Consider the following 142,028-nt stretch of genomic DNA (forward strand, 5'->3'; position numbering starts at 1 on the left):
TCTCATTAGCGAGAAAAAGTCATCTCCATGTAGTACCCCTTGTACTTAAAATCCTCTTGCGTAGCCTGTGACAGTCAGGCAGCACAGAGAGGAGCGTGATAGGGTTTGAAATAGGTATTTAACACCAAAGCCCAGAGAGCTCCGCTTCTGCACCCCGGGTTGTTCCCCAGCTTTCGGGCACCCTTGCGGGGGGAGGCGCTGAGCCTGCTTGCAGATGGCTTTGGTGGGAGGGTGCAAATGCCCTGTGGGGAGACGGGCTGGAGATGCGGGCAGCCCGACGGGCACGGAGCCCTGCGTCTCGAAGGGGGCTCACGTGGGCTCAGGGTCCCGCTCCCACGGAGGCAGGGTGGCTCCCAGGCCCAGCGTTTGGTCACGGGGGCTGGACGGCAGGACTGTCCCTGAGCCCAGGTTTTGCCCCCTCATCCCCACGGCGGGACTCGGCCTGAAACACGGCTGCTCATGGCAACGTCCTGGCATTTCTGGGGCAGTGGGGGGAGAGTGGGCTCCCCGCCTTCCCCAAGCCCCCCTCTCAGCTCTCTCTGGGGGGTGTGAAGATCACCTAGTTCACCCTCCAGCACCGGGTGTCCCCGTGGGGCCAGACCCCAACCCTCCTGTGGGGTAGAATCACCATCACTCCCTATACTAGGGTGGGGCAAGCCCCAATCCCCCCCCCCCCCCCCCCCCGTGGGGGAGAAGCACCTCTGGGTTCGGCCCCGCTCCACGCGGCAGGAGAGCCCCCTGACCCCCTTGCGAGGCAGATCCCCATCCCCCGTGGGGCAGACCCCGACTCCCCTTGCCGCACGCCCTCGGCCCGCGATGGTCACACCCCCCCCTCCCACCGCTCTCCATTGCCCCTTCGAGGCACCCCCAACCTCCCGCGCGGCAGCCCCCGACCCCCCTCCCGGACTGCTCCCCCCTCTCCCCTCGGGGGCAGCCCCGACCCTGACGGGGCGGGCACGGGCTGGGGGGTGTGTGTGTGTGTGTGTGTGTTGGGGGGGGGCGGCTCTAGGACCCGGCGGCGGCGCTGGCGCGCCCGGCCCCGCTCCGCTCCTCTCCGCGCTGCTCCGCGCCCGGCCCCGCGCTCCGCTCCGCTCCTCTCCGCGCCGTACCGCGCCGCGGGGGGGGGGGGGCCCCGAGCGGCGCGTCCACCTGCCGGTCCCCGCCGCCCGTCAGTCCCGCCATGGCGCTCGGCGGGGTCGGTCGCGGCGGCGCGGCGCGGGCCGCTTGGCCGCGGCTGCTGGTGGCGGCGGCGGCGGCGGCGCTGGCGCTGGCGGGGCCGGCGCTGCCCGAGGTGCTGTTCCGCTGCCCGCCCTGCACGGCGGAGCGCCTGGCCGCCTGCCCCCCGGCCGCCCGCCCTCCTTGCCCCGAGCTGGTGCGGGAACCGGGCTGCGGCTGCTGCCCGGTGTGCGCCCGCCTGGAGGCCGAAGCGTGCGGCGTTTACACGCCGCGCTGCGCCGCCGGTTTGCGCTGCTACCCCGACCCCGGCGCCGAGCTGCCCCTCCAAGCCCTGGTGCAAGGGCAGGGCACCTGCGCCCGCCGCCGCGACACGGCCGAGTACGGCGCCAGCGCCGAGCGCCCCGCAGGTGAGCAGCGCCCGGCACCGCGCACCCCGCCCCGGGGGACGGCGCGGAGCGCCGCGCACAGCGGACGGGGCACCCGGAGCCCCGCGCTGCGTGCGAGGGAGCGGACACCCGCGCACCCCGCCTGGGGGGTTTGGGGGGTTTGGGGGGGGGGGGAAGGGGTGTTGGGGGGGGGGGGGTAGCGGGCGCTGTGCCCCGCGCTGCGGGCACCGGCGGGGGACAGGGCATTGGGCGCTGCGCACCCGGGCGCGGGGCGCTGGGCACCCACCGTGCGCCCGGGACCGGGTGGGGCGCCGGCACGGCCCGGCCCGGGGAACGAAGGGATTCTGAAGGGGGGGGGCTCCCGGGGCAGAGGGACCCCTCGGGAGGGCACGGAAGGGGGGGATCCCTGCGGGAGAGGGGAGGGAGGGAGTCCAGGGAGGGACAAAGCGGGCAGGAATGAGAGGGGCGCGGGAGGGGGGGAAGGAGCGTGAGGGCATCCCCGGGGGGAGTGGGGAAAATTTGGGGGTGCAGCTACCACGGGGGTTAGAGAGGTTTCCCCGGCACGGGGCAGGAACCCCACAGGTGGGGTATAACGGAGGGGAATGTAGGGGCTGCCCCACGGGGCAGGGTGGAGGTTGGGGTATTCTAGAGAAGAAAACCCATGGGGGGGGCGCGGATAAAGGTGAAGTTTGGGGAGATGCAGCTGAAGGGAGGGGGTTTCCTTCGAGGAGCAGAGGGAGGTGGAGGGTCAGGTTTGGGTTTAGTGGGGGAGTAAAATCACCCTGGAGGGTGACGGGTGCCCCAGAGATACGGGGAGAGGCGGTGTGGGAGGACCATGTGCTGGATGGTGGGGAAGGGGGGTGGCTGAGGGACTGGGCGGCCCCTGCTATGCAGGGAGCCGGTTCCCTATGGCTGCCTTCTCATCAGAACCCACCTTGGAGCTGGGGTGGTCGCTGCCAGCTCCCGTGGGGGTCCTGGCCCCCCCTGGTCCAGGCACTGGGTGCCCAGGGAAGAGAAGCGTCCCCTGGGGGCACAGCCCCGAGGACAGAGAACGCCAACAGGCTCCTGACCTGTTGCTGCGATTGCTGTGGGAGGGAGCGCTCTTGGGGATGCCGATACGGCAGAGCTTGGTTTTATTAATGCCTTCTTTCCTTTGCGATCGGCCGCAAGCTCTATCCCTTTCTGTGGGATGTTGAAAATTGCCGAATCAGGTCTGGGAGTAGAAACCAGCACTTTCTCCTTTGAAATCACCCCTTTTTGACTTCTGCCTCCTTTGTGGTTTTGCTCCCCTGGCTACGACTGGGGCTCTGACCCTGTTTCCATAATTAGTTCAGCAGCACGACTTTGAATTCCCTCCCTTTCCTCTTGTTGAGGCTTTATTTAAAAGCACTCTGGACCAGGCTGTACCTCTGGGCTTTGCTCCCCGGGAGGATGGGGGCGCAGCTGGGTACCTGTGCACGCTGCTCCGGGTACCTGGGCTTGAGGGGCAGAGATGGAGAGAGGGGAGTGAAGAAAAACCAGCAGCAGGGAGAACCTTGCATGTTGCAAGCTTCTGCTTCCATGCAAACAGACTGTGACCTCTGCGGTCCCCACTCCTGTCCCTACTCTTGTCCCCTCTCCTTTGCCTAGCTGCAAAGGGCGGTGGAGAGACAGGAGTCTGGAGAACACGTTGATGCAGAATTGTGCTTGACTACAGAATGTGAGTGTCAAGGGAGTGAATTTTACACTCTTCAGGAGAAGCCAAGGGCATTTAGATTTAAGGAATCTGGCGTTGACTTCCAGGCTTATGATTTTACAAGAAGTTGTGGAGGGGGGATGGGGGGTGGGCGCGCAGAGAGCATTGCCGTGATGGGTTGAGAGGTGATTTTCTGAGTTAATGCTGCTTTTTTTTTTTCTTTTATGGACTTTATTTCAGAATTATGTTACTTCACTGGGTATTTTGCTTGATTTTATTATCTTTATTCCTTTACAGTGGATGTGATTTATTTGACCATATCTCTGTGTGTAAAACACACACACGTAAATAGCTCAGTTTAAAAACACTTTAATGTATATGGTGCTCTGTAAAGTCCATAGGGGGTGAATAATAAAAATACTGGCACATGCTTAACCAGCGTGATGCGAAACATGCAGCTGGAATATTCACAGTTGAGCATGTCTTGGCAGAGGAGCTTGGACATCTAGAAAAGGGTTTGCTCTCTTCAGATTACAAAACTTTTAACAGGTTGTTGTAGCCGTTAGAAAAAAAAGGTAACAGAAAAACCCAAGAAACAACCAAACCCACAACAGAAAGAAAACCCTCATCTGCCAGCTTCACTTGATACCCTTCTGTTCAGACTCACAGCGTTGCTTCCATCTGCATCGTGCCTGCAAAACATATATGATGGAGAGTTTGCTTTTCATTTAAAACAGTGACAGGGAAGGCAGTCTGGCATCTGAAAGAGCAGGGATTGGAATTCGCTTTCAAATGCTGATGTCAAGCTAGTTTCAAGAGTGCCCTGAGAGCAGGTTTTTGCCTGCAAAAGGCAGGTGTTGAGGCTTTTTTTTTTTTTTTCCTTTTTTTTTTTTTTTTTTTTTTTTTAATGTGCTTAAAGGTATTTGCCCTTTTTCCCCTTTCCAGCTTTAAAAGGCTCCTTTGGCTGATTCAGGACTGGAATGCAGAGCTCGTGCTATTCCTAAATTAAGAGGTTGGCAAGTTTTTTTGTCGCTGATGAGAGGCAGAAGGATTGCCCAAATGAAACAAGGAATAAAACTCTGCAAATTCTCCTGCTGTGGCTCCAGCATTGTTTAGTCTTCCACTTAGGTCTGTAACGCCAATCCTGAAATGGTTGTAGGCGGAAAGTAACATAAACCACCATGTAGCTAGGAAGCAGGGGATGTTGCTCATTGCACAAGAGGCTTTGGGTATTTTGAAGATGTTGGGAATGTTGGAACAAAATAGCAGCCGTCTGTGGAAATCAGGCTGAGAACTTCTACCCCCCGGGGAGGCGAGTGCACAAACTCCCACCAGTCAGTGGTGGGAGCGAGAGGGAGGCTCAGCACCTCCAGGGATCGGGGCCTCTGAAATAGTTTCGATGCCACTGGACCACACTCTTTTACAGTTTATTTCAGGTCATCGCATAACAAGCTTTACGTACTGCTGACTGGAAGCGCCTGAGCTGGGGACAGAGGGTTGTTATTGTGTGCGCGGAGCTCGGGAGTTCGTGCCAGTCTCGAGTGTGTTTATTCTTTCATCACCTCGGTGAGATCGGCACGCTGTTTTGCAGGTGGGCTAATTGATGTGCCCGAGGTCTGCCAGGACATGGGGGAGCAGAGCGAGGGCTGTCTGTATGTCGCGTTAGCAGCCTGTGTCCTGACAGATAATGACCCAGTCCTCGATAGCGATCTTCATTCCAAGCAGGTCTAGGGTGGCCCAGCACCAAATGGGTCCCAGAGACACGATGACGTGCTTTGAGAGGTGTTTCAGGTACCGCAGGGGTCTCTCAACCTCTGCAGTCTCAGCTGGGGGTTGGGGATGCTGTCCTCTGCTTTGGCCGTGATGAACTGGAATCGGGGGCTTGCGTGGTCTTGTCCAGGTCTCAGCTGCAATATCCTTCTCCCTTTTTTCTGCTGGGTGTAGCTCTCACCTTGTGTCAGAGTAGGCTGGTTCAGGAGCTAATCCTGCAGAAAGCCAGCCCCAGGAAACAAGTCAGTGGTTTTTCTGTCAGATCAGTGACCTGAACTGGCTCAAGGTGCAGGAGGGTGCTGGTGCTGCTCCAAGGTGGGAACTTGTGCCAGGAGGTGGGGCAGGGCAGATCTTAGCTATGTCAGCAAATGTCCTAAATTGTCGTGCCCAAGTTATGAGAATAGCTGAAGAACATCCGTTTCTCCTCATGGAGACAAGGTCCTAGGAATAAATCTTGTTCCACTCTGAAAAAAACATTCTTGAGCCACTGTTCAAAGCTGACCAGTTAAGGGATTTTTTTTTCCCTTTGCCAGTGCAGTTCAGTTGGCTTTGTAGTATTGTTTTATTTTGTTGTTGGGATATTTGTACTAATTCAGTGGGATCTTCCTCAGAACCCACTGCTGGCTATTGAGTCGTGCTTTGGAATCTCACTTCTTTATTAAAACAAATGTGTTTTTTTTTTAGTCTATGCCAGTGCAAAGTAACCTTTCCAAATGGAAAGAGAGCTGTGCAAAGAATGTGGCTCCAGGCAAACTTGAACTTGCGGGGCTGGGGTTGCCTCATTCACCTGGTCAGGGACTCCACTTTGAACTCCCATGATACAAAAACAGCATCAAAATAGTTAACTGTTAAAAACACAGCTTGTTTTAGCATCCAACTAAAATCCTTATTTGGGTAGCCCCAAATGCCACACATCCTTCCTTATGGGTCAAATGTCAAAACCTCCATTTCCCCTTGGCAGGCAGCTGCTAAAAGACAGTTTAATGTATTGCTCCAAAACACAGAAGACTCTGAGGTTGGAGGTAGCATAATATAAGTGGAATTTTAACAGCAACTTGAAAACCATGCCAGTAATGCTGAGTGCATTTTTCACGTCCACTGAATTGCCAGGAAGACTTCTGCTTTTCTCCTGCTTTTATAAGGAAATGAAGCATCCATCATGATCTGCATGTGCATGTGTGTATCTGTCCTTCTGCCCCCACAACTTCTGACCCTGTCAGTCAAGCTGGCCAGATCTAATGCAGCAGTGGACATCCTGAAGGCACTGTGTTGCTAAAAAGTGGGTGAGGGGTAGAGGAGAGCCAGGCTATGAGTGTCCCCCTCTCCTGTGCTAGACTCCTTTTGAGGCAGAAGCAGATAAGCAAGAGTGGGGTTAGTTACAAGTGCTGCAACCAGGCATTCAGCCTGGCTTAGGCAAGCCTGGACATTACTAGACACCAGAGAAGCCAACTGCAAAAACCAAATCCACAGGAGTGCATTAGTATGTCCACAGCCACTACAGCGGCTCTGCCCAGGACGAACTGAACGTCTGCAGAGCTCCTTGCCTTGGAAGAAATTATTAAAAGTGAAATGCCATTAAGAGCAGCTCTAAGGATGAATGTGAAGGAAAAAAATCCACACAGCTCATCGGTCCTCACTGCCTCTGGGGCTTTGCCAGTAGATGGACCAGGTCTCCAAGCTCCTTCCCAGCAGCTGTTTCTGGTCAAGAGCTACCCCGGTCAGGCCCTGGCCTGGCTATCATCTTTAAGTATTAAGACAATAAATAACACCTTGTAGAGCAGCTTTGTGAACATAATGCTAACTTCTGCTGCAGTCCCACTAGAATTTGCTGTGGTGGGGGTGATAGCAATGTGAAAATGGTGGTTTGGAGGGAGGGGGAAGCCTGGGAAGATTTCAAGGCTCTGGTTCTAAGGAGAAATGTGTTTTCATGCTGTCCCTTTGCAGATGATCTGTTTCCTTCTTGCCCTTTGCAGTTGTTTCCTTTCCTCTGGGTTCCAGGCTCATACTCGCTGAGCATGGTATTTGTCAAGGGAACAGCAAGAAGCCTCGTCTGTGAGAAAATCCATGTCGTTTGTTTTATCCACATCCAGGAATTGAGCCGAGATAAACAATTCAGGAGGCAAAACAGTGAAAACTGGAATGTGAGAGGTGTGTTTTGTGTATGGCTCTGTACTAGACCTGGCTGCACCATTAGCTGGGGCTAATTTATCTGCTCGATGTGCTGCCGTCAATGTTACCCACAAATCATGACTGGATTTGTGAAGGCAGGGTTTCATCCCAGTGGCCAGCAGCACTCCTGTACCTGCTTTTCCTTTGTATGTTCAGCACTAAGGAGCTGGGATGAACAGCAGTTTCCCTACTGGATTTTTTGCATTTCTGCTTGGATTGGGCAATTCCAGCTTTCTGAGCACGGTTACGTCTGCCTTCCCTGCTGGAGCTCTGATTCCTTCAGGGAGGATCTTTTTCTTTAGGCAGACAGAGTAAGAGGAAGGCCAAGGTAAAATGTAAAGATGCTTTTAAAGCATTTCTGTTGCGGGAAGAGTGTACTGAGTTTCCAGGTGTAAGAATTCTTGGTTTATTTCCTTGAATCAGGGTGAAATATGTAACTTGGATCCAGTGGCTGCTTAGCAGACTCCTTCCGTATCAGAGGGATGCCATTGCATGTGCTTCCACTATCGTTTCCACCCATCTTCACCCCTAGCTCTTCCCTGGGGAAGTGCTGCCTGAATCAGTGCCTGTGTGACCGCTTTTGAGGGTGTCCTTAGCAGCACATACTGAACACATTGGGCTTTCCAACTTGTCCTTGCTGGCTGTCAGCATCTGCCAGAAGAGGCAAGTTTGTCCTCAGTGGAAGAGTGAGGCTTTACCTGGTGGCATTAGCCTTGTGGGGAAAGCTGCGTTAGTGCTCCATGGAGTTATTACGTGTTCCTTTTCTTTGTGCCAGGCAACAGCATGATGCCTCACGCGTGCTGAGTGTGCTGTGGGATTCGGAGGCTAACCATGGTGCATGCTGCTGGCAGGGTCTTGGGAGGAAAGGAAAAATCCTTGCTGTGGGTCCTAACATGTTGGGCAGATTGTTCTTGCCTGCCTTTCATGCCTGCTGAGCTGACCTCATGGCAGTCGCGCCCCATGCCCTCCCTGCCCCGGTGCACATCCTCGTGATCCATCATACGGGTCTTGGTCTTTGTCTGGACCACAGGTGAGCCACGACAGGGAGTTAACCCAACCAAATCCTCACTTTTCCGGAAGGATGAGTTTTCTGCCAGTTTAGCAGATTGCAAATCCAGTTTTACTATTATTTCCACAAAGATAAACTATCTTCAGCAGATGGAGTCTGACTGAAACATCTTTGCCTACTTTCAGCGGTCACTGCCAGCAAGCTGGGAGGTGTGTCTCATTCACGAACTGGCCAAGCATGACCTCATTAAACGTGCAAGTTGACATCTAATTACAATCAAACGTGATGTGATGGCTATCCTAGGCAAAGGCTCAAGAGAAAGGTGTTAGTGCAGAGTTATCGGAGCTTTGCTGCAGCCCAGCATTTGACAGCTTGTTGTAACTGCATTATGGTCTTCTGTTCAGTGTTCTGCCCCACACGTAATTTAGCTAGATACCAGTGGGAAGGTAGTCTCTTGCTGCATCAGTTTATGGTAGAAATAAATTGTTTTAGAAAGGAAAGGGTCAGTAATCATGTGCCTTCTTACATACTGGAGTACCGGGAAACATCAGGTCACTTTTATAAGCCTTAAACTATCCTTTGACATTGCAGCTTTTATTCTGAAGAAAGCTGCACTGTGCCTCTTGGCTGGTAAGGGAACAAGTTCACTGCCTAGTGCTCTCTGTAGTCAAAGATCCCATTAATTCTGCCGGCTGTGAGGAACGATTTCTTGGTATTTCATTCTGGACTTTAATTGAGAGTGACACAAAGCACTGGTGGGAATTGGACTGTGTTGAAATCCCTGCTTTTCCTTACAGTTTTCTGCAGATAAACCAGTTCAGGTGGGATGAGGGGATTTCTCATGCTCTGCCCTTGAAATTAATAATGTTTCCAACACCTTACTGGAAGGAGGGAATATTAGAGTTTTTGTGACTCCTCGCAGCTTGTCCTCGTGGACAGGTGATGCAGGATGCCTACAGCAGTGACATGCTGTTGCAGTCACTTGCATGGCATCATCTATGGGCGAGGCCTGTAGCCCTACTATGTTGGGAAAATTCATGAAGCTTTGCCCAGTATTTTTGCTCAAGACCACGGTGAGATTTCCCTGTAAGATCTTGCTTTTCAGATTTCAGCCAGGGCAGTCTGTTCTCAGGTATTGTGGCTAGCTGTAGAAGACCCAGTCCCTGCTAATGGACTTCTCTTGGCTTGGTGAGGAGGTTGTCTGATAACCTTCCCACATTTTCCTCTTGCTGTTTTAAAACTAAAAAAGGGTGGGCACCTGAGGTCCATGTCTCGGGAGCACTTACTGGTTCGGTCTGAGGGGACTGGTGGGTGCAGTGAGTTGTTGAAGGTGCTTTTGTGGTTTTGGGTATCCTCCAAGACCTTCTTGGTACCTCCAAAGATCAGGCGTGTGTCTCCCAGTATGACCTGTCTCCTATAGGGTAGGGAGTGCCCTGTATTGTAGAAGTCCCAAGTTCTGCTCTCAAGGGGAGCAGGACAGATCCTGAGTGGCCCCAGTGAAGGCAGAAGAGCAGAAGCAGTGAAACTGTCCAGAATCTGACCTTTTTTTTTTTTTTTTTTCCCGCATCTAGAAAGTTGCCTGGGGGGTCATTTTCTGTTTGAATCCAGGAGGTTTTGTCTGCGGTGCTCGGCGCGCTGTTCGGCTGCAAGCTGAGCCACGGGGCGATGCAGGGTTTGCGACCGGCATGGTGGCAGCCCTCCCACACAGCCCATGTGGAAACGCTCGTCTCCCGTTGCTTTCAGCGGGCGAGCGGCTCGCCTCCATCTGGTGCTGTTTCATCTGGCACTTCAAAAAGCAAGCAGAAACGGGGAGAGGAACTCAGGTTTAGCGAACAGAAACGGCATGAGGAGGAGGAGCGGGAGGGGTGGCCGGTGTGGGGCTCCGTTGTCCCACGCCATTGGAGCCCAGACCCGGTGCTGGGGCTCTGCCCCGTAGTCCCGGCAGGGATGTGTAGCTACCGAGGGTGTGGATAATCCAAGGCGGCTGGCTCAGGGGCTCCCCAGGGTGCCTGGTTTGTGTCCTCCGTATCCTGGCTGCCAGGAGAGTTTGACGTGGAGGTTGTAGCGTCGGAGTGGTTGGCCACCGTGGTGTTTCTGTTTCAGTGAGGCTGACACAACAGCCCCGGAACTTTCTGTGGCTGTTTTTTGTTTCTCCCGGTCCTCCTCGCTCACCCTGCAGTGCCTGTGCTAAAGACAAATTCCAGTTACATTGGTGAATTATGTCTTGCTTCTTGGGATCGCTTCTCAGGGGTGCTGCAATCCCCCTCCACATGGTACTTGCTTTGCTCCTCTAGGTTGAAGCTGAACCAGTGTGAGGAAAGTGCTGAGTGATAACACTAACCACTGCTTTCTGAAGGTTGGAAGAATTGCTCCAGGCTCCATCCCAGGCTCTGAAAAAGCATCTCTTAGTCCAGCTGGTCAAGAACAATGTTCCTGTGGCGGAACCTTCTCTCTCTCTGCACTACTGGGCTCCAACAGCCATTCTTTTTCTAGCATAGTACCCACCACTAACCAAAGGCCATGAGCTTGATACGATCCCTGATGTGTAAAGGACACTTTCCTTTCTTCTGAACATCATGTGAACTGGATTGATACAAGTGCAGGGAAATCACTGCTGTACCATCTTGATCTGACTGTGGTGTGAGTGGACAGGTAAATCATCTGCCATGATGGAAACTGGGATGAGGAGGCCTAGAACAATGGCTGGCCATAATAGAGGACCTCTTCCTTTGGCCATGGGGAACACTGCTGCCTCCACGGCTTGTGCAGAGGTGGTTTTGGCAGGATTTCGTTTAGACTGTTAAAAATCCACATTGTTACAGGTAGTCCATTACACCGGACATTTGGGGCAGAAAGTCTGGATTTCTAGTGCTGTTCAGAAAATATTGCCATTCCTGGGACTGGATGATGGGACAGCACTAATCTAATCTATCTAACCTATCTAATCTATCCCTGAATTTAAAGAGCAGTCCAGAATTGGGAGAGAAAAACGGGACTATGGCAAAATGGTGCTTTCTTACACAACAGGTCAGCTCGCTGTGGGATTTCTGAGTCATTTTGTTGTTGTTGATTTTAGTGACTAAAATAAGTTTATTCCATGTTTTTTTTTTCCCTGCCAGGCCCCACAGACCCTGTCACCCCCAACTCGCAGGGAGTGAGACAGATTCCATTAATTCTTGTGCATTATTGGGGGATTTTGGTTGATGAGATTCTTGCCTGGAATTTCTCTGTGGAGGAGCTCAGCTTCCCACTGCCTGCGGATGGGACCAAAAAACCTCTGCCTCCTACCACGCCCAGCTGGGTGGTGGGAATACAACTTATGATGTCTCCAGGACAAATCTGGTACCCTGTTCCCTTCAGGGCACCTGTCACTGAGAGCATGGCCAAGGCTGGACAGGTGTAAATGGTTGGTCTGTAGAGCTTTGAATAGTGCTGAAATGCCTGATTCGGGCTGGTTTTGGAGGTCTAGGAAGGTCTTAGACCTATGTGCATATGGCTGAGGCATGCTTGGTCTGGGGGCACTGGGAGGAATTTGGCACAGAGCCCTCTGAGGCAACTGTCTTGTTTAGTAAAACTCGGGCTGTGGGAGTTCGGTGTGAGGAAATAACAACATCCACTTTGGTTTCTGCAGTCTCTGTCCCGAGGGCCATTCGGGTGTTGCAGAAGGCCACAGGAATCCTACCCATGACCACAGCCAGATTAATGGCCATTTTGGCAGCTTTTCAGGAGTGAGGAATTTGGCCACTTTCACAATAATGGCTAGAAATTCCACATGAATTAATTAGTTTTATTACAGGACATGTCCTTCCTGCTCCTCCAGGGCTGCCTGAAACACTGAACTCATTACATGAAGAAATGAAAATAGTACTAAAAATAAGAACTGGTATCCCTAGCCTTTGTGAGGAAACACACAGAGTATACCGACATCCTCCACCAGACGTGCTTCCCAAGCTGTGGCTTTTGGCCAGATGAGATCTAAACCCAAGTTTTAGATCAGTTGCAGCCACTAAAACGCCCCAGCCTGCTCCATGAGGGTGTCTTCTCTCAACCCCTTGGCTTAAGCCATTCATTTAGGCTTTTTAATTACTCCCACAGTTGCAGATCGATACAGTGTTCAGATCTGACCCTTGGATGTTGCACAGTGGAGGCTGCACGCCTTCAGCCTCCTCTCCCCATAGCATGGGTTTCCATAGCACTGTTCTTACCTTGCAAGGACACTGCTTCTGTGGTAGTAAAGTGCTTGGAAATACCCTTGAGAAAAGGTGCTCTGCATTTGAGTTGTGGTCAAGGGTATGCCATAAAAATGACAGCACGGGACTTTGGAAAGGTCTGCTTGAGGGTAGTCAGAATAACATTAGACTGAGTAAATATTGTGGGAGCCCAGAGCTGATAACTTTCCCTTACTTATGTTTGTGGCTAGTCAGCCTGTAGAAACTTACCATCTCTCATGTGACTTTTAAACAAAGGTCCACGAACTCAGTGTGCTTTTATTTTAATCCCTTTTTAGAAGCACTGATGTTGTCTTGAGATTTGCCTGCTGGTAAGAGGCAGGTGTGCAAAATGCACACGTCTTGCTGGTTGTTCTAGTGTTTGCTCTATGAATATTGCTTCAGATACTTGTGTTTGGACAGGGGGGTTCTCCTTTTGAATCTAACCTTTCCCTTCTGCTCAACCCCCACCTTTGTGAATGAGGGCTTGATTTCTTTGCTTTTTTTTTTTTTTTTCCCCTTGTTTTGGATGAAGTGAATTCAACATGGCAAAGCTGACCAGGGAGGTGGTAAAGTTCCTGCCAGGTCCCACCACACAAAGCATTGTTTGGTTTGTGCTCAGCCCTCTTGAGAATTGTGACCCTCATCCTGCAGGGACTAAGGTCAGCTGACTTGACAAAGGGCTGAAACACAAAATTTTCAGCATTAATAAAATGTGCCTGGTAAAGAATAAATAATGATAATGCAGACATAGATTCTTCTAATCTCAGACAGTTAGAATGCATCCGTCTTTGTAGCAATGTTTGTTACTGATTTCAGTCATTGCTTCCCTCTATTTCTCTGTTTATGCATTTTATCGGGCTGGTTTCAAGGATTTGCTACATTCACCCTGGCCATTAGGCTGGTCCCACACATGCTGAAACCAACCTTTGTAAATTCAGACCGTGGTGAAAGTGCTTGGGCAGTGCAGAAATGACCAGGCAGCAGACCAACCTGGCCAAATGCCCATCAAGCCCATAATCCTGCCTTAGGTGGTAGCCAGCAGAGCACAAATTGGGAATTTATGAAAAGAGTATGGAGTGAGCCTTGCAAGGTGGCAACAGTGCTATGGAAACCCATCACGCTGCTGACACCGCTCAGACTGTGGTTTCAGAGGTTTCCAAAGCACTGCCAGCTGCTCACAGAGGTACCTTCTTGGTGGTGTGAGCTGCCCTCCTGACTACTAGCAGCGAGGATTCGAGCGCTGGGGGTGGCAAGCAAACCCTGGTCTGTGTACATCACTGCGGTGTCTTGAGGCTTCGGGATAGGAAGATCTCTATGTACAAGACCAATTTGAGGTTGCTCTTACAAATGTAGTTTGCTACCCGTTCCCATCTCCTGCCACCTCGCGCGTTCAGGAGCAGCAGCCGTGCTGAGAAGGGAAGGTTCCACCACTTGGGCTGTGCCCAGTGGAACCACAACCCTGCCCAAGTCTGTTTTTTCTTTGAGTTACGTGCTAGGAGAGTTCAGCCTCCTCCAGGTTGTGGCTGTCAGCAGTGTCCTGTCCTGTGGAACTCCTCTGCCCTGGCAGAGCTGAAATGTCCCAGCTGACCTAAAAAACTGCTTGCGATTGAAATGCAGCAGCCTCCTATAAATATTTAACTGAGTCTGTTTTTTTTTGTTTTGTTTTGTTTTGTTTTTCCCCAGTTCTTCTATTTTCCCTGTTTATTCAAGGATAGTCAACCGAATGCATATCCCCTCTATGGCATCCTGTGATGAAGCTGTATTTTTTGGCAGTTAAATTATGCATCTTGCTTGTCTCCCATCATCATTACCCATGTTCAAGACTGACATCGAGCTCAGTGGTGTGTGTGTGAACACTCCTGTGAGAGTGTTTACAACCCACTGCGGACTGCCCTCTGCCATACAAATTACATACTCTACAGAGTCTGCAGTAAGCTTTTGTAACTCTTACCTTGAAGCAGTGGTCTTTTGTCTGATTTACAAAAATTTTTAATGGGAGAAGTTCCCAAAATTTTGTCCAAAAAAGAACTGTGAATGGCTGGGACTTTAGGCAGTGTGGCTGAAAGTGTCTGCAATGCAAGACTGCAATTATTGCAGTAACACAACGAAGAAGGTACCTCTGTGAGCAGCCAGCAGACCCGGCTGTTCTTTGGAAACCCCTGAAATCACGGGCTGAGTGGTGTCGGCAGCGTGACCCGAGCTGAGCTGACTGCCTGACGCCGGCACCTGGGGCTTGTTGTGCAAGGTGTGCAGTCTGCCCTGTACTGGAGTAACCCCAAGAGAGGTTGCCTTCTTCTCTCTGCAACCGTGGAAGTATGCATGGTGCCTGGAGGGCGTGCAGCCACAGCCTGGCAGGGACTGGGGCACGGCGGATCAGGTAGTGTCCCCGTGATGGAGCTGGGGAGTTCAGCCAGGGGTACTAGCTTTGTTGCAGGAGCAATGCCCTCAGGTAGGGTCACTCACCACTGCGGCTCGACATGGAGCAAATGCAATTTCCCCATCATGACAGCAGTGAACGGCTGCATCTCAGAGCCGGAGGCAGGGTTGGTTGGTTGATTCCCCTCCGCTCCGAACCCAGCCTCACTCAGCGCAGGGGCTGGTGCAGTGCAGTGCTGCTGTTGTGTCCTGGCTTGCAGGTCGTCGTGCCCTGGCTTGCTTGTCACAGGGAGAGCAGGGCTTTGCTGTTTTCAGCTGGTGAGTCAGACCCTGAGCGGCCTTAGGGTTGCAGGTTTGCTCTTTTTCCAGCTAGACACACGCATTTGTTTTAAGGCAGCCAAGGCACAGAGCGAGCGAGACTGAACCTCTCTGAAAACCCTGCAGCTCCCCAAAGAGCCAGTGTAGGGACCTCGGAGTGGGTTTAGACACCAGTTCGGGTGAACACACGCTGCAGTGCTGCCTTAGAGACTTCTATCCAGGGGCTTTACTGTAGAGAGACATACCCGGGAAGCAGAAATAGCAAGTGACTAAACGTCACGGTTACATTCCTGCCATCTGAAAAGAACTCCCTATTTTCTTTTGGCTGCGAAAGTTAACTTCCCTTTTCTCCTCCCCGAGCAGGCGAGCTGGCTCCCAGCAGCCGTGCCCTCGTGGCGGATACACAGGACAGTCCAGGTCAGGCTGAAAGGAAAACTCTCCTACTGGGGGCTTTTCACTGTTGTGCTCATTTCTAAAGAAAATGTGCAGGATTTTCCTGGCCCTTCTGAAGGCCAAGATGCAGGTCCGTAGCTGGAACAGTGTAAGACTAGCCTCATTTGGGAGCTTGTCGGGGTTTTGAGCTGCTCACTTCCCTCCTGCATCCCCTGTGCTGCCATTTGAGCTGCGTGGGGTGGGAGCTGGCATCCGGCTGTTTATTATTCATGTAATTAATCTCATCCCTCCCCAACTGTGCTTCTGCTGCCTCCAGGCACTGACTGGCCGTGGGCATTTGCATTTGGCCTCTGCTGCACTGTGAAAGCCCCAGCTGAAAGACAAGGAAGCTGAGGCAGGTACTGCTGGGTATGTGGTTCTTGGGGATACTTATTCTTTGGTCCAGAAAGACCCAGTGATGGGACTGTATCTCAGGAGAGCATGTTTCTTGGACTGAACAGCCTACTAGTTGCTCCAGTGATGAGCATTACAGAAACCACGATGGTGCCACGTATCACCTAGTTTGAAGATGTCGGAGTGAGGAAAACACTGAAAGGGCTCCAATGCAAAATCCCCTGGGGTTTTTTGGAGTTTATTTTAATGTTCTTTCCAAAAGCAGAAGCCTGGACTTTTGTAGGATGAAAGCCCGATGGGTAGGAAACGATCCATCAGCTGCTTCACCCAGGAGAAGTCAAGAGCTTGGTCCTAATTTACAAAAGGCTTTTGGGGGCCTTCTGGGATCTCCTTGGTGCTGAGAAGAAAATATGCACCAATTATACCCATACTGACCATGTGCATTCAAGCCAGGGTGTTCATCCCAGATCCTCTTGCCTTCTCCCTTAGCTGTTTTTTTTTTTTTTTTTTTCCCTAGAGCCCTGTACATTTTTCTCATTGCATTTTTTTGGTCAGCAGGTTTATCTTTTTCCTGCTGTAAAGTGCTGCACTCTCTGTCTTCCTCTTGTCTTCTCTTGCTGCATTTCTGCCAGCTTCACCTTCTTTCCCAAAGCCTGCTCTCAGATTAACTTTGCATATTTTCAGTGGGGTGCTAGCAGGCTCATTTTGACCTGTCTGGCTTGGTGAAGACCTGCTGAAACCTGCCATTGCTTCAGAGAGAGGAGCTGTCAGCAGCTGTCACGCTGGGGTGGGAGCATCAGATGCAGAGCTCTGCATGAGCATGGCTGGGAGCTGTAGAGGTGGCACGCTCTGGGTCTGACTATGATGGAGTCCACATGTTGGTTCCTGCTTGGGGTTGGTCATTTCAGTTTGCTTGCCAAACCATTAAAAAAAAAAAAAAAAAGAAAAAAGAGCAAAATCTAAGGTTTTATTCAGGTAACTTTGAAATACTGGCATTTTTCCTTGAGAGCACAAAGGAACCTCAAAACAAGCTTTCAAAGATGTTGAGGGAGACAAGCAGCAAAAAAAGTTTACCATTTAAGCATTGTTAAAGAAAGTGAAGGGAATGAACAGTGAGACTCTCAAAAGTGGCCCCAACTAGCATGCCACCAGTTTACCCACTGACCCAGGATGTGTGAAGAGGAGCCCAAGCTCTTCCTTTGCCCAAGGCATGAACACAATCTACCTGGGCTCCTGCACTGTAACACTTGGGTCTTGTGAAATGATGCCATTTCAGTTGGCGTGAGCAGCTGGTGGTGTCTGGTGGGAGATCCTGGAGGAACACAGTGATCCTGCTTGGCCTGGTGAGCCCCCTGAGCAGCAGCTGCGGGAGCCCCCAGATCTCTGGCTCAGTGGGTGTGGGGGTCCCAAATGGCCAGGCTCTTGGTGGCTTGTGTTTTCATTGCTCTATCAGTTCTTGATGAAACTGTGCCATAAACATACCTCCTTGGTGGAGCTGCTGGTGTGCAGCCTCCCCTCAACCCAACTGGCCCCAATACCAGTCACAGTCTTCTATTTCTTTTCCTTCCGAAAGGACGAAGAAGAAGTCTTGGGTTTGACCATAAGCTGACCTTTTTGACTTGCTTGCTGTTACTGCTGTGATTAAACCCAAGCAAAACCAAAACCTGGAACATTTGCTATATGTCCAGTTTTATTTCCTTTTTTTCCAGGTCATCAGCCAAACCAAAAGGCCCCAAACAGACCCCAGGTGTTTGCACTGTCCTGGTTTTCATGCAAACACAATTGCTTTATAAAAACCCGTGAAAGAATTTGAACTACTTTGGGGTTTTCCTACTTGCTCTCTTTCTCAAGGGCATTTGGAGAGAGCTTGTCTTCTCTGTTGCAGCTGTACTGAGATGTTCTAGTCCTGGCGCTCTCCCTCCAAGATGGGGCAAGGAGAAGCCATCAAGAAGCTATGGAGAGAGCAGTGTTGCTGTGAACCCAAGTAGACTTTGGAGCAAAGCCCAAGCATGAACTTTTCCTGGGGGTGTCGTTGACTCTCCAGATGGGTTAACTGTCTGCATCTGTAGCCACCCCTTTTCCCCACTCCTGAACACTGAACAGGGTTTTCCTGGAAGCCCATCCCAAAGCTGGGGCTGGTGGCTTGCTGTCACGTAGAGCGGTGCAAATGCAGTGCCTGAACTGCACTTGGATCAGTGCCTGTCCAGTTTCCAGAGTGTGGGGGTGCAACTCCACAAGGGAAGTTTTCCCATGTTTCAACATAGTCGAGTGACCATCAGGGGATGTGGGCTGAGACGTATGCAGACCTTCATCTCTTAGCTCTTTTTTTCCGGTTACCTGAGGCGCTGTCTGTCTCCTCAGCATGCAAATTCCTCTCTGCTTTGCATCGCCTGTAATTCAAACCGGTGCAAATTGCTTTCCTCCGCTGCTGATATCCGTTTTCTGACTTAGCGTTTCTGCTGTCGTTGAATTTTGGCCTTCACCCTTTGGGGGCTGGCACCCACTGAACCCAGCTGAGAATGTGGCCCTTTGTGCCGGAGCTCTTTGCAGGAGCCGGGGAGCTTTGCCTTCCCTGCTGTGAGCCTTTTTGGCTGACGAACGCGTGCCCTTTTCTAGTGGGGAGGGATTTAGGGGTGAGGGGGAGGTGAGAGCACTCCTTGTGCTGGAAGAAAATGATGAATGACTCTCTTGTGCTTCTGAACAAAACCAGGAAATCGGGGAGGGGGGGGGGGGCAGGGGGGAAGCAAAAAAGGAGGAAATGAGAAACAGTAAAGAGGCCTCCCCCGCCTTCATATAAGCAATCACTCCACAGCATCTGGAGCCCAGTAAAAGGCCTGTTCCCAGGAGACCTCGCACTCGCCAGCCACACAAATCTCCTTTATTGCAAACTCCCGGGGCTTGCACCCCCACCTCCCCCTGCGCCAGCTCGGAAGGCAGCCCTGCACCCAGAAACGGCTTGATGAGGGCTAACCCAAGCTCAGCTTCCGTGGCCGTCGGCACCGGAGACGCGAGGATATGGTTGCGTTGCTGTCGAACCAGCCGGAGCACCCGACACGGTGTTTGTGCTGGCACGCTGCCTGGCAGCGGCAGGGCTGACAGCACCTTGCCGGCATCACGTTGCAGCGGCGCAGACGATGCGATACGCTATCTGGCGTGAAATCTTCTGGAGCAGAGTTGCCCCTCCTGCCCTCTCCCCCAAAAGTATTTTGGACGTGTTAGACACCAGCAGGGACGAGCGCAGAGTGGGTCAGTGGCCATCGTGGTTTGTGTCTGATTTTAAGCACCCTCCGGATGGAGTTAGTAACCCTGACATAAGATCTTTAGTTAAAATGAGGCGGGGGTACACAACTCTGGTGGGGCGGGAGGCGATGGCACTCCAGCACAAGCCATGGGTGATGAGGTCTTTGTTCAGAGAGTGGTCCAGCAAAGCTCTGCTGTGGCTTGTTCTGACATAGCCACATCCACCTCCACCCCTGCGAGGCGTTCAAAGCACACTGAGGTTTGGTGGCTCAGTTTGAAGCAGCTCCTTCCCTGTTTGCTAACAACCGTATCTGGTAGGGACCTTAATTGTCCAAACTCTTCCTCAGTGTAACCTCACTAGCATTACTAGTTTAGTCATTGTGGAAGGGGCTTGTCAACAGTGGGAAAGCAGTTCCTGAGCACAGCTTTAAAATCACAACTCAGGTTTCAGAAATACAGACCCTGCGAGGGGAGTGACTCTCACCCATTTCCAGCTGGAGATGATTACAGTTGAAGCAGCTGAGCATCTTCATCATGCTGGCCAAAACACTGGCAACTAATTTGGTTATAGCTCTTATCCCTCTGTTATCTCCATCAAGGCCCCCCTGAATTTAAATGTCACATGGGAATGAGACTGGCTATTTGTTTCTCCTTCCCAGCCTGAGAGGAGCTTTTCCTCCCCTGGATGTAAGTCTGTTAGCATTGCTTATCCAACTGCTGTCCTTTAGTCTGAGGGTGGTAAGTGTTTCTGATGTGTTATGTGGGTCTTCCTTGGGAACTTTAGGTGCTCAGGGCTCTGTAGGAGAATTGTTAGTAACAGTAGCAATGCAGATCCTGTGAACCCTCTGTGCTGATGGATGCTTTTATTTCTTATATCCAGAGACTGCATTTGCAACCAGGCTTTAGCCTAGTGCTTGTTTACCTGCTTGTGTGGCCCCATTTTCATTCTTAGAAATCTGGAGGATTGAGAGTGTGTCTGAAAAATACATGTGCTCTCCAGTGTGGGTATGGGAAGGTAAAGTTTCTTTTTGTGAGGTGGTCAGTCTAAAGCACCACCTTGGATATTTGCAACTGTTTTTGATGTCCCTTTATCACCTTGTGAGCAGAAGGGGCTCCTCATCCTATTTCACAAATGTTATGTCCTTAATATGTAACTCTGCTTGGCATGTTCCCAAAGGAGCTTCCTCTTGAGGGGCTGCAGAAAGGGATGGCTGGACTCATGGAAGGGGTTATGAATGCTCGCTCACATGGAGGAAAGGCAGAAACACCCTTATTGCAGAAGAGTTACAGACACCCCGCTGTTGTGGTGAGAAACAGTGGATAGAATTAGGTTGCATCCTTTCACAGTGTTATCTTCAGGTTTTCACTAACTAATTAATGGTGGGGTTGGTGGTGATGCTAGGGATTTGGGCTGTTCAGCTGGGGCAGCCTCCGTGTAAGTCACCTGGGCTCAAGAGGAAAAGCAATGTTACTCTTGAGTTAAGAGCAGCTTCCAGGGTTGCTCAGTCTCCAGAGGGATTTGCTAAGAGAGGCAGTATTGTAAAACCCCTCAGCACTTCTGTGTGCAACCCACAGGGCAGCACCTTCCTGAATTTATTCTACCTCTCCCCTTGCTCTGGGTGCTTGAGGAGGGTTGTGGGAAGCCAGGTAGCATCTCCACTCTCTCAACTGCCTGTGTGAACCCCAGGGTCAGCTTTGGAGTGACCCCTGAATTGCACAAATTTGGGGGCAGGGATCAGAAAAGGCACTCTAAGCCTTGTCTGCAAGGTCTGAGCTCTGCTGCTGTGGGTTTCTTAGCTGGAGAGCAATGGTGTGCGTGGCAGGTGGCAAGGCTAAGTTTTGTGTTTCATTTGGTCAGGGACTGGACTGGGAGCTAGGGTATTTTTTTTACAGCAGTTGTGTTAAAAAATATGGAGAAAAATGTAGGTCTTTCTCCTTGTGTCAGTAGGGCCCATAAGGCTCTGGTGGTCCCTAAAGGAAGGCAGCTTATGATTCACCCCATGACTCCTTTTGCTTTTATACCAGTAATGCTTTTAAAGGAGGGTCTTGGGGTGGCTGGGGAGGGGTTTGTGCTGAGTCAGCACCTGTTGCTGCTGCTGTATCAGACCCTGGGCAGGGGAGTGAAGTTTTGGGGAAGCCTCGGAGCATCGCAGTCTCCTCTGCTCGCTGCCCCTGTGCAAGGGGGACCTTGTGCTTTCATTAGCACAAACCAGCAGCATTTGAGCCTGGTGAGTTTACTTTCTCTCTCTGGAAGTCACTTGATGGGAAACCCTGTGCTGGTTGGCTGGGTGACTGCTGTATTTTGGTCCCAAGCCCTTCAAATTAGCTGGGTCCACTCAAAGGGAGAGAAATCTTTGGGCTCATCTTCTTTGGGAAAAGCTCCTGAGGGAACTCTGACTCCTCTGAGGTTTCCATAACACCACGCTGAGGTGTCTGCGCATCCTGCTGTCTTACTAATTTGCCAGTGATGATTTTTTTGGGAGTTATTTTTAACAGGCGCATTGTGCAACTAATGGGCTTTTTATTGGTGGTAAACAAGCCGATCTAGGCAGGAATGCTGCTGAGGCTGGACTGGCAGGCTTGCCTCCTAGTGCTGTAGAAATAACTTGTTCACTTTTTTCTTTTTTTTTTTTTTTTTAAACAAAAAAGGAGGAAACCTGTGGTTCTCCTGCAGCCTGATGTTACTGCTCCTACCAGCCTCCCCCATTGAAGCAGCAGTAGAGCAGCTGAGGTGCATGTTCTGCATCTCGTGGCCTGATTTTTGGGTCTAAAACTGCTCTCTTATTCGGTTTAAGGGGCTGTAACCTCTGAAAGGGAGGTAATGGCTTTGCCCACCACAGCTGGATTGTGCAGGACTCAGTCCTACCCCAGCACAAATTGCTGTTCCCTTCCAGGCTGTGGCTGGGAGCTCGGGGCTGAATGCATGGAGCTGGTGGGCACTGGTGGGGGCTGCGGAAACCCCCATGTCTCTTACCATGCTTCTTGCTTGATAAGCTCAAAACTGGCTGTGGACACACAGTATTTCACAACCCTCCTGGAACGGGAGTGAGGTTGCACTGGAAATCTGTACAACTGGGGGAGACGCGGGCACTGCTGCGGCTGTTGCTGTGAGTGTGCCTGGTGATGCTGGGTGTGTGAGCCCCGACCTGTCACCACGGGGCTGTGCTGGGGGTACCGGGGCTCGCACCCAGCTAGGAGCTGCCCATGGGCTCAGCCTCTGTCCCTGCAGTGTGTGTGCCACCACTGTCTAGGCTAACCTCAAGTGAAAAGTATCAAACTTCAGTGGCCAAGAAAAGAGTGCTGACCTATTTTGGACACTTATTGATATTCAAGTTGCTCCTCTCTGTCTCTGTGAAAAAGCTGTTGTGACTCCAATACTTCAAAAAAAGTTTCCCCCCTCCCATAGCTTTTAACAGGATATATTCTAGGACTAACATCTGTATTTTCCAGTTGGAATAAATGTCATCTTATCTTTTCGTTTTCTTGCTGAAACAAAACTTTTATAGAGGAAAGCCAGCTCTGTAATACAGCTAAGGCTTTGGTTTTGTTGTGTCTCAATTTTTACAGGTTCTCTTTTTATTTAAAGTCTTTGCTACATTTAAAAGTTTTTAAACCAAAATGGAAAAAAATGTTGAAAATATGTCACTTCTGCCTTTGATCACAAGCCACAGTGAAAAGTCATCTAATGTAGAAACACAAAAATTATGGAAAGCTGTTGGTTTTATCTTCTGGGGTTTTTTTAAAGTACAATTTCCTTCTGTCACTTAATGGCTATATAATTTTGCTAAAATCTTGATCTTCTCCTGAAAGGTCTTATTGGTGAAAATGGTGGGTTTTTTTTTTTTTTTTTTGTCTTGTTTTGACAACTAGCTGTTCTCTAGCTTTATGTGCTGCAGTTCACAGTTAATTTCTGATGTCTTTTAAATTGAAACTGTAGTGTCTATGACAAAATTGTTTCATTGGAATAATCACAAAATTTGAACAGTTTGATCAGTGCAGCCGTGTGTGCTAACCTGAGCTGGATACTTGTAATCCTGCATATTTTAGGGATTGCATTTCTTACTGTCAACAGTAGAAATATAAGGTAGATACTTAACCAGCAAGAAAAACAGAGGCAAATGCTACGGATATGTCATCCATGTGAATGAGTGACGGTTGTTTTAGTCCACTGTATTCTATGAGTTTTCCTGCCTTTAATGTAAGAGCTTTTTGTGTTATCTGTTTTCTTTTTTTTTGTCGTTAAGACCTGAAAGAGCAAGGGTGAAAAAACTGGGAGCACCTTGGCTTACGGAAATTGTAAACCCTTTGGTTTCATTAGTCAAGCCTACAAATTCACTGAATGTACCAGTCTTACACCTCAGTAGCTGTGCCCTATTCAAGTGCGTCTACATGTAGATCGTATCCAACTCCTGGAAGGTCAGTGGGAGCCTTTCCATCATCCTCGCCTGCAGTTGGATTTGACCCAAAGTATACCTGAGAAGGATTAGGGAAGGTTTTGTTACACAGCTGTGGTATGTGGCTTTTGTGTCTGTCATATCTGTGTTCTGTTTTCAGAGCATCTGATATGAAATTAGCAGTGTCATGTGCCCAGACAGACACGCACAGCCATCTATACCCCCATGTGCACTGAGATGTCTCTGTGCATCGATGTGGCTGGATTTGGGACAATCCCACTGCACTGTGGCAGAAGGGCTGTGCTGGCCCTGTGGGCTCCCGAGGCTGATGGCTCTCTGGTTGCCATCAAACATAGCTGCTCCTTGAGTGTGGCCAGGCTGTGACTGTCCCCTGCTTGCGAGGCTGGTCCTGGCCAAGGTTTTGGAGGGGAGGACTGGAGCCTGTCTTGGACCCACGTGCTATTGTAAGAGGTTTTTCCCCAACGTTCCTCACTGGGCAGCCAGATGCTGTGATGCAGTCTGGGGGTGTTGAGTCTGTGGGTGGTCTTCATCCAAAGTCAACAGGAGGAGCGGAGAGGTGGAGGCAGAGCATTCAGGATACAGCAAGGGAGAGTTTTTCAACTTTCAGAGAGAAGCAGCAGTTGAGATCTGTAGCCTCTGATCCAGGACCTTGTACTGATGCAAAACTGGCCTGAGGAACTCAGCACCACCTTTAGCAGGAACGGAATATGGCATGGCCAAGTGAAGGCCTCCATGCTGTGTGCTGGGATTTGAAATGCCAGATGTTCTTCAACTTTCTGTGGTTCCTGTCTGCTTAAAGTTGTTTATGATCCCTGTGTGTTAAAAGCATTTGTAAAGTTCATCTGAAAGAGGGTAGGTCTGAAGTCACCTAGTTCCTACTGCTGCTGGGATCAAAGGTATATAACAGCTCTGTGTCCTGAGTGGTGTGTTGCTTGGGTTTGATTGTTCAGACTGTGCCATGGAGAGACCAGATTATGACCCCTGCAATGCAAAAGAAATTTAAAAAAAATATTTTACATGTGTATAAATGGTTTCAATGGGCACTGTTTCTTTGCTTTCAGTAGAGCAGTTCCAGGTGACCAATTACCCTAACAAAGAGCATAGCTTAGGGGAATGATGGAGTCCAGAAGAGATGCTTATTTTGTCTCCTGAATACCCTCCATAGGCTGCTGCAGATGAGCAATGCTGTTGACGTATCTTGGTCAAACCTGCTGAGGTGCTTTCATACCAGCAAGGAAACTGGGAGTTTACCAAACCCATCTGGGTTCTGTTGGATTAGGCATGATGGGAGGCTGCTGAGTCTGGATGCTTCCCCTCAGGAATTAATGATGTGTATGTAGTCTCAATTAGTTTTATCTGTAGAAGGTTTAATGCAATACACTTACTGAATTGAAATGCTCCCTGTTCAAAGTAAGCATAATTCTCCCTGCAAATAAGGAGGCAAACTCAAAGAAGCGATGCTTTATATCGAGTTGGCATGTTTAACACAGTTTAGCTATTCTATTGTGAAAATGAATTCAGATTAAGCTTCCCCTATGTAAACAAGCCAGTTGAGGGATTTTGTGATGAATTGATGCAGTAAAGTGGAAGTTGTAAAGGTCATCTGTCCTAGGCACAGGGAATATCCCTGGAGCTGGTATTAACTACCTTTGGCTGTGACATTGGCAGAGCTGGGGATGGAGAACACTTTGGGGAATGCATTAGACCCTCCACTTCAGTGCTCAACCCTCATATATCCTATATATGATATATTGGGTCTGAAGCTACAATATTCCTATACTGGAAGCTCATGGAGAGGATTTTTTCATTTTCCTTGAGTCCCTCAAAATTCAGTCCCTTGTACTTTGGCTTAGTTGTCTTCCTGGTGCTGGTGGTGTTGTGTGCCTCTTGGCTCCATGCATTCCCAGAATGTCAACAGGGTAAAAGTTACTGGGTAAAACTTTTTGTATTCTGGATTATCAGTTTCTTGGAGAGGTTTGGATCCAAGTCTGAGGCTTGGGTGTTCTTCTTGCCCTGTATTGCCGCCACCATATTTGACTCTAAGCAGAAAGGCTGATTAAATTACAGAGCACCTCTGTTAATGTGCAAGTATGGCAGCTCCCTTAAGGTTCATATTAGTTTTTATTTTTCATGTGGTGAGTAATCGTGCTAACACATCCAGAGGGGTGAGGAAAGAGCAGTGCACAGCAACTGCTGGATGTACATTTCAAAATTCCCCATGAAGACTGTCTAATTAGATTTAATGAGCTGGCTGGTGAGCATGCACGTGCGTGTGCGCTTTCACCACCTCTCTCTAGCTAACAGGATCAGAAGTGCACTTGTGTGTCCGAGGTAAATTGGATGAGTATGTGGGAGAGGTGTTTTCTGCACTTGCAGAGTGCAGGTTTGAAGCAGACTTTTACCTGTTTCTCATGTCTGCTGTAATGAGAGACTTGCACTGTGGAGGTGAAGCATTTGATAATGCAGGTGGTAAACTGGAAGTGAGGTTTGCTGTGGTTTCAGCTGCTTAGGTGAGGAGGGATGGGAGAAGAGCAGCTTTGATACCTGATATCCCATCCACCGTAATGCACTCGGAAGAGCTGTTGGTGCAGGGAGATAGCAGAGCTACAGTAGGTCATGGAACATGTGCCATCAAGCTACCAGAGAAAGTTTAACTGGAGAGAAGTGGTCAGTAAGGCTGGGATTTCAGTGGGTGAGGTGGATAATAACCATCAGGTTTGCACCTTGCTGTGTCTCAGATCTGCTTTGCTGGCTGGTTTCCCACCCCTCTGTTGCTGGAGACAGCCCTGAGTTGGCTGTGTGTAGTTTGGCTTTTTTGCAGGGGTCACAGCCATGGGTCAGTGCTCAGTTTCCAGGAAGGACCAGTCTGGGTAAAGAGCTGTGCTGAGAGGGTGGCCATTTTAATGAGGGGTTTCTCTTTGTGTTTTTTTTTTTTTTTTTTTTTTTTTATTAATTAACCTTTGTTTTCTGTCAAGAAAGCTGTCCTGAGGCATGACTTAGCGAGGCAAACATGCCTGGACAAAGGGAGCATTAAGCCTGCACAGAGGGAGGGGAGAGGGTTACACCTCTAATTACTTTGTGTGCATGTAATTTTTTTTTTTCCCCTCTGGTGACTGATGGGTCTTGAAAGGACTTGCTGGGGTTGGTGCGTGATTCACTGGGGCAGAGCATGTTCTGGGCTGAAGCTGCGGGCTGTCTGGGCCCTGGATGCCAAGGGCAGGCGATGCCCTCGGGCTGGTGTTGCTCATGCCTGAGTCAGCGATTGTGCAGCACGGCTGCTCCCAAGCTGGGCGTCAGGCCGTGGGTTTTGCTGCCCGTGCCCCAGCCGAGCCAGACATGAGGATGGAAAAGCCTTGGTTCTGTCGTGTGAGCACTGTCTTGAGTGGGGTGGTAGAGAAGCACATGGAGCAGCATCTCCTGGTAGCCATGTGGGTGCTTGGAGCCATCCTGAGCAGAAGTGAAGCACTAAGCTGCACAATTGCTTCTATAAACCAAGGGGATAGAGGAGGAGGAAGTTCTGAATGTCTTTCATGCATCCATAGCCCCAAATAGGGACACAAGCAGGGAAAAAAGAGTTCAGTGCTCTCCCACCTTCCCAATAAGCAGCACCCTCCAAATCTGCCACCTTGCCATCCTGTCCCTTTCTCTGGTCTTCATGCCTGGTTCTGGAGCTCATGATAAACACCCCAGCTCACCTGAACAAAATAGGACTTGGGTTTCTCCAGGAGGGAAGTTAGGGCTCATGATCATGTGGGAAGCAAGAGGAGGGAGGAAGGGAAACTGGGCTGGAGGTGGAAAATGGTGAATAAGCAGTTGTGGGGCTGGTCTTCAGGGAAGAGGAGGAAAAGCTGGGTCTGCCTGAGAGAAGGGAGGAGGAACTTGTAGAGTGGGCTGCAGTCCTGGCCTTGAAGTCGATGGATTAGGAGGGCTTGGCAGGGAGTTGAGGATCTGGTTTTAGGCAAACAGTGTAAAATATGATGTGGAATTCAAGGAGGGAGCTCCGAAGCTGGTAGGCTTGATTCCACTGGAGGGAGTGCATTTTAGTCTAATTTCTATATAGGTTTTCACTTTCCTACTGGTTTTTGGATCTATGGACCAACTCCCTGCATGTGGGGTGGTGCAGAGGTCTTACTGATTATTTCCTTCCTGAAAGTTTGAAAACCACTGGCCAGGTAGAGGAGGAAAGGCCCTGCTAGTGCCTGCTTGGAGAGGAAGGCTGTAGTGTGGGTTCAACTACCGTATTAGACATCAGGGCATCTGTGTGGGTGCTAATGCCCAGGCTGTACTCATGGGTAGCACTGCTCCTGAGATGGCTGGCTCTCCCTTTGGGAAACAATGTACTTTCTGCGCGAAAATCATAGAATCATTTAGGTTGAAAAAGACCCTTAAGATTATTGAGTTCAGCTGTAAATCTAATGCTGCCAAGTCCACCACTAAACCATGTCCCTAAGCGCCACATCTACACATATTTTAAATACCTCCAGGGCTGGTGACTCAACCACTTTCCTTGCCAGCCCGTTCCAGTGCTTGATAACCTTTTTGGTGAAGAAATTTTTCCTAATATCCAATCTAAACCTCCTCTGGCACAACTTGAGGCTGTTTCCTCTAGTCCTATCACTTCTTACTTGGGAGAAGAGACCAGCAGCCATCTCACTACAACCTCCTTGCAGGTAGTTGTAGAGTGGTAAGGCCTCCCTTTCTTTTCGGGGATGGCCTGTACACCCTTCTTCTACCTCCTAATTTCTTATTCTCACCAGGTGAAATGCTTTTGACACACCCTCCTCCCCTCTTGGGGACTGCTGCCTTTGAGGAAGGGTCATTTGTCTGTTGCTGAGAGGATACTGTCAGCCCCAGGGGTGTGGGGTGGCTGTTGGTCCTGCAGGGTACAGACACCCTCCTGTGCATCTCAGTTGGTCCTGGTAGGAGACAGGATGCAGGTCAAAAGTGGGCTTTTGGTCTGGGTCAGTTCGGTTGCTTTTAGGGTTCTATGGGAATACAGTTAGACTAGTATCTCTTGTGGGAGATGTGGCCAGAAGAGTCTTGCAGGGTTAGATTTTGCATATGGAAGAAGCCTAACCCTGCTGCGTCAGTGGGAAATGCAGGGGAGGGGGCCCTTCCTCACACTACACAGTTCCAGGTTTGCATCCTATAGCTGGAGAGATGGGGCTTCCCCACTTCCAGGCATGCCACTCTAACTTGAGTAGATCTTACTGTCGGGATTTTTTATCTCCCTGCTTTTCCAGCCTCCCCCTCTTCATTTCACCAATTCCTCTTTCCTGCTGGGAGGTTATCCCATGCTTAAATAAATCTCAGTGTTTTAGAGAAAATGTTTTTCAGCAGTTCTTTTCCCCCCCTCTCCTATGACTATCTCTTACATTGTTTTCATTAATGAAAAATTGTTCCTAGCAAAAGGGAATGAGCATCTTTGCCATTTCATGCAGATTTCTCAGCCAGTCAGGGTGGGGAAATGTGTCTCCAGTGTCATCTGTTTGGTTGGTTCCCCCAGCTCTTCTCAGCTGATGGAAGAGAAGCTGCATCTTGCAGCCTGCAACAGGGCTATAAGGCTTTAAAAAAAAAAATAAAATAACAACAACAAAAAAACAAACAACACAAGCCACCCAACTGTCTGGGGGTTCCTTCATTAAGTGGAGCTGAAGGACTGCAGCAAAGTACCTCTTTTGCAGGAATCCCTTTGGTCTTGAAAGGAATTATTCATGCAGTTACACAATCCATGTTGAATTTTCAATTTGTCACAGTTTCCCCCTGCCCCCTCCCTTTTGTCCACCAGCCTAGCTAGGCTCCTGCTGAGTCCCTTCGTAGACTAACATGCTTTTGGGAGTCCTGATGTGTAGGTGCAGTCCTGATCCGGCAGCCCTCCATGTTCTGTGGTCCCTGCTCGGTCAAGTTCTTGCAGTGCAGAATGTGGGTCTAGAGTGTCTCTCCGTTTAAGGTTACTCCTGTTGGGAGGGAGAGCCATCATTTTTCATCAGAAATTCTTTTCTGAGAGGCTGTGGTTGCCTGGTGTCTTGGATTCCCTCCCTGCATCTATGTGGGAAAGCCACTAGTGTTTCCAAGCGGTTCACGTTCCTTGAAGGAAGAAATCTCAGAAGCAGAGGTCTGTGTCATCCTCTGCAGCCATAACCTGAATGTGGTCCCAGCACAAAGATATTGGGAAAAGCTCTGGAGCCTTCACTTCAGTACTATTGGCTCAGATGTGTGGTGTCTGAGTTCAGTGTTTTATTTTACTCAATTTCAGATGTGAGATGGAGGTGTTGTTCACTGTTTATCCTGATGTAGAAGACCTCTGCCATTTGCAATAGGAACCTGAGCTGCAGCTGGCACCTGTTAAATGGCAAATAAGAGTCCGCCAGTGCTATGCATCAGTTTAAAATCAGTTTGGCACAGGTTATTGCTTCAATAGTTCTATGTAAAAATAATCCTTCACTTGCAGGGAATCTGCGTGGGGTTTGTGTTTGTGTAGGCATGAGCATCGGCATCTTGCTGGGCAGAGGTTTCTCCTGTTGGTGGAAGCAGGGCCTCTGAGCACAAGCCTGCTCTTCTTCCACTCCAGTTACGAAACAAAATGGCTTAGCCTAAATCACTCCAGGTGCTTTTGTTTCTTATGAGCCAACTAAAGTGGAAGCAAGGGGCTGGATGTGTTAAGACTCCTGGGAGCACTGCGTGCGGGTGGCTGCCGTGGCTCTGCTGCTGTCCCAGGAGGCTGCTCTGAGTCGGGGTACAAGTGCCCTGTGCTGCCCCAAATGCACTTGCACCAGCGCTGCTCCTGGGTCAGGGGATCCCGTGCATGGGCACCCTGATGAGATGGCAGGGAAGGCTCTTCCTGTGCCTTTGCTCTTGCTGCAGGGCCCGATGGTTGTAGAGTATCTGCAACAGGAATATGGGGATGGAGTTGTCCTCAGAAAATGGTGAGCGTGGCTCCTGATCACCTTTACTCCCCTGTGTTTCCCCCCCTCCGGGAGAGGGGGTCTCTGAGCTGTGGGGTGGCCTTGTGCTGAAGGAGCCATGCAGTGGGTGATGCCAGGGCAGCACCAACACACACGTTGGCTTTGATGCATGGCAGTGGTGCAAATGTTTGTGGGATGTGAGCTGGAGCTGAACTGCTATGAGACAGGGTAATGTGGCTTATTTTTTCATTTTACTCCTCCCATTCAATACTTCACAAGGATCAGTGGAAGGGACTGCAGCTAACAAAGCTAGCTGTTGCCATTCAAAAAAACATTCTTTCAACTCCCTAAAAACTCCAGCAGAGAAAATAATAAAAATTCACTTGCTGTTCTCGTTTCCAGGGCGTTCATGCTTTGGAGATGCACCAAGATGGTGGAATAGGAAGATCTAAGAGAGGGTGTACATCTCCTGGGGCTGTGGTCAGGAGTCTGAAGAGCTGTTTAAAAAAAATATAAAACAAAGCAGAACAAAACGAGTCAACCCTTCCCTAAAGACCACTTTTGCCGCTCTCCCTTGGTGAAGCACAAGCCTTGAACCTGACACCCTCATCTTTCCCTGTGCTGATTTCTGTTACTAATTTCTCTTGCTGCAACAAGTGCTAAACCCCCAGCTGCTAAGCAGCAGGCCTGGGCTGTGTTTCAACCCCCCCATCCCCCCTTTCCCAGGGGCTGTTGACGTGCCTGTGCTTGCATCCTTTGTGTTGTGTCCTCCATCCTGACACAGCTTTTTCCTTTCTCTCTCCTCTCCCTCTGCCTCTCAATTTTGAAGGGTTCAGGCTGAGGGTGTGCTGTGTGGTGGGGGTTTTTTTAGGGGTATGTCAGCCTTAATGTTCCTTGAAAACTGACCCAACCTGAGGAGAGCAGAAAACATATGAGAATATTTGAATTGCTGACTAGTTTGATGTCCTCTTGCGTGATGTGGTATGGGACAAATACTGCTCCTTGTAGACACTGGAGTTGGGAGGTCTCTCACCTGCAGAAGGTGCCCCTGAATTCTTCAGTTGCAGTGTGGCCAGCCTAGCTGGCTGGCTGCGTCCCCTGACCTGTTGTATTTTGTTTGGGTCTTGATGTTGCTTTAAGTGAATTCAAACTTTAATTCCTCCTGCTTGATCCAGTCCTGTCTCTGGGTTTCTTCCACATGGGATATGCTGGAGTCAGAGATGTGGGAACACCTCCAGGCTTGGATGGTGTTTGGAGTAAAACATCCCATTTCTCCATGTGGGGCTGCCCACCTCTGCCCCTTCCCTGGGGTGCTGCTCCGCTGGCATCGTGCACGCAGGAACCACGTCTCCTTGCTGCAGCAGCTGGGGGCAGGCGGTGAGCAAGCCTTGCCCGCAGGCTTTGCGAGGTGAGCAACTGGCTTTCTGCTTCCCTGCGGGCTGCTCCATAACACATCTGTCCCCGCTTGTTCGTGCTGCTGCCTGAGCCCCAGGGATGGGGAGGGTGGGTGGGATCCCCTGCGCTGCCCCAGGACCTGATGCCAAAGCTCTTGGCATCTTCGCTTAGTGCAGGCGAGTGCGTGCATGTGTGTTATGAGGCTGGGTTCACCATGCCTGTTCTTTGTCTCTCCCCCACCCCTTAAAATTCCCAAATCTTACATTTTTGATCCCCGTCACGTGCATGCATGCTTCGTGCATCCAGAGCATCTGATTAAAGTCAAAGTGCAGATCTTTTCCCCTTAACACCTCTGTGATGTGCCATGCAATATTAACTCTGTCAGGAGGGCATCTGGGCAATAAAGAGCAAACATGGTCCTTGTTTAGCTCTTGCACTCGGTAAAGACTTCTCTTTCTTGTTTTAAAGCAATGTACTGGCTGTCCCATTTTGAGCCTGGCTTTCTTCCAAATGAGCCTTGTGTGTGGGCACGTGTGGATTATCTTTGTCTCTATGGCTACCCTGAAAACTTTTGAACCAGAAAATTCACTAGAGGGATCAAGCTCTAAGATACTGGTTTCCTACAGCCTTTATGAAAATAGTTGCTAGGTGGTGGGACTGTACTTTGTTCATGTCTCCTGCTAGGTTGTAGCAGAAACTCAGACGATATTAGACATCAGAGAATCAACAACCAACTCTAAAGCACAGTCTCATGAAAGAGCTACATAAAAAAAAAAAAAAAAAAAAAAAAACCACCTTAAAAATCAAGCTTTGTTAGTTCTGTCACTCCAGTGTATTAATATTAATTAGGTCATTTTACTAATTACCTGTTCATCTGTATGTAAGGGGCAATTGATAACTTGGTGATGGGTCCCAGCTGGAAACTATAGAGCATGAGAAACAGACCTTGAGAGTCAAGTGTGGGCAAGAGGAGGTTGATTATCACCTCCAAGAGCTCTTGTTTGCTAGGGTTTTAAATCATTTTGGTAATCCCTAAGGTTGCGTGTAGGATGGAGAAGTGCTTTCTCTGATGAGGGTTGTTAAGCATGTGCTTTTTAAGAGAGAATTAGTGCATGTAAGCTATTCACTGGTGTGTGCTTGCTAAGAGCTGCTGTCAACATTTTGAGAAGATAACAAGTAACAGCAGTTACAAATATCATCATCATCATTATTATGTTTTGGCTTTTTTTCATGCACCTCCCCAGCTGGGGATTTAAAGATGTTTCTAATTAGTCAGTGTTTCTGGCTCTGGGAGATGACTTGCTGAGACTCCCATCACAGGGATGTCTGTCTTCTGAGCCTCTATGGAGCTTATCCTGGGGTGAGCATCATCTCTGCTCCCCTTGTGAAGGTCACACACTCTGCAGTGAGTGTGAGGAGCTACAGCAGGGGACTGGAAGGGAACCTTCTGGACCACCTTATTAACCACATTTCCTGAGGGTGTTGGGTCTCTAAAAGGGAAAACATTCTTAGAGACTCCTTGCCTTGTCTTCCACCATCAGTTGCATTTGCTGAGTCTTTTTTCTTTCTCTGCCTTGTCCAGCTGCAGTGGCACACAGCTACTTTCTGGCACCAGGAGTTTTTCCAACCCCTCCTTGACTCTGGGTGCTTCCATGCAAGGCTGAATTTTGAGGATGGTTAATGCTCAGGAAGGAAAGATTTGGTGGTAAGCAAATGCACAGTCTTTTGTCAGTCTTTCTAGACCGACTATGGGAGTTAGGTCCTATGGGTGATTATTTTTTCTTTCCCAGCATGTTTTTAAACATAAGCAGTGATATTTCTCCTGTTTCAGTAATTCTGTTGCACACCTGGTGTAATAAACTTTGAAGCCATTTAAACTATTTGGTATTCATTTTGTGAAAATTGGCAAAGATGAGACCCTTCTAATACTATGAATTTGCTGTCAGAGAACCACATGGAAAGTGAACCCATGTTGGTCCCCTGGACAGCTGGCCTCCTTGATTCTGCTCCCTGCAGGACTCATCAGTTCATTGTCATTTTGGGCAGAAGAGAAGCTGAAACTGGCCCCATCTTTCACCAACCCAAGGGTATTTTGGTAGAAATCTGATTGTTTTAAGGCAATTGTTTCTTTCTGGTTTGTCAAACCTTTTCATTCATATTCTCTGCGTTCTCCTGAGACCTCCTGCTGCTTCCACCACTGCTCATGGCAGGTTGATGTCTACCAGACCATCCGGGTTCCTTCCTCAGATCCCTGAGCGTAATTCCCTTTCTCCAAGTGTTTCTTGATTATGCACAACCCTCAAGTTCAGAGGAAGCTGCTACAGAAACTGGTGTAGTCCCCAGAGGTTCATCCAGGTGGGAGTCCTCATTATGGAATGGGCTTGAACTAGTGCTTATTTGACATCAGAGCAGAAGGAAAGACAGGGTTTCAAACTAATGTTGCTCTCAGGAGAGAAACAGAAAAGTCTTGGTCCAAGATGTGGAAACGTGGAGGGGAAACAGAGGAAAGAGTGTCCTTCCCCAAAACAAGAGCTGTTGTTTCTCAAAGCAAGGAGTGAAGTAACATTAGATATAATTAATGTTGTAGCATAAATGGTGGAGACAAGGCAAAAGAAACACGGAGGTAGCTGCCTCTGGACATCTGTACATGAACAAACAGCTGTCTCAGGAAGAAATTCATTTGCCCTGGGAAGAAATTACTCTGGATGGGAACTGGTTAGAGCAGGTTTACTTCAGCACAAGGTTGCATCATGCAGCCTTTTTTCCCTCCCCTTAGGCCATCTGGGGATTTCCTGGCTGATCCTGTTCATGCTGCTTTCTCTGGGTGCTTGAGATATTTCTGATAGATGCTTGTGAACAGCGGTGGTGCAAGAGCATAGATCTGGCCTAGCTCATTAAGGGAAAATGAGTTCAGAGCAACTAAGGTGATTTGGGGGCATTAATCAGTGGAAGATAAAGGTTGGGTTTTTTGTTTTAATTGCAGCAGCCTACTTGACTGCACAACAGGATCTGGTGAGGTAGGTAAATGGCTGCTGTATACATGGAAGCAATGAAATAAGATTCTCCACTGCCCTTGGCAAAGGTCCTTTGCCCTGCTGTGTTGCTTCAGCAAGGCACTCTCATCTTCCAGTCATTAGTCATCCTCTTGTTATTCCGTTTCATGGAAGAGATTATAACCAGCTGAGGAGATAGGGCAACATGAGAGACCAGACTGCTGTCTTATACCGTTGTATTGTTCCTTTGTCTTTGCTTTGTCCTCCTTCCAAACCCATGGCTATCCAGACCATACAATGGAGAGCAGGGAAGAGCATTCTTTATGGTAGGAGGAACAGCCAGTCTGGACTTACGCAAGTCAAGTTGCCTAACCCTGGAGTTATGCTATCCATTGTGGAAAGAACAAGGGCTGGAGTCTGGAGCCTGGGACTCTATTCCTAGCTCTGCCATTGATGCCTGCGTGATCTTGAGCAGATGACCCTCAGTTGCTTCAGCCTGCTGTATGTAAGCATTGTGATGGTGCAGTGTTGATTTTGGAGAACTTAGAAACCTTGATGCATACAAGGAGAGTGAAGGCTCTGGGCTGGAGGACTTCTCCATAATGTGGCTGGTTACTGCAGCCTTTGAGTCAGCCAGGCCCCAGGAGTTTCAGCAGGAGCAGGTGGATTTGAGGGAGTTCAACTTCTTGACCTGAACCTGAAGATCCATATTAACTAATTCAGTCATGAAACAATGAGATTAGGGCTGCTCAGCTCTTCCCTTAAAGCCTGACTGTTTTTCTTTGATGAAGAAGTCTTTAGAAGACAAGATTATTTCTAAATGTGTTTGTTCAGCAAATGGTATGCTGGGACTCTTGTCCTGAAGGGACCTCAGGCCAACATGTTCATCCTGAGTGATAACAATAGCATTTGATGAAGTGGTTCAGGTGTAGAATTAGATTAATCACTTCTAGGAGGCAGAGTCTGACTTTTGCTCGGGGGGGGGGGGGGGGGGGGGGGGGGTGTGTGGGGGTGTGGGGTGTGTGTGTGTGTGTGTGGGGGGGTGTCTTATGGTTCTTTCAGGGCCAAACCTTGGTCCCTCTGAAGCTGTTCACTGACTGGGAGCAACGTTTTCCCCATGAGTAAATAGCTCATTACTGTCTGACTTTTCTCAAGGGCAAGTTGGAGACTACTGTTGCCTCTTACGTGCCTAGGCTCACATGTGTTTTGGCACGTACACCTCTTTGATATGAAAAATGACTGGGTTGAGAAAATGCAAATCACTTCTGCAAAATTGCTGATTCTTGTTGTATGGGAAGAAAAAAAAGACGCACCCAAATCTTTCCTGAAAGTCCTGAGTTTGAGGAGTGTCCAACTTCTACCATGTCTGGTAATCACAGTGCCTAGTGCCAGTCAAGAATAGGAATTTTTCAACAGGTAAAGAGATGATATGGTTAGGTGGATTGTGTTTGGTGCTGTGTTTTCCCCCACTCTGCTGGGTGATTCAGAATTGAATCTATGTCAGGGTAAGCATCCAGAGGCAGCTGTGGATTTCTGCATGGGGTCAGCTTTGCTTAATCTGCATAGCCTGAGATAAAAAGCAAGTCAGATGCACAGCTCATGGTTTATGCCTGGGGTTGTCTCAGTTTGGGCAGCTATGGCACATTTTGTGAAGGGGCAATCTTTGGAATGATGCAGGTGAGGTAATTGCCACAATCCTTTTCTCGGATTTCACTAAACAGCTCTAGTCTTTTCAGGGCTGAAAAGATAAAGAAACTTGACTTTTTTTTCTCCCCCTTTCACTTTAACCCGTTTGTGCAGAGATAATAGCATGCCAAAATAAAGTGGAATTATTTATGTGGCATTAAAAGCACAGTATCAGAGCAAGGAACTTGCACCTAAATATCTATTCAGTGTGGTTATATGGCTGTCCTTGCCCTAGTTACAAGGACTTCCTTCTATCTGCTGGCTTGATGCTAACAGTCATTCTGTCAAGGATGGAATTTTAATCATCCCTTTTTTATAGATGTGTACTGCTGGATAGAGTGATAAAATTACTTCCTCAAGGTCTCTTAAGGAGGGGGGAAGCATGGTAGGAGGGATTGAATCCAATTCTCTTGAATCCCAGTTCATGAACTTGGCCCTGAGACTGTTTATGGGACGTTCCTGGTGTCAGGATTGACTTCCCTGAAGTCAGCTATATTGCATCAATGTAAACTGCCTTAAGCAGATTATGGCCAGGGCCACATTAGATGCTTTCAAGGACTCTACTGTGAAACACAGTGCACAAAAAAATGTAGTGGAAGCAGGAACAAAGACAGTACTGAAAGCAAAGTTCTTTGGCCTCATAGTCAGTAACAGAATGGGCACTGGGACTTTTTTAGTCTAGCAGAATCCATTTTTGTCTTAGTCTAATTCATCCTCTTTTATTTGCATTTTCCCTGTCTTTTTGGATAACATTGATTTTGATGAAGAAACATGCCAGAGCCTGTGACTTCTATGATGAGTCCATTCACAGTGTCCCTCACATTGAGACAACACTCCAGACTCCATCTCAAACAGACCAGAGATGAGGATACCAGTAGCAAAGACTTAAATGATCTTCAGTGGAGGATTTTTGTGGTGGTGTGTTTTGGTTTCTTTAATAGTATCCTCATAAAGGAGGAGGGTCTGGGTGGCTGTGATCAGAAGTCAAGGGCCCCAGGGTTGGTTACACCACAAGCACTAGCATGTGGACTGGTAGTGTTGTTGTCCTAGCTGTGGTAGTCTAAAGATACAGGCAGGACAAGCTCTGTGGAGAAGGCTAGCCTCTCTATTAGGCTGGTGGCCAGACTTTCAGGTACAGAAGTTGAAGTCTGGAACAGAGACAGATGTCTTCAAAGATACATTCAGTTTGAGTGCAAATACTTGAAGCTTAATGAAGTAGGTTGATCAGGTAGGTTGTTGGAAAGAAAGGTAATTCATACCTGCATATAAGATAGGTATTAGCAAAAAAAGTGAAATTAAGGAAATTACCTTCTGTGGGGTAGAAGGAGAGAATTTACCATCTGTTGAACACAGGATTAACTGGGAGGAGGCAGGACAGAACTACAGCAGGCAATAAAGCCAATCTCCCTGTTGAAACCAGGATTTCTAGTGTCAGGCAGAGTTATAAATGCTTGTTTCCAAACCTGCCTTTTGAAGGTGTTTTATGGGATTCTCTTGAGGACCATGGTTGAGAGGTCAAAGGCTGCCCAAATAAAGGGATGTGCCCATTCATAGTATCAGTAGCTGAGTTGTGGGACTACTTTTCAGAACTTGCTGTGAACACTCGAAATTTGAGTGCTTGAGGGGAGACTGGGGAAGTTAACGGGAGCTAAAATCTCCTCAAACAGTCCTTGATCTCCCCTCATTTTTGTCTGCTGTAGGAGATGAAGCTATATGGACTTGTGGTCTGAGCTAATACAGTTGTTCCTGTGATGGGCTGGTTGTTTTGAGAGGCATCCTGGTGATAGGACCACTTGAAGGTATTCACAAAATAGACTGCAGTTCATCTAAGTACCTTGGGAAATAGCCGTGAGAGGATAGATAGATAGAGCTTCAGACTGTGAAATAAGGGGTGGTAGGGCTTGTGTGGATAGATCTCTCTGTAATGTTATTAGAAAGATAAATGTTACCAAAATAATATTTCTGTGGGAACTTAGGAATGTATCTTAATATCTAGGAATACACATTGGCAAACACATTGTATTAATAAGGTAAAACATAGATATTCCTGGATGTGATAGCCCAGATTTTTTCATTAAATAGTAACAGCACCAGCAAATGGAGGTGCTATTTTAGGTTTTGTTTTGGTAACTAGTGTTGATGTTACAGGAGGGTCTGGTTGTACAGAGGAATCTTGGACTTAGTGCTCATAAAATGGATTCCTTTTAAATTAAATGGAAGCCTAAACAAAAGTACGTCTGGAACTAGGATACTTGTCTTTGAAAGGGCAAACTTTGAAAAATGAAAAAAAAACCTGGTGGGTGAAGTCATCTGGGAAAAGAAGCATGAGAACTTAAATGCAGAGGATGCAGAGCCTCTCCCTAATTCAGAGGTGCAGAAACTATCTGGATCAGGAATCCCAAGCAAAGGAGGAAACACAGCAGGAAAGGGCTCCTTGCTGAAGCTGATCTATAGCCACCTTAAAAGGATAGTTGGGATTAAACAGGGTCTGTAAGGAATGGAAAAAAAGACTAATCGGCAAAAAAGCAATGTCTTAGAGGTCAGGAGGGGTAGGGATAAAATGAGAATTGCCAAAAGTCAAGCTGCGTTAGGCCTGGCAAAGGAAATTAAAACAAATAGCAACAGGTTTCTCAGCTATATAAATAAAAAGACACTTGAAGCCGCTGTGCAGTGAGGACCAACCAGAGATTAAAGAAGATCTAGGTATGCCTCCAGTATTAACTGAACTTTGCTTCAGTGTTCAATACAGTTGGATGGGACATGAAAACCTTGAAAACTGAAGGGGGAAAAAAAACAAAGTTAAAGAATTAAATTGATTGAAATCAGCCAGAGCAGAGGCCAGGAACACCAGCCCCAGTTTCTGAAGGGACCAGGACAGAAGGAAAAAAAAAAAAAATAAAATTCACTGTCTTGTATAAAGATTTGTAGGTCATGGTGGTACATAGGAGACAGAGACCAAATATTTCAGATTGCCGAAGGTGGGGGAGTGATTCAGACAAATACAGACCTATTAATCCAACCTCAGCTGTGGATGACAGTGGCAGATCTAGATGACGGAGTAATAAAGGACTTGAAGGTAAACACCAAACAGATGAAGCAAAGGTGGATCATGCCGGGCTGAGCTGATACTTTTGTCTGATAACTGGTTTTTCTGAAAAGTGCAGTGTATTTGTTCTGTGTAATCTCCCATGGAGCAGTAGATACAAATGAATGTGAGAAAATGTTCCTTAAAATAGGGACAAGGGGAGCCAGTCTGGGAAGTGATGAAGGAGTGACAGAGGCTTGTGCAGGGATGGTGAAATTTGACTGCAGAGGATCCCAGGGTTAAGAAGCGAGGTGTACCTGGCTGTGGGTTTGCAATGAATGTCCTGGTGGAAACCATAGTTGTGAAAGTGTTAAATACTTGTGATTACACTGAGTTAGGTTCATTGTCATGGAGAGAGATAGCTCAGGAAAACTCTTTGGGGTAAGTGATGTGGAGGGGTGATAAGGTTGGGAATGGGAGAAGACTGAATAGCATAGAGTGCTGGGATGGTCAGTGAAAGACCAGGCTGGAGACTTTGAATGGAGCTTTTGCTGTCAAAATCTGTCAGTGGACAACTAAGACCTGTATGTTTTAATTGATTCTAGGGTGAAGGTGGACTGCCGCTGAGCTCCTGCTTTGCAAAACCACCCAGGCTCACCCAGTATCCAGGGAGAAGCATCCCACAGGGGGAGGGAAGTGTTAACCCTTCTGAAAGCAGTTGGCAAGGCCTCAGCTGCAGTCATGAGCTTGAAAAAAATGGATGTGGGCAGGCGCAGCTGCAGGGACGAGCTCCAGAGGAGCAGGAGTGTGTGCGATGGGCAGGATAGGACTTGGCTGCTCCCTCGAGATACAGGAGGGAGACAAAGACGGGAAGGGGAAGGAGCGCCGTGATCTGGAGTGCTTGCATGAGGGCAGTGTGCCATAACTTGGCCCTAATAATATCCTGTCTAGGAAACAGTGTTTTCTGCTGGCTGGAGCACTGTCCTTCTGGGACATCATCTCCAGGTGGAACCTTGAGGCCAGGGCAGATGCTTTTCTCCTCCCAAGGAGGATGGTACAACTTGGCTGATTGCAAGTCACGTGTCCAGTGTTTCAGGAGGCCATCACACAAATCTCAGGGAGGATTTAATTTTTTCCTTAAGCAAGAATTTAAAAAAATATTTTAGTTCTGTTCATAGGTCCAGCAGTTTTTGTCAGTGCACAGGGGAAAGTAGTGCCGACCTTGGCATGCTAATGTTCCTTCAGCTTGGCAAAAGGGAAGCTGTGTCATGGGAGAGTGGTTGTCGAAGATCAATATTTGTATACCAAATTAAAAATAAAATTGTGCAGTCAGAATTTGGGGTCTGGTTCAAAGTGGAGTTGGGTCTAGGCTATAGGAGTGTTCCTGTTTCAGAATAAGTTACTGTACTGAAATTTCAAAGGACATGGAGATGTAGAGATTTTTTGCTGTCTTTGTTAATACTGTTTTCTAGGTGCAGGATCCCAGTCTGATTGTTTGTTTCCTTTTTTTTTAAATAGATTTTATTTTTAATTGTAGCAAACCAAGCAGCATGACATACTCTGACCTAAAGCGAGTTTCCATGTATTTATTTATTTACTGAGATTTTATTGCTCAGCATTTCAGGGTAACAGAACTGTCCTGTGTGTTTGTTTTCTTTTAGGCTTTAGAGTTTGCCCTGCAGCCAAGCCAAATTACTCCAGCTTTGGGGGGAGCTGAAATGGGAAATCTGTACTTTATGACCTTAAACTTTGAATGAAAGGGGATTTGGGAAATGGAGAAATGGCAAGTGCTCAGTAAGTGAATATCTGCAAGAGGGAAATGGGGAGAAGACCTTAAAAGAAAGCCCTTGTACAATGCCAGTAACTAGATAATGTGGTAAAGTTAGGAAGCCCTTGACAGAGAATCAGTTGCTCAAGATGAGGTATCAGGCACACTGTCTGAGGCCAGCAGCCCCGACAGAAACAGGGAAAAGGATAGCTGGCATCTCTGATACTTTAATTGCAAATGAAACAAAAGCTGGCAGGACTGAAACTGAGAAGTGTCACATGCCTTTAAGGTCTCCAGAAGGCTCTTCCCCAGCTTACAGTGGTCCTTTGTTGATTGGTGTAGAGTGATTTATTCCTGTGAGTCAGTGAGGGTTGGATTTTAGGCATTTGCTTTTCCCCACCTCTCAGCTCTCCCAGCACGGCTGTGCTGCCTTTGGGGCAAAGGAGCAAGATGCACTTCAGACTATTTATGGCTCATTCTACAGTTTCATTCTGGGAACATCCCAGGGAGGCTGATGGCTGTTTCGGCGCCAAATATTCATCAGCCTTCTGCCATTTTCCAGTTAATTTTTCTGGATGACTTCTCACATTTTCCACCACCTGATGATCTATTAAGAGTTTGTTCTTTTGTTGTATCGACACTGTCTCGTTTCTTGTCTGATTTAAGGATTTATGCTAACCTCATCAGTTATGGCAGCTGATCAAGGATGCTTTTGTAAGGCATCATCATCTGGAGATGGTCTCATGCTCACCAGCTCCACAGTAGCAGGTCTGATCTGAGCACTGCCCTTTTCTTTGGCAGAGGTGCTTGGTTTAAGGGTCAGCCCATGCGATGTCAGGTTTTCTCTTAGGTGCATCCATCTCTGGTGCTTCCAGGTTCATTTTTCACAGCTTTAATGCCAGAAGGACTGTGTCCCGTCCTCAATCTTGACTCCTGGTCCAGTTTGGAGCACAGATTTTTTTGTTGTGCGAGTTGCTGTTTTTACTAGAACTCTACAAAAAATGTTCAGTTTTGACTTCAAAATCACTCACACCAGCAGATGCTATCACCACCCTTTTGTAAACTGTGCCAGTGGCTAATTATTTGGATTGCCCATGTTTGCTTCATTCAGTAAATAATTTTCATTTCAGTACAGTTCAGTATTGCAAGAGTTGTTAATTCCTTTTCGGACTTCATATATTTAACTGTAGGTAAAGTCAAATTTTCCCTGATTGCTCTTTTTCCCTCCTAGTAACTTATCTGACCAATTTATCCTGCTTTCTTCTGTGGTGCTCCATTACAGTTGTATTTCAGGAATGAGTAAGCAGCTTGTGGGGAATTTTCTCTGCAGGTTTTATTCCCCTTTGCTTTTCATTATTGATTAGCAGTTTCCATTCTCCTCTTCTCTTACACTCCCTTAATAATAAATATTTATGCTGCCCCATCAGTTTACATAGTATTCTGAAGACCTCAAAAGAAGCAGAGTCCTGCCCTATGGATCTCTAGTCTTTCCATGTATCTCCCATGCTTATGTTGGGGGCATTGGGAGCAGAGATGATAGAGCTTTGCTTGGGTGGACCCAAATACTGGAGGTGCTGGGTGCGTTTTGCTCCTTTGGAGCTCTATGGGAGTAAAAGATCTTCGTACTTCTCCTTCAAAGAGAGGGGAGGACACACCTGCTGGTGTTATTTCATGCAGAGAGAGTGAAGTATTCTGATACTGTGGTGCGTTATGCAGTCTGGTCTGTGTGTGGAAACAGCAATTACCATTAAAAACCCACCAATCTTTCATTCTCTATGTTGGGCTGTTGCATGATGAAACCCACTGACAAACTTTTCAGGGCTCACTCAACCCACTGCATGAGGTGGTCTTCTGCTGAGGCAGAGGATCCAGCCTTCTTCCAGTTAAGCCAATTCTGTTGTCTTGGCTGCTCTAGCAAATCCTGTCTCTGAATGCTCTCTTCCTGCAGAATTTGCATTACTGCTCCTTTGAGGTGTTAAATGCCACCAGTAACTCTTCACTGCAGACTACAAACCCTTCCCTCCAGGACTGCTGGTTTGCTGTTCCTCCAGGCACACTTTCTAAGTGATGTAGGAGGGAGTTGTAGTGAAATGAGTTTAACTCAGCTGTTGCAGCTTTAGGGATATCTTTGGTCTGGAAAAACTTGAACAGATCTGTGGCTGTAGGGACCAACCCAGTGAAGCCAGTAGAAATGAGATCAGCCCAAGGATTTTCTTACCCTGGTATTCAATAGAAAGAGTTGAAGGCAAACATGATGATTGCAAGTGCATGTAGCTGTGGCTGTCCATCTTGAGTCCTGTTCAGTGAAAACTAGGTTTATCTGTTTGCCAAGAGCAACACACTTTTTTCCCTTTAACCCTCAGCAAGCCTTCCAGCTTTAGTCCAGCTGACACCATCACGGTTTATTTAGCAAGGCAAAGCGTGGCAAGGCTGAGGGAGCGGTGCGAGAGAAACCACAGCTGGGCTTTGTGAAAGGCAGGGATGGGGCAAGGGAGAAAGTTAGGAAGAAGCAAGTATTTTGGTGCAGAGTTTTAGAGTGGGAGTTGTAAGGTTCAGTGGTAAATAGCCAGTTAACAAATGCCAGATCGTCTGTTGGACGTCCTCTTAATTACTTCAGCCTGTGCCAGACACTGATATCCTTGAAACCTGAAAAATCCCATTAGAAGGTGCTTTCATTGGGACTCAGCCAACATGCTTTGCAGGCTTTTGAGGAAGAGCAGCATGTGACAAGAACGTGTGCTGGAGGTCTGGGGCTGTCAGTGCAGCTACAGGGGTGTCGCTGGAGGGGTCTCTCCTTATGTCAGGGCACCCTGCGCAGCTTGTCAGGAGCTTGCAAAGAATCCCTTGCTCTGGAGAGGTGTCCCAGCTCTCCAATTAGACAGGCAGCAGTAAGAACTGCTGCTGCTGCTGTTTTCCATGTGCTTTGGCATTGTTCCTGTGCCCTCAGCTTGTGCCAAGGCCTTCTGTATTTGTGAAAAGGCCGGGCATTTTTCTTTGACTTTAAAGAAGAGGTGTCCTGGCTCCTAGCCCCTCACAAGGGCTGTGGTTGATTTTGGAGACGTGATGGAGATGTATGTGGCACACAGCAGGTGCATGTTGCTTTCTGAAGGTCACACCTTGATTAAGGGGTCTTTAAACCCTGTCTCAACAGAGTATGAAGACCAGCACTTTGGCGTTTAGGTTTTTCTGCTGACTTGTTCCTGTGGGCTGAGATGGAGAGCTATGAAATTGTGAATAGGGGGGAGGAGTGAGAAGATATCTATTTTTCAGTTTAATTCGGCATCCCATTAAAAGATCAAGCAATGCATCTGGAGGAGCAGGGCACAGAATTAAACCATGAAAGTCATTGCTGTAGGAAGTTGGAAATATCCTTGATATAAATGACTTCTAAAAGGAAGTATAGAAATTCATAGAGGGGTGGCTGGCTATGAAATATGAAGATCCATGTGCAGACCCTGGTTTGGGAACTCTGTACACCACTGGTTTCCAGAAGCAGAGGAAAAGAGCTGTCCTTGCGTTCTTCCCAACATCTGCTGCTGACCACAGCTGTAGCTGCTGGTGGATCATGGAGATTGTAGCCCGGTGCTGGAAGAACACACTGGTGCCTTGGCAGGGAGACATGGAGTCATGTGCTGGGGTCCCAAACAAGCTGTGTGCAGCTGGACAGGTCTGCTCTGCTCCTCCCTCAGTCTCTGCATGATTGAGCCTCTGCATCATGGTCAGCTCGTGTGTTGGACTTGTGACTGCTTTGGTCTCTGCACAAGGAACCGCCACAGCCCACTCCCTCGCTCACTGGTGAACACTGCTGCAGATTCCCTCTGCTGTCCCCTCTTCATGGCTCTCATTTGAAGTGGGGCTAACATGATTTGCACGTAAGCAGTATTCAGCTCATGGGGCACACGGGCCTTGCGCAGAGGACACAGTCAGAGACTTTGGTTGCAGGTTTTGCTTTTTATGTACTGCAGTATGTAAATTCTCTGTCTTTCCAAACTTTAGAAGATGGGATTTCCTTGTGAGGATGACTTGGGTTGATCTTCTGGGTGGAGCCCAGCTGGGTTCAGTTGGAAAGCCTAAAGAGCGATTTTTTTTGTTTTATGGGAAAGATACCTCTGCTTTGTGCATGAGTGAAACAAGAGTGCTTGAACAACTCAAACCCACAGCAATACACACTAACAGTTTGGGATAGGAAATGCAGAGCTTAATTACATTTTGACCTTCTTTCTCTTCACTATTCAGATGTTTCTTCTCCTGGGCTTGAAGTAATGTTGGACTGGGGCAGGAAGGACCAGGGGAGCTCATTCGGCTGCTGCTAGCATGCCTTCCTTTTTGCTCGCTTCAAGGGTGGCTTTTGTGTTTAGACATCTGAGAAGAGATACCAGGCAGTGGGGATAAAAGATGGTTGGACTTAGCACTGCAGCATGAAATCAAACTGGAACACAGCACTGGGAAAGCTGGCAGTGCTTTGAATATCTTACTCTTGTAGGAAGGGGAACAGACAGAACATTGCCTGCTTCCATCAGAGGAGTTGAAAGCCAGAGCTTACAAGGTGTGACGCTGGCTGAACAGAACTCCCTCGTGGGTGGGGGGCAGGAGAACAAGTAGCTGACGGTCAGGGCAGCACATCTGGGGAGATGACTGATGAGGGCGAGGAACGTACCTGACGGGCATGAAAACCAAGTGGTGTAACTGAGGAGCTTGCTTCGGAGTGTCCAGAACAGACGGTGGGGATTCCTGCGTCACAGCCATGATGTGTGATGAGGCATCACTTTTCTTCTGTCTGCTTACCCTGAAGCTGCAATAGTCGTGGTTTCAGCAGGTATGTCCTGCTTTTTTAGCAAGTATAAAGCTCATGGGCTTCATGTGTGGGTTGCATCCTGTATTAGCATCAGCTAGCATAATTCATCTGCTGTGCATTTGGTGCTTGGTGAAAGCCAGGCTGCCTGCTGAGCTGTCCTAGCCTCAGTCTGCAGCAAGAGAAATACTATCTGGGGCAGCGTTTTAAAGCCAGGTTTTGGATACGTTGCTGGTACCAGTGCATGCCAGATCATGGCCTGAAAGCTGTGAGAAGGTTCTGGGCATGGGTCCCTGGGAGGATGCTGCTGCCTAGCAATAGTACCCCAGCTCCTTCCCACAGGAGGGACCAGTCCTGTTGTTCTCCCAGTGGCTGGAAAGCACTTTGGGGTGGTTTAGTGGGAAAACAGCCAACTTTGCAACTAGTACTCCTCTCTGTTACTAGCTAACTGCGTGCCTGGCGTTTCCTTTCACAGGGAAACACAAGCATCTTCCAGTGTAGGATCTGGCCAAGGGGCTTGCAGGTAACCTCTCCTCTGTCTGGGGGCACAAAGGACCTTTGCGCTTCCTGGAAGGGATTTCAAGCACCCTGTGCATCGTATGCAGGCTTCCTGAGCTGGGCTCTTCTGTTGTTCAGGCCACCTGGAAGGACATGTCAGAGGAGGCTCGCAGTGTGGCTGTTTGTGAGCAGTAGCTGGCACTAGCACAGCGTGCCCTGGGTGGATGGAGGGGGACGTGGGGGCTGTGTTTTGATTCTGCTTTTCTTGTTTGTTGTAACTTGGCAGAGGCAAAGTTTCAGAGACTGCAGGGGCAACAAGATCCTTTTTCTTTTCTTTTTCTCCCTGGCATGTACTGTGACACCTTCCGCCAGTAACTATGATTTTTTTTCCAGGGGGGACAGAGGGAGAGTGGGAGGGGAGGATTGGTGTGTCTGAAGCTTTAGAGCACATAAACCAGAATATTTAGGATGGGGCTCACTGTCTAGAGGGGAGACTTTCCTAAAAGCAGCCCCCAGCACGTGAGCAACTGTCACAGGGGCTTTTGTTCCTGCTTCAGGTGGGATTTCAGTGGAAAAAAAAAAAAAATGGAAGAAGGCAAAAAAACCAAACCCAAAACACACAAAACCCTCTCCCCAAGGCCTGTTCAGAAAATGGAGATAAAGCAGCAATAAAATCAAGCGCTCAATTAAGCCAGATGTACATGCTTTAAAGCACTAACAGATGTGGCAACAGTGGCTCTAATGAAGTGGAGTTTTATGGACCGAGTGCAATGGAGGAGGGTGTGTGTGCCCGTTGCTTCCTGATGGGGAATGGTGCAGCAGTGCTTTTGTTCTTGAGGCTGATGAAAGCCCTCAGAGTATGTGGGTGCTCAGGGCTGATGTTTCCCACTGTCTCCTCAGCTGCCCCTTTGCCCCTAGGATGGCTGCGGTTATGGTGCTTTTCAGTTGCAGCAGTGAGGGTGGGTTAATTATAGCACTCTAGTGAAAATTATCTAATGACAGCCTCCCACCTTAGTGCTCCTGGGAGGTTGCAGCAGTGGCCCCCTTGATATACTCCTTCCCCAGACCCTATGCCTGGGGAGTTACATGCCCTTACATGACTGCCGCATTTTGTTTTGCAAATTTTGGGGTTCAGAAATGAAGCAGAAAGCTGTGAGATGCTTTCAGCTGTAAGAAGACAGATAAAGACCCAGGTAAAGCCTGATATTCACATGCTGTATGATACCTGCAACATAAGGCATGAGTGATACTTGCTGCAGAGCTGCCAGCTGGGTTTTGGCTGGAGGAGGCTCACCTGGGCCAGTCTTAGACCATGGACAGGGTTGATTTGGAGGGGACTTCAGCATCAGTATGCCACAAGCCAGCTGAAGCTGTCCAGCGTTTTGGGATGAATTCCATGCAAATGCCAATCCTTGAATCCAGGGCATTCCCTGGTATTTTCTTGAAGCAGCAAAATGTTTTAACTATTTGGCTTGTTAACACAGACATGGGTGGTTTGCTCTAACCTGGGGACCACTCCATCACCACATACCAGCAGCTCCCCCCTTTAAAGGGCTCTTTGCTGCAAGCCTGGTTATCTTCCAAGCCTTTAGGTGGTAGCCAGATCCTCCCACCAGGAAAGGGGTGCTGTGTAGATCAGGCGCACAGCAAACACATCAGGGCACTTGGTGCTGGGTGTTCTGGCTGGATGTACGTGAAATGCCTTCTGGAGCTGATTGAGTGGAAAGCCGACTGTTGCACATCTGAGCTTCCCTTTCAGTGGTTCAACTGGCTTATCACATCTGTCTCCATCACTGTGTTTTGTGGTGGTCTGTTTTTTAAGCTTTGCAGTACCTCCCTCCTCCTTGGGAATGCAGCTGACTGATGTTCCCCTTTCTTTTCCTCCTTCCTCTACCACATTTTTATGACTCTCTCTTCCTGCCTTTTGCTCAGTGGGAGTCTGCATACTCCTGAGGTTGGAGCTTGGGCAACTTCATGGGTGGCCTAAAATACAGAGTCGTTTGCAAACAAAATGAGATCCAGCCCCTTTTTCTGTAAAGGCAAGAGACCAAAGCAATGACAGCAGAGCGAAGCAGCAGGCTGCCTTGCACTGCTTCCCTCCTACCTATGTGGGAGGAAGCTTCCCCTTCAGAAGGCCAAGTGACATTGATCTGGCCGTGCTGTAGGCTCTGGAAGCTGGAAGTCACTGAAGGACCATAAAGGTAACTTGCCTTATTTGCATGTTCAAGGTTGTCGTATGTCACAAAGTTATTACAGATCAGTTGATCTGCAGTAAATTGTTCACTTCTGGTAACTTTTCCGTGAGTCCTTTCCCTTCGTGGTGTTACTGCATGTGTATGCATGTCATTCAGCAGCGGCACAAATCCCCAAGTCTGACTTTTGGCAAAATTCCTGTTTATTTCAATAGCAGTTTGTATCAATAAAGACTTCATGCCTAGAGAGTGGTAGTTGCCTTATTTCAGTAAACGCACATAGTAAGATAAACAGTAAATGTGCGTAATAAATTCACATGCAAGACCAGGTTCAATCCCTTCTCATGATGCACGCTACTATAAGGGTTCAAATTCAGCACTGCCCCAATGTGGGAGAAGGATAAAACAAGGGTTAAATCCAGCAAAGTGACTGCAAAACTGAGTGAAATATTGCCTCAAGAACAGATGAACAAGGTGTTTTGACATAACCTGAAACAATTGCAGTCTTGTTCAGCTTGAATATCAAATAAGAGAAAAATCACAGTCTGTGAACCGCTCAACTCGGGGCTTAAATGTGGGATATGGCAACTTGGTAACAGCCCCCACGAGGGGGGAAGGATAATGTCTGTGAGTGCTGGAGGCTGCTGGGAGATGCTGGTGGGCAGAAGAGACTCTCAACTAAATTACAGCAGATACCGCCTCTTTCCACCTACAATTCAGTGCTCTGAATTGTATTTGGAGGCACTTGTGCTTTGTCCCTGGGGAATGCAGGTTCCGAGGTGGGGAAAAAGCAGATGTAGGCTTTGAGGGCTGGTGCTTGGCTAGGGGGCTGCACAGGGACAGTAGGTCCAGCAGACCTCGAGGTGATGCTGGTGGTAATTGCCATTGGGTTCTGGCAGGGTTTCCAGGGAGAACATAGGAAGGAATTACCATAATAATAGCGTGTTTTGAAAAAGGCAGACTTTGAGGAAATGTGCAGTGAGATTTGGGTGGGTGGTGAGGGGAGCCCTGGACTGAGCTGCCGTCTGGAAAATTGACTGTGGAAAAGTAAGATGTTATTTAAAAACTAGTAATACAAATCACCGAAGTTCATTCCATTTGCATGCAATAGTCTTAATAACTGGAGAAGCCAATGTGGCTGAGAAGGGAGTGGAGCGATACCAGAGATAGGCAGGAGACTGCTCTTGCAGGCAGGGTGGGGCACTGCTCTGACCTTTTGGGGGTTTTAAGTCTTTTTTGCTTTACTTTTTTTTTTTTTTTTTTTTTTTTTTTTTCTCCTCCTGGTTTTGAAGCTTTTCCACCTTTAGTCAGGGCAGAAGGTCAGACTTCTGGCTGCTCTGAACGCAGCCTTCCTGGAAGATGTGCAAAAATACTCTGCCATAGGTAGGCTTCTCTGGTCGTGCCCTGTCCAGAGCTGCTTCCCCACCAGCTGCTGATCTTGATGGGGATTGTGAGCAGGCACCAAAGGGCACAGTTGGGCTTCCAGAGCCAGAGAACATCTTTCTGGTGAGCTAAGCCATCCTTGAGGAGCCAGAATGGGCAGAAGGCATTGCAAGAAACCAACCCCTGGACTATCTCCCCTAGCCTCTCATATGATAATGACCATAAAACTTCCCTCAGCCACCTCTCCTTGGAGCAAGATATCTTGTATTTGTTTAAAGCACCCTAGCCAAGAGACACATTATGTCGGTTTGAAGACGCTGATGGACAGATGTGAGCACTTCCCTCAGCAGCACATCCTTCCTTGGTGCAGGTTTCAGTTGATTTTTGACAGTCTGTTTCCAGCTAACTTGGTGTTTGCTTGTCACTGCCTGCACCTAGAAAGGTAGTAATTTTAAAATAGGAGAAGTGTCTGAACAGGTTTTATACTTTTTCCAAAAATGTGTGAGGGAGGCAGAAATGTATTGTGTGAATTGGGAGGAGAGTTTCTTATTTGTGATTGTGTGTCCATCAGATCATCAGTCCTCCATCAACCCTTTCTGGTGGGCTGCAGAGTGTTGTACCTGAGAATCAGCCTTGTTAAGATTCACAGCCTCTGTAACTCTGCTAGCCTCTGGCTCTCCTGCAGGAAAGAGGTGCAGCATCCCAATGCCCAACAGAGATCATCTAGATAATTATTAACATGGAGGCCACGGTATGGAAAGCTCTTCTGTGCTTGCGTGGTCTGGACTGTGGGATGCAAAAGCCCCGATGGGATTGGACTGGGGGTCAGAGATGAGCCTGTGTTTCCTAAAACAAACGGGAGAAATAAAGGTAATTCAAACATGGCAGTCTAGTTTCATTCTGGGGATTCATAGGAACTGAGGATTTAGGAGCTGAGCTTATAGTAAAAGTCAGTGCAGGCTTTTTGGGGTGGCTGGGGCACCAAAGACCACACGGATGCATGTGAGTGACTGAGGAAGTATAGCAGAGATGTGGCCTGGTAAGTTTAACTGCTCATTTCATTCAGGCAGAAGCCCCTAATGACTCAGTAGCAGCTACTCTGGGGATTTTACAGATGGGGTCAAGGTCAAATTGGGAAGCTGCAGTGCAATTAATTTAAGCTTGGAAGTGTTTTCAAGTTAATTCATTTGGTTCTGCTGGGAAGGTTGCAGCTTTGCGGAGGGCTAATAGGAGAAGTGTGTTGAAAGGGCTGTGAGATATGGTTCACTAACAAGGGGGAATGCTTTTATGGTGGCAAGGAGCTTGGAGAGCCTCACTGAGCAAAACCTTGCAAACATGGTAAGGTTTTTCCCCTCAGCGAGCTGCCTTCACATGTGTTGAAGTTAAGCACATGTGCAAAACCACTGTTATCAGCCACAAGACGAGGCTCTCTGACTCTTCAGCCTCAGCTTTCAGGTGAGTCCAGAGAGCTTCTGCTGTAGGTGCATGTTGGGATGCTCAGCAGCCCCACACTTGGGGGAAGAGGTGGGCAAAAGAAAAAAAGCAGGATTGCAAGTGGAAGTTGGGTAAATGAGGGGACTTGAAGTGTTCCCCTGTGTTTTTGAAGGACCTGAACGGCATTTTCCCTTATCCTTCTTGGCGCGGAGTGAAGGGCTGGTGCAGGAGGGAACAGGATGTTGCAAACAACACTTGCAGGCTTGCTGTTGGCAGGAGGAGGGCTGGAGCAGACCTTCCCCAGTGGTGGTTTGTGCTCTGCTGGGTCCACACAGAGTGGGCTGGTGATGTGCTACACGGCGCGTCAGTCAAATCGTTTGGAAAGAAAGCTAACAAAATAAACCCTGCTATTTATCTCTCTTCAGCCTCGCTGCACATTTCCATGAAATGGTGGAAACTTACTATTTTTGAGAATTGTGTTCCTGTTTGAGATGTAGCTGGCATTTGCTGACGTGTTTGTAGATATATTGGGAGATGGAGGGGGAGGAGGACTAATAAGGGAGACAGGCAGTCATGCAAACACATGCACATGCAGAAACACATAGAGGCAGGCTATGTTATTGCCCAAGTCCTGTATCCTTGGGAAACCAGTCTACAAACATGATTAAAAAAAAAAAAAAAAAAAAAAAGATTACTTTTGAAGTAAAACCCAGGGAAAGGGACATCTCAGTCCCTCTTCTGTCATCTGATATCAGCTCCATTTCGGTATCACTTCTGTGCTTTCTCCCCAGTGCCAGAGGAATTTCTGTGCAATGGGGCACAGGTGCACTACAGGGCACTGTACAGTGGGCAAGAGGTTTTTTCTCTGGCTCTGGGCCCAGGTGGATGGAGGAGGGAAAGTTGCTATCTCCAGCCATCGGGAATGGGCACAGAAAAGTGCGTAAAGGAGGCTGCTGAAATCTGTGCTGTGCAGTCAGTCTCCAGCATTTTGGAGGGCCATAAAGCATTTCCTGCAGGATGTCCAAGCCAAAGGAAGGCACTGGGTGCCCCTTGGATCACCCCTCCGTGCCAGCCGCTCAGGGCAGGGAGAGGAGCTTGCTAAGCAACCCCTGGCCAGAACATGCAGTTCCCTCCCTAGTCCTGCCCTCCCTGCTGTTAGAGATGGGCTGAAAAGATCTCACGGCAAAAATAAAGGGTGTTTGCAGAGCCCCAGGGCTCTCAGCCCCAGGGGATCTTAGAGTGCTTTGTGGACAGCTTATCACAGAGGTAAAACAAGCTCTTGGAGACCAATGTAGGAATTTTCTGGCTCTGGTGTACAGTTGCCTCACTGAAGCAAGTTGGTGTGGTGAAATAATGCTGGGGAGTGCAGGCAGGCAGAAGATCCCAGGAACCTGCCCTGAGGAGCTCCTTGGCAGATGGAGAGATGCTTCGAGCTGATCTCCATCTCTGTGTCTCATGGGAGCCCACAGTTCTGGGAGGTTTGGGAGACCCTCCTTCCTGCCAGTCTTTGCAAAAGCTGGGTGGCACAGACACCCCTGGGCTGCCCAGGAATGCTGGCTGTGTGTCCTCTGCAATCAAATCAAGTGTTCAAGCATCTGTGCAGAACTGGATGAGGCTAAGTAGAACAGGCTGCTGGCTGGGGAGAGGGGACCAGGAGGAGGTATGCAGGGGGATCCCTGTAGTTGAATCCAGAAAGGGACCATGCATGACTTCTCTCCAGTTAAGCCTGTCAGTGGCTATTAAATTCAATTTAGATGCAACCTTTGGCTCCTGAACTGCTGATTGCCCGGAGGAGAGCTGAGGAGGGATTGCTCTGTAATTGTGTCCTTTCTTCTGCTCCTCCTCTGAGCATCCATGTTTAGCCTTTGTGAGAGATACTGTCCTGGAGCAGGGGGACTTCTCTGTTCTACATCCCTTCTGCATCCCTTCTTCCATTGCCCCCTCTCCTACATGGCCCAGTGCTCATGCTCCCTGTCTGACATTTCCCAGTCACACTTGTTTTTTTGTGCAAGGTGAAGAGTGAAGCTTGAGCAGCTGCTTTGGTTTCATCTGCCTCTGGAGAGCTGCATCCAGCCTGGCTTGATTACACCTGAGGCCAGACCATGTACCAGTGCCCCTGTGTTTCTGTCTGCTGCCAGCTGAGCGCTGACTGATGCTGTGCTGTGGCGCAGCGCTTTGTAGTTTGGCTGGGGTAACCAGCAAACCCTGGGTCCTTTTTGGGGTAGGATGGGCCAGAGGGCCCGGGGGGACTTTGTTCTTGGCAGCTCCTGCTGCGAGGAAATTGCAATGTCGGTGTAATCCCTGCTGGCAAACGATTTCTGAGGTATCCGAGCTCCAGGTCAACAACACCCACACTAGAGCTATTGCACAGGAACCTTTGCCCAGGGCTCTCCCAGAAATACTTTGCAGACTGATGAGGCAGAGGTCACTGGGGCTGCGGTAGGGGTTTGTCTGCTCCTTCTTTACCTTCCTGCAAGTAATTCTCCGACCATGGCTGTTGTGCATGTTAAAGGTCAGATTTAAAGGCCTTGTCTGCTCTGAGGCTGTGGAGGACAAGTGATGGGTTCCTGGCAGCCTGGGACAGACAGCTCTGCTCCTTAAAATAACAAGTGGCAAGCAAAACCCAGAACAGGCACTTAAATTATTCTGAAATGGTAGAATTTGTGGCCACAAGAAGCTAAAAGTGTTGGAGGAACTAAAAAAAAACAAACCAGTCTAGATGAGACAGACAACACTGTTCAGTATGTGAAAAAGCACTCTCTGGATGCTTCATTCCTGCAGCCCCAAGTGTGCTCGCTCCTGTGCACGGTGCGGTGCCAGGGCAGGAGTGCAGGCAGCTGGGTTTGCCCATCGATTCCCTGTGTGGCTCTGGGCAACGCGCTCAAATTTTTCCATGCCTTTGTTTTTTACTGATGAACACCTTTCACTCCAGGGTAACTAATGGATGGTAAAGTGCTTTCATGTCTTCAGAAAGACTGCTGCGGGAGGGAGATGTGTGCCCCATCCAGCCTGGGACACAGCCAGGACCTGAGACTAGCAGGGCTCCAGGCATGGTGTTGAAGGCCACTTGGGTGAAACTTTCTGTGGGTCTGGGCCCTTAATCAGCACTTAAACACTATGCAAACACTGTGGGCAGATAAGCAAATGCATGTGAAACCCTCTGGGCAAGCTGTCGTGGAAGGAAAGCAAGTGCAGGGAGAGAGCAGCACCGGAGAGGGCGGCTGCCATCCTTGGCATGGTGTGTGCTCCCCGTGATACAGGCTGGCCCTCTCATGCTAAGTGAGTGCTACTGGCTCAATCCTGTCCTGCAGCCCAGATATGCTTCAGGGCTCTTCAAAGGGATAAAGATGTATTTTTAACTTCAGGCAGCTGCCTTTTTTTGCGTGGTGCTTTTTAATTCTTGTAGCTCTGGAAGTGGCAGGTTGTTTTTAAGCCCCTCTGTTTCTCAGCTGTCTCAGCGGAGGTGCCTAGAGGTCTCAAACCAGATTCCCAAAAATTGGTAGCCGCTTTTGAAAATGTTGGCGAGACTGCAGCTCCTTACAGACGTTAGCTGATGGCCATTTGAACATGCTTTCACTTCAGCCAAGTCCTCGCCCCACTGAAGCCAATGGGAATTTTCTTTGAAAAAGGCCATAAAAAAATCATTTTCTTGGCATGGAGAGAGGTGTTTCATGGGCTCCACATCAGTGTTCAGGAGAACTTCAGCTATCTGCTTTGATTCCTGCCACACTTGTCCCACCCTGCATAAAGCTCTCTACCTTTTGATCCAAAATAGCACAGGAGATGTTTTCCACATGCCATAGGAAAATGGAAGAACTATAAAACATGATTGTTTTGGAGTTCGGCACCATTCCCTTTACAGATATATTTAGTGTGAATTGAAATTGGTCAGCGAAAGCGTGTCTGCCAGGATGACAAACAGATTAGGGTTGTGTATCTGAGGCAATTGCATACTTGCCCATCCCATGCCGGTAGGGTTGGTGGGTGGCTTAATTGGTTCATGGATAGTCATAAGCAAGCATGCACAACTCACTTCTTTTGGGCAGCATTAAAAAGCATTATCTGGCTGTAAAAGGCATTGTTTGGCTCACAGCATGATCTGTGTTCTCCTGACCTTGAGTCTTGATGTCTCCAGTCTTGTCGTCGCTACCCAGCCCATTTGCTCTTCGAAATGTGGTCCATCACACATCATGCTTAGCCTCCTCCTATGCAAGCAGCTCGTCTGTGAAGGAAGCACCGGTGCTTTGCACATGGGGCCAACCTTTTCTGTCCTGTCTCCCTTCCCCAGTGATTGAGCCATCCTTCTGAACCCCAGGTCAGGAGAGCTCCTCCTAAGAGCAGCAGCAGATTTAGGAGAGGGAAAAGCTGTGATGGGGCTCTGGCATCAGCCCCAGGTGGATCAGTCCAGCTTGGCAGCAAGGTGAAGGTATGGTTCACCATGTCTGGCTTGGCCTTGGAGAGGAGATCTTGCAGCTGATAACAGCTAGACCCTCCTGGCCTCTGCTCCAGGCCTGCTCCTGTGGTGGTGCCCAGGGAGCCAAGACTAATCTCTCTTGTCCCTGGGTGTGTTCATGCACATGGTCTTGCACACTCTGCTCCCATCAGTGGTTTTCTTTGGGCTGACATTTGTTAGCATTGGAAAGTGAGAAAAATGAGCAAAAATATTATCAGAAGCAGGTTTTGTGAATGAATCAGCTGACAAGAGGCTTACCAGCTCGCCTTCATTTACTAGTGCAGTGCTTATTTGGGCAGATGTCTATATATTTTAGTTGGAGGCAGGAAGGATCAAGAATCGATGGGGGAAGGCACTGCTTACAGTTTGCTGCTTTTCCGTCAGTTTGTGCCATCAGTTTTCTGAATGAAGCAGGGGACTGCAACATGTCTGAGATGCTGTGCTTGTTATGCTGTTGACAGTTTGGTGGGACACCAAGGAGAGGAGCACAAAAGATGTTGGAAGTCTAAAACCCTCCTAAACAGCTCATTGAGGATCAGAGCCTGGGCAGCCTTGCCCGTCTCTTGCACAGTGCTTTTTCATCTGATTCAGTCTGAGGGGCGGCCTCATGGCCTTCTTTCTTCTCACTATGTGTTTCTAATTAACGGGGAGACTGGTGTATAAACAGAAGGTTCCTGCTCAAAATATTCCTTGTCCGGTTCCTAGGAGGATGGCCAGATGGCAATTGCCAGGCAGCAGCCCAGACTTTGAGCTCGCCCATCTGGCTATCAAACCTGGTCCTAATTCTCATCTGGAACAAGTATTGAGGAAAGTCATGGACTTTGCCAGATTGGTTTGCCCCGTGTTTGCTTTTCAGTTGCTACCTAAGCAGCTAAAACCCTGCAGACCAAACGCATTTTGTATTTCTGGGAAGTGGGACGATCTCAGTATTGGGAGATCTGAGGCCAAAATGGTGAGGAAGTTCAAAAGGATGTTGGACAAATCCAATGTGGGATGAGTCTCTTGGTGGCTTTTAAATCCTGTGGGTCAGCTCCAGTCTGCAGCCATGAAAGTGCTTTTACTGCTGGTCTGCAGCACAGATTGGGAATGGTCCTGACATGTGTCCCCAAGCAGCTGCTGATGGTCTCTTGTGGACGGCTTGCTGAGCTGGGGTGGCTCTTTGATCCAGCCCACTCACGCCATTCTTTTGCCATCAGTCTGCAGGCAGCCGCACATTTGCCGAGTAAGTTCAGACAAAACTCTTCTTGAAGTTTCTCCTGTGTGAGCCTAGGGTTGCAACACCTGAAAGAGAGCTTGGAAAGCTGTGGCAGAAATAAAATACTTGCTATTATGATTTTTCACTCTCTGTCATGACAGTAGATCTATGCCCTGACAAAACATCACAATCCAGCTTCTGAAAAAGGGGAAATGTTAAAATCTGTAAGTGCTCGTCTTCCAAGAAGCAGGAGTGATCCATAAATTAAGCATTGCTATATGAGTTAAAGTACTGCTTGCCCTCCATTGTGCACAGTTTGATGTGATTTCTTTACTTCTATGTAAGTGCCTGAGTTCCAGAGTGCTGGAACTGAGAAAGCTGAACTTGGAGGTGACGGGGAGAATGTTACTGATGGGAGGCTGGGTGCTACTGTTCTTTCTTGGCATATGCTAAAAGACACTTCATGTTTGTCACCACTGTAGGACCAAAATGGCCTGGTCTGTCACTGGTGTGGGACCTGTGGAGCTGCTGAAGAGCTCCTGTATACAGAGATGTACTTAGCTTGGGTTATTGTGGTAAGAGGTGATGTGTGTGCATGGGTTGAATCATAATTTGGGCTGGAAATGACCTCTGGAGGTCTTGGTCCAACCCCATGCTTAAAGCAGGGCCAGCTTCAACATTAAATCCAGCTGCAGTGTTAGACATGCTTGTTCAGCCAGATCAGACTAGGCACCAAGGAGGGGTCAGCTATCACTTTCTGGACTTCTGGAGAAAGCAGGAGAAATTGAGATCTGTCTTCATTGCCACTGCAAAGTCCAGAGGGACTGGTGTCTGCAGCATTGTGACCTGTGTCCTACTTTGACAAGGATTGCCCTCGGAAATGGCACCCAGTGAACTGGGAAAATGTGTAAAACAGGGAGTGGAGGAGACAGAAAAAGGCCAGTGTTTATCCTCAGATTTCTGCTAACTGATTTTGAAATGGCTGAATTAGCTGGGGGTCTTGTGGCTTGCAGCAGTGGCTGAGTTGGGCCCAGGACACGTGGGGCTGTTCCATGGTCAGCAAAAGTGGCCAAATGCAGAAGTAGGTAGAAGCTAAATGAGTAATGCACTGTATGACAAACGATGTGAAAGACGATACGGCAAGGATGATCACTGAAATGGCAGGATCTCCAAGGGAAATTAGGGTGGCCATAAAACAGAGGCAAGGTATTTTTGAAAGCAGGCCTGAGAATTTATTTTAGCACATTAATACTGAGTAAGTATTCCTGGAGATACTCTGGGGGATGATAGATGGACTCAAGGTATTGTTACTAATCACTGTGGTTTTAAGTTTTGGAGCCGAAGTACACTTGGCATCCCTAACTCAACTGGACTTCTGATGGGAAAATTACATTCTTCAGGAAGTAATTTAGAAGGTCAAAGAAAAACCAGAAAGAACTTCTCCAGCAGCTATTTCCCCTGCTCTCTAAACTGTCTTTTAGTGTGGTAATAACTCCAGAATGAAAGGATCTATTCTCACCTTCCAGATGAAAGGGCTAATGCAATTTAAAATTTTTGCATGCAAAGATTTTATGGTTTGGTAACTGGCCATGCTTGAAAGTGATCCAGGATGGGATGAACACGTGAGAGAGTGACTGGCTGAGCTTGACCCTTTCCTTGTCTGCCCTGCCTCCTGCAGATAATGGTGATGACCGGTCTGAGAGCATCCTTGCAGAGAACCATGTGGATGGCACCACAGGGATCCTGAGCGGAGCCAGTGGGAGGAAGCCCATGAAGACGGGCATGAAGGAGCTGGCAGTTATGAGGGAGAAGGTGAACGAGCAGCAGCGGCAGATGGGCAAAGTCGGCAAGCCCCATCACAACCATGAGGACTCAAAGAAGTCGCGGCTGTCAACGGGCAGGGTGAGAGGGCAGGAAGGTGTGGGGAGCTAACGGAGGCAGCTGTGGGCTTTCCAGGGAAATGCTGAACGCAAAAGCCCTAGTGACATTTGCAATAAACTGTTTTAAGACAAAAAAAAGAAAAAAGAAAAAAAGGGGGGAGAGGGTGAGAGAAAAAAAAAAAAAAAAAAAAAAAAAAAGGAAAAGCAAACGTTTGTTTTGGCCTGAAGCTGAGCCCCAACACACCATCTGATGAACTTTGATGTGCTGGTGAGGAGGTGTTATTTTCATTGCAGCTTCACCTCCTGACAGCAGAGCTGGGGAAGGGGGGGGTCCCGCTGGCTCAACACCTACCTCTGCAGGGGTGCGAGCGTGCACTTTGCCTGCGGACTGGCTTTCTCACACCCTTTTTCCCTAAGCAAGTGCCAGAGATGGCCCAAGGGGATTTGGGGGTGCTGCCTGCCTGCTGCAGGGCAGCCCCAGTCCTGGTTGAGTGGGGGAGGACCCAGAGCCCCCGAGGATGGGTTGTGGGGCTGTCACATAGCAGGGAGAGGGCCCAGAGTCCTTCCCGTCCCCTTCTTCCCTGTCCCTGTGTGACTGCCCTCCAGTCCTTGGCCGTGGTTTCCCTCTAGTGGGCACCTTGGTCAAAGCAACTAGATGGGATGGGGATGGAAAGCCACCCCAAAAGGTCCATAATACACATCTCTATAAACATGTAGGGTATTTATATCTGGGAAGTGCAGGGATGGAAGGGGGGCTTTAAAAGAGAGCCCTCATCCCCTCCAAGGAGCAGGCAAGGTAGAGGTCCAAAACAAGGTGCAGGCATTGTCAACTTAGAGAGCTTCCACACTGCTGTTGCTCCTTTGGGTTAAAAAAAAAACAAAACAAAACAAAACAGCAACTGCAAAACCAGAGGGATGCAGACTCACTCCAGCTCACACCAGGCATAATTCAACCATACTGCCTTGTCTGGGAGACCTGGCTTGGGGCTGCTGTGGAGCAAGAGGGATGCCTCCAGGGGCTGGTTTTAGGGGTGCTCTCATTCCTGGGGCTTGCCTCGATTCCCACGGGGTCTCACATGCTTTGAGTTGCACTTCTGGGCCAAAACTGCATCACAGGTGTGGGATCTGGGCTGTGCTCATGAAAACCCTCCTGGTCTGTCTGGATTAGTCCTGCTTCACATCACTTGTCACTACCAGTGGGACCCATGGGAGCATCTCTGAGCTTTCTTCTCCTCTGTGTCTCCAGGGCCTGTGACCTGGTGTCATGTTGGCTCTTGGCCATGTGAGGCACATGGCACACAGGAGAGATATGCGCGTGTCCCTGTGTGGATCTCCACACATCGGCATGTGCAGCACCGTGGTTTTGGGTGCCTGCAGGTGAAGTCAGCAGCAGGACCCCGTGGCAAACCTGTCTCATGAGGAGGTGCACACAGGTGTCCCTCCCTACTGGTGCTTCTGTCGCCCAGAGTGTCAACATTGAATGGTCCCATTGCCCTGATTTTTTTTTTTTTTGTTTTTGTTTTCTGCTTTCTGGGCTCTTTTCAGACACCTTGTCAGCAGGAGCTGGATCAGGTCTTGGAACGTATCTCCACTATGCGGCTGCCGGATGAGCGAGGTCCCCTGGAGCACCTCTACTCCCTCCACATCCCCAACTGTGACAAGCATGGCTTGTACAATCTCAAACAGGTAAGTGTGGGGGGGGAAGGACAGAGCCCCAGGGCTGGCTGCACCCCTGGCAGCAGCCCTTGGCTTGGCCCACGTCCCCACCATGTGCCGCCACGGAGGACACATGCAGCTCGTGGCTGGGCTGATGTCGCGCACACAGCGTGAGGTGTGGAGTTAAACAGCAAATACCACACGTGGCACAGACAGATTTAGGGACACCCAGGTGCATCTGCAGCCATGGGCTAGCAAGTGGAGATGTGAGACCCACATCCACACGTGGCTGCAGGCAGCCCAGAGATGGAGAATTTGCTTAGTTCAGAGCCCCTTCTTCCCCATGAGAGCTGCTTATTTGTCCAGGTCTATTTTCATGTGCTTTGAGTCAGGTCTTATCCTGGCTGGGCCCCATTACAGTGGAAAAGCAGAGCAGGGCTGAATGCTGGCCAGTCTTGCAGACAAAGCAGAAAGCACTTCTCCTGGGGTCAGGAAGGTTTCTAGCACGCTTTACTGGTTTTCCTCCACAAATCGAGGCTAGTCCCACAGCTCCAGGAGGGATTCCTTCCAGGTGCGATGGGGGTTGGGGTGCAACATGCTTCTGAAAGTATTTATGGGACCCAAAAGGACTCAGATGACTTAATGTGTGTCTGAATCCTGGTTTCTTGGCTTCATTCATGCAAAACCAGCAGGTGTCAGCAGCTGAGGCATGGGGATAAAAATGCCAGGAAGAACCTCTTGGGCAGCAAAACACCAGCTTGTCCAGGGTTCACTAGGAGCCACGTGTGAATAATACCTGCGTATGAGCACGCCTTATAACTGTGTAACTGAGCCTTTGGAAGGGACCCCATAAAACCTGCTGTTTTTGTGGCTAACCCTTTTCCTCAGGGCTACTTCTACCCCCAGATCAGGAGCATTTAAAAAGAAAAAAAAAAAAAGGCATTAAAATAAGTAGGATGCTCTGAGATAATCCACTTCCATCCCTTCTCTCTTCCCTGTCCTGCCTGGACCCTCACCCTCTGCCTCCCCCTGAAGAGCCCCATGGGCTGGCTGGATCCCCCGGCATGAGCACACTTGGAAGGAGTGGATGGAGCAGAGCTGGCAAATTCCCCATAAGGAGATGAGCCATGTCTGGGGAACAAGCCTGGGCAATGCAGTGATGCATTGTGTGCTATAAAAGACAAGACAGTCTCTGTTGCTCCTTGTGCTTGGGAAACAAGTCAGCCTGCACTAAAGGGTGCACACTGGTCATGGGTACAGAAAAAGAAAGGGGACAAAAATTGCTTTCTCTTTGCCCCTCTATCCTGCCCTAGTTAAGGGCAAATAAGGCAAATGAGAAGTGATACCCATTTCTCTCCATTTGTGTTTCCAGAGCTGAGCATCAGCTCCTTTTCATTTGCTGGAATGTGGATGCCAAGAAAAGCATTCCCAGTTGCTCCCACCTGTGGCCGGTGCTTGGGTGGAGGGCGCCTGGGTGCACTCTCCTGCTGAGGAGGCTTTTTCTTCCTCTCTTTCCTTGATTTTTATTCCCATGAACAAGGCTGTATTTTGACCTCAGTCCAGCTGCAGAAAATGGCTTGAATTCAGATTTACAGAGTGCACGTAGAGGCTGGCCTGCTGGAGTAACCACCACCCTGTACAGAGATGTATCTGCTGGGAGTGGAGGGATGAGCATCAGGTTCAAAGTGCCTGCAGCTCTTCCAGGGCAAGAGGTGGATGATAACCATTAGGGCAAGAAACTTCTCTGTAACCAGAGCAGGCTGGGTGGGGCAGAGTCTGGGCACCATTATCCCTATCTCTATTCTGGGAGAGAGGGAAACACTGGAAAAATGTTTGTATCTGGCCGTGGGGGCCTGGCTCTCATGCTTCAGTTTATGTAGCTCAATTTGCAGGTGAGAAGCAACTTACACGGCTCCTCTGTCAGTCTGTTTCATCCCCCTTTGACCAGGGATTTTTGACTCGGTGGATGCTTTCATCCACAGGTGACAGAGCATGATGCATCTCGGGAACAGTTGTCCTTGTGGTTCATTAAAATTGGCCTCTTGGTTGCTGGCACAGCCCCTGGGGGAAGATGTCCAGCCCTCCTCAGCTTGGACTGCTGGAGCAGTCGTGCTGGTGCAGCACAGACCCTGGGCTGTCTGAGTGCAGCATCCCTGAATCTTGCCTAAATCCAAACTAGTGCCAAATTGCTGGAGAAACCTCAGCTCTTCCTGTGTTCGGGCTTTGGTCTGGTGGGGCTGGGAAAAGGATTTTGTTCCCCTATTTCTTCAGCTGATGCCTGCCCTGTCCTTCTCCATGCAGTGCAAGATGTCGGTGAATGGGCAGCGTGGCGAGTGCTGGTGCGTGGACCCCATCCACGGGAAGGTGATCCAGGGTGCACCCACCATCCGTGGGGACCCTGAGTGCCACCTCTTCTACACAGCCCATGAGCAGGAGGACCGGGGAGCACATGCCCTGCGGAGCCAGTAGACGGATGTGATCCTGCTCGCTGGAGGCGGCTCGCCGTGGCCCCAGTGCTGGATTTTACATGGGTTTCAGCGTGTCTCTCTAGGCTCTGGAAGAGACTGGGGTTGGGTCCTGCGTGCTGCCCTCCTTCCCCTGCTGCCCCCCTGGGGAGGGATAACAGGAGGGGAAGGGCAGTGGGGGGGTTGCAAGGAGAAGGGACTGCTTTCCTATAGTCTCACCCAACGTAAGCCAGAGAACCGGTCTTTTTTGATCCTTACCCCATGGCCCTGCCCTCCCTGCTGCTTCGCGACATCTTCACACACCCTCTAGCACAGACTGCTGTGTGCTCCCAACACCTCCCAGGGGACAAAAGCCCCTCGCCATGGGTGGGAGTGGGACAAAAAAACAAAGGAAAAACCCCAGCCTTTCCCCCTCTTTCCCTCCCTTCCCCGAGACCAAAGACTGTAAATACTGTGTCGCCTGCCTCTTGCATCCTGCCGGTCCCCTGCGCCCCAGCCCAGCCGTCGGTCCTGGCATGGGATGCGGTGTGGGAGGGAGGGAAGGAGGGAAGACTCCGGCTTCCCAGCTGGAAGATGCCAGCGTGGTTGGGATGCATCCCCCAGTGAGGCATCAGTGAGGGAAAGGGCTAAGGATGAGACAGGTCTACCACCCCCCCACCCCCCCTCCCCAAACACCCCTGGGTGCTCCCCTTCCTGGCGCTGGGGCACAGCCAGCCCCACAGGGACCCAGCTCCAGCTGCTGGTCCGGGAGGACAGGGCCTTTGGGTGACGGCGAAGCTAAATGCTGGGTTTTCCAGGGGGGTTGAGGGGCTATTGCCCAGTATTTCTTAGGATCAGCTTATGCAGAGGGAGCTAAAATGAACTTGCTGGGGCTGGGTGGAAGGATGCCTGTGTAGATTTAGGATAACAAGGCAGGGAGTGTCTTTCTCTCTCCCCCATTCATTCTTTCTTTGTTTCTAGATAGGAAAAAACCCATCTAAAACCTGCACTCCCAAGCAGCTGCCCTTGTCCCTCCATTTTCGCTTGGGACTGGAGTGAGCATCTGCTATTCAGCACACACTTTTTCTGTCTTTTTTTTTTGTAAGTAAATGACAGTATATATCTTGCTTTGTAAAGGCCCTGACACACACGTACCCCTCTGCCCACATACACATTTGTATAGATTAAATCCAAGCAATTCCAGGCACTCTGAGAGGATTTGCACTGGACATGCCGCTCAAAGGAGAGATATGTCTCTGCTATTATTTCACCTGTTGATTTCTTTCTGTACAGAACACACCAATGCTGAGAATAAATAACTTCCCCGTCGCCTAAGCAAGGAGATTTTATTATTTTCTTCCCTTTTTTTTTTTTTTTTCCTTTTTAATGTGGATACTATTTGCAGAGCAGTTGCAAAAATCCTCTCCTTACAGTAAAAGTCTCAAGCTTTCCTTAAATGAAATCAAGGCAGGGGGCTGGGAAATAAAGCATCTCCCAATTTCTGGCAAATGCTTCTGAGTAGCAGACAGCCTCCAGATCCCAGGTCCCCTGTGGGGTTAGGCTGAATAGGGTGGAGGAAGGGAGTTTCTGGCTGGTGCCAGTACTGCCTGGGAGCACCCTGTGCCTGCATGGTGGGGGCCAAGCAGCAAAGCTACCTCACCATGACCCTGACCCGCAGGGATGAGACCAGATGCTGGTGCCTGCCAGCACACCAGAGAAACACCAAACGGTGCTGGAGGAACACCATATTGGGGTCCCCACTGCTGATACCTCCTCATTTGGGGACTTTGATCTGGAGAAGGAAAAGCAAAAAGCCCAATAGGCTCTAGAGGAAGGGGAGTGCTGGGGTTTGTTGCTTTTTCCCCCCCTTCTTGGCCCTATATTTCAGATCCCGAGTGTGAAGGGCACAGGTGGACTCTGCAAATTAAGCACCTCGTGACTTTGCAGGGGTTTGGATGTGGTAGTGGAGGAGATGAGGAAAGGATCCCATTTGGAAAGTCAGGGGTGGGGGGTGTGTGCACATGGATGTGTATGGGAGGGAGTGAGAGCACACAAGAGAGAAAGAAAACACACCTGCATGCAAAGCCAAGTAACTGTAAAAATGATACTACCTGTTTTCTGTTAACATCCAAGGGTGTTCTGCTTTTTCATGTAAACCTTGCACATGCTGGCTCTCATCTGCAGTTTGTATTTTTGTTTAGGAATGAGGAAGTTTTCTTTTGTGTTTTTCTCTTTTGGAAAAGCTGAGCTACATAAAGTTGGAATAAATTAAATGGGATGCCAGAGAACTCTCATCTTCCCCCCTCCCCACTCCCCTTTGTTCATAGGATGTTTCCTTGTCTGATGCATCACACCCAAACTTGGGCTTGTTCAGCTTTTGTTTACAGGGTGTTGTAAACACCAGGCCCAACAAGTGTCAGTGGGAGTTGGGCCTGTCATCATTACTGGACCCAGCTGTATGAGAGGGGAGGAACTGGTGTTGCTCATCCGCTGGCCTGCTATGTCCCTGCTTCACTTGTGGTACCTCATGAGTCTGCTAAACACAACCCTGGCCTTCAGTCCTCTCAAGTTGGTGTCTGGCCAGCACGTGTGCGGTGACCATCTCCCTGCCTGACAGCAGCTAGATCTGGTGGAAAAGGGTGGTTGTGTCCTACTTTCCTGGGCAGAGAGGATGGCAGTGTGGCTGCCCTGTCCGGCGTGATGCTCATGAGGCTCCCTGAGCTGCTGAGAGGCTGCGTGGGAGCATGGGGGTTTCCTGCTCCTTGCACGGGGCAGCAGCTTTGCAAGGGAAGGTCCCTCTTGCCCAGCGCAGGGACTTTGGGGACCTTGGCAGATGCTCGGGCAAAGGCTATAATGAGAAGGGAGCTCTGCTCTTTCCAGCTTCCCAACCTTGATATTTTAGGGGCTTCTTGAGTTCGCAGATGCATCTAACGGTGCTGTTTATTAGCCAGCAGATGGACCTGTTCTCCATGAATCATCCAGGCTTCTTTAAGCAGCAAACTGTGGTTTTGGTCTCCTCTTCATCCAGTGCAAAAGAGTTATTTGTCTGAGCGGGGCACTGCAGGGAGAAGCCCTCCATGGGGGACACACCAAGGGCTCTCCCCTTTGCTTGCTTAAGGAGGGCAAAATTTGAGCTAGCCAAAAAGGCACTCTTAGTGTTTCTGTGTGAAGTCTTTGCCCAGAAAGGGCTGCTGGGAAGGTGCAGGCAAGCCTGGGCTGTACTGTGGGATCGAGGCTTGGCTGAGCTGCCCCACTCATGGGACCATGGAGACTGGTCTCTTGAAGGTCCTGCACCTTATCTCAGGGTGAGAGGTGCTGCCTAAGGGAGCATGATGGCACAGCTCAGTGGTTGGGGCACCACAGGGAGGCAAAGAATAACAATAATAATAACCTCCCCCCTGATGCATTCAATTAAAATTGCAGCATTGAAGGAGAGGCCCAGTGTGGTCCTGACAGCCTGCATGCAGGTGGCTGGGGTTTCCCTTTGGCCTCCCCCAGGGAAGGCAAAACCACTGGGCTGCTTCCTTCCCCAGCTGTTTTTTACTACTCCATGCTAGCATGTTGAGTGGGACCGATGCATACGGAGGGGGCTGGGCAGTGGCAGGGAGCACCGGGAAAATGTAAAATGTCTGGGGGCAGGAGGCAGCGAGCGTATGGGGCTGCAAGGGACAGGGTGAGGGGAAGTGAGGGGGACAGGCAGGATGCTGGGGTGGGATGTGGGCTGGAGCACATGGGAAAAGGAGCAAGGTTAACAGTACCATCCTGTTCTGTGCCCCTGAGGGGAGCTGAAAATGGCTCAGGAGATGGCGGGGCTGGGGGGGGGGGGTTGGATGCCAAGAGCATGAGGGTGCTCCAAGCCAGGTGCTGCCCAGGGAGGGATGGGGGTGGCAGAGGTACCCGAGCCCAGAGCCCAGCCATGCCTGGGGCCAGTCTTCAGTTCAAGGGCTGGAGGGGAACAGGAGGCCTCAGGGGAGCAAAGGGAGCTTGCAGCTGGGGCGGAGGGACAGCAGTAAGGCAAGGGGGAGCAAAAAGCTTCTTGTTAGGTTTCCCCAGGGTTGCAACATGGTCTTGAAGGCTGTGTATGTGTGTGTGCATGTGTTTTATGGGTGTCACAGCTTGGATCCTGGCTGTGAGGTTTCAGCTGGGCCAGCTTTGTGCCTTCCAAGCTCTGGGTAATTGGGTGTGCAGTCAGGCATTGGGACCTGGCCTGCTGCACGTAGGATACTAGCCGAAACCCTGGCAGCTCTGGTGTACACACACAAAACTATCTATGCTGGCAAACTACAGTTTTAGTATAGCATCAAAATTACGCACTAGTATAATACAAACAATATTTAATATAAAGGCTATAATTAGTGTAAGACTGTGCGACTATCTACGTACAGCTATAGCTATCTATATACATGCATATAGCTCGTGTGTAGGACTGTGATTTACTAACCCACTAGCTGAGGAGGGGGTGAGGTGTGGGGTGGTAGTGGGTGGGGAAAAAAGCCCCTAACTTTTGGGGCGGAAAGCCCATTTTCAGTGCCTGTGCGGCTGAGCGCAGCAGCAATGCCGCCCTGCCCCGCTGCGCAGGCAGCGCAGCTAGCGCAAGTAGCGCAGCTAGAGCCGCTAGCGTAGGCAGCGCAGATGGCGCAGGCAGCGCAAACAGCGCCGCCTGGTGGCGGCTGTGGCACCGTGCGGCCCCTGCACTATGGGGTGCCCGGGGGGCGGCCGTGGGGTGTATGGGCGGGCAGCGGGGTGCAGACACCCCACCCCACACCCCCCCACCCCACACCCCCCCGGAGTGGCAGGTTAGGCCCCATCTGTGCTATGGGGTGAGAAAGCCACCGGGGAGCAGGTGGCTGAGCCAGCTCCGGGTGGTGTGAAGAAAATGCTGGGGGGGGGGGGGGGGGGGGGGTGTGTGCGGGGGTGTTAGGTTTTATCACGGTCCCCAGTGGGGGCCAAAGATGTTTGTGTGTCCCACCCTGCTCTGGGCGCATGGGGTGACGCTGGTACGCGGGGCAGATGGAGGGCACAGGAGATGGGAGATGAGGGGCTGTGTGGGAGCATGAAGGGTGCTGGGTGGGTGGGGGGAGGCAGAGGCTGGGTGCAGCATCTGGGGGGGGGGAACGTGGAGCAGCAAGAAGGGCCCCCATGAGCTGTCTGAAAACCGCAGTTTGGCTGGGCTGCCCAAGGCTGGCACAAGGCTACTTCTGCACACTGGGGCAAATCTCCCTGCGGCCCAGATCTGGCTGAAGCTCAAACGTATCTGATCCAAAACTGTGGGGCTGTTTGGGATAGCAGCTGGGGGCTCAGTGTCACCAGCAGCCAGGCCCCCTCTCCCCATAACCTGGCTGAACATGATTACCATTCCCCACTGCCACATCCACGCAAAGAAATTTCTGAAAAAAAAAATAGGCAGCTCTGCTTTAATGGTGCTCTAAACTCAAACTTGCAATTTTACCACTGCCTTACCATATTGCTCTGGCATTAAAACCTCTCCTAAACCATTGCCACTATGTCACCCCGTGCCCTGTACCTCCCCCAGCACCCCTATGGGTCTGGCTGAGCCCCGCGGGGGCACAGTGTGGCTGGCCGGGGGGTGCTCAGGGTGGGAGCAGCTCACTGGCACAGACACTCCACGAGGGTCAGGCACAAGCTAACTGAATGCATAACTTTATTAAATAAATGCTTTGTCATGAGAAAAGACAAAGATCAAAGAGTAACATAAATTATAAGTTGAATAAATAGTATACAGCAATCTTCACTTTTTAATAAAATGTGAGATTTTTTTTTTAAGTACAAAATGCTAAACAGAGCATTAAGCTCTTCTTCCATTGTCAGTTTTTCACAAACTGCTTTTTTTTTTTTCCCCACCAGTAAGATTATGAGTATTTCTTGTTTACTGGAAAAAAAAAAAAAAACCACAACAAAAACAAAACAAAACAGAGCTACCGTATGTATGTAAAGCTATAAAAAGCTACCGTAAAATGTGTAGTGAGTATTGCTTAAAGATAAAAACCAGGCAGGAAACTCGGAATCTGGTGTGTTTTAACAACTGTGTTACAACGGTGGGTAACGTGCGCAGTGACGTCTGTCCCAGTGGCAGTGGCAGGGGGCTGGCGGGGCTGGGGAGGGGGGCACAGTAGGCAGGGCTCCTAGCCAGCGCCAGGACAGCGGTCTGGAAGCGAGGTGAACTGTCGGTTGTTAAATATACAATGCTCCGTTCGGGAAAAAAAAAAAAAATCAACAACAACAGAAAAAAAAACAAAACACCCCAACAACAAAAAAAAAGAGTTTTCATGGGGAAGGGGGAGAAAAAAGAGAAGGGGGGGAGAGAGAGCAGAGAAATAGTGCAAAATGCTCTTGTACTAGTGGTTTTCGAAGTCCACTACAGTACAGACAAGGGGTAGCCCAGCCGCCAAGCGCCGCTCCCCGGGGGGATGTGGTGGAAGGGCTGTCCTGACCCCTGCGCCATCCTTGTCCTCTCCTTCCGAGCCAGCATCCCGGGTACCAGCGCGGGCTCCGTGCAGACACCATGGCTGGAGACCCCCCAGCCTCACGCCTCCCCCTGATGCACAAATTGCCAGCACTTCCCCATATGCCTCAACCCCCTCCCGTCGCTCACCCAGCCCTCCCAGATCCCAAATCTGTCCTTTGAATTTTCTCACCCCAAATGCAAAGGGGTGCCACTGGGCGCTGAGAACAGGAACACCTCGTCACTGCCACCCCTGGGGGAGGGGGTCCGACTGAATCTGCTTTTTCCCCCAGCCTGACCCAGGCTCCAACCCCGGTCCTAAATATTAGTGCAGCCTGCAAACAGCCTCGTCCTGCCAGGGATGCTCAAGGGAGCGGGTGGCCGGGGGTTCTCTCGGTGCCCTGTCCTGCGACCAAGGCAGCTTGGGGGGAAGGGGGTGTGAGGGTGGTTCAGCCCCGTCCTTGCATCCTCCTCTTCCCCCCCGCCAGGTTGGTGATGACAGGACAGGCAGTGCCATCCCGGTGCTGGATGTGCAGCGGGGAGGGAGGCTGTGTGGGACAGATTTTGGTGCTCTGAGCTCCCAGGGCCGTGGCTGTGTGACTTGCTTTGCAGGGAGAGGTTGGGGACCCACCCTGTGTCCCCCTCCCAGTGTCACCATGATGGCCACATCATGAGACCGCCACTGGGCCCCGTGAGCTGACCCTAGTGATGCAAAAAGCGTTAGCCCCTAAAGGCAAAGTCCATGGGGAGCTGCTGTCCCTCTGCCTGCTCCCATCCCGCCCCAGCGGCACGTCTCCTTTCTCTGCAGCCAAAGGCTTTCAAGTTTTGGGAAATCAAACAACAAAACAAACAAACAAACAAAAAAGCAAGAAAGAGGGAGAGAGGAGGAGGGAAGGGTCCTGGGGAAGGTGGTACTGGCCTATAACAGTCAGGAGGTTTTGCACAGGGATTGGCGAGCGGAGGAGATGGGGGACAGTGGTGACAATGGTGACCTGGGGCCCTTGGGGTTGGCACAGGCTCCTCCTCCTCCTCCACCTGCCCTCTCTACCCCATTCTTCACCCCACCTTCACTACACCATTAACTCACCACCCTGGTCAAACCAACTCTGCTCCATCAGCCCTGCAGAGCCTGGAGGGGTCCCTCCCCCAGCCACAGCACCCGCCGTGCTCCCCTCCAGCAGCATGGGGGTCAACTGCTGCAGCAGGTTCTTTCTGCGGGGGCAGATCTGCATTTGGTGGCACTCTCCCTTCTTTTCAGCAAGGGAAGATGCCTCGCCCCCAGCTCCAAACATACCCCACTGGGTCTCTGTGGAAGTCCATTGGCAAAACTTGCTCCTGCCATAACTCCAAGAGAAATAACTCCAGAGCGTCCAGTCCTGCCCTCAGTTGGGGCAAGCATCCTGGTGGGGGGTCCTCGGGGTGCTTGGGGAAGTGGTGCCATGTCATGGAAGGCTATGAGGGTGTCCAACCAGTGATGGAAAGGAGCCTCCACCAGGCCCCCTTGGCGTCGAATCCCCCTTGTCGCAGCCCCGCTGGTGGGGACCCAGTGGCACTGCAGACCCCCTTTCCTCCCTGCCCAGCTCTGGGATGCTCAGTGGGACTTCAGGGGTGTACAAACCTTCCCCCCCCGAGATCGGCTGTGTCCTTTGACCAGTGCCAGCTGCCGTGTCCAGCCGTGGAAGCAGGATGGGGTGCCCGGTGGGTGCGTGTTTGCCCACTGGGACTGCAGCGCCCAGACCCCACAGCTCGCTTTCCTTCCTTTCCTTCACTGCAGGATCTCCTCCCAGCACCAATGTCCCGGAGACCCTTGTCATGGGAAAACAAGAGGCAACAGTCCCAAAATCAAATGTGAAAAATCAAAAACAACAAAAAAGCCCAGAAGGCAGGCAAGGACAGTCCCAGCACACCTGAAGCAGTGGGTTTCTGCGGTGCGGCGGCTGCTGTCACTGAACAAGCAGCTGGGTCCCAGGTTAAAGGGCGAGGGCCCGTCTCAGGTCTTACTGTTGGGTGGCAGGAATTGGCCATGGCAACATGAGCAGCATCCTCAATGCAAAAGGATGGAGATTGGTGTTTTCCTACTCATGGATAAACCAGCCTTAACAAAAATCCAAGACAAAACAAAGTATGGGTTCGTTTTTTTTTTTCCCCTGGAGCAAACCACTTTTTTGGCTGTGGAAAAAAAAAAAAAAAAAAAAAAAATCTCCATAGTTGGTCTTCCTTATGGTGGCAAAGGGTGGTGAAGAGTTTTGGCCCCGATCCCCCTGTTCCCACATAGGGATGCTTCAGTCTGGAGAGCGATGGAGTATCTGCGGGGTCGGCTCGGATGCAGCCCTCGGCATCGGTGGGGCCCTGATCCCGCAGGCACTGGTGCTGCTCCATAACTCTGCTCCAGTGCTTAGTCTGGCAGGTTGTTATTATTGGGGCTTTTATTTTGGTGGGTGGGGGGGCAACATCTCTCCCCCTGCTTACAGTTAAGCCCTCCAGATTGCAGGTTTCAAGGCGAAGTTTTGCAAGGAGGAAAAGCCACGTCTGTGCACACACACGCTCACACATACGCACATGCACGCAGGCGACAAACACTTCCACACCTAGATGGACAATGGTTAGAGTCCCACTTGTCCAAAAAGATTTCTGACCTCCTGTTCAAGAGGAACTGGACAGAGAAGGATATCTTTCCTTTTCAGATGATTTCTTTTTGAAGTCCATGAATATTTTGTGGGGGATATTCATGCTGTTGCAGGAGCTGTGTTTCCTTCCCTGGCTCATCTCCAGACACAAAGCCAGCAGTCCCACTCCTCCTCTCAAGGAGTCAAAATCTGCCTGGATCCGGGGTGGTCGTTTGAGACTGAAGTCAAATCAAATCGACTTGAGTGAGTCCCAGCAATGTGGGGAGAAGACTTCAGAGGTCTGCAGCGAGGAGGGGGAATGCTGGTGGCCACAAGGCTTTTTCTTGAGACGCTTTAGAAAACAACTAGCTAACCGCTCCCCCCCCCCCCCCCCCAAAAAAAAAAAATTAACCTGCCCAAAACCCGTACTGGAAAATCACCAACTCGGAGAGCTTCCTACATCGGGGTGGCCTCTGCTCAGGCGGCATTGAGAAGAGGTGTGGGGAGGTGTGGGATGGCAGAGCGGCCATGGCTGGTTTGTCTCTGGCTCTGTTCTTTCCTTGCTGAGTCCTTGTTGTCAAGAGGATGCTGTAGATTCCGAGTCCTCAGTTTCTTCAGGGTTTGTTTTTCTCTTTTTTCTTTTCTTCTTTTCTTCTTTTCTCTTTTCTTTTCTTCTTTTCTCTTTTTCTTTTCTTTTCTTTTCTTTTCTTTTCTTTCTTTTCTTTTCTTTTCTTTTCTTTTCTTTTCTTTTCTTTTCTTTTCTTTTCTTTTCTTTTCTTTTCTTTTCTTTTCTTTTCTTTTCTTTTCTTTTCTTTTCTTTTCTTTTCTTTTCTTTTCTTTTCCTTTTCTTTTTTCTTTTCCTTATTTTTTGCTTTTCCTTTCTTTACATCTTTCTTTCTCTTTTTTTTCCTTTTCTTTCCTTTCTCTTTTTTCTTTTCCTTTCTTTTTTTCTTCTTACATGAGATGAAAGGAATCGGAGTCCCGGGGCACAGGGAGGTGCAGAGGGGAGGGTGGAAGGGAGCCTGGGTAGGTAGTGATGGGGCGGAGGGAGGGGATGCAACTTCACTCCACGTTGCTGCTGTCAAACGCGTGGCACTGCAGGTCTCCGCTCAGGTAGTCAGTCCCTGGCAGCTTCATGCCGTATTTGTCCACACACCAACACAGCCCACGCTTCCGGCCTCGGGAGGGCTTGCACTGGGGAAACACCCAAGGGCAGAGATCAGGAGCTGGCCACCAGCACGGCTCCCTCGCGCTGGGGGTCAGGATCATCCCTGCGCGTTGCCCCTTTCACCCCAGCGATGCAATCCCCTGGGTAGGACCTAGCTCCTGCTCTCTGCTTTCAGCACATCTCCATCCCCACTGCTACCCCAGCCTGGGGCTCTCTGACTTTTCCTCCTCCCACACCACCTCCTTCAAGGACACTTGCCTCAGGCCGGACAATGCTCAGAACCATTAGCAAGGCCACACACCACTAACCATGCCTGGAGATGCTCATAGCAACATCCCCACCAGCCCAGTAGGTGAACAACCTCCATCCTTTCCATCCAGGGCAGCAGACCCTCCCTGGGTGGGTGGGAAGCATCCCTCCGCAGGGCTCTTTCTTACCTGCTTCCTCTTGTAGAAGCCTTTTCGGTCGCAGTTGGGGAGGTGGACGGCACGGGGGACCATCCGCTGGCTGCTCTTGAGCTCCTGCAGGGATGCCTCCATGTGCCTGCGGCAGGGGCCCTGTGAGCAGGGAGGAGATGGAGGGTGAGGAGGGGAGGACCCTGCAGTGATCCTCCAGCTGCCCATGCCCCCAGGTCCCCTGTCCCCCCACACTGGCACCTGCTCCCCCAGGCCCCCTGCTCGCGGGAGCCCCACAGAGGGAAGGCAAAGGCACCCACCAGCTCAAATTCTTGCCGGAGCTCAGGGATGACGACGCGGGGGTGCGCAGTGTTCTCTGCCATGCCCACAAACTTGGCCAGGGTCAGCTTCTTCCGGCGGTCCTTCTTCAGGGCCTCAGCCTTGAGCTCGGAAAGGCGCCCGTGCTTGGGCCGGTAGGCTTTGGGTGGGTAGGTCTCCTCTGTCATCTCTGATGTGGTCGGCTCCTCATGCTCTCGGGACTCTCGTTCTGGAAGGGAAAGGGTACCAAACTGTCATGTGCTGACTGGGGCTTGCTCTTGCACAGGGAGCCTCCTGCCCAACCCCAGAGGACACCTTTGCACCAGGCGGGATGGGAAAAAATGACCAAAGAAATCCCCTTTGTCAGCTGCTGCCTACAACCCTGGCTTTATGTCACTGTTTGGGACATGGCGTGGCTTTCGTGTGACCCCCAAGTTCAGGACAGGAAGGTGTCTGAGGGAATGGAGGAGTTGAAGGTCAGGATGGGCTCTTATATACAAGGCCACCATCGTTTACAGCGCGTCAGTGGAGAAGGACATGAGGGGAGGGTTATCCTAAAGCCAGAAAGGACCAAATGGCACACAAAATGTGGCAGAGAAGCCCCTCTTTAGCCACAGGGAGAGGATTAAGTGACAAATTCACATTCCATCCCAGGCTTGCAGATGCAAGAGCAAAAGCCAGGGATGCTCAAAGATGAGACGACTCCGAAGTCAAGGTCAGTCCCACAGCAAAGCCACCACATGGTTGGGGAGACACTGCAGCAGCGATGCCGAAGACATGGCTGACAAGTGCTGGGATCTCCAGGGTCCTCAGTCTGCAGCCCCCACGCTCACGGGACCGAACCAGCGCTCGTCTGCTGGCACCCACCAAGCAGCTGGCAAAGCCCAGGGTAATGGGGCTGAGCCGTGCTGCCTGACTGTAGCTGCCACCGATAGTACCTATGGCAAGGGAGGAGCACACTGAGCCTCCATCCACGGCAGTTGCCTTCCTATACACTCCCTGGATCACCCCAACGTGACCTGTGCGGGCAGGATGCAGTCAGGAGCCCTGTGCAGTTATATATAGGAGAGAGCTGATGACAGTCTAAACTTAGATGACTTGTGACATTTAGTGCAGCCATCGGAGTGAAAACGGGTTATTTCTGGACTAAAATTGAATAGCGTTTAAGGCTCCTGGTCTCCCAGTCCCTGATTCCCAGCAGTCTTATGCTGACACCAGGTTTGTGCTGGGGGCAGTGGGCAGGCACGGGGGGAGCCCACCGCAGCAGGAGAAAAAGCATCAGAGCAGCTGAAATCCCTCCCTGCACTGTGTCTCCTGTGACTTCGATGCCAGTAAACCCAGCCCATCCCCTCCTGCAACCCTATGGTGAAGATAGCAGGGCACCCATTTTGCCCCTCCTTGAAATATCACAGTTGAGAGAAAAGAAAAAGGCTCAGGATGAACATAAAAGCAGATAATCGCCTCCCCCCCCCCGCCCCAACAAGGCAAAGACCAGTGCTCCCTGGAGCCCAGATGCACTCAGGAGGGAGGAGGATGGCTCTGCCCCCCCCGGCTGCCCAGGGGACGCCCAGTGATGGGGGATGGATGCCCTGCTCAGCAGCTGATGGCAGCACCGGCCTGTCACATGCAGCTCCAGTTGGGTGGCCTTGGAGGTGGCCGAGGGGACAGCCTGATCGCTGAGCCCCCAAGCCTGCCACAGCTACCAGTCTCCTCTTCCTCCTTGCCAAGATGGACCTGCCCTCTACCAGGAAAACTGGAAAGTTTTCTATGCCTACTTACTTACTAGAGCAGCCTTGTTTTTTTCTCTTTCCACAAGAACAGAGCTGGGTCAGCATTCCAGACTCAGCACCCTAACTGCCCACAGCAACATAAATAACCCCATGTGCCGCCACTGGGACTCACATGTATCCCCAGGATGGGATTCTCTTGCCATTTTGCTCCCTGATGTTCATATGTTTGGGGGGTTTTCCTTGATGCAGGACTCAAAGGCCCCCCACCCCACAGGCTGGGGATCCTCTATTATACGGAGATGACAGACAAGGAATAGGGAAGACGTTGATTAAATTGGGAGTGACCTAGTCCCCCAGGAAATGACACTGTACAAGGTGCAGTAGAAGAGTATCCTTTGCCACAAACCTGCTGTGGCAACCTGAGGTCTGAAAGGAGACTGAAGACATCTGCAGTGACTAAGCCCTTCCACGGCAATGAAACACGCTGTGATCTGTCCCAGGAATCCCCTCTGGCACCAACTGCCAGGGCCAGACACAGCAGAGCCGGGGCATTTCTCTGGGCTGCCCTACGGTAATTAAGGGGAGAGGAGGATTCACAGTGGCACAGGCAACCCTACAATAACACGAGGGGCACAGCTCATTACCTCTGCAATAACAAACACGAGAGGCACAGCTACCTGGACAAACCTAAAATAACAAACAAATGGCACAAGGCAGTGAGGATTCAGTCAGAAAAACAGCACGGGGTGTCCAGTCCCTGAGACTTGTGATGCAACGGGTGTTTGCAGCGGCTCAACCTGCTCATTCGGTCAGCAGCTTCAGCCTCTGCAAACACTTCTCTGCTTCCTGCAAGCTGCCAACCAGCCAGAGAGGGCTGGGAGATGGGGACTAATGTGGAACCTTTTTGGCAATGGGAGATGGGAGCCAGAGGAGCACAGTGCTCTGCAGAGGGAGCTGAGGGTTGGCACGCACTGAAAGCTGCTCAGCTTCCAGCCCAAATCCAGTGCTTCCTGCAGGGCCAAAAAAGCACCTGAACTGACACCCTTTACCCTTCCCAGCACACATGGGTCCCAGCTCAAGTAGCAATACAAGAAGAGATGGTTGTGGTGGGACGACTCCACCTGCTGCTCAGCAGTGGTGTCTAGTTTGGATCTTTATTTCTCAGTAAGAACCCCATGGATGCCTTGGAGTGATCCCTTTTCTCCACCCTCTGATGTTTTTTATAGCCTAATTTCCTTCAGCAACAAGGCTGAAGCAGTCCCTGCTCATGCACTCGACTATCTGTTCCCTAATTTGATACTAACAAGACCATTTTGACAAACTGAAGGGCAGAGGTCTCTGACACACGAACTCCTGACAAGCTCCGGGCAGCTGGTGAGGGACCTTCCTGGTGCCAACAGGAGAGGGAAAGGCAGAGCCAAGGCAGGCAGCACCCATGCAATCCTCCCCTTCACCCCCTGACTGGCTCGTCCACATGAATCTGCAGCCACCCACTGCAGTCGGGACCAAACACCCATGTCAGCATCTGGAGAGCCACTGCACCTGCCTGCCCATCTTCACCCACCACCTCGTTCATTAACCTCCATCTGCCACCCCGGGGCTGGCCCATGACAGGCAGCGCTGGCACCACTGTGCCTCTGCTCCCGAGCAGACACCGGCAGGAGCAACGCCCAGTTTCCCCAAATGAGCCCTAATTATGCCTGTCTGAGACTCAGGAAGGAGGCTGGAGTTCCTCCTCCTTTGCTGTCAGGATCTGGCCAGCTGCACAGCCCCTTCCTGCCTACTCCCATCTGCACCTTGCCAACCCAGGACTGGGTTTCAGGCTGGCAGCTGTATTTCAGCTCTAGGCACAAGGCATAGGCAGGAAGGTCCTACTCACCGTGTCCCCAGCCAGGGGACAGTGGGAAGCAGGAGGTCAGGACGTGGGTGGCTCTCACATCTCCATCCCTTCTCCCCCACTTCTCAGGAGGAGGTGACCTCTTGGCAGAGGTCTCAGGCTCGCTGGCCACACAGAAGAAAGACATTGCTGGCTAAGCTGAGGATGCCTGGCTAGCCTGGTGAGACATGGGCTGTAGCCACCTCAATGGGATGTTGACCCTACAACGAAGGCAGGAGACTGAATTCAACTCAGAGCCACCCCGTGGCTTCATGTCTGGTCCGATGCTGCAGTGCCCATGGAGGACTCAGGGAAAGAGCAGTGAGCATCTGGAGATGCTCCTGACACAAGTCAGGCCAGAAGGACTATGTTGTTGATGCAGGCTAATTCATGCAGGCTCCCGTGAGCCCTGAGAGGCAGAAAATACCCATAGCAGAGCATGGGCTGTCCTCTGCCCCTGGGCTGAGGGCTTGGTGCCCTCTCCCCACTCCAGGCTGACCAGCAGGAGCTCCCTAGCAGCAGCCATTTCCAACTGTTTCACCTTGTCTCTACAGAAGGGACACAGGAGTAGTAAAATACCAGGCATGCTTTCTGGGAAGCTGCAAATTGCTCCTGTCCAGCTGCCTGCTGTCCTTGACAGACATCACCCAGAGCAGCCTGTGCACCTTCCTGCACCTGGGCCAAAACCCAGCCTGGATGCTTCAGTGCCCCAGGCGATTTGGACACATGTGAGGTCCCCACAGGGTGGGTGTGTGCGTACACATGTGGGTGAGGGGTGTGTGGGAACACCACCTCCCTGATTGCTGATATTACAGAGAGAAGCAGGAAGCTTGTTCCAAATGACTAGGAGGCTTGACTTTTCACAATAGATTTTCATCGGTTCCTAGCAGGAAGGTAGGAAAAGTATCTATTGACTGTTGCTGCTAATGATCCATGCTTGTTCCATCCACAGCCCACTGCTAGAGGGCTTGACGTCCTATTCAAACACCCCAAAAAAAAGCCACATGCACATAAGAAGGACAAGCACAACCATAGCACAAGCTTGCTAAAGAGCCCTCTTGATTATTATAATGATTATTATTATTTACATCATGAGTGCTAGCATAATACACCACTTAAGCAGGAAGGTGTCAGAGAAGGACTTAACAGGGATCTTGGTGAAACCTCTAGCTTGGGAATGACAGCAAGTGTTACTGGTGGAGACCTTGGGAAGTTGCCCAGTCCTTCCTTTGCACCCAAACTCAGCCATGTCTGTTCAGAGGTGCTTGTTGCAAGACAGAAGTTAAGGCTTACATTACCCAGGGCTGAAACATCTCTGCTTAGAGAACAGCAAGTGCCTACCACCAAGTGCAGTGCAACAGTGCACAATGTCTCTGCTCTCCACCGGAGGAAGATTTACCCCCAGGATGAAGAGCCACCTCCCAATATTCCCATGAAGGGAATATCCTCAGCTGCAGGACTTAACAAGTGACTCCTCACCCTTGTGATTTTGGGCCCTGGTGGCAGCTGTCTTTGGAGAACGCCAGTTTCTGTCCCATCACCGCTTACAACAATGTGTCATTTTCCAAACCTAGCTGGGTTATCTGACATCTTGACTTTCTTTTTGGCAGGAGGGACAACATTTTAGAATCAGACACCTAGGCAGCCAATGCTGGTGACAGAGAAAGGAAAAAATTTACGGGAGAGACTGGGGGAGAAAGAGAGGGATTTTTCTGAAGTTCCAATCGATCGCTACCCTGAAGTGCTAATCAGAGCCAGATCTGGACAATCTTTCCAAGCTTCACCCATAACAACAGATTCCTGGCACAAACAGCTGCAGAATCCTATCTATCTATGGTGGCTCCATTATCTGCCCAGCCCCATACCAACTTCTTATGTCTTCCTGCTGAACCGTACATGCACACACAGGCAGAGGAAATGATTGCTGAAATCAGTGTCTGTCTTCTTCCCTGTACCTGCCAGAGGGATGGGATCCTTCCATTTCTCCTTCTTCCCCCATCCTTTATGGTACTGGTTCTTACTGGGCAGCGCAAATAAGTTTCCCTGGGGTCGGTGTGTCTGGGAGAGGAAGAACATTGGTGCTGTCCCTGAAAACAGCTTTTGCACTTGCAAATCACGTTAGAGATGTACCTACTTTTCTTCAGATTGGGTCTTATACAGGAAGTCTGTGCTCAGGTCCCTGGTGGGTAAAAACCTCCACTGTGCGTCCCGCCCAGCTCCCCTGCCCACTTGTCCCCACTCCTGAGGAGGGGATGTGCCTGACCTACACTAAAACGTCCTGGGATGGGCAGGCAAGTTCCACCCCAGCTTGGACTCGCACCTGTGACCATGACAGGAAACTAAAAATCCCTCCCTCCCGATCAGCACACAGGGACAGCCTCTGTGTTTGCACTCCCAAAATGCAAGCAAGGAAGAGATAATGCAGGCAGGGAAGGGATGCAAAGGTCATCTCATCTCGCGCCCTTTGGCAGCTGGAAAGCACAAGTGAGCAAAAGCATTCCTGAGCTCCCCGGAGGCTGCCGGGATCAACCCAGACAGAAGGGAGCTTTCACCACCCTAACGAAGAACAGCTCACTTATGTCCCGGTCACAGGCACAACCCCCCCCCAGCGTGGGGGTGAACGACCCCCAGCCCCTCGTCACAGCCCCCATGGGGGTGGGCAGTGGAGCCGGCTCAGGCGCAATGCCCGAGGCCGGGGTCACTGCTCCGGACCCCCGCCCCGGTGAAGTCAGGCGGTGACCTCAGGAGGCCGCCCAGCCCGAGGCTGTCTGGCACCCACCGGGGAAGGAACAGCCAGGACCGGGGATGCAGGCTCCAGCCAGTCCCTCCGCTAGCCCAGGGCGTTGGCTGCCGGAAAGCCAGCTGCAATGCGCCTTGGACTTTCGACGAACTTTTGTGCTTTGGTGGGGACTCGAGGGCAGGCCGGCGTGGCCGGTCTGGTGGGGACTGGCAAGGGAGCGTGCTGGTGATGCTTGCAGGCGATGAGAGACTGGGAGGAGACACCACACACCGAGAAGGACAGAAAAACAGCAGCCCTGCTTGGACTGTCACTCTACCTCCCCCAAGTCTCAGCAATGCGCAACAGGCATTTACAACAAATCCGTGTCAAATAACGCCCATCCGCTAACACAGAGGTGTTGGGGCTTCGCTCCATGGCTCAACTCCATATCTAAGTCACTGCAGAGATGGTGAACCCTCCGAATTGTGACCAGCCCCATCATTTGTCTTGGGTGCCAATTTTAGGGTGGAACAACATTTCTCTGAAGGGTCCAGTCTCTCCTCCTGTGGTTCCAGTGGTCTCACTTAAGCCCTCAATGGTCTGAAGCTAAGAAAGATAAATCCCACCACCTCTTCAGTACTGGCCCCCTTGCAGCCTGTAGTGCAGTTCTCATTGACAGTAGTGCCAAACTGTTTAACAGTCACAGGAACATTGTTAAGAAAACCCAGACCCTATTACCTTCACTGGGAACCAAGTACCTCAATGGCTGCTGAAGGCAGCAAATCACCTGTGTGATTTGCAGAGTGTGGAAGGAAGTCTTTAGCAGTCAAAGCATTGTGGAACATCCACAAAAACACCCACTCTGCCCCACCATGCTCAGTCCCCTACCAAAGACATATGACCAGGATCCAAATAGTCCATGGCTCAAAAGCCACACAAGCTTTTGGAAGAGAGCTCTGGGGTAACCCAGTACCTTAAATCCCTGTGACAGCATGGTGAAAGTTTCTGGGACCTCACTCTCTTGTCCCACAGAGACACCTTTAATGAGAAGGATGTGGATCAGTAGGACCAAGCTCTGAGAAGAGATGGAAAAGCAGACAGATGGCTGGAAGGACTCGACCCTAGGTTAAGAGTTAGCTCAATTTTATTAAGCCAAGGCCCAGTAGGATGCTTGGGAACAGCTCAGAAATACCTGAAAAGCCTTGGAGAACATGGATGGATGGATGGCAGAGGGATGTGCTATACTGTGGCCTTCTGTTTTTTAAGTTATTGTTTGGGCTTTGGTGAACTAGCCTGGAAGACCAGCTCTTTCTCAGATTTTTGTCTCCTCAGCAGAAACCTGTGGATGCAGATTCTGCTGCATCAGCCAGGGCTCACCTGCAGAGCGTGAATATCAGGTGCTTGGGCTGCCCCCAGGTTCACACAGGATTCATGGGAAAGGGAGATCATTGTCCTGATGACCTCAGTGTCCTCATACAGAGCTGGATGGGGGAGAAATGCAGCTCAGCATGTGGGAAAGGAGCACTCAAGGGAACCAGCTCATGTTTTGGTCTACTCTGGAAGCACAGGGCCTATCTATAGGAACGGATCTCTGGGTCAGCACCACTTCTCTGCAGTGCCAGCAAGTGCCGCAGAGGTGGGAGAAGTATGGCTATGGGAACTTGAACCGTAAGGAAGGATCTGAGTTGCTGTATGCCAAGTGATACTTTCCTGAGCTGCCCTTCCTTAATGCAGCCACAAAATAAAACTCCCTGGGAGCAACTCTCTAGAGCAATGAGAAAAGCAGGTTTAGAGATGGGGAGATCCATGAGGTAAGCTCCTTCCTTACACATTGCTAGCTGTTAGTTCAGCAGGCTCGAGGCATCTATGCTGTGCTGGAAGGGTCAAGCTTGGGCATCAGCTGGTGGGGTGGGCTGGTTCTGACTTGGGATGTACAAGTAATGACTAGGGCTCACTATTGTCTTTGACCTGTCTCTTTCTCTCCAGAGAGCTCCTAAATCTGGCTATGATCGGTTCTCAGTAGAGGCTTTGGAGCTAAGCAATGCATATACAGGACACACGAAGTTCAGGTGAAGGTCTGGGCCTGTGCTGGACAGGCAGTGTGTCCAGAGACCTGGGGTTCCCAGCAACAACCACTTCACTGCAAGATGGAACCCAAAATTTCTAACTAGTAAAAGAGTTGGAAAACTTTCCAGAGTTTCTCCCTCTGGTAAAATGATGAACAAACATCCATCCATTACAATTAAATGATGCTGGCATGCACCATCTTGCAAAATTGCAGGCCCTCTGTTTCTAGGTAGCTGCTTGTATCAGCCTGACATTTCCTGAACAAAGTTATCTTCCAGGGAACTAAACTGGCAAGTGGAGGGGAAGGAAGTATTTCAGGATTAGATTTACATCAAGAAGCTCCTGTTGCTGATGCACTGTTGATACGACATATTTCCTTCATATCATCTGGAGATTACAGATGTTCCCTATTCTGTATGCTGAAACTTTAGAAGAAGCTGAGAGCTGAATTGAAGAATGACTCAGAGAAATCTAAATAAATTATCTTTCAATATTATAGTGACCAAGACATACTTTTCCTTCCTGGAAAGGGTGAAATCATTCAGTCTTTCCTAGTCGTACATCTTTTCCAACAAAGCCACACTAGTGGCAGACTCCATTGGCAAAACCCCCACCAGGCTGCAAAGTAACTAAGAGCAGAAAAGAGCAAAGAAGGAAAACTCAGGGAGGAAGCTTGCATGACAGTCCCTGCCTAACTGACAGTAAAAGTGAGGAAAACCTAAACTAGCTCCTGACAAGCATGGTTTAATTGTTTACCGTCAGTTTCTCCATGGGGCTTATCTGTAGCAAAAAGACAAGAAAACTCTTCCTAGAAAACAAACAGTATTGTCAGAAAACAAACATATTTTCAGGTCTTCTGAGTGAAAACAAAAGGGTGTGAACTGCTCATCTGGCCACCAGATGGGAAGGGATTGCCTGAAAAAAAGTATTGCTATGTGTTTAGGAATAAAGGAAGTGTGATGGGTTGGAAGAGAAGCCTAATAGCATCCATCAGCTATCATTGCATGAGAAAGAAGGGGACTAGGAGGACCTGTTCAGATGAAGGTAACTCAACAGCAGTGGTGGAGGAAACATCACTAGGGAGGAAAAGTATGTAGCTTTGCCCCCTTGGACTATCTGGGGCCTGTCTCCAAAACTCAGCTGAAGGAGGGTGTCAATATACACCAGGTCAAGAAACCTGGACTTGAAAGCAGCATGAGGAGAGGATGTCCTACCAGAGATGTAGCCACTACAGTTTATGCTAAGCTCTTTGTCCTACTTCTGGATGAAGGTGGCTTTTGCCTTTTATTCAGGGTTTTGAATCTGATTTAGTTTCATGCCAAGCAGAAGCTTTTAACAGCTTGCCTACTGGAACTCCATCACAAGATCCATCCTCACTCATGTTATGGAGAGTCTTAGTCAGCCTCAACAGAATCCGGTAACTGGAAGAACCAAGAAAGCCAAACCCTTTGCCTTCCCCAGAGAGAGGTAAAGGCACATCAGGTGGAGTCTGGAGATGCACCTGTGTCAGGTGCTGGATGAGAACTGGTCCAACACCACAAGTATTTCAGGCATGCAGTTGTGATTGCAACCTCCAGCCTAGCCTGGATTAATTTCTAGACCGTCAGCCTGACTTTCACAGCTCTGCCAGATGGAAAAGATCTGTGAGATCATCCATTGCTCATCTCTGTGTCAGCACCAGATGACACATTGTCACATGTACTGTCCAACCTAACTTTTACGAGCTCCGAGTGATGAGATTTTGACCTCTGCCCTCAGGACTCCCTTCTACTCTTAATCTCTCAGTCCACCTAAGCAGTACCACAAAAAAGTACCAGAAGTTTGATGTTCATACTCTGACAATATTGATAAGCAGAAACTTGCCCAAGATTGATCCTAACGGATTACTCTTGTCTCTCCTATCCATTTCCCCCCCTGAACTGTACCACTGCATACACTAACCAATTCCCTTTGGTCCAACATGATGCAAAGATGCTTTTCGATGTTAAACAAATACTGTGAGTCCCTTGATGGACCAGAGGGTGCAGACGTCCATTTTGGGGTCTGAAACTCCAAGACAGACAACTGATCCCCCTTTGCCACAGGTCGAAATCCTTTCCAGAGTGGTAAAATCCCTGTTGAACTTTGTTGTTTTTCCTGCAACCTCAAGCTGCCTCTGCTATTACAAAACCAAATAACTAAACACTAAAATGCTTGTGAAATAATGTGGTAAAATTTCACCCGTTTCTGCTATTTCTTCAGGAAAGCAGCTAAGTCACAAGTGAAAGCAAAGTGGCTGTATGTCACCTTGTGTTTAGACATTATTAAGATGTATTAAGACATATATCACTGTGGCAGCACCATAACTGACTGCTGGACAGGCATAAGACGTGCAGTCCCTCCCAAATAAAACTGTTTTTCTTTTCCAGCTTCATCTTTAAATTAAAAAGTGAAGGCCAGGTTCCATAGTTGTTCACTGGCTTATTTGATTACTAGATTTTCATCATTAGTCTAGCACATAACATCTGATTTCTTAAGCATGAATAATAAATGGGTCTGTTGATTTAATTGTCTTCTGAGGATGAATCCCATCTGAGTTTGGAAAAATAAAGTACTTCTACTGGTTTTCTACAAAAAGAATTATGACTATTGGCCAGCTTTGCCCCCAAAGTTACCTTTAAGATACATTCCCTCTCTTGTTTAGCTAGGGGATCATTTCCTTAAGTATCTGTCAGGATTACCTTCTTGCCCTTAAATAGCAACCAGACCAGTTATCTCCATCAACATAACAATTATCTCCATCAGTGAGCCAGCTGTGTTCATCCAACAAGCAAACAAACCAAACTGCAATAACAACCCTCAAGGCAGGCAGCTGCTAAGAGCTTTCCAATCCTACTGAAGCCAACAACGTCTTCAGCCTCACCATCCTTTGAGGACTGAGGTAGCTGGCTCCCATGAAGGGGATTAGGTGCCTGAAAGCATCTTGGAGGATCAAACCCTGCCAGGCCAATAGGGAATGATGTGCCAGTTTGCTGCGGAGGTGCTGCTGGTGCGGGTATTGACACCCCATTTTCACATCCCATTTTCACATTTTGCGTGAAGGAGGCAGTACCAAAAGGAACTGGGGAAAGCATGGGGAAAAATTATGGGAATATCAGAGCGGTCTGGAGAATGAGAGCAATAATGAGAGCAAGGCTTTATCCAAACACACACAAGAAGTGCCCACTGACTTCACAGGCATAAATTTAAAATGCCTCATCAAGGTTTAGCCTGTGGACCAGAGTGTCTCTGCAGCCAGGAAAGCCTGGACCTTCCTTCAGGCATATCTTAAGGCAGGTGTGGTCTCTCAGCCAGAAGCTGATGGTTGAAAGACATGGACTGGTGGTTAGTTAGTGCACTTGTCCTGGAAACATCATAAACAGACAGGAGATCCACCAAAACATGTTGAGAAATGGCTTCCTTGAGAGCAAATTTGCCCCCATCAAACCACTGAGAGTCCCAGATTTCTGCAAACACATTGCACTGGCCTCTGCCGGGATTAACTGTGAGCCATGATTGACAAAAACACTAACGGGTCCCCTCAGATCACTAGCATCAAAGAGCCACCTCAAAAACAACATCTTGCTGAGAGTTGCCCTGGCTACACAGCTGAAGGAATAGAGAGTGTCTTGTGGGGGTTGAGAGGTGAGAGGATGGGGGATTTCACTCCTTCATCACCAGATGTGACCCTTCCCGGATTGGCAGAGGCATCGAGCATGACCCATGCCCAGTGATCTCAAATGGGCACTCCTGGGGTCTGGGAGCACTGGCACAGCTGCCACCCTGCCCTGTGACCCACGGGCAGCCCTGTGACCCACGGGCAGCCCTGCACATCGCCCTGGGGACATCCAGAACGGAGGCTCTCGTCTTAGAGTACTGCAACATGTGGGCCAGGGTTCCCTCTCCTCCTCGCCAGAAAGGTGTCCTTGTGCTTTTGGCTACACCTGTCCTGGGGATAAACAGATAATATCTATCTTTTTGCCTGTAAAAAATCTTACAAATGACTAGGTGGTTATTATGCTGGCTGCCAGTGAGTTCACCCAGACCAAACTCTGGATCATCTTTGATCTCTGCATGCACCACGTCTTCAAGTTCTGCTGCTTCCTCCTCCTCAGCGCTGGAGGTTGTTTCTCCTCCCCTCAGCTTGCCAAATTTCAGCAAATGTGACATCTTTTCTCAGTTTGGTTCTTCTTTCCCACTTTCCCAAAAGCAAGTTGTTGCTGCCTGGGCAAATTGGACATTATAGTATCCCTGGAACCATCTCCTTTACTGCTGCCACCAGGCACCACTGTCCCCACATGCGTGCTCCAGCCTTGGCACGTGGCAGGAGGATCGGCTGCCCTCTGCAAGCCACAACCTATCCGCACCTTCACTGGGATAACTCTCAGGGTATTTAACTAACATAGACTTAGTCCATCCAGAAAATACAACCCACCTCCAAACACAGGAGGTCAGTTCGGATCCACACAGCTGGCTGGGAGGAATATCTTGTCTCTATCCCCTCCTTTGCCTCTCCGTATTTGACATGCTCGCCTGCTGCACCTCATTTCTCAGCCCTCAGTGGTAGGATGGGGTAGGCCAGTCTGTATGCCAATATCTGATCTCGAGGGCAAAATAGCAATGTGCCAGTCATAAGCAGAACCACTGCACCTAAGAGAGGTTTGTGTGTGCTGCTTGGAAACCATTTTGTCCCCAGAGACAAAAATGCTTCGTGTGTGTGTTTGCACACATTAAATGTTTGTGCAGGTGTGTGTGGGCGTGTGAACACAGGTACATGTGTGCGTATGCTCACATGCATATCTTCCTTGTGCATATTAATCCTGCTGCTCTGCAGCCCACATCGAGGAGCAGGTGTGCTTCAGCCAAATTCTGCTTTTATTTATGTCCGACCTTGAATTTGCACTACTAAGTGCTTGGTAAAAAAATAGGCAGGATTTGCTGTGCCATAGGCTCTTTCACCTGTGCTAAGTCACAGGGGAGATGAAACGAGCTGCAACTTTTCTTAGTGGCTTGCCCCACTGAGCAGAGGAGGGTGAGCCCCAGAGGGGCTGAGGTTCCTGCTCCCTTCCCTATGTGCTCCCAGGCTTTCCAGTTTGGGTGAAGAGTGCTGAGAACCACCACCACTGTAACAGCTACCGCAGCTGCTCCTACATCTGCGACGCCGTTTGATCCAGAGCGGGTAAAACTTCCAGTGGACGTTAGGAGGAAGCAGAGCACCACGCTCTGTGCGAGGCAGCGCCCGCTCGCTGCTTCTCCTCCTCCTCTCCTTCCTCCCCAGCTGCCCTAACACACGTGTGCCAAACTATGCGACCAAAAGAAACCAGGGGCTGTCTCAAAGCTGGCACGAAACGTACCCAAGCTCTCCTACCCCTCTCTTCCAAGCCTGACGGGTCATGCAAATGCTTCCATTCGCACACGACTGTGCTCACACCATCAACACGCCAAAGCCGCGACGGTCATCTGGGCACAGGATGCTGGTGCTTAAATATCGGCACGAGGAGGCACACAGCCTTCCGCCAGCATCCCTCAGGTTTGCAGAGGCTCCCATGTAGGGCCAGCCCCTGTTCTCCGCTGCGGCGGTAGAGGCTCTGGAGGCGCTCCCATCCTTTGCCTGGAGCGGGTCCAGGCTGAGAGCGCTGCGCGGGGGCTCGGGACCAGCTCTATCACTCATGCACGCACGCATGCACGCAGAGCCACGTCTCCTCTCTGGTGAACTCTGCTGGCACCCGGCAGGAATTTCATTTGTATCAACTACTTAATATTCTCGCTCCTTCCTTAGAAACCAGGCTGCTGAAAAATCTTTCCAGCCAAGGCCCCTCCTTTCCTGTTTGAACCACCCCATCCCTCCCTCCCCCATACACACACACCACAGAAACCCGGCTCTCTTGCTGGCACCTGACGGATTTCACACTTTTTTTTTTTTTTTTAATATATTGTTATTGTTGTTGAAACTTCAGATCAAAAGAAAAATGGAGATTTTCCTGTTTCGGATCTGAGGCTTTGCAGGCCTGTTGCTACTAGCTTTCTGCCTTGACAGCTCGGGAGTTGCTTCGCACAAAGGACCTGCTGCTCGGCACCAGCCGGGTCCCTCCCTGAGCGACACATGTTTGCAAGCCAGCGCGTCCCAAGCGCCCCGCTCCCACGACCCCTGCCCTAACCCTCACCCTCACCCTGGACCTCGGTGCCGCGCTGCCCACCTGCCCCACCGCATCCCCATCGCTCGCCCCTGAAGCCCTGCGTCCCCAAACGGGGAGCAGAGGAGCACAGGAAGGAGAAACAAGGCGGGGGGGAATATGTCGGGCAGGGATAAAGGACTGCACCGAACACAAGCCGCAGGAAACTTGGGCTCGGCAGCACTCCTCCTCCGCCTACTTCCAGCTGACGCAGCAAAGACAATTTTCTTAGGGCTAGTTCTGCAACCCCCCCCCTTTTCCCCTCCTGGTTATCGTTGGCTCACGGTTTCGCGAGGAAACTTGCCAAGTCTTGCTCGCTTTCTAGAAAGAGAGCAGGAATGAGAGAGGAGAGGGAAATATTTGACAACCTTTGTTTTTCCATGAGCCTTTTAGGGCAGCAGGCTCCAATCTGTGCCCTCCACTCCCCGGCGCTCGGCCTGACCTTGCTGTCTCAGCAGGAGGAAGTCTGGCAGGAGCACAGGGGAGAAAAATGGAAAGACGTGGTGTATTTCAAAGGAAACCTAAACAAAACAGAGAAAACCCAGAATCCTGCAGCCTGTGCCATAAATGAAGCTCATTCATGTTTTTTTACCAGGAACAGTCAATTACAGCCGTGATGTTTGGCTTTCAGTAAAGGACAGTGTCTGACTGTTGTGCCAGGATGGACTACAGGGACCGTCCCGTCAGTACCTACACATCCGCCTAGTTAAAACAAGGCTTACCAAAGCCCTTTAATCCCACACTTGCTTTAATTTCCGACCTCTCAGCAAACCTGGAGCACATTCTGCCCAGTAGCTCCAGCATTTCTCAGTACCGCTGTGCCCAGCTTACAGATGAGGAAACAGGCACGGTAACCGGGAGCATCTTGTCCCCAGGCAAGACATCTGGTCTACCAGAGAGCCAAGCCCAGCCTCCCAGGCTTGAGCTCTTGCAATACTGCTTGTTACATCTCCACCTCGACTATAAGGAGGAAAGCATCTGCGATTTTAATCTTGGCCAGCATGAGAGCAGAAATAGATAGAAATGCGGTTTGATCTAGTCCTCGCCGCTGTCACATAGTTTATTTTGCAGAGTGCTGATTTTTTCTCAGTGGTTCACAGCTCAGGGCCAATTTTGGTCATTGATAGATGGGAAGGCCAGGCCAGCTTCCCCAGCACACGATCCCTGCATTGCTGGCCAAACTGGCAGAGGCCAGAAAGTTCAAGTCAAACTTCATTTCTTTCCTTGCCCTGTTGCTTAGAAACACGCCTATGAAAATATACTTTGTTCTCACACGCTACCAGTTGAGTGCCAAGAGAGTTTTTTCCCCTCTCCCGTCCTCAGGAATTCCTGATTTATTTTTTATTTCTTTTTTGCAATCGCTCAAATCTCAAGAGGAGCCTGCTGGTCTCCTACGGCTTCTTGCAGCAGCCTTTCTGATCCAGGCTCATATCCCAGCTGCGAACAAAATCCATCGAAAAGAGACCCCTGCGGCACTCTGGGAGTCCAAACTGGAAGCGCAGGTAGTACCAGGGGGTTGGTTTTGCAACAAACCTGCAACCTCCTTCCTATCCCTCTCCTTCCTCATTCAACGGGTGCTACCCAGCCCAAGAAAACCAAAAGCAGCGGTATTACAAGGGGACAGGCCAAAGTTTTCACGCAAAACACCTGCTAAAGGACCAGTTTCCTTGGGAAGAGCGAGGCAGGTGGAACGAAAGGAGATGCACGCTGGGAACCAAGCGCCAAAGCTTTTTTGGGTACCTTTGGTCTGCACGGGGCACCCTCGCCAGGGGCACGAGGATCAGCCCCACTCCCCGCAGCCGCTGCTGGGTTTCAGCTGCAAAGCTTTGCCTTCCCGACCACACCGCCTGCCTCTGGCCATGCACACACACACGCAGAGTAAATAAACACCGGGGATGACGCGCTCCAGGATACTTCGAATAGCTCCGCTGCCAGCGGGTTATTGCCCAGCTTCCTGGGCTCCCTGGCAGCAACGCGGCTCCCGCCTTCACCCTCCGCAGGTTCCCTCCCAGCTCTCAAGCCTTCCAGCTCCCCTTCAGAAAACTGAGCTCAACTTTGCTGTTTCCGGCTGATTTTAAGGGAATTTAGACATTTGTTGTCATTTGAGGGAGGCGGGGGGGGGGGGGGGAAGTTATACACACAGAATTTGGTTTTGCTCTAAAGGATGGAGCGTAGCAATGCAACCACTGCTTGCAAGCAACAAAGGGGAAAAAATAGTAAAAGAATCAAGATTTATTAAGTGCTAGAAACAAGAAGTGGATCCCCATTGTGTGGGTACAAGCAGAAGCTTGCTAACAAGCAAAAATTACTTTTTCATAGACCAAAAGGGGGGGGGGGGCATCTTGTTTCTGTTTTTTTGGGGGGTTTGTTTTTATTTTATTATTTATTTTTCCAAATGGTTGCCCGGTCCCCTGGACATGCAGACACCCCCCCCCGCCTCCCCTTCACGCTGTGGCAGAAATAGATGCATTTGGAGAAGTACAGGGCAAGTGTCCGTGCACAAGGTACAGGATCCAGAAATGGGAGTTAAATGAGTGCCAACGTGAAGGAGCGCTTTCTTTCCTGCTTTTGTCATGTGCAAGGTGCAAATATTTCAGAAGCTTGGCTTTTCACTGGTGCTACCACGCCAGCCTTCAAGCTTGCTTTTTTAACTTAATCTTTCTGACTATTAGCAACACCATCGTTATTTTCTGCAATCGCAGATTCCCTGTCCCTAATGCACCTGCTCTCTTCACCTCCCTGGGCTAAAACCCACTGCCCAACCAAAGACGTCAAGCAGCGGGCAGCCAGGAGGAGCAGGCTGCAACAGTCCAAGGAGAAAGCGGGAGTCTGAGCAACAAACCCGGGGGTGGCCGAGGACTTTGGGGATGGGGCAGATGGTTGCAAGGAGGTGCCCTGCCCTCTGCAGAGGCCAGCTCGGGCCTCAGGGCATGGTGGAAGATATGGCGAGAGAAAGGGTTCGGGAAGAGGGTGAAGACAGGGATGCTGGAAAGATGCAAAGGATACAACTGGGGAAGGACTGGGCTGCAGCTGTGACTACGAGAGTGTATCTGGGAGGTGGGAGAAGAAAAGCTTTCCTGTTGGGGATGGGACAACCCAGAGGTGATGATGGAAGCGGGGGTGGGGGAGGCTGTGAGATGATGCAACAGGAGGTTTGACCAGGGCATGGATGGAAAGAAGGATGGGAAAAGCAGCAGGGGGCATGGAAGAAGAGCTAGAGGGATGGAAGAGTACCCACAAAGATGGAAAAGCAGCTGGGAGGGGGGGGTGGGGGGGGAGGTGGGGGGAAGGGGGATGGAAGAGAAGCCAGAAATATGGAAAAGCAACTTGGGGGGGTGGAAGAGCAGCTGGAAAGATAGAAAAGTAGCTGGAAATGTCGAGAAGCAATAGGGGGATGGCAGAGCAGCTAGAGGAAGTGCTGGTAGAGAAGCAGTCGGAAAAGATGGAAAAGCAACCAGGGGCTTGGAAAAACTGCTGGCGGAGGGGGTGGGGAGAGGAAGGAATGGGGAAATAGCTGGAAAGATGGGAAAGCAGCCGGGGTGTGTATATGTGTGTGTGAGAGAGAAAAATCAGGCAGAAAGATGGAAAAGCAGCCAGAAAGATGGAAAAGCAGCTGGTGGTGGTGGAGGGGAATGGAAGAGCAGCCGGCAAGGCAGAAAAGCACACGGCGGGGGAGGAGAGATGGAAGAGCAGCTGGGGAGAGCAGGGATGGAAAAGCGGGCAGAAAGGTGGGAAAGTATCCGGGAAGGCGGAAAAGCAAGCGGGGGCAAGGAAGAGCACCTGAGAAGATGGAAAAGCAGCCGGAAGGATGGGAAAGCAGCCGGGGGGGGCAGGGAAGAGCAGCCAGTGGGAGGGAGGAGAAAAGCAAGCGGAAAGATGGAAAGGGAGCCGGAAAGGCGGAAAAGCAAGCGGAGGGGCCCGAAAGAGCACCCGGAAAGAGGGAAAACGCAGCCGGGAGGTGGCGGCGGGGTGGGTGGGAAAAAAAAACAAAAAAAAAAAAAAAAAAAACCAAAACAAAAAAAAAGCAGCAGGCGGAAAGGAGCCGGCAAAGCAATGGGGGCAGCTGAGGCTGGGAGAAGCGGGGCTCACTCACCGGCCTTGGCTTGCTCGCGGTAGCTCTTCTCGCTGAGGCAGACGGCGGTGCCGTGGAGCAGGGCGTGCAGCGGCTTCTCCTCGCCCTGGCGCGGCAGGCAGCGCAGCCCGCGGGCGCAGCGCTCGGTGTAGACGCCGCAGGGCTGGCCGGCGGGCAGGGCGCAGGTGAGGCAGCAGCCGCAGCCCGGCTCCTTCACCAGCTCGCAGCCCAGCGGCGGCGGCGGGCAGAGCGACAGCGCCTTGCCGTCGCAGGGCTCGCACTGCACGAAGGAGCCCAGGCACCGCGATAGCCCCGGGCAGGCGCCCAGCAGCACCAGGAGCCGCAGCAGCATCGCGGCGGCGGGGGGATGCGGCGGGACGGGGCGCGGGGGGGCTGCCGCCGGCGAGGGGGGGGGGGGGGGGGGGGGAAGGTGGGGGAGGAAAGGGGAGGGGGGGGGGGCGGGCGGTGCTTCCTTTCCGCTTGCCCCTTCGGGGGCCAAAAAAAAAAAAAAAAAAAAGAAAGAAAAAAATTCAAAAATTCAAGAAGGAAAGAGGGGCGAAAAGCGCAGCCCCTGCTTGCAGGCGCCCCGCTCTGGGGTTTATTCTCGGGGTACGAGACCCTCCTGCTTTTCTTTTGGCGTTGGGAGGAGGGGTGCGTCTAGATTTGCTTTTTGTCTTTTTTTTTTTTTTTTTTTTTTTTTCTTCTTTTTTTCCCCCTCCTTCTTTCAGCTTTTTCTCGCCTCGAAAGGGGGAATTCGCACCGCGATCCGCGGGAGCGCAAAAAGAGAGGGGGAGGGAAGGAGAGGGGAAAGGGAGAAAAGCCTGCAGGGGTTGCACAGCCTACAGGTTGCAGGGGGAGGCGTGGGGAAGCAGGGAGGTTTGGGGAGGTGGGACGGCAATTTCACACACACACGCACACACACACTCTTCCCAAAGGGCTGGGAGGAGGCAGGTTGGGAAGGGAGCAAAGTTCCTTGAAAACCAGTGTCCTGCTATTAATGCATCAAAGCAGTCAAGAGAGTAGGGGGAAAAAACGCAGAAGGAAGAGGGGATGCAAAGCTCCCTTTCCCTCTCTTTTCTTCTGCAGCAGGAGAAAAAGTCTCTCCCGACGCAGCGAGCTGCTGGGAGGCTCGGTATGAAGCAAAGTAGTATTTCGATCGGCTCTGTTCAACCCTCCCGCTTTCCTCTTCCAAGATTTGCAAAGGCAAAAAAAAAAAAAAAAAAAAAAAAAAAAAAAAAGCGAAAAAAAAAAAGCGAAAAAAAGGCAAAAAATTAAAAAAAGAAAAAAGAAAAGTTTTCTGCAAAGTTGGAGTGTTTTGTTGCAAAGTCTGCAGAGGAGCGGTAAAAAACAGGGGGAAGGGGGGAAGAAAAAAAAAAAAAAAAGAAGAGGAGAAAAAAAAATCCACTTTGTAGATCTCCCAACACTTTTCCCCTGGAGAAGTTTCTAAAGAGACTGAATACTGCAGAACAGGCTGTCTTTTAAATAGACTGCCTCTGGCTGCCTGCCAGCCCCTAGCTGCAATTTGAGATCCCAATGACACCTCAGCTTGACTAGGTGCCAGCAGCGAGGGCCCTATCAGTGCACACTCGAGCCGGTGGGGGTGGGGTGCACAGCTTCTGACTTCTGGGCTTCAAACCCCGGGCAGTGATCAAGGATAATATTATGAGGAGAGACAAGGGGAGGAGGAGGGGGAAGCCGAGGATGGGGGGTGGTGGTGGGGGGGAAGTTCAGATCTTCACGGTTTAAGGAAAAAAAAAAAAAGTGGTTGCAATTGGGTTGCACGGCAGCCTGGGCTGCAGGGAATCTGGGAGGGAGAGGTCAGGGCTCTGAGTTTGGGGAGGAAGGAGTGGGGGGGTACTGAGTTAGCAGGGCCTGATCCTGCACGCTGTACCCTCTGTGCTGGTGGGGCAGGGACCCCCATCCGCTGCCGGGGTAGCTGGTGGGCTGGGGACCCTCCGGGCGGGGAGCCGGGGCGCGCACCCACCCACCAGCCCCGAAGGTGAACGGGGGAGGGAGATGGCTGGCTACGTGCCGGGGACCCGCTCTCACCCACCCTTTGTGGGTGCAGGGTGCCCAGCTCCCCTCTCCGGCCCCTCTACCCCTCGGCGAGGTCTAAAAACGCAGTGAGGCTTTGCCCAGTGCCAGGGTGCGCCCCTGACACCCCCAAACAGCAAGGGTTAACACAGCCGGACAGTGAGCAGGAGGGCGGGCTGGGCTGCTTGTAAGAACTGTGTTAGATTCCTCTTTGGAAAAGTTCGCCGTTGCTTAGGGCATGCCAGAAAACAAGGGGAATTTTGCCATGTGAAGTCCAATTTGCACGTTTTAGCTCATTCTTCTTTTGCCTTTTGCCCTGCACAAAGTGGGGAGGGAGAAGGAAGGGGAGGAAAAAAAAAAAAAAAAAAAAAAAAAAAAAAAAAGCGCTTCGCAATGCTCATCCTCTGTCCCGGACAGCTTGGGGTTTGTTGTCTTTTGTTCCACCGCTGCATTCCTAAAGGTTACAGCTCTCCCGGCCGTGGTCCTTCGCACTTGCCTTCCTCAGTGCTCATTCATTGCTGGGAGCGGGGAAGCTGGAAGCGTGAGGAAGGGAATCTCCCAAATTGCGGTGCGCGGCCCCGCGGCCCGCCCAGGCAGCTGCACCTGGGCCAGGGGCTGAGCTGCGCCCGGCCGGGGCTGGGGGCTCGCCCAGCAGCGCAGGCACGGGGTGACCTACCCGGGGAGAGCGGGGAATTAAAAGGGATCAGCCGATTCTGGGTGAAGTTTATGTGCGATTCAAGGCAACCCCCCTTCCACACACTCCTCCGAAGCCGCCTCTTCCCCAGGTTTCTTTTTAGATCAGTCATCTGTGCAGCTGCATTGCATGGATTTTGCCACTAGAATGCACCCTTATCTATGGTAAGAGGACGGATGGTTGCTTAAAAGCATTAACTCCTTCTTCTCCAAAATTTCCATGCTTAGGGCTTTATTTGCGCCTCTCAGGTGTTCCTTGTTTTACTGCCTTCCTGCCCCGCGTGGACTCCGTAGTAAAGATCAACTCCCTCCTGTTCTTCCCCCCCCCCCGCCCTTCAAAGAAGAAAGCCACGTTTCTAAGCCTTTTTCGGGGGTGTGTGTCTTTCTTTTTACCAGAAGGTTTTTCAGAAATTTTATTTAACATTGCCTGGGTCTCTGCTTAAATCACAGTTAAGAGCAAATAAGTAGTCGCCTTTAAGGTAAGAAAAGCAATCCCCCCTTAGGATTTTATCTAGAAGTGTTTTAAAGCGGTTTCCCCAGTTGACACGACTTTTACAGCATATTAATTGCATTCTGCCTCTGATTTTTAAGAAAATCTGCTGCTGGTCTGAATGGGTGCTTTGCAGAAAGTAGCACTGGGCAGAGAGTGAGCACTGTTCACCTGGAGATCTGGAAGCACTTTGTGAGAGAGCTTAGGGTAGGAGAGAATTTGCTTTCCTCATTCCTTCTTCCACCCCTTAAGAAACAGTATGCTCTGTATATTAATACCTGGTAGAGAGACAGAGAGAGAATCTAGAGGGGTGGAGGAGAGATTTCACTCCCACTCCAACCTGCGAGACACAAAATGGTGAGGCATGTAGAGAATTGCCTCCATTAAACCCAGCTGCATGCCCTGGCATAGGAGGTTTGGGCATGGCTGGATTGCCATGGGGCAGAGATCCTGTGAGGGATCCCTAAGGAAGCTGCTCTAATTTACGACTGTCCGGGAACTTTCTCCTGGGCGTTCAGAGCAAGCCAAAATCCAGGTGATGTGAATTTGTCTTGCGGCCACCTTCATTTCACTCCTATGCAGCGCCGCGAGGACATTCATCCACAAAAGCGTGCCTCAAAACTGACTCATATCCTCAACCAGAAGATGACAAGATTTTAACCAGGAGATGTGCCCTGATGGCAGGTTTTCTCTCACATTATGAAAGTAGTCTCAGCCACGTGGATCTTGGGGCTACCACCCGTATTGAACTGCTGAGGCCTGCAGCTGGGATGGAGTTGCAGATGATGACCTGGTGCGTGCTGCCCATGCTCCTCCCAAGGGCTGCCTTTTTGGCATCTTTTACTGACACCAGAGGCCTCACTACCCTGGGAAAATAAGACAGCAACAGGGCAGTGTAAAACGAATGGCTGGTAGTGAGCTGTAGAAGAGCCTGCAGCTAACAAAGATCACATTTCTCCTGGCTTGTGCTCTTCCAAGGGAGATCACAATCATGTTTTATGTTTATAAGACATGCTTTCTTATTTTGCAGGAGTGAACAGAGAGAGTTCAGTGGAAACCAAGGTTTCTATTAGCGTCTTCTAATATACTTCATTGCTATAGGCTCCATGTGTTGCATACGGCTCTGTTGCAAAAAGAGAAATAATTATTTGGAAAACAGTTACTATTCTTTACATCTCAAATACGTCACACTTCATTATGATACTCTCCGTAATGTGCAAAAGCACCGACTTTTCTGGGTGTGATAAAGACAATGGAACATGCGTTTTAATCAGTTTGGGCTAATCTGTGTGTTTTGGAGGCACTTAGAACATCACACAAATTCAGGCAATCTAGAAAGATTAAGAGCTGAATCACAGATACAAGAGTGAGATTTTTTTTTTCTTCTCCCTCCAAAACCACTGTCCAGTTTGTGTAGATCTGAAATTCATTAGCAAAATAATGCTTATACAGGAGAATGTTTGTTTGTTTGTTTGTTTGTTTTTTTCATGTGCAAGTATTAAAAATCACCATCAGGTTGTGAAGTCAGGTGCCTGAAGCATCGCTATGAGAAAAAGCCAATATTTCATCCTTGGAGGGAAAAATGACAAGTGACAAAAGTGGAACTGATGGGGCAAGCCTGAGACAGAAGTACAGAAAGGAAAGGTGAGCAACAGCAGGCGGTACAGATATTGACACCATATTTCACTTTGTATGGAGACTGGGTTGAGTGTCAGAAGGAAAATGCAATTTCTTCCCAAGATATTTGTCCTTCCCTCAGACAGTACCTTCTTACTTGCGATGATAACCCCAACAAGTGTTCACAGCTTCACGCTGGGAACCCCTTTCCAGCCCATCCTGCAGTGGTGGGTGTAGTAGAGCTAGCGAGGGCTAGGTGGCATACTGGATACGTTGGAGAGTCACCTCCAAGGGCTTCCTTCTACATCCAGCAAGGGCTAGGCTGAATGAAATTATCTCTTTGCAAGCAGCTTTCTGTGTCATTAAAAAACCAAAGCAAACGATGCTTCCAGTGAAGACAGCATCAATGTTTTGCTTTCTGACATGCCTCATGGGGGTATCAATTTTAAACCGCATGTAGAAATGGAGTCTCCCCTCACCAGATCAGCGCCTGGGTGTTCTGCGGGGCTGTGTTGGCTCTGTTTCACATTATCAAGGCTCAGCTGCCAAGATTTCCAGCGGTGACCGGTGACTGGGGTGCCTCCATCACTCTGTGAGCCACCCGCGTCAGCTTGCAAGGTTGGGGGATTTGGTAAGTGTGAGGCATCAGATCCTGAGCATCAGGAGGTCCTCAGAGTCTTTCACAAGGACTGAAGCATAAAGGCTGTACTGGATGTTTAAATGATAGAGGCAGAAATGGCTCAGGGGACAAATTCCTCTTGCCTGAGCACAGACGAAATTAGTTTCTTCTGCTAATGGGGAAAAGATAGATGTTTCATCATAAGCAGACAACAGAGGTTCCCCCTTTGCACCTTCCCGGCTGGAGTGGAGAACAGAGGTCGTTGCATTGCTGGTGGCTCTTGAAGGACCTGAGAGGGGTCCCTGAGTGCAGGGTGAGAGGCTCAGCGTCCCTCCCAGCACATGTGCGTGGCCCAGCAACCAGCGGGTGCTGCGACTCTGCCCACCACCCCCCGGCCGTGTATGGGGTTGTGCTTCCCTGGGGCATTGGGAAAGTGCAGTCTGGCTCTGGCGAGGAGGCTGGCCCTCTTCCAGAGATGCTGGGTGACCAGGGATGAGTTGCAAACGCAGCTCCAGTTTCCCCTATCTGCGCAACAGGGCTGATGAGACTTCTGTATCTTGGAGGGGACTGGGTGGGTTTAAAGGGCTGTCTTTGAAAGCAGTTGGAGATCTTGTCAAGGTGCTCTGCAAGCTGGAAATATCCCTGTGATTTGCTCGCTTTCCACCTCCACCTTCCCCAGCTCTGTGCTGCCCACATTCTTTTTTTGTTATTAATTGTTTTAGATTCAGACAATGCCTCTCCTTTGGCCGCAGGCAGACGCACTGGCTGAATCACTAAAACACTTTAACACACATCTGCTGAGGCAGCAAAACCCAGTATCTCTCTCTTTTTCTCTCTCTCTGCCTCTCCAGTATCACAGTCAAAAGGTGACTGAGACACAGAGTAGATTTGGAATTGACTGAAAAGGGAAAGTGCTCCCAGCTGAAGTGCAGAAAACACCTGCATCTAATAAAAACAAATGAGAAACATCATCAATAACCAGAAGAAAAAAATGGTGTAAATAAAAGGAAGAGTATAAATTCAGATGGTCTCTGGGAAACTTGAACAGATGCCCCAGCCTGCTGTCTTCTGGAGGTATTGTCTAATTATTTACCTTGTAGTGCAGTAAAACACAGAGGGTTGCCATGTCTTTCTGGCATAGACTAAGGAGCTTTAGAAACCTTGCTGTGCAGATGGATGCCGTGGTGATGGGTGACCCAAAAATACAGTAGATTGTTGCTGTGGCAGGAGAGTGGCATCTCCTGGAAGAAGCGGTTGTCCTCAGAAAGACACTCCTTTCTGCCTTTGTAAGGTTTTGCAGGTTCTGCTGTGAGCATTAGGATGGTGATTTAAGGTAGAAGTATATGCTCGGAGTTGACTGAGAATCCAGTGGTCTCTTTCAGGGTGTGCTGGATATGACGTGGGATGTCCTTTGCCTCTGTGATCATGTACGTGCTGCCTGGCCCTCTGAACTGGCAGTGAGCAGTGCTCTGCCTAGAGGAGATGACTCCTGACTGTGACCATCACCTCCCTCTGAGCCTGCTGTGCACGTTCATTCCTGAACCTTTGCATAGCGCCTGAGGAGTTGGCATGAAAATAACCTCATAGCCCTGCTGATTTTATTTTTCTTTTTTTCGTCTTTCAACCACTCTGGATTCCTTCCTGCTCTGTGCATGAGCCAAGATGGATTTGGGCTTTTCATCTCCTTTTACATTGCCACGTGTCTGGAAATGTTCTTGTCTGAATTGCTATCACTACCAGCAACACACCAAAACCCCTCTCCAATGGGCAGGGAGGTATAATTTTAATGGAGAGCCCCATGGGTGGGTGTCTGGCTGCACCATTGACAGGAGTGGATATGGACGGTTTGGAAGCTTTCTAGACATGAGGAGACATGACCTCTACAGACTGACTCTGAAGAGCGCTCAGAAACCAGGCTATCTCTTTGGCTGAGATGCCTCAGAAGTTCCCAGGGACATCCAGACTACTGTAGGATTTGGGAATGGGAAGAACTGGCTGTTCCCATTTATAGCCCTTTTGACTAGGGAAAACTTTCCTTTCTCCTCCCTTTGACTATCAGACCTTGATTTTGTGCAGAGGTTTCTGCTAGTGGGATGCCTGTGTACAGCCTCCCTTCATTAAATACCTACAATGAGTAGAGCAGTCATATAATCCAAAGGACAATTAAGATCCTCACCAATCTAATCCAGGCTATGCAGCTTAGACCCTCAGCTTCCTTGTGGTGAAAGGAAAACACCATGTCTCCATCCCGTCCCAGACACATGTGTGGAGCCCCATCCCTGAAGGTCTTCAGAGAGCTGTAAGGTCAAGAATGTGTGTAGCATTTTGGGGTCCTGCTGAGACACCAAGGACAACAGGTTCTGTGATGGGGATGCAGCCTTATGCAAGACTGGATGGAGACGGACCCAAACCAGAGGGGCCCTCAAACACTGCTTGGATACATCCTCTTCTTAGCTGCCAGTAACTGGCCTGGATGTGGGCTCGTGATTATATCCCTGAAGTAATTCCCTGGACTTCCCCCTACCCCCACTCTATAATTATTCATAGTTATTTTCTAATGGCTGTCCTGCCACTTGTTTTCTTTCTGGCTTTCTTCTTCTTCCGAGTAATGAAAACACATCAATGGCCTTTCTCCAAGAACAGTTATTAAAGCAATCACCCCTTTCTATCCCCATTCTCTCGTTTAAAGCCTATCAAGCTCCATTGGATTTGTGGCCAGAGTTTGCATCAAATTACTATTTTAGAGTTGCCAAAAAAAGCATAACCAGAAAGTTTGAAGGGGAGAGGGGAAGAAGGAGAGAGAGAGAAAGTTATAATCTTCCCAGATCACTATTAATTACCCTTACAATAATTACACTTTTCCGGACAGTTACACTGCTGACAAGCAGGAGGATCAGATCTTTCAGTAGAACCTGTATGCACATTTCAGCCTTTGCTTTTCCTCTAGAACCAGTCCTCTGTGACTCGCAGCTGCTGCTGGGACTCCTTTGTCCCCAGTGGGATAGAGAGGACAATGTGCATGTGCAGGGAGGGCGAATGGCTTCGGCCCCTCGATGACAGAGCTTGCATCTATGAATGGGTCCTAGCTTGGCTTGCCAATTTGTTTCTTCCTCTGAGGCCAAATTTCAGTGCCATGTTTCGTTAACTCAATCCCCTGACTGTCTGGAGCATGGCAGAGGTGGGGTGCAGGAATCAGGATGGGGGGTGACTGTCTAAAGCTGTTACTCAAGGCAAAGAAGAGTTAAGGGATGCTGTCTCCTGGCTATGGGCTGAGCTGCGCCTTCTTCAGATCTCCCGGGAACATGGCCTTGCATGGAGGGATCCAATAGATAAACACAGTGGTCCAGAACAGCCCCTGTGAGTCTGGCCGTTCCTGATTTATCCAGAGGAGTGTAGCTACTAGGGAAGAGAGCAGAAATGTCAAAAGGCACTTGGGTCTCCTTCAACCAGCCGCTTCTTCTGGTGCCTTTTTCTGAGGCCACTGTCTTCCCCAGTCTCCTGCAGTGCTGAGATCCCTGACAAGTCTCTCCCTTGTGCTGTGGCCCAAGTTGTTATCTCCTCTCATTGCCTGTGTTTGACATTCCCTGCTGTAAACCCCCTCTCCTATCCTAAGCTGGAGGTGTGGGGACCCAAATACTCATCAGAAACAGAACCTCAAAGGCATTAAAATAACACGTTTTGTCATTGACCCAGTTATCTGCATTTTCAGAGCTGTCACACTTCAGACCCATCAAAAGCTTTGGATCCCACATATTCTCACCTGTAATGTGATATATTTTATGCCTTATACCAAATGCCCTCCATAGAACAGCATATCACGCAGACCACTCAGTGAAGAGCAGAAACACCCACTTACCAGTGGGGAAACATTTTTATACAACATCCACTTCATCTCCAGGCTGTGAATCCTGATTCTCAAGGGTAAGCTAAAATAATACTGACTCTTGAACTAAAATTCATAACTCTCCTGGCTGTGACAAATCACAGCCTCAACAAGAGATATTCGTTTTATGGCATATTACAGCTTCCCTTACAATTTACCTGTCCCCTGGGATCCTAAAGGCAATAATTATCTGTCTGTCTGTCCATCCAGGACTAACAGCCTTGCTGCCCCCCCTTTTCCATCATCCTCTGCTTTCCACTTGCCGAGTCCCTTAATGTAGACAGGCATAGTCACCACAGCAGAGAGCTACAGGTGGTGTTTGTAAGCCAGGGACAGATCTCCCTGGCGCTCCTGCCTAATGGCTTGCAGCAGTGGTCCCTGTTGCCCTGCTTGTGCAGTAGTAGCAAAAGTACATAGAGCAAGAGCTGTAGGGCCCTGCTACCAGTCTGCTACCATAACTCCCTCCCCTCACTGGTGAGGGGGAGGCATTTTCACCCTGAGAATAAGACATCTTTTCCCTAGCACTTTGTTTTTCCTAGGAAGCATCCTGACTCCCATTTCTGCCCTGCTGGCCCTCCTGGCAGAGCAGAATGTCGCTCATGGGTGACCCAGCAACAGTCCTTGTCACCCTCTGATGAACAGCCCTGGGACACACTGGTCCATAGGGTTGAGACTTGCCCATATCATTGTTTCACTCAATATTAAAAGAAATAATAAAAAAATGCTATTAAAGCATATGCATATAAAAGGTAGTTGAAATAAGATCAGATGCAATCCAGGAGGTGCGGGGGGAAAATGGAGTCTGTGTCCTGTACAGAAATAGTAAGGCATTAAACGTGCAACTGTCTCTTGGGCTCCCAGACTCAGAGCACACATCAATGACCTGAACTTGTTCCAAACCGTCATTTATTTTTTTCTTCCTTCCTCCATATTTTTTTTTTTTTTTAAAAAAAAAAAAGAAGGGGGAATCTCCACAGCCTCATACGAACCAAGTTTCACAAGCTGGGGCAGGCACATGGCTTCCTCTGGACTCTTTCTGTTTTCCTTTCTCATCCATGCCATGGCAGTCTGAGAGAGAGGGAGAGGGAAAGGCAGACCCGCTTGTGCCTTACATTGGTGCTAACTCCTCAGAAAAGTCATTGGGAGGTTGAGCAGAGCACATGGATCTCTCAGCAGGAGACAGCACCCTCATGGGTCTGTGCTGGGAAATGGTTATGACTCCTGCGCTTTTGCAGCCCGGGGAAAAGTAGTGACTCAACACGCTCATGCCAGTGGGTGACATCTTTGAGTTGTGATGCATGTAACGGCATCAGGAATTAATTCAGTATTCCCCCTGCATGTCAGACTGACAGGAACTCACCCAGACCAGAGGCATGTTCCAGCACACGTGACGTCGTGTCTTTGAAGGCGCTTCTTGCAATGGTCTCGGGAAAATGCCAGCCAACTGTGTGCTGCTTGGCAAGAGGAGGCTTAATGGGAACAGGGCAAGGAAGCTGAGCCCTCCTGTGAAAAAAAATTCCGGGAGAGCTTCTCCATAGTTGTAGGTCTCACGTTTCATTGGGATCCTTGGACCTTTGGTCACCATCCCTCTGTCTGGAGCAAGTCTGGTGTAAACAATGCCTTAAGACATTGGGCTTCTTCCAGGGCAGTTGATTTTTACATTTTGGATGGGAGCCTGGGACTGAGCTGGTGTGTGAAAAATGGGCAATAGAGAGTTAAGGGCCCAAGAGAAATGTGGACCTAAACTTAGAGGACATAGTGCCATGAAGAGCAGGCGATTTATAACAGAATAAGGAAGAGGAGCAGGGATCTCCCTGTCCTGCAGCATAAGAATGCTGAAGAGCCCTTTCTTAGTGTTGAAATGTCACATTAGGAAGCAGCACAGTAAACAAGCATCCTGGCAATGATGCCAGTGCTGCCGACATTCATATACTAGTGACGGATTCTTCCTCAGGACAAGAACTTCGTCTGTGAACAAAAGCCTGTGCACAAATTTAGGCCAAAGGAAAAAAAAATCATGCCTCCCACTTGCCTTCATTTTTATGGCCCATTTGCACTCTCTTTCCGGAGTTTTCATCAGCCTCTTCAATCTTCCTGCAGAAATCCCTCAGGACAGCCTGATCCAATATAAACTTTACTGTAGCAACTTTCCCAGGTGACTGGCTCCTGTAGCTATTCTCTCCACTCTAGCTCTGCCTGAAGCCACCACTTGTTGCCAGATCCTTGATGCTTGTCTGAGGTCTCCAAGTCTGTGAACAGCATGTTTCCTGATTTCCCATCTCTTCCTTGAAGACCTTATCGCCTGCCTCTTAAAATCTTATCTTTTCAAAGAGCAGGCAGAGTTTTCAGACCTCATACTGTATGTCTCATTGTCCACTAAAACCTTCCTAAATCTGAACATATTTCAAGTGCAGTGGTGCAAGATGTTGTAGGGGTCACAGTGAGAGTCCTGTAAAACCTTAATCTCCATCCTTCCGCCAGATCATCCTCAACTTCACTCACACTCTTCCAAATCAGTGTAGTAGCCTGTACACCCTAATTAGCTATGCTCGCAGACTCCATCCCACCTCTCTTCACACATCTAAAAGTTGTTTGTCTGGTTGAAGGTAGTTGTTGAGATCTTCCATGGTTTGAGATATGTAGGGGGGATCTGAGATATCCCCAGACCTGATAGTTTTGGTGGATGTTGAGAAATCCTGTCCTTTCCAGGGTCGCTTGACTGTGCGGTGACTGCTCCAGGACTGCCTTCAGTCCTTCCTACAAAACAGCCTGGCTTTCATGCCTTGGACTCTGCTGCTTTTCCAGCAGGCTCGAGAGCCCTTTGGCTGACGGCCGCTCAGCTTCCAGGACCAGGCAGGGGCGGGCGGCTGCAGTCACCCTGGTACAGCTGCAGCCTGCACGGGATGTCTTAGTCTCAGTCATGCCTGCATCCGTTCCAGCTGGTGGACGAGCCAGAAAGGCTGCTCTTTCAGCTGAAGGGGTAGCTGGAGAGTGGCCTTAGACAGAGTTTGGACTCAGGACTTCTGTTCCTGGAGCTGCCTGGATGCAGTTTTAACTGGGCATGAGGTAGGTGGCTGCTGAGTTACCACCCCTAGTCTTTTTCCCCTCTACCATAACCAGTTTCCATAAGCATCATGAGGCCAGCTCTGGAAAAAAAAAAAAAAAAAAAGAAAAACAAAAAATCCAAACCAAAAAAAAACCCCCCTCATGTTGAGGGAAAAGATTAGTTAAGCAGCTACATTTCCTGCACATCAAATGGCTGAAGACATACAGGTTTCCCAGTTTCCAGGGCACCATAAAATGAAACACAATAGGAAGGGGGAATGAGATTAATGGGAAAAACGTCATGGTCTGCTCTCAGCCAGAGCAGTTGCACCAAAAGTGATGGGACCGCGCCAGTGGAGGTATGAGCAGGATTTGGCCTTGAATCTGTTAAATGAGGACATTACCAGAGTACCAGATTACACAGCCTAGTTCTCTGAAACAAATCCTGCTAAAGTAGAAAGGATTTGTTAGGAGGCTGCAAGGTCAGAAAAGCAAGATTATTGGTTTAGCAGCCTTCTGCTGTGCTGGAGACCCCAGGCAATGGCAAGCACAGCTCTGCCCAGCATTTCAAATCTTCTGCTTTGTCATTTAAAAACTTGTAAAAGGGAGAATGAGACATTCTCCTTTCTTTCTCTTCAATATTTGCACAGTTGGAGTAATTCTTACTCTGTGCTTTTTTTTTTCTCCCTCAGAAAACAAGTGCTTCAATGCCCTTATTTTCTAAATAAACTGAACATGCCCACACAAGAGCACCCACGAATATCAGCAGCCCAGAGCGCATGACCACAACAACGAACCATTTTGTAGTGCAGTCTTCATGAATATCCTGTTCAGACCAGCCGAGCCCCCTGTTCATAAACAGCTCTATAGTTTCTGTTAACCAGCAGCCCTCCAGTAATGATCTGTTCTGTTCAGCCCTGTACCCTTCGGTGACCTCCCAATAAAAGAACCCACTATCGCTGCACAACTTGGCCACAATTAATCAATGTAGCTCAGGGTTGCAAATTACTTTCACCCTTTCCAGCCATTACTATCGAGTGACCCTACAATAACAAATTGAGATCCACTGCTGGCAAAATAGTCAGATATTTTTAATTTTTTACAAATACTTCAAAATAGCTCTCTAAATAATTTTTTTTTTTTTTTTTTTTTTTTTTTACCTATTTCAGAAATTAAAACTTATGGCCAGAACTTTGATTAATGTGAACACAAAGAAACAGTAATCTGGGGGAAAAGGCAGACAATGCTTTTAATAGGTTAATTGTCCAATCAGGAAAAAGAAGAAAACACTCAATGTCAGTCTGGGGAATCCAAGTCCTGTGGCATAACACAGATCACATCTATGGGACTTCATTCTGTCGTGTGTGTGTGTGTGTGTCCGTGTGTGTCCCACAAGAAGAGGATGTCACCCATCTTATGCCTGGGCATGTCTCTTGCTGGTGTGATACCCATCCCAGGGCTTAGAAGATGCTATGACAGCTGTGACGAAGAGTGTACTAGCAGCCACATAGCACAGACAGTCACATCCTGGTGCTTGAGCCCCTGTCCTGTTTAACTTGCTTGTGCAAGTGCAGCCACAGCCTCTGGTTTGTGCCCCCCACTCCCCACCTTTATTGGGTGGATTTGCTGGTGGATAATGCTGTGGCTGAGTCACCTTTTCCTATAGCGGGTACTTAATTTCCAGCACTCTCCTTTATCTGGTAGCCAGCTTTCATGAAAACTGTAGAAAAGTTACATCTTGGAGGACCCTGAAGTGCTGTCAGATTGGGTTGAAATGGACCAGTGGGTTGAAAAGCTATTGCAAAGTCATGGGGACATAGAAATGTCCATATCCCTAAGCATAAATACGACTGAGCACCATTCAGTCTGTGGTGTCTGGTGTCACAGCATTGTGGTGGCATTTTTACTGAGTCCTTCATAAGCCCCCGCCAAAGTCACAGTCTGGAATTTGTCCTGTTTTACCTTGTTTTAGCACCTGGGGTTGAAATGAATTTTAAAACCAGAGGGAAGCACAAAGAGCTGGCACACAGTGGGGTCCTGGCTCTGATCTCTCCAGAGCCACTGACTCACTCTGTGATCTTAGGCAAGGCTGTTGACCTGCCTGTGCTTTGTGCTACACAGCTGGAAAATGGAGTTAAAAAAAAAGAAAAAGCAAAAAAAAAAAAAAAAAAAAAAAAAAAAGCAATGGGAACTTCACTCAAAAGAGCAGATGCAAAGATTTTCTAGATAAACAATCACCCAAGCCTTGCCACCACAGCCCCCCCAATCCTGCTCTCTTCTTTGCACCTTATAGTTCAAGCAAGCAAGAGTTTAAAGTGGAAAGTCTAGGGCTGTGTTTTCATACATGTTCTGGATCCTCCTTTAACTGTGAAAATGTTCAAAGTGAAAACTTGACCTGGCAACAGTTTCTGAATGACCTTGCTTTGGCTGTGAAATCCACTTCAGCTTTGCAGGAGCAGATTTTTATAGTCTTCTCTGGTAGAGGAACAAAAAGATTTTTTTATTATTATTATTATTATTTTTCTTCAAGAGGAAACTTTATACAGACTGTGTGTTATGTTTTCTCCCAGCGTTCAAGGTCAAATCAGCAGTTCTCTTCTCACTGTTCCCCACTCACTTTATATCACCCAAAAAAATAAATGCCTTCACCACTCTTTCATTGCAGATACTCCACAGCAGCAGAGAGGAAGGACAGGACAGAAGCACAAGCAGACAGCGTGACATTTCTGCCATTGCAGCCATGCAAAGTAAAGCCTCACATCTAGGCAATATGATCTTGTAGCTTAAAGTTGCTAATTATAATTTCTTAATGGAGGTGTGACAAATGCTACCTCCTAATTCAAAGGAGCAGTGATTCATGGGAACCCTGAGCTATCCAGGACTCCCAGATCAAAGTCCCTTATACTACAAGACATGGGACTGGAGATAAACACCTCCAGAAGACTAACTTCAAGCCATAACTCGGAAGTGGCCAAAGACACCGTTGGTGAAGATTTGATAACAATTGCTCTCCAGCTCGGTAGTGAGTGTAGGATCAGAAGCTGTGGCTGAACATGTGGGGCTCAGCTGGAGCTAACCTGATCCTCCTCAAGCACCCTGTGCCAGAAGCCCTCCACTGAGCACCACGATAGCTTGCTGCAGGCCATTTTTGCCGGGACACTACATGCAGCACCAACCAGGTTGGGAAAGAGCATTTATGTTTGCTGAAAAGGCTCCACTGTGTGTGGCAGTGGTTGTCTGCATGTGCAGCCGATACAGCTCACACCTCAGCAAGGCCCACAAGTGCACACAGCACATTAGGATTTATGTCCCTTCACACTCTTACAAAGCTGAGCCTTAGATGACAACTCATTCTGAATGATGCATTAAAGAAAGAAACAGATATACAATAAGGGCTGATCCTAACCTGAAAAAATGCTTCTCTTTGTCTCCTGGTCTGGCCCTTGGAAAACAAAGCCTCCTCTGACACTGACTTTCCCTATGGCCATAGGCAAGTCTTAGCCTCAACTTCTCAGCCTTATACACTGGGCACAATAAACATTTCCTTTTAGCTGGCCAGCTCATACCTGTGTTTCCTAGGTTTGGCCTGGAGAATAGCATGTCCCAGGGCCATTCCCAGTAAGGATTGTGGAGGAGGATACCACAGCATGGAGGAGGGAAGGGAAGGGAATACTTATAGGCCAAGCTGAGCTGACTTGTGCCAGGCAGACTCCAGAGTACGGTCCCTGATCTCTTAGCTACAAAGATATATATGGTCTGCATTTCCAGAATTGTAAATGAGACATCACATCATCAGGGTTGAGAGAGTAACACATTGAGGAAAGGGAGGCAGGCCAAGGACATATTACATTATTATCTTATTATTCCTTTACACTCTCTTTCAATCAAACTGTGTTCCCCATCCAGCATTTTACACATGATTATGGGCTCTCTGGGGGCAGACACCATCTTTTAGCTGCATTTGTGCAGCCGCTGAAACAATGAGGTCATGTCCTTGATGAGGATTTCTGCATGCTAGGGATGCTAATGATGCCTGGACGCTCATGGGAAGGGCAAAGGAACGCACTCCTCTGCTGACATGCTGCTTGACAGTAGAGTCAAAGGTCTATTTGACTGTCTTACATGTTCCAAGTTGGTGGGGGTTTGGTCATGGCCATCTGAGGAATACTTGCATGATATTTTGCAACCAGACAATTCATTCCTCTGCCAGAAGTGTTCCCACATTGGGAAATGCTCACCAATAGCCTCACCTGCATAAGAATTGCCCCTGCCACCAGAAGGTTTTGTGTCTATGTGTAACTGAAATGTGAGGTCTAGGGAATATTGTCAGAAGGCTCTTTAAGGCAATTTTTATTATGTGTTGGATGTCGTAGCTGAGGGTTATTTTCCCTCTTAAAGGCTAATGTAGGAAAGAATCACACCATCATCTCAGCCCTCCCATGAACCTCCAGCAGACTGTGTCCACAGGGGGAATGGAGGTAGTGGGATGAGCTGCACTAGATTACAGAGTGTGGCCAGATGTGCTGAAGAGTTTGTGAAGCTTGTTCCTTGCTACGTGTTTGACGCATGTGAGGAGACTACCTTTGGGGCACTCTCTTTGCTCTCACCACACTTTCAAGCAAGCTTTTCTTCTACAACATCTCCCATGTTCACACTTGTCTTTCTGTCCATCTGGATGATGTACTATAGCTTTTCCTTCTGCCCATCATTTGCCCCATCACATCCAGGCTGCCTTGACCAGAGAGGCTGAGGCGGGTTAGGGAGTGAGGGAAGCAGAGCAGGGAGACGGGAGTTGTAGTGGCCTGAAAAGGCAGTTTAAAGGCACCCAGGAGTCACTTCTCTGTGTGCACCATCCTGGCCTGTGCTTTACAGCCATGGACAGGCAGTGATGGAGAAGTGCCTATAGGGAGGCATAAGCTGCTATGAGCCAAAGCTTTCCCATGCATCACCCCCAGCATAGTGGAACAGAGCCAGACAGTGTATGAATGTTACTTAGCTCTGAGAAGTGGGTGATAAAAATGTCTCATTATGCACTGTGCCTGTGGCACATGCTGAGCTTATTCACCCCTGGTACTCAGGGACTTGACAGAGGGAGTGAGCTGGTAAGAGAAATATAGTCATCTCTACTATAAATCTACTTGTCCAGGAGATTGGAAACCTGTTGGGTCACATTTCTGTACATCCTGCGTAACCTTGCTGCCCAGTGCAGATAGGGTAAGATCCTTGAAAAGCCACTGGTGTCTTTGTCTGCACAGCTATAGACCACCTGGCAGGCCACGCAGATCAAGGCATTCATGAAAGCCTCATCCATCAGCCCTTCAGTTCTGCCTGGTAACTCCTTACAAAACCATCTGAAATCAAAAAGAAAGAAATCAGGCAGTCGTTGCCCAGGACAAGCCCCAGTGACTAGATAAAAAGGAACAATTCCCAATTAGCAGACGGTGCAGAGCCATCTGTGCTTACATATAATCCTCTGAATGTGGACCACGTGAGGAGAGGAGAGCCTGATGTCAGCTTCTTGTGAATCCTACTGCCATAGCAGGACAGCAGGAAAAACTTTTGGGATGCTTATGTCAGGAAGAGGGTGGCCAGTCCCACATGGGCAACATCAGGTCAGGCAAAGCAGGAATGACAGTGGGGAAGGAGGCAGTGGGGAAATTTAGGAGATGTATCAGTGTGGTCATGATTGTGGTTGGGATATTTGCTCAGCTGAGAACAGGAGAGGCTATAGACGACAGTGACTCTCAGGGTTATATCCAGGAGGGAGCAGGTGGGGGTAATCTCCATCATGAGCAATCCTGCAGTTCAGTGCTTCTCCTCTTCTTCCCCTGGGGAAAGGAAAACCTGGTTGAAGGGGGATTTGGCTTCTGTTTTGGACAGGGTTAGATATTTTACCTGCTTTATCTAAGTCCACATTTTGCAGGGTCTCCTCCTGCAGCAGCATTTCCACATCACTAATCGCAGTTTTGTTTTGGTTTTTGTTGTTGTTGCACAGATCTGAACTGGTTTTGCTTTTCCCAGAGGGAGAAATAAATGCATACTATTATATTGACGAAGAGGTGAGGTTTACACTGCATCCAGATGTGCCTGCCAGACAGTTGTACAGTGTGTTATGTTTCTGTCTTGCATTATCTCTCAGGTTTTGACATCAGTGGTGCAAAGCAGAGCTGCTCAGCAAACTGCACTTAGAGAGACAGAGAGAGAGCAGCAGCCATGGAAAATTATGCTTTCCTCCACCAAGTGCTGGGTGATTGCATAAGACAACCCCAGATTTTGATACTTTTTGTTCTCAGCAGCGCCTGGAGTTTTGGCCCATTGCAGCCATCTGCACTCACCCTGATTTTGGTGCTGGCTCCCAAGTCTTCCTTCTAGCAATCAGATCTCCTCCTGCCTGAGGTCATGCTCAGGCCTGAGTGATAATACCACACTCACATGTTTTTCAAGGTCTGGATCAAACTGTAGAGGTGGTTGAACCTGGGAACAAATGTCCTGTTATGCACAGAAACACTGTTGTGCTGATTTTTGATACACCCTCTTTGTGCAGCCAGGGTGCTGACAGACAGTCTGTATTTAGTTGCCTGTGGTGCAACTGGGTGCTTTACTGGACTACAGCAGAGTATGCAAAGCTTTGGGAGGTTGGGTTCTCTTACAGAGAGCACTGTTTGCAATTAAAGACCATAAAGTGGCCAAAGGTTGTCACCTCTCTTTAGTATGATACACAACCAGCCAGAAAAAAGGTAGTAACTGCCGATTTTGCCATTTTACTAGGCTGTTTGCAGTCTTCCAGCTGGCTGTTAGCTCTCACAGTCATGTTGTTCTCCAAGCTGAGCTGTATTAATTGTCTCAAGAGACCCAGCATCAGCTGCTTTATTGTAACCCAAACTTGTGACGAGTAATTCATTTTCTCTTGCTGTAATTGCTAGTAATAAAACAGTATTTTCACCCGTCAGAAGGTCTCAGTGCAAGAGGCAGATGCTCTTGGGCGCAGTTGTGGCAGATCATCAGAGGAGAACCTAGTGCTTGAGATGTGAAGTGGACCTGGATTTGGTGGTGTCAAAACCAGCACATAAGAACATAGAAAGATGGGAGTTGACATCTCTCTAGCAAAGACTTGTAAGGAAATGGGCCATGGCTCCTACCTGAGGCAATTTCAAACAGATTTCTAGCTGTACCGGGATCATCTCCCCGCAGATTGTCAGTCCTCTTTTCATTCCTCATATGATGTCCATTTTTCTGTTGGGTTTCTGTGCTGTGCTTAGGCTTGGTGGGTTCCCCCAGCCATGTGGAGCTGAGTGATTTAGCAGCATGTGCATGTGGTTTGTAGGTTTTAAGTTGCAAGACTTGTAAGCTATTATAAACAGAAAGGCCCAGCCAAATCTTGCTGCCTGAGCTATCAGCATCTCTAGATGTGTAGGAGAGGCCATCCTTCCCACGTGTATATTTGTAACACAAGGGAAAAGGAGGAAGCTTAGTAAAGCTTAGTACCACACAATTTACCAAAGAGTGACAGCTAATTTGCATTTTAGCTAAGACATCCAACAGCAAAATGTAATCACTTTCACACACGCTCCAGGATTCCTACTACATGATCTTGGACACATGGATTTGATGGACAATGAGTTTTGCTGAAGCCCATTACAAATAAGGAAGAAATGCAATGAGGCTCCAAGGAAGTTTTGAGTGTTTGTGTGAGAAGGTTTGTATTACAAAAGACTCCTGTGAAAGGTATCCCCATGTGAACTCAGTATTTCTCCACTGAAAGGTTTGTTTGTGTCCCTCCCGTGACGTGGTCAGCTGAACAGGTCCATAGTGGGTGCTGAGAGATGGACAGGAGGGAGCTGGCTGAGGAGATGACTCCTGAAGAAAGGACTGACTCTGTGATGAAGGATCAGGCAACCTGGACAAGGACTGTGCTCATTTTACTCTGGTGTCCCCAGTTAGAAATCCTCCACTTGCTGATCATTTTAACTCTTGATAGTCAAAAGTTAGGATTTTTAGATTTGTCTTTCCATAATATCTAGAGAAGCTGGCACAGTACTGTCTGCTTTTTTTTTTTTTTTTTTTCCCCCTGAGGACAGAAAAACTATCATAACATGGAGACCTATTTCTGGCATGTTATCTGCCAAGCATGACAGTGGAAATCTCTGTGTTTCATGATCTACTTTACTCTGCCTGCTACCAGGAGCAGTCTGTTCCGAGTGTGTTAACTGCCAGATTAGGTGGATCAGTGCCTCTGGTCGCTGCAGCCAGTGTGATACTCGACCATTACTCATAGCAGCTCCTTGGGCTGAGGTTCAGGTTCAAGATCCTTCTGCTAGAAGAGAGCCCTGCATCTCACTTCAGTGGGCATCACTTGTTTTTCCTCACCATCAGCTAGCTCAAAAAAATCCTTGTACTTCCTCCTTCTGGGCTCTTAGGAGTACTGGGGTGTGCCGCTCTGTGCCACCTCTCTGAAACAGCTGCAGCAGGGACATAACCTGCTTCATTTCCTAGGTCCAAAATCCAAGCCCCACTGGAGAAGGAAAGCAATGTGGATAGATAACAGGACCAGCAGCTCAGTACTGCTGTCCACACAAGCACTGCAGATGAGCTGAAAAATGTTGCTACAGACCTACTCTCAGGCTGGAAATTCAGATCCAATCTGCTCTTTCATGTGTCCCTCCCCTTCCTTTTCTTGCCAGATAATATAGAGCAAAATCAGGACTCACACACCTCGTGTGTGTGTGTGTGTGTGTGTATGTCTCCTTTCAGCTGCCATTCCAGGGTGGGTTTGTGTTCAGGGTGTCTTTCCTGGCTGGAGGTGAAGGCACACCCTGATGAAGACACGATAGAACCAAGGGGCTGCACCTGGGACCATAACTAGTCACAGTTGGATGGGTTTCTGCTTTCAGACCAGCCTGCTGCAGCCAGCTACATGCATCCTCCAGGCAATTTTAATGTTCCTGGAAAGTCCTCCCAAAAACAATCACATCATCCAGATCAGCTGAACATGTGGCCCACTGAACAGCTGCCAAAATCAAATCCATGCGCCTTTGAGAGGTGCTAGGGGAATTGCAGAGACCAAAAGGCGTCATGTTAAACTCAGAGAGCGAGACACGCTGTCTTTGGACAAGCTTCTTGATGAGTCTGCCCTTGGCAAAAGCCACTGAGCCCATTTGGAGAGGAACACCACTCCGTGGTGAGGGTGAGTGCCTTGGGCAGCTCCTCTGCCTGCTTACTTTTCCTTTTGCCTTTGCTTGTAGTACTCAGCCACTCAGAGAAATGTTGGCCCCTCAAGCCCAGGCTCCCCAGAAGAGCTCAAGGTCTGCTGAGACCACCCAGTGGAAGAGCTGGGTGTGAGGGAGCCCCTCTCCTGCTGGGTTTGGTTACCAGAGCTCATCTCATCCTTATTCTGTTAATACAGTGCTGAGAACAATGGGACCTCAATCCCTGCTTTGGGTCTTAAAATAATGAAAACCAGCATCATCAGCTGAGGCAATTGGGCCATATTTGGGAAGGATGCACTCTTTCTTTCCAGGAAATGAACCTATGGAGCAGCCCAGCCCCTGTCAGCAGCCTGAATGTGAAACCTGTGTGACAGTAATGTGTTGAAGACCTTCATCCCCCCTCTGCCTTCCCTCTGCACTACACCCGCTGCATTGCCCTTGACACTCATGAGAAGTTTTTTAATAACCAAGAATATCAGCAACCCTCAAGGATATTTTGGAGGATGTGTCATTCCTACTTTCTTACAAAAAACAAAGCTAAACCCAGAGTTTCCCCTAGTTGCTTTATTGAACAGGCTTTTCCTTCCTGGCTCTTGGGAAATGTGCTCGTGTATTGCCATTGAAGTCTTAAAAATGGACAAAAAACACGTGACCCTGTGTCCTTGCAAAGAACTTATCTGATAACAATCTTCTCCCATTGCTGGTTTGTCAGACTTACAAGCCAAAGGAATGTTAGCAAAGGGGAGAAGGGACGAGATGTCAAATCTCCCGTCTCCCCGTGCCAACCTCCCTTTCCACCTAACATCTGCCAACACAGGGCTGGATGCAAAAAAAAATAAAGGCTACGCCTGCCAGATGGCTGATAGATAATGGCACCATTGTAAAAATTGGCCAGAGCAGCTATGACAGCAGCCCTGCCACCCATCACAGCGTGGGGCAAGGGCTCAGATGGCTATCATTCATCTCCAGCCATAAAGGGGGATCTTCCCTCCAAGACCCAAAAGACCTCATCTTGTCAGGTGCAAAGCTCTCTGCAATCTCCTGATTTAAGTAGGAGTGGAGGGTTGCTTGGCATCTCTCAGAACAAACATTAATCATTTTGGGGTTGTTGTTGTGGGGTGTCAGGAAAGGAATGGCTCTGATTTTGCCAGGACAGGGTGTTGAACAGAGAAGGTGCTGAGATACCTCCTGCAGGACCTTCTCTGGGGCTACCAGCCCTGATACATCCCTAGATTATTTTTTTTTTCTTCCATCTCTTCTGCTCATTTGTGCTTATTTGGATTGCTGTCAAAGAGGAAGGTTTTTATATTGGTTGAATCTATACCTCAGTGACTCAGCACTGGGCTTAACCAGAAACTCAGTTGCCCTGAGGAGATACGGATGGAAGAAATGATTGTGTGTGTGTGTGTGTGTGTTGGCAAGAGGCAACTTCTTTCCCAACCTCAGCTATTCACACACTTTGATTTAGGAAAGCCTGAAGAAAGCTTTCTTGCTTCGTCCTTCCTCATGCCGAGTAGAAGCAGGACCAGGCATGGTGCTCTGACATGCTGAGCCATCTCCTTCCTTCATGCTCATCGGATTTTCTCCTGGTGCATGTGAGGAGGTCTCGGAGAACAGCACTCCCAGCTGGTTTGTAACTCTGAAATGCGTCAGCTGATTGCTATCTTGTCTCGCATACCTGTCTAGTACAGACCATGTGTGGAGTAATAACTCTGCAAAAGAGGAGCTGGAGCACTGGAACAGGATGGCTGAGATGCTGAGCTTTAGTTCTTTCACCACAAAGTTCCTGGCTCAGTGGTCACAGCTGCCATACATGAGCTGTACCAGTGCAGGGGGATGCAGAGCCGCCCATGGGGATGCACAGAGACCGAGGTGGGCACTCATGGAGTGAGCACCACGTGAAGCTGGGGGTGGGGCTGGGTCAGAACTGGCCAAAGGAGGCAGTTCCTCCTGTGGTGTGGAGTTGATCTGTCAGATACATGGCCAGAGGATGTAATGGATGGAGAAAAACTTCCAGGGGAGAATGCATGAGTTAATGAAGAAGAATTTCACCGGGGATTAATAAATATGCAGACTAAATGTGTTTAGGTAGACCTGGGGGAAACAGCATATATACTTGTCCTGTTCTTACTTTTCCCAGGCTGCAGGGCTAAATGTACATATGGTTGGACCCAGCTCAGCTACCCTCATGTCCTTATACAATCTTCTAGCTCCTTGGCAGCTGCCTTAAGCTGAATATTGTTTGGGATGGGCCACAGACCCTAAGTATGCCCTTCCTGGCACTGCCATGAGTATTCATAGAGAATACCAAATACTTCCCTTTGGTCGTCATTAACAGAATGAGAGGAGAAATGTTACTTGATGATAAACCAAGATGTTTACACCCAGCTACTGGTCCACAAAGCAATGCTGCTTAAACACACTGGAGGAAGTTTCCACACTAACCATGAGAGCTAAATGCTCTCTCTTGGTTCCTCACTTGCAAAGTGTGTGCAGTAAAGCCTGCTTTCTTGCTGTAGGCTGTATGGTGCTAGATGACCATGCAGCCTCACTACCTTCTTGGCATTTTGCTCCCACCAAATTAGATTTGTTCAGTGTCCAACCACCTGCATCTAATCCAGACCCTCCTGCTCCACGGTAGGTGTGGAGCAAGTCACAAATTAATAAGCTTACCCTGGCTCATTTACTGGACCTGGCACTGCCATGCAGAGGCACCACAGGGATTGTCAGAGGTAAAGGGAGACCAGCCAGGGGACACAGCAGGGGATCTAGGTGTTGGATGGTGTGAAGTGTGACCTGCCCCAAGCAAGGGTCAGGAGTCACTCACCTGTGAGATTATTGAAGTAGCAGCTAGAAGATACTGCTGGCAGTATCCCTAGGCTGTTAGCTGGGGAGTTAGTACTCCTTTTAGTACTTTCAGAACCTTAGGGCATTTCTGAGCATCTTTCTCCTGTTCTGTAATCCCACTTATGGTTAAGATCTTGCAAGTTGAATAACATGGAAATGAAGAGGCCAAAGCCCCCTTCTAATGCACCCTGAGAGAGCAGGCTGGTGTTTCTGCTCCCACAGAAGATCTTTGTTGTCTCCTTTCTCTGGAGGAAACCCACAAGGCTGAACCTTACACAAGACATTTGGCAAACAAGACTGTGGTGGGATTGTGGTTCTGTGACCAGATGAAGTGCCACAGGGTGAGAAAGTCCCCAGAACTCACACCAAGAGCAAAAGGGACATATGTAGAAAGGAGGGAAGACTGCTGTTGTGGTGGCATGAAACAAGAAGATCTACCAACCCAGTGATAGGCTGTGAGGGGGAAAATATCACATCAGGGAACAGTAAAGTCACTGTGTTGTCTCACAGGGGTCTTGCACAGCTTTACCAGAGAGGGATTGACCAAGCAGGTTAAAGAAACAGGGTAAAATGAAGGAATTCATCCAGTGAGTGGTATGGTTAATGTTACATAGGAGGCCAGTCTCAAGATGGGGTGGAACTGATCTGATCTTAAACCGTCTAGTATTTAGGTATTTGCCACAGCAAGCTATATAGATTCCAGTTTAGGCAATGGAGAAAGATGTGTATCTCTAAGGAATATTTATCCCAGCCTGTCCCAGAGGTGGAAGGTATTCCTGATTGGAAATGCCTACTTTTCTTCATTAACTGAATAATCTAGACAGCTACTTAATTTAGGTAACTAATTTATAAATGGCTAAAGTTGGTGGGATGAACATCAGTGTAGATAAGAATGAGTCCTTCCAGCTTTCTTCATCTGATTCATTACATAATTATTCTCCTGCACCACATTTCAGAAGATACAAAAGTGGTTTTCACCATGTGAGTAACAATAAGAAGTACTTGACAAGACTGCAGAGGACCCCAAGGCCTTTGTTATGTATTGTAGACAAAAGAATTACTAATGTGGACTATTTTCTTCTTTCCTTTGCAACTAACAGAAGAAGAAGCAGATTTCCAAGAATTCTGGTTTTAATATAACTGTGTTGGGGTTTGTTTGTTGGTTTTTTGTTTGTTTGTTTGTTTGTTTGTTTTGCTTTGTTTTTTTGGTGGGTTGTTTTTGTTTTATTTTTGAGATGACAGAACCTTTTAGAGATTTTAAAGGCAACTTGCATACACAAAGATCTCACCACAGACCACTTTTGTATAATTTCTACAGCATATACCAGGCTCTTCTGAATACAAATCCCCATTTTCTCTGCAGAAATGTTTCTCATATTAGTGATGGAGATCACTGTGGGGTCTGGAGCAACTGAAGGCTATTTGCTTAATGTAGCACAGCTAGATAGAACTTTATTAACTGGTCTAAAATGCTCTTCAGGGAAGTGCAGAGAGAGTCACCCCCAGGGTACACAGGCTGAAGCTAATGTCATAGAGATTGAATTCATCTGAAAGAATAACAGACTCTGGTATGAACAAACTAAGGCTCCAAGAATGAAGGTAGGATGAGTCAGTTGCTGGTCTGGGACTGGAAATCACAACTGCTCCTTCACTGTCCATGGAGCCTCACTGCAGTGAATGGGGCAGTCCTGTTCACTGGCTACTCTTCAAACTGGGGCATTGACTCAGCAACATCCCGAAGCAGGTGCCAAAATTTAAACCTTATGAGTAATCCAAAAGGTTCCTATGAAGATGTTACAAGAACATTGTATTTCAAACTAGACATGTGCTTCAGAAAGAGGTGAAAGTGCCTTGTTCCAGGAGTATGATGAGGGAATTAGGGACTGCTGTGTATCAGTCACAGTTTTATATTCCTTTCTTGTTAATGATCTACATCAGAGGGCTCCTTTCTAAGTCTTTTCTATGTAGAAATCTCCATGTTTCTGCTCTAGATCTTCCTTGTTTATGTTATACATTTTCTGAGGGCTGGTGATTCAAACTATGTTTGAGGTCAGGAAGTGACACTGTGTACACAATGGCATTTTAGCACTTTCAGTCATGTTTTCTAGTCTCTTCCTAAGAGTGATGTAGTCTCTGTTGGCCACCAAGACATTGAGGCTGCAAAGGAATTTGGCACAAGACTCAGGGAACAACTCTCCGAATTTCCCTTTAGAGGTGTTCTTTTCTCAGCACACCTCATTTCTGTCTCACTGAGAAGCCAGTTCGCTTTCACCAAGGTCTGCAGAACTTTTTACAGTTGCCTTAGGGAATTACAAATATAATATAAAAAAAATATGACTATAGCTAGGACAGAAGGTGGCATGGAACAACACTGCTCAAATATTTCTGGTGTGGAAAGAAGGATGCTGTCAATTTCAAACCGCAAAAGGGATTCCGGAAGAAGAATGCATTTTCTCTGCAGTAACTCATCCAGAAAACCAAGGATAATGAGCTTTTTCCTACTGAATACAGGTTGTAACCCTCCACCATTACAGACTGATTTGGTCTTTGCTTAAGTCCTCTGTCCTCAGGGTGCCATCAGACAGAGGCAGGATGTTCATTTCCTATCACTTGACGAAAAAATAGAAAAGATAAAGGAATATTTTATGATTGTCACTGCTCCTTACAGCACCTGATTGTTGTTTGACCATCTCAATTTCAGGTTAGCCAAAGAAATTCAGGAAGACTGATTCTTCCAGTAGGATACTTGAAGACTTTTAGGTCTCACACATGGAAGAATGTCCTGGGACTTTATTTTCCAGCATATGTGGGTGTCCTAAACTTACACTTGAAAGGACATTCCTAATTATCTGCTACTCCAGGACAGTCTGGCTTCAAACAGGTCTATTGCTCTGTGCAGGGTGGAGTAGAGCTCTGGAGGTGTGGAACAGCCTCTTTTTCTCACTTAATTTTTGCAGTTATATATACAATTCTCTCAGAAACACTGTGCTCTGACTCAGGCAGATTAAGTGGTGATGTCTCTGAGGAGCTGTGATGAGGTATCATCAGGGACAGAAGATACTGATGCAGAATGTTTTAAATGTAATCAATCTGTATGACTTAAGACAAAAAGCATCATTCAAACTCACACACATCCAATTGGCAAAGCCTGCAGATACCCCCAGAACAGCCCATATAGTTGGATCCTTTCTCAACCACTAAAAACATATCAAGAAGAAAAGAATTTAATTTCTTCTGTTAGCCTGAAAACACATGAGTTTTTAGAGGAACTATTAGTATCCCAAACATATGGTAACTCCATGCATTGCCTGAGGAAGCTCTTGGCTTTCCAGTAGAAAAGCTGTTAAACCAGTAATGAGGGACTGGGTGTATAAGGTGTTTATGAGCCTCCCATCTGTAGGCCAGACAGAAACATCTCAGTATGTATGTTTTGCAGAATCATCAACCCATCTGCAGAACTGTCTGGTTGACCCTAGGTATGTGATGGACTTGGGAAGAAGAAAGGAACAAGGATGGTAGGGGAGAGGTAAAGAAAGGAAGATGGGTGTAAAAGCCAAAAATATAAGGCGAGGAATGTAAATAAGCCTGTTCAAATATCACAGAACTCACAAAATTACATTTCTTCACCCAAGTCCTTCACTCTCAAACTGATAAACTAATTAGGGAGATGCATTTTATTACTCCCTCAGCCTACTGCATTAAATTCCATGGTTTTCAGCTGGTCTGGCCAAATTCTGAGGAGGACTCCAACCACATGTTTACAAGGGAAAGTGTTAGTTCATGGTATGGTCAACTACATGACTGGAGGGACCCATTTTTTACTGGTGAAGGAAACAAACAGCAAAGTTATTTTTGGTTTTATTCTTGAAATTTCCCTTCCTTTTGGCTTTGGGCAGTGCTGAACTTCCCACCCTCTGCAATGCAGTCCGCCTGAACCATACAGACATCTGGTGTGCAAACAGATTGCAGCCCAGGCAAATTCTATCTTGTAGTTAAGTTTGTCAGTCTCTGTCTTGCTTGCTTGCTTTCTCCTGATCTTTCTTCCTCTCTTGCTTTCTCTCTTTCTCACTCTTGCTTTCTTGATTTCTGCTGTCTCCAGCACCTGTCTTTGTAATAAATTAGTGGTCCAGCTGCCTTTGATTCAGCTCAGAGGGAAAGAATTAGAAGGTTACAGTGTGATGACACACCCATGGCTAACAGCTACTCTCATAAAGCATGTTCTTATTAAAGTATTTCAGTTTTTATGATGGAAACCAATCTATCAAAGTCAGCCATGGGGTCTTAAATACATTTTCATTTCTACTACAAAGGTACTGACCATGACAGTATATGGCCAATATATTCTCAACAGTCTTCATGATCTTTAAGTGGCAGGGATGTTTACGACAGCTCATGAAATCACTGGCAGCTGTAAATACCACACAACTGTTCTCACTCTTTTCTGATTACTGGAACAATTATTCTGGGTGGGAGAGATATGTAGATCCAATGTTTTTTAATTAATCTGGACAGAAATGTCCTGAAGTTATACAATAGGAGGGTAGTTCAGAGTCCTCCTTCAGAGTTAATTTTGTTTCACACTTTATCTGTGTGACACAGCTCTACTAAAAAGAGAGGTGATGTGGGCAAAGTCCTCCTTTTATTGAACTGTAGCTCTAGTGCCGACACAAGTGCCTTCTAAAAGCTATTTCCATGAAAGAATGAATCATTTGTGTTTCCCAGCCTGCTCTTCCCCATCTTATTCTTTAAAGAATATTTTCCAACCTCAGATTTTCCACAGAAAAGATTTTCTGTCTTTGAAAGCGAGGAAGAGGATAAATGCATCACATTTAAAATACATGTTATGAATAGGTTTTATTTAGACTTCTGGTGTTCATGAAGTTCATTCATAAGCCAACACCAGATTATTCGACAAACTATATAAGCAAAAAGATAGCCCTCTGTAAGAGAGGGGACAGAAAAATGGATACAGTCATACTGAACAATGAGAATAATGAAACATAGTGATCAGGTGTCTCAGTATATCAGAGATCTAACCAGTGAAGAGACTGTTTTCCACATTATAAAAAAGGGAAGTTTTAAAAATTGATTTCAAAGAAGATAACATCATATCTTGGTAGATATTCATAGCAGGCTCCTTGAAAGGGTGTGGGAAGAAAATATGAAAGGAATTGTCTGAAAATGTAAAAAAGTTTTATAGAGAAGTTGGTCCTCTTTCATAATTTATTTTTAACTTTTTTTTTTTTTTTTTTTTAATTCAAAGCCATGATTGCCGTTGGGCTCACTGCTGGACCTCCCACATGCCCAACGCATCATAATAGTCTTGGCTTGGCTGTGCATTCCATCTGAGCTGAGGAATGGCAATAGCTGGGTGGTGTGTGCAGGGCAACCAAGAGAAACATGGATTCTTATCAGCCTTCCAGATCTTCAAACTACTTCATGAACTGAGGTTGATGCTGCTGATTGGTTTGGGAGCAAGTCTGAATCATTGCTATCAGGGTTCCTTGCTGGAATCGAGGAAAGTTGGTGAAATGTGAGTGTTTGGAACCAATCGATAATGGAAGAGGAAGAACAGATGGTATCAAATCCAAAGAGGGTAAGCAAGACTTGCCTGAACCTGTATTTTCTTCAAAACTGTTGTTTTTATTGATTGCAACAGCAGAAGAGCTAACTTTTGGTCATGGAGAGTGAACTTTATTTGCTCTTCTTTTTGCTGAGGTTCCAAGCTGAGGTCTTATTGCCAGTGGGTGGAGTGGTGAAACCTAAATTGCATGTACTGTGGCTAAGCAGAGGACCTCTATTTCCACGGCTGTCAACTGAACCTTCTTCACACCATACAGAGCACTTTATAAATGGAAAAAAAAAAAAAAAAAAAAAAGAAATGTGATCTTGCTGGAATGGGGTTGTATCCAAAAGAACTGTGCTTTGCGTTGTACAGCCTTCACAAGGAGTCAGAACGAATATTCAGACTTTAGTGTGAGACCAATCAGAGTTGCTAAGTCCCCATGGAGATGAGATGTAGAACTGGAGAATGTAAACAGATGTGGAGACATTTTGATGCATTTCTGAAATGACAAATTACTTTTGTGCTGCTATATTTTAGATTTTACTCCATCTCCTTATCAAAAATACGATGTAAAAAGCAAGAGTCACTTCATTTTCATTTCTCAATCTGTCTGGAGAGCAAAAGGCACAGTCATCTAGTAGATGAGGTAACAACAGTGCCTAACAAGTATTGGGAAAGACTTGGAGAGATTAAGACACTGAATTAAAGGAAAGAATTATCAGGAAAGTAAGAGTCTGAAGGAAATCACTATGATAGACTGAGATCTTGAAATAGCATATATTTGTTTATTATTGCAGGCAGGTTGATTAGTATGTGAGAGATTCCAACACAGCCTCATCCAGCTGGAATAGAAAATGCAAATGAAGAGTATCCAACTAACCCCATATGGATAAAAAGATTCCATAGGAAAAAAGAAACTATAGGATACAAAATAGGTGGATCATTAGCTTCCTAGTCTCATCCCCCTTTTTCTGTAGGGGAGAATCACTCTGTGGAAAAGGTAAGGCTGGAGCAGTAAAAGGCTGGAATATTCTTGGCATCTGTGGAGCTGACTTCTGCGGGTGGACAGAGGACATGCCAACAGCCAAGAGCGTCTCTATAGTTAACGGTATTGAAATGGCAAGGCCCGTTGTTCAAGGATATCTCAACCTATTTCAACTAACCAATGCGGCCTGCTCAAGCCAATATTATGGACAGCAACAAACAAGAGGACACTGTGTCTCATCAGTCTCATGGATATAACTTTCTGCTTACAGCTGTATTTGGCAAAGGCCTGTAGGTGGTTATGGACTTTGAGTCAGTGGCTGGGCTTGGATGGGAGCCTTCTGGCTTACAGTCCTGTGCTCTAACCATCTAATCTCTCAGCCCAAAGGAAACTGCGGTGTCCCTGTGGGCCCTTGGTAAGACACCACAGCTTTGTTTGTTGAGTGCTTAGCTTTTGATGGGGCTATCTGAAGGTTTCACAGATGGCAGGCAGTGACTCTTTCCTTCTTCTACCTGGAGACTGCCAAATGATGGCAGCAAAGAGGCAGACGTTAAAGGGGGACCAGGATGTGAATAGAGTGGGTATGTAAAATAGAAGTGCTGGAACTGCTTTTTCTGTGAAAGAAAAGCAAACCATCCTGGAAAACAAACTATCTGGAATACAATATCTTCTGCAGTTTGGTGCTGCTAAAAAGTGCTGCACTGGCATCTCTGCAACATGATACTCCAAAGCAAGGATACAGTTTGTTATTATATCTGCGGCCAGTAGGACTTCATGGTGGTGGAGGAGACATCCTCAGCTATGGCTGAGTGTTTAGTTTCCATGTCCCTTCTGTCCTAGGATGGCAGTCAGCAATAATTACTTCAGTGGTTCCTACCCTGCAATTCGTAACCTCTAGGGACTATACACAGCTCCACAAATTCGTTCCATGCGAGCCCCTTCTATCAGGATGATGACTTCTAGTCTCTGCTGAGCTTGATGTAGGTTCACGTGGGAAAGCTAGAGGAGAAATGCCAGTTCACTGGAGTGGCCAATGCCAGGCCAACTTTCTATAAGGAGCTTTCTACATTTGGTAAAAAATCTGAATTGACAAAGAAATAAACATAATGATTGACTTGCAGCATATGATTTAATCAGCTACCAGCCATCAGATCTAGAGAGGAGAGGAAACCCAATTACTGATAACAACAGTTATGCACAGAAGTGTTAAGAGTATCTCCTGAAGATGTAAGAAGGTGGGCCTGTGTCTTTTAAATCTGCGACAAATTCCCGTTATCTAAGCATGCTTTTCGGCAGAACAAGAAAAGAGGCACTTTCTTTTTGTTTTCTTGTTTAACAGAGCTCCTGTGCCTGACATGATCTTTACACTTGCCTCCCCAGTTAAGTCTCTTTTTTTCTTTTCCTTCCCTGGTGTTTGCGTGAACTTGGTGAACCCTCATCACGTGTGGCAGTGTTTATATTTGCACAGGCTGTTCTGCGTGTCTCTGTTTGTGTTGCCACCACATCTATATGGCTTGGCAGCAGCTCCACGGTTGTGTTTCAGCTGCATATAAATCAGCTTCCCTCCATCCCCCTGTGTGTTTCCATCTATCTGTCTTCAATGTTTGCCCTGAAATGTTACAGGGCATGGGGGTGAGCCAATGGCTGAACCGTTCAAACAGAGATGGTACAAAATAAAACCTGAGCTTCTCCTCCACAAACCCGATTCATCAAGGTATGGAGGTGTGGGGTGTTTATGTTTTTGAAGTCAGAGGAGAGGCCTCAAAACAGGGACTAACCCCTGCTAATGTAGTTTTCAAGTCTGTTGTTTCCCCAGAAAAGTTGGTGTAGAAACTCTGAGGTCACCTCTGGACTGTGGGGTTAAATATCTCCCAGACCTTCATAACATGAAAATGTCCCCTGTGTCACACAAATTTACATTCTGTTCTTTCATTAGTTATCATCTCCAGTTTTGTTAGTTATAATAACATTAGTTCATGCATTTCATTGCAGAAGGAGATGTAAAATGGGTCCAAAGATTGGTGGCAGAGGTAAACTGGAGTTACTGGGTCATCCAGGGAAAAGGGTGTCAGGCAGAAACCGTAGACATTGGTACTCTGCATGTACAAAGACATTTCTCCAGAGTTCTCCTCCCAGACAGAGTTCACTGTGGGGTTAATCACATATGCAGCTGATTGAATTGTTGTGAACCCTGGAAATAAACTTCTAGCCCACACAGAGTATCCATGCTTATCTCTTGGCCACGACTCTTCTCTCTGGTAATGGATATCCCAGGGGAACAGAAAATGGAGCATGTTGTCCTTTGACCATTGTCACTAACTGGCCAACCCAGTAGAGATGTCAAGGACTAAATGGGGAGTCTATGCCTCTCTCAAATATTAGAATTGCCTATTCCAAGAAAATTAAGAAACACTGACAAGACAAAAGAGATGGGAGAGGAACAAGACCCCACTGTTGTCTTGGTGTACTTCAGTCAGGTGTCAGATCTAAAGACCAATGTTTTCTCACCGTATTTGTATTGGCTTGGTATTCTGGCTTCCTTCTGAGCATGAAACTGAAAGCAGGATCTTCCCTTTTACATGTAAGTGCTAGAAGGGCTTTGCATGGACTCTCTAGCTTTGGAAGGAAGAAAGCACCAACAACCTAATCTCAGAAACATTGTAGACTAAGTGAGAAAAACAGTAGATACACTTGAATATCCCAGCTGCATGTCTGAGTAGATGTCATTAAAAATCAGACTTGCAAGAAACCTTGGACAGTATTTATCTACGGAAATCTCATAGAACCAGAGTGGTTTTAATGTTCACCAGAGTATTTCCATGAAAGTTCCTAGGATGACAGGGAAATCATTGACTAACCACAGAAAACAGATATGAGACAAGTGCATGACAGCATTTATATATATATATATATTTAGGGAAAAAGTATTAAGGATCCAACTAAGAACTATACTGACATATCTGTTTACATATTTTTTAAAACAAACCCTGGATGGTAAATTTTAAGTCTGTGTTGTCCAGTCTGTAAAACAGCACAAGAACAGGATATGACTGACAGTACAGAGCTTGGTCCATTTGGATTCAGCATTTAGTGAGTGAAAGAGAAGTAATCAGGTGTCAAAAGACAACAGTAGGTTAGATCACAATGAGGAGACATCCTTCCCACCCACTGGTGATTTTGTTGCTCCTTAGAATAAGATGCAGCTGTTCAGGCCTTAGGACAGAAAAAGAAAATGCAAGAAAAGATTGATCTGGACACAAATCCCTGCCAGGGACTGGTGAGGATAGAAGTCTGGAGAGTAACAGAGCTGCATTATAGCCACGTTGGGGTCTGGGGGAAACACCCCCTACAGAAAGGATCCAGAGATAGCTACTGAGGTGCTGAGAATGAGGATTTTGCCAAAGGTGGAAATAAAAGTGGTCCATGCCCCTCAGACTAACTTCAGGAGCCTCACTCATGCCTGAGAGAGTTAGACTGTGTGCTGAACTTCTTGGCTTGAGATGCATTTACTGCTTTGACTTTTTCATGTTTGTGCACTTTATAAAGCCACGATCATATTTTATTGGGCTTTTATAAAAAGGTCTCTTAGGGCTAGCAAAATTCCAGCTTAACAGAAGAGACGGAGATAGAGAGACATGCAAAAGGGAGACAGAGGAGAAGGAGCTTGAGACAAATAAATACAGAAGAGCTGGCTGAGGCTAAAGCAGAAATAAGCCCCCACAGAGAACTTGGGCAAAGCTGAAGATGAGGCAGAACTGTGTCAAAGCAAGTATCCGATTTAGACACTTTAAATGTATCCATCAGGCTAAAAGAAAATGTACAGCTTGATTAACCCCTCCGTATCCTACTCAGCTAGCCTCTTCTTGGACCTGGAGCAGGATGTAGTACCAAACCACTATGCCAGTGATCCCACCAGAGGCATCTTGCTAGCATTGCTGTGGCCGAGAAACAAGGGGGAGGTGCAATGTGATCAAAGGTGACGGAAGGAAATGCATTTCTCTTTCTATCCAAGCTAGGGAACTCAGTACTGCAGATAATTACTGAAACTCTTAAGTAGGAACACTGTGAAACACTGTAACAGGAGAGGCTATTCCTCTGCATTCAAATATCACCACTGCTATAGGTAGTGTCCCTGGTGGGGTACCCTGTTGTAGGGAAGGGAGTATACATTATTATCCACTGTGCTTAGAGAGGAGCTTCCCCTCTCCTGCAGCTTTTGGCAGCAGATGTTAGATTCCTTCTCCCTCATTTTGAGGTTCTATAGTCCAAGTTTAGAGGAGCTGAGCAGTTCTCTAAAACACTCCTAGTCTGCACTGACTCTGAAAGTACCTTTCAGCTCACTTTGAAACTGCTGGTGGGGCATGGGTACATCCCACATCATCAGAAGTTGACCTCGTATCAGGGATAGGAGCACCAGAGCAGCTGGATCACTGAAGCCAAACACTGAAAAACTAAATTTGCCCTCACAATGGTCCATACAGCATTCACATCATTGCATATACCTGCCCTGAACTCTTCCCAAGCCCCTTGTGACTCTTTTGTGAAAGAACAAGCAAAGAAACAAACCTAAAAGCTACAGTTTGCAATGTGTCAAAAACCAGAAGAGATCTGACATGTAATTTTTATCCTATGTCCTCCCTACGACAGGAAATGTTAGATGAAATGTTCTGGTCCTCCAAAGAAGTGGGCCATGCTCCATGCAGCATAAAAAGGCAGCCCTTCCAGCCCCTTCATGATCCCCAAGCCTTCAGTGCTGGGATCAGCACAAGGAAGGATGCCAGAGAAAAAGTATGGGATTACCTCTCAGCAAAACCCTTTGGCCTGAATCACTGACATCTTTGATTTAAACAGTAATTTAAAACATGCATGATGAGAAGTCAGGGAATGGATCCAGGAAGGCCTGGGGTCCAGCCAACCCGGTGTGTCTGCCAATTTGCTATTCAGAAGGTAGGTTTGCTAGGAAGGGGCAAGATCATGGCTGAAATCTGTCATTGCCTCAGCTAAGCCACAAGACCCTTATCCAGAAGTGACCAGTGACTGCCTGTCTGTGCCAGCACTGCTTTGCTGGATGCCTACAGCTCTGGCCTTTCTGTCAACTGCTCTAAAGCAGTATAGAGAAGGATCTGGGGAAAATCCTACCATATTCTCTTCAGCTGATCAGAAAGCCCAATTGATGTGTGCCACATGGTTTCCTCTCTGGGCTGCTAAGCCAATGGTAGGTTCAGTGATGTAGCTTGAGGGTGAGGAAGGCATGCAGTGGCAGAAGGAAACTGAATAAATCTGGATGAAGAAAAGGACAAAAGTAACACATATATGAAGGACATGTATCTCAGGCAGCTTCTTTCCACTCTTTTGTCTCTCCCAGACTGGTGGTTTACCTGAGTGACACTGCTGGCACCTGCTTCTTACCATGAAGAGACAAAAGAGAGCAGAGTAAATCCATTTTAACTGACATGTCCTAATAGCTTGATCTCAAAGTAGGAAGTATATGACTTTAGATAAAGGTTTCCCAGGTTGAATGCTACTGCAACATTGTCCCAGACCCACTCCCAGTGGGAGCCCAGATTTAGAAATATCAGTGATTTCACTTTGGTGAAGGGAGAGGTGAGTTCTGATCCAGCTCTGAGCCCAGACTCTGTGGCTCTGGTCCACTGTGGGTCTCTGGTGACTAATTGCCTGTTAGGATATTAGGTGCCAATAGGTTCTTACACAAATTATTTTCTTCATTTCTAGGCAATTTCAGATTCTGTTCTGATACTGATTGTGTCACTTTTCCTCTCTCTCCTGGGTCAGGTTCAGGTAGGAAACTCATTTCTTGGAGAGGGCAGATAGAAGAGGTCCCTCTGATTTTGAATCAGATTCTGTATGATCATGACTCAATGATCATAAATCCTCCAGGGCCTGAAACCTAACAAGGGAATAAGGGAGGAAGCTCTGTCTCTTTTAGATCAAAGGGAAAAAAAAAAAAAGTTGAGATGTAAAAGACACAAAATGTGCTGCAGGGTATGTGAAAATCAGAGCTCCCATACAGCTTGATGAAGACTGCCAAAATAGGGTTCTCCACAGCCATCCCATACCTACGCAATATAGTGATGAGAGTGTTTTTAGATAAGATCAGGCCCAGAGAGAGCATGCCCGGTTCTGCTTCTTCCATCAGAGCAATATGGAAACCCAGTGCTGGGAAACCATTTTTCCATGCCAGGAAGGAGGCAGGGAATTGTTGTGTGCAACCATTCAGGAACCTCCACTCCCACGCATCCTCCCGCTCACTGAAACCCTGCCAGGATGGCAAAGGAGGAATTGATTTACGTGCAGTAAGTCAAATAGATAGATTAGATAGACAGATAGACAGATAGACAGATAGACAGATAGACAGATAGATAGATTAGATAGACAGATAGACAGATAGATAGATAGATAGATAGATAGATAGATAGATAGATAGATAGATAGATAGATAGATAGATAGATAGATAGAGAGATAGAGAGATAGAGAGATAGAGAGATAGAGCGATAGAGAGATAGAGAGATAGAGAGATATACACCCTTCCTACCTTGCTCAGCTAAAGAAAGAGGGACTGGAATTAAATCCAGGAGGAAGTCATCTGCAGGTGCACAGAGCTGGGCATTGGGTGCTGACAGTGCTGGTAAACACGATATTTATTCCCTCGGAGAGAATTTCAGACTGCTCTTTGTGAAACCCATCACTTACTGTCCTCTGTTCCAGCTAGTGAAATCTCTCTGCTGTGTGAGCTCACCAGGGTCAGACAGCATTGGATGAGTCCAGCTTGAGTTTTCCCAATGTGTTAGTTCTAATTTTGATGACTTTGTTCCTGAAAGGGTTCAGATTCACTGCAGAAAGGTATCACCTTGGCTTAATGTGACACACTGGCATTAATTTTGCTTTCCCATTTTGCCTGTGCTGGTGGCACTGCAGTTCCCAAGCGTTTTGTCAAATGTCCTCTGCAAATGTCAGACTTAACATCCACCCAGCTGAGCAGGCTCTTCTACAGTGGTCAGTGGCAAATGGCCTGGGGAAATACCATAAGAAAGTAAGTTACAGTGTTATCCAACCTGTAGCTGGGACCTCTCACCTCCTATTAATCAGCTCCTTAAAGGACTTGCCAAGAAGGCTGCCCTGTAGATTGTTGTGTTTAGTAGGCACCATCTTCAGTGAATCCTCTTCTTTCCTGCCTCTGGCATCCTCAGCATTTACTGGCAAAGGATCTTCTTATGAAAAGTGCATGTAATGTGAAAAAATATCGCTATGCTTTCAAGCAGCTCCTCTGAGCTTCCCCGGACTAATCCTCCTGTTTGAGAGCTGCTCTTCCACAACGATACACCAGTCCTTCCTACATTGTCATGTCCTCAGCTGCCCACACACCTGCAAAACTGCAGAGAACAGGTCTGTAATCCATGATTTGTTCTTATGAATTCTTTACTAATAAAGTAAGCAGAGATCTAGCAATTGCTTTAGCCCATCTACTCCTGGGAATTCAGGAGGGAGCTCAGTGTCCAGAATTGCCTGGGGACCCAAATGCATGGCAGAAAAGAGAGTCTTTGTTTGACTGCTCTCCCCAGGCATTCAGCACCCTCTCCATTCAAATAAAAATGCCCTTTTCCTCTATGCACCACTAGTAGCAGAATTAAGCCATCCAAGTGAACTGTTGTTTTTCACTTTGTCACATAAGTTGCTCAAGTGATGTTTTGATGGAGCTAAATTCATCCTTGTCCTGTTACCAGGCTCCTATAGAAGGTAAGACAAGGGCTGGGAATGGAGAAGAGTCAGAGTCTGGAGATTTCCATGTACCAGATAGTTCAGTTTAACGCAACAGCTGATAGTAAACTGCAGCTGGAATAAAATGGGTGGTAGCTCTAGTTACTTTAACATGTCTTGCGGGGGCCACACAGGCTTCCCTAGACTTCATAGAAAGGAAAAAAAAAAGTATCCTATACTGCTTGTTCTTATGCCAGCATTTTCCTGCCTTTTTCCAGAGTAGCAGACTTGTTGCTCTTTAATCCCAGTGTAGATAGGAACTAAAGGCCAGGATTCCTGCACCAGGGAAAGTTCCAGAATTGCCACAAGAGCAAAAGAATAATTAAAAAAATACAAAGTAAATTGGACACTAAAACTTGAAATAAAAATCATGGTTTCAAGAGAGGCATAGTTTCAGCTACCTTTACCTCTCTTTTTCTCACACTATTATCTTGATCCCTCTCTCTTTGCTAATATCTCTTCCCCTTACCCCCCAGAGGCTGATTCTTCTTTCCTCAAATTGTCTAAACAGCTGACATAGAGACATTAAACCAAAAACAAGTGTTTCCCACCTGTGTTCAGCTGAAAATGGTGCACTCCAGTTTCAGACCTGAAGAAGGGCTGGTGAGCCTGTAAGTGCATCTGTTTTTTAAACTCTCCTAGTTAGTCTAAGGAGAGATATTCCTTCTCTTTGAAAAACCCACTTCTAATAAAAATAATTCATTCCACCTCTAAGCAAAACCTCAAAATGTCCAAATTCGCTGGAAGTGGGTTTCTGACCTTTTGACGTGAAAGATGAGCTGGCACATTTCCCTGGGAAACCTTCCTTTCAGGCAAACGGTTTGACAAAGTCAACCTGTTCCCGCAGAACCTCTCCAATCTGGTTGGTGGTGTTTCCAGCCAAAACCCCCCTCCTGCCCCACTCTAGCCCTCTCTGTTACAGCCAGAGAAGAAAGGATTAGTGAAACAGAAGGATCCCTTCTTGCTTTCAGAGTGGAAATGAAACCAACATTAGCCTATTTACAGAGGATCTTCATGTGAAGGCTCAAGCCAAGAGCAAATGCCAAACAGGCCCGGGGTTAGCTTTCCAAGTAGTAAAAAAGCTATAAACGTGGCCATAAAAGAAAAAAAAAAAAAAAAAAAAAAACAACAAAAAAACCCCCAAAAAATAAAAAAGGAAAAGAATAGAGAGAGAGAGAGAAAGAAAGAAAAGAAAGCAGATTAAAAAAAAAAAAAAAAAAGGCAGGTGCTATTTCAGCAGAGTTACCGACTCAGCAACTTTCTTTCAAAGCTTTCCAGTACCACTGTTTGCTGAGTTGCTCTGGGCTTGGCTGCAAGGAAGGCCAGAAAGTACATGTACGGGCCATTATTCCTGGGCTGGCTCTGAACGGCTTCTAACCATGTTTGGATGCTGTTGCATTGTCTGAGCCTCCTGGCAGGCTCCCAAGGGGGCTTCTTGTTTGCACTGCCACATCTGTTTGAAATTCTGGCACATCTCAGTCTGAGAAATATGGTTTGTAGTGTCATAGCAACTACTTTTTCTTGATCTGACAGGCAAGACAAGGCTATGGAGGCCTGAAAATGCTCCTTGCAGGCCTGGTTGCAATGCGTAGGAAGCTCCTGAGGCTACTGATCACACATATAACCTGTGACAATTTTTTTTTTTTTTCCTTCCTTGCTATCTCCCACCCTACTGTGCCTTAAATCACCATACTTATGGCAATGAGTTAGTTCATAAGTCTGCAAGAAATCCTCAGACCTGCTCTTGAACCCTCAAAAGTGTCTAACTTGGACCTCTTGAAAAGCTGCAAAATCCCTAAACCAAAACCATCTTGGGTACTGGGGAATCTGGACAGAAATTTGCTTTTCTGTTGCATAGTAAGAACATTAAGTTATCTAAGGAACACCAGCTGAGCATGTCTGGCCTTTTTCCTAGTGAGGTGAAAGGTGTTGTGTTTGTTTCTCCATCAATCCTTTCTCAAAGCAATATGGACAGAGCCACCAAATTTGTCCTTGAGTGTTTTCAGTGCAATCTTCAATGAAAGAAAGATCCTAAAACTCTGACCACAAGGCAGATAGGGAATTTAGTTAACCATCACCATTGTTAATGAATCAAATAGTCTTCTACCCTTGGGCTGGGCATTGTTGCTAATTAGCATGCAGTCATCGGTATAGAATGTGCTTGCTGGGTCTCCTAGTGGAAGCCACACGAATCGGTCCTTTCTCAGTTGCTCCATGTCCTGTGCCATGTAACTTTGGCCAGGGAGCAGAGGCCAGACTCTCCTGCCAGTGCTCCCGCCTGTGACACTGCTATCCTGCAGCGTCAGCAGGAATGTAAACGTCTGGCAAAGACAAAGGGAATGAAGCCACCTGAATCTTTTCCCCTGGAAAGGAGCCTGGCAGGAACCACAGGAATGTTTCTCGAAGCAAACGATACCGGAGAGAAACTGAAAAGGATCAAATCCTTGACACCAGTGTCTGGCTTCAGGCTTGAGTTACTGCAGAAAATGCATTAGAGGGGGGTATGGAAGCAGAGCTGAGCACCAAGAGGCAACTCTGAATGTCAGTACTATTGGGATGGGTGAGCAATTTCCCTCAGGGGAAGAACCTAGCTGTCCCAAAGAGACTAGCTGCCAAGTGTGACTTTCCTCCTCTCTCCTGCAGGTGTACAGTGATGGCTGAGCAGTGTGGATTTGTACAGTAGTAGACTGATCTGAAAGCAGAGCATTTGTTGTATAACTAACAAGTAGGTCAGAGCCAGGTTATCCCCAAGAAATGGACTTGGCTTAGCAAAGAGGAATGAGTATTTGCAGGGCTGTTAAAAACTTGTGTTTCCCTGAAGAAAAGCATTAACAAGCAAGGGAAGAACGGCAGTAGATCCAATTAAAAACACACGCCAAGGCAAAAAAGAGAGAAAAAAGAGAACAGGTTTTTTCAAAATGTTTTAAAAATATACGGTGGGAGAATCCAGAATTGTTTGCCATAAACGACGAGGCAATCACGGTGCAACACAGGTGTCTGGGCCCGCAGGGAAGGCAGGGGAGAGGGCAGCCAGGCAGCAAAGAGAATAATTACAGACTCCATTGAGGGTACCGGCACTTATTTTGGGATATGAGTCCAGCTTTGCTATGAGGACTCCATTTGGAGGCATGCCATGGAGGAAACTCTGAGGAAATATTGGCTATCATTACCCACAAGGGTGGGAGGAGCTGGAGTTTATTCCCAGCTCCAACACCAACCTACAGGGTAGAATGTACCCCAGTAAGCCCGTGCCTCAGTTTCCCCACTGAGATTCTCCCCTGGCACAAATGCTCCTAATCAACTTTGTCAGATGTTCTGAGAGCTCTGTAGGAAAGCAAATGTAAAAGTATGAAAAATATCATATTGAATATGTTAAAATATCTAACTAGTGTTCAGATCTTCCTTTATGAAATTATTTGCTTGAGAGGCACCACCCTCTGATGTGATCATCCCAAGGACTTTGCAAAGCCACCAGTCAGTCATGGGTACAGATGAGCCCACTGAGGAGTGACGGTTGTATGAATTTGTTTAAAAAAAGCAAAAGCTCCCCAAACCAAGTCCAAACAAAATCATTCTCCAGTGACTTGACACAACACAAACTCAACAAATTTTACATCGTGGGTTGTTTGCTTTCCCTCCTTTTTCCTCTCTTTCATGTCACGTTTCACTATCAAAATGTTATTTCAGAATCAAATCATAGCTATTTGGGAGAAAGGACTCTTGATGTCCCAGTATATCCTGCTGAATCATCACCATAACATACACCCTGAGCTTGACTGGGGCTTCCATAAGTTCTTCTTCTGCCTTCTACCGTGGGTTTCAAAGAAACTGTGAGTGAACCCTGGGTTATTTAGGTGGGGTTTGTGTCTGGGACAACCCAATCTAATGACATGTCTTCTGCTGAGGGGGATGGTCCCACCTCTGCACTTGATATGGCTTACACAGGTTCTGGAATAACAGTCTTCTAAGTGAAGAAAACTGAGATTAAATGGTAGTTGTTTTGTGAAAAAATATGGCAGTGGCTCTGAGGTGAGAGTTAGAAATGGGTAAGTGTTGACTGAGATCTCCCAGACAGCACAAGATAGAGAAAACCTTAGAGTTTTCATTGCTCTGATGTAATGAGGAGGTGAATGCAGAAAAAGTGGAGGAAAAAGAGGATTTTTTCTGGGAAAAATCTCTGCCCATCCCTTGGTTCAGCTGGATGCAATAAAGGATTTACCCAACTTTATTTTAGCTGTCTGTGATGTGGAGGCTGCCATCTGAACTAATCTCTCCAGCCACATTTAGGGTGGAGAAATGGGCATTTTCAGATACGGTTCATCTGTATCAGTGTAGTCACTTTTGGATGTGGTGATCTATGCCCAAGTCTCTACTGACTTTACTGATTACATCCCAATGGGCAGTAGAGAACGCTTAATGTGATTAATTGAGATGGGGCTGTCAGCACCATGTCAGATGAGTCACATCCAAATTCTGTCAGTCCTTGGGCTGCAAGCCAGTGCCATCCCACCACCAGCTGGGATTGCATCTTAGTTCAGAACTGTGATGGAGCTGCAAAATGTCCTGCACTACAGTCAGGGCAGAGCTGCAGCAAGGATGGAGGGAGAGGGGTGTGCCCAAAAAAGGAGGTGAATATGACCCAGACCTCTGCCTGCCAGTGCTGTCATCAGAGAAGAGCTGCAATTCTGGGGCCAGAAGGAATTTCTGGGGACTGAATGTAGCTTGGTGTAGGGCAGTGCTCTGGGATGAGCTGTGAATGAAAGGGGAATCAAGCTGGTTATGCCTTAGGGATTAGGTGCCTTGCAAATGAGTTGGTTAAGATAATTTTTTCTTCTGAATTTACCTGACATCAGCCACTCTCAAGATATTTGCAAGGTACTTGGCTATAAAAAGTACAGGTGTGTTCCAGTGCAGCTGTGCCTATGCTGCTCAGTTAGGGGCTTGGAAGGGTTATTACCTCTTCCAAGAAGAAAGCCTTTTGCTCTGGGATAGAAGAGATTGATGGAAGTGGGGAGGGGTTTGACCTAGAAGGCTTGTATGGTCTAAGCTGAGCTGGGAGCCAGCAGTATTGTGGGTTTTCCAAGCTCCTGACTCAGCTTTTGACCTTTGGCAAACCATTGACCTGAGTCAGAGCAGCTGGAAAGTTGAATAAAACTTAGTCTGGCTGGAAAAGTAAAGATGCTGCATTGAGATGATCTGTCATCCTTCTGTATTTGGGCAAATTTTGGTTTAATTTTGGATCAGCCCCTCTGTTACTGCATTAGAGTAACATAGGAAGGAATGGGAGATGAAATGAACTGTGATTAGTTCTGTGATCAAGACATACACAATTTAATAAAGCAGAAATCTTGATGGATTTGTTTTTTAACTACCCAGTTAGAATTTCTCATGGGGAGGTAGAAGAAATTCTAAAGAGAAGTTGCAAAAAATAGTTTAACCTTCTTTCTTTTAATTAAATTTTAGAAATGAATGTTCTGTTAAGGAGGGATGGGTCTAGAGGAGCAGTAGTGGGAATAAAGCAAAGGCAGGGATTCCATGCCTGATGTTATTGCTGATTTCTTACATGGATTGAGTCAGAATGCCCAGTCTCTTCCCGTTCCCATACTCCAGCTGTAAAGTAAGACAATCATATTTGCTTGGAAAAGTTTTGAGACTGTTCATTCACATATAGATTTTAATATAATCCAGCTAATCCCAGAAGTCCAATCATGTGGATGCTCTGAGGCTATTGTAAAGGGAATCAAAAGCTCTAGAGACCTCTGGATGAAAGATATTAATTTCTTCTCTTCTAATTTTTCTTCTCCTAAGCACTACACAAACAAGAATGAAAACTTGGCATTCCTACAGCTGTATTTCCCTCACTGTTTTCCAGTTTTAAGTGAAGGTTTACATCAGCTGTTACTTGATTCACTCTCTTGCCTTGGACTATACAGGAATGTCAGGTACAGAAAGACATCTGTGTACATCACTAAGTGATGTGGTCTTCAACACTGCTGAGTTGTCCTTTCTGCTGCTCCTCACGTCAAGTGCAGTAGTGTTAAAAGTAAGAAGTTATGTCTGTCTGAAACCTAAGGTAACTCCTAATTTGTGTCGATCACCCACAAGGCTGTGGAATGGGACTCACAGTTATTCAGTGGAACTGTGCTGAATAGTAAAGGTATAGTGTTTCCAATTAAGAGGTCTGACTAAAAGAAGATTCATGGAAGAGATAGGAAATTAACAGAAAAAAACTGGTCCAAGAATTTTTGAGGGCACTGACTCAGTGACAGACATCCCTATGCTCCCTTGGTTTCACCAGGTTCCCTAACAACATGACATTCATCAGGAAGCCCTGAAAACAAGTGTTTGGCCCATAAATGTGGGACTGCCTTCCCTTCTTCACTGACCCTTTAAACAGTTAACAGTGCTCTATATCTTCCCTGCAGCAGAAGCAATTCCCAGACGTTGAAGCATTTCCATTGCAAAACACAGCTTGGGATTCTGGACTCGGTTATTTGTTTGGAAGATGTAGACAAAATGAAAGTGCAGCAAACTCATACCAGATTGGATCCACTTCAGAAGCTGCCAAACAGCTGCCAGTGCTGTCGGGTCAGAAGAGCTTGCCAGGCTGTTCCCTGGGGCAGGGGATAGCTTTTAATGGGGGAACCTGGGATCTGCAGATGAACTGTAGAGCTAGCCTGGAACAGAATATGCTGTCTACAGCATTTTCCCACCCGCAAGTATATAAACATGCCCCCTACCCGCCTTTCCAGGCTGAAATGCAGCTGATCTAGAGCACATCCACAGCAAAAATGCCACTGGGCAATTAGCAGTTGCTGCAACATCACGTCAGACAAAAGAATATACACGTTAGGGATTTAAGGAAGAAAAAGAAAAAAAAAAAGAACAGAAAGATTTTGTGCGATGCCACATAGATCAGTGCTCTGCTGAAGGATGCCCAGTTCTTAACCTCTGGGTCACCACTTTCAGTCCCACTCTGGTTAGAATTGTTGGAGAGCGAGTGGAAGCTGCTTCTTGGTAGTCTGGGAAGAAGGAAGATCTTGCTAGTCTAGGTGAAGAGTCTTACTACCTCACTAAGATAGAAAAGTAAATATTAGAGGTAAAAGTAAACTTTCTGAAAGCATGTGAGATGTCCAGTCAGTTGGTGGTCTTCAGCTACAGTATGGGACTTTTGCTTCTGTTTAAAAACAAAACAAAACAACAACAACAACAACAAAAAGAGTGAGTGAGATCTCTAGCTCAGGCAGCTTGACACCTTTCACCAACCTGAAATGAGTTAAAAAGAAAGAAAAAATAAACAAGTTGAATGGGATACTGAGGTTCAAAACCCTTTGCAAAGAAACACACAAAAAAAGAGGGGATCTTTATTTGCTGGATTTAGATCTGAAAGGATTTTTGTTTCATTGTTAATACATACACAAGACAAGGAGACATTTTCCTCTCTTCAGGGACATTTGAGAGCTCACCTTGTAAATCTCTCCCTTTGGAAAGGTGCAAACTCTTCCATATGTTGTTAGTAATATATGTTAACTTCCTCTGGTCTCACGTTTGAGTGAAAGGGAGTTCTCTCTCTGTTATTGGAGATTAAACAGAGACAACAGAAAAGAAATCCAACAAAAGTGAGATTAAGCTGGAAAACTACAGTGCAAAGGGCATTGGAAAGAACTTCATCTGGGGCTGTTTGAAATTTTCCATCAGAATATTTTTCAGTGGAAAATTTGCCTTCCAATAAAAGCAAAATAGTTTTGTATTAAGTTATGACCAATCTCTCAACAAGGCTTCAGAATGTGGCAGGAGGCCTGGAGATTCAGCTGGGAAATCTTCGGAGAGTGTCTCCTCGAGGCTGTCACTGCAGAGCTTTGTGATTCCATCTTGCTCCAGCGTCTGGGCTTGCCAACTGAAGTGCGTTTCTCACAAAGCACCATGGTGATATGACTTCCATGGTGCATGGCATTGTCTCAGCAAGAGAGGGGACCATGCTGCACCATGAGAGATGTGGGCAAGCCAGGAATGTCAGCTCACAGGGACGGACAGGGACACAAAGCATACCATCTACAACTCCCATGGGGGAGCATTTCTGAACTGAAATGGAGGGCTTTTGGCCAAACATTTTCATTGTCTGGTGAAATCTCAACATTTTCCACGGGAAAAGAAAACAGAAACACAACAACAACAACAACAACAACAACAACAATAATAATAATAATAATAATTAATAAAAAGAACAATTTTCAGCCCAGCTTTATCCAGTCAAGGTTTGAGAAACCCCAAGACCTGAGTTTGTATTAAGAGAATTCTTCCAGGGACCCACAGAATTTGAGGGTGGGTACCACATATTGCTTGGAACTAATGAGACCATTAGACTAGGTCCACAGGAGAGGTCAGGGAAGCCCATCTGTGTGTGATTCAGGCTTGGACTGGATTAGCAATTATCAATGTCAAACCACGTAAGGCAGGGGCAGCCAAAAACTTAGAGTAGACAAGGCATTATATTTGTGTTTAAGGCAGAGATGTATGGTGATTCTGGCAAAGCCCAGCATGATGAATGAGATAGTGTCTGGATATTAGAATAACTCATAATGAATTAGGTCCTCTTAGATCCTGTTGTCTCTGAGAGACTTTTTCCTCCCTCTTGTCCCAGAAACTCCTTGTTAAATTGACCATTTCAAGGTCTTAGCACGTCTTTAGCATGAACAGTTAACAGTGCAAGTCCTCTTCAAGGCAAGTGACCAATAGGGAAAGGAAGGGAGAGGGATTTGTGTCTGTAAATTGCAAAGAGATACAATACACACCTTGCACTTATGCTCAGTTTCAAGTTTCTGTTGAACAGAATCTGATACCTCTCATTTTCCGTAGGTGAATTAGCCAAACAACAGACAAACAATAGAGACAAATTTGCTAAGTCAGTGGACATGTTCAGTGGGAATGAGCTAGCCATAGGAGTGTGGGGAAACATTGAGGAATGCTTTACTAGTAAGCGATCCTTCCTTGGTTTGCTTACCTGTGTTCCAGGTAAGCTTTGGAACTGACAAATGAAGGCAGTGCCCTGGGAGTTCTTCACAAGAGATTGGATTTTCTATGGGTGTTTACAATTAGACCTGCACTGTGTCATTTCAGTCTCCTTGGGATGGGTCTGTACTGTTGTGTATTTTCCTTCAGCATCAGTAAGCAATGACCTTCCTTTTATGTTACTTGTGGTGCTGAAGGAAAATACTTTCTCTCTCTTTCTCTCTTTCTCTTCTAAGAAGAGTTGGTGTTGAGTGTCAGTGTCAAAATGAAAAGGTCTCTACTAAAACTCATCATCTGAAACAAAGCTTTGACAAAAGTTGCGTTATTCTCAGGCCTGATTCTAAGATTTATGAATTATGCCAAGAGTGATGTAAGTGATAAAGTTTCCTTTAACTCTTCCTCCCAAACCAAATTTGTTAGATGTCTCCTGGAAGGTTATTCTCAAGGGACTTAGTCTCATGATTGACAAAAGAGAAGGTGAGGGGGTAATGTTAGGCATTCCAAAAGGCTTTTTACACAACATGTCAGAAAAAGGAAAAGCATGCCCTTGATAGCATAAACTGTGAAAAAGAGTGGGAATTGAGCCAAATCATAGGGAAGACCAAATATTTATTTGCACCTTTAGTATCCTACAAGTTTTTGGTATTTTGTTATTTGCTGGCTGGTGTTGAGAAGATTCATTAGTGATGGACATGATAGATATATCTGAAAGAGAAGAATTCATGTAGTCAACATATAGGCAAATTTATTCCATGTGAGATAGAACCAGAGACCTTGAAATATTGATATTTTTTGATATGAGATAATATTCATAACACAGTTCATCATTACAGAGGTCCCTAACTGCACTATAGTCAGGATCCCAAAGATAAAGGGCAGCCAGAAAAAAGTACTGACAGCTATTTAAGCATAAACTCCTCATTTCCATCTCTGGAAGTCCTGAACGTGTAGACTGTTGGGAGAATAAAATATTCCCTATTCACCCTATTCATAATCTTTCCCCTTGGCATCTGATAATAGCCACCATCAGCAGTGGTGTTATGGAATAGAAGGACCCAGTCTGACATGAGTTGTCTGTTCATATCTTCCTGTGATACAAAAAACCCACTGTGCTGTTTGGAGCAAACTGCCATATACGACAACCATAGTTGCTTTAGAAACATGCTAACCAGACATGAGTGTAGAAGAAACATGAAACAGTGAAGACCTCCCTCTCCAGTCTGTTCTTGAAGGAAAGCAGAAGATCATACCATATGGTCTCCACTCCAGATCTCATCTCCATTGTGCTGTTAACACACTAAAAAGAAAGTGTAATGTTTTCCTTGCGTATTTGGGGAGACTTCTCAATGGAGCAGTTGTCACCATAAGGCACATTTTCTTAGTCATTGCCTTACTTTCTCCCTCTGCTAGCTCTAGTCCTTA

At 48.2% G+C, this 142,028-nt stretch overlaps 2 protein-coding genes across 3 annotated transcripts; one reads left to right on the plus strand and one right to left on the minus strand.

The window, feature by feature from the left end:
• Window positions 1-1,114: 1,114 nt before the first annotated feature.
• Window positions 1,115-65,513, plus strand: IGFBP2 (insulin like growth factor binding protein 2). 2 transcript variants are annotated; one of them, XM_033003894.2, is made up of 4 exons: window positions 1,115-1,583; window positions 58,929-59,152; window positions 60,676-60,816; window positions 63,088-65,513. In XM_033003894.2, the coding sequence occupies exons 1-4, from the start codon at window positions 1,181-1,183 to the stop codon at window positions 63,253-63,255; spliced, it is 936 nt and encodes a 311-aa protein (XP_032859785.2). In that variant the 5' UTR covers window positions 1,115-1,180; the 3' UTR covers window positions 63,256-65,513. The 2 variants fall into 2 exon arrangements, with proteins under 2 accessions (XP_032859785.2, XP_032859787.1); XM_033003896.2 differs by lacking the exon at window positions 1,115-1,583 and adding an exon at window positions 33,497-33,536.
• A 7,650-nt stretch (window positions 65,514-73,163) lies between these two features.
• IGFBP5 (insulin like growth factor binding protein 5) lies at window positions 73,164-94,274 on the minus strand. Its single transcript, XM_042784391.1, has 4 exons — window positions 92,857-94,274; window positions 74,183-74,409; window positions 73,905-74,024; window positions 73,164-73,493 (listed from the first exon to the last, which is right to left on the minus strand). The coding sequence occupies exons 1-4, from the start codon at window positions 93,185-93,187 to the stop codon at window positions 73,362-73,364; spliced, it is 810 nt and encodes a 269-aa protein (XP_042640325.1). The 5' UTR covers window positions 93,188-94,274; the 3' UTR covers window positions 73,164-73,361.
• Window positions 94,275-142,028: the final 47,754 nt, after the last annotated feature.

Source organism: Tyto alba, unplaced genomic scaffold, assembly GCF_018691265.1.
Source record: "Tyto alba isolate M040663 unplaced genomic scaffold, T.alba_DEE_v4.0 Super-Scaffold_7, whole genome shotgun sequence".
NCBI classification, from domain to species: domain Eukaryota; kingdom Metazoa; phylum Chordata; class Aves; order Strigiformes; family Tytonidae; genus Tyto; species Tyto alba.

Coding starts and splice junctions, on each gene's coding strand:
- IGFBP2 (XM_033003894.2), top strand. CDS start 1,181: ATGGCGCTCGGCGGGGTCGGTCGCGGCGGCGCGGCGCGGGCCGCTTGG. Junction 1,584..58,928: donor CAGCGCCGAGCGCCCCGCAG/GTGAGCAGCGCC, acceptor TGCCTCCTGCAG/ATAATGGTGATGACCGGTCT. Junction 59,153..60,675: donor CGCGGCTGTCAACGGGCAGG/GTGAGAGGGCAG, acceptor GGCTCTTTTCAG/ACACCTTGTCAGCAGGAGCT.
- IGFBP5 (XM_042784391.1), bottom strand. CDS start 93,187: ATGCTGCTGCGGCTCCTGGTGCTGCTGGGCGCCTGCCCGGGGCTATCG. Junction 74,410..92,856: donor CCGCGAGCAAGCCAAGGCCG/GTGAGTGAGCCC, acceptor TTTCCCTTCCAG/AACGAGAGTCCCGAGAGCAT. Junction 74,025..74,182: donor TCCGGCAAGAATTTGAGCTG/GTGGGTGCCTTT, acceptor CCCTGCTCACAG/GGCCCCTGCCGCAGGCACAT.